The sequence below is a fragment of the Brachionichthys hirsutus genome, chromosome 5 (assembly GCF_040956055.1).
Source record: "Brachionichthys hirsutus isolate HB-005 chromosome 5, CSIRO-AGI_Bhir_v1, whole genome shotgun sequence".
In the NCBI taxonomy this organism is placed as follows: domain Eukaryota; kingdom Metazoa; phylum Chordata; class Actinopteri; order Lophiiformes; family Brachionichthyidae; genus Brachionichthys; species Brachionichthys hirsutus.
This window is the reverse complement of record NC_090901.1, coordinates 6,011,678-6,154,093: the sequence shown is the minus strand read 5'-3', so window position 1 is coordinate 6,154,093 and position 142,416 is coordinate 6,011,678. Positions and strand designations below refer to the sequence as shown.

The following is a 142,416-nucleotide window of genomic DNA, read 5'->3' as shown; positions in this document are numbered from 1 at the left end:
GTCAAGTGAAAAGTGGGAAGCCTTTCGATGAACAAGGAAGTAAAGTTTTTGTGAAAAACGACCTCCATGACGGCTGCTCCTAGAGACCTAAACATTTGTCTTTTGGTCGTCAGTCTGAACAGGTTGAACAGGATTTACAGTTCAGGTAGCAGGTAATGCAAACTGAGGAGAGGACTGGATGATGATGAGAAAGGTGAATCAAGGCAGCCGAGTAGGAGGGGCAAAGAGCATGGGTGCTTTCACTCTGCACCAAGAGGACTGAGGTTCAAAAGGGGATTAGCTCTATGTGTATTCCCTTCGATGAGGGCTCACCATGGATGGTGAAAGAGTTGAGATTGGAGCCGACATGTTGGGAAAGAGAATGACAAATGAATGGGTGGATACAGAGAGGAGAGGAAAGTGAAAGGGCAGATGGTGGTGATGGGGGAATGATGACGGAGAACAGGTAAAGCAGGCGGGTTAATTTTGGACTTTACATGCTTATAAACTGATAATAACCATGGCTCTTATTCACTACAGCTTGTAAAATGCATGGAACAGTAAAAGAAAGGGCAGACATACAATCAGGGGGCCCCCATTCTCTCTGAAGTGCCTTTAAGACCACAGAATGCTGTCATGCTTCCTCTTCTTCTCTCATGACCTCCTGTAGCTCAGTGTCTCATGTTTAGGCAGGTGGATATTGTGTAATATTTATGCTACACAATCATTTTCCTCCTGTTTTACTCGTCTTTGACCTCCCCACGCTCTAATGTGTTTGATTGGTGCTTCAGATATTCCAGACAAAGGACATCCACCCGTGTGATTCCTGGTTTGACTCTGGTGCTGTTTGTTTGAGCCTATTTGTCTCGATCTTTTGTTGTTCCAGGCCTTTCACATAACAAAAAGGTTCTGGCGTGTCTTTATGGCGGCTGTGAAGAGACTATTGGAAAGTCTCTGCAGCAGGACGTTCAGCTCGTGACGCTGTTCTTATCCCGCTGCCTTCTTTTCTGTTTTAGTTTATTTTATAAATAAATAAAGTAAAACCTTTACTTTATTTACGTACAAGTAACGTAAATAAGAATAACTCTATTCTGACTGTCTCCCCACGTCTACCTTCCCTGTCTCATTACATGCTTTGTCTTATCTGGATGAGCTGCATGGTATGCATTTTTAACTTCTCTTGGCTATTTGGCTATTCAGCAGGAAACATCTCCCAGCCTGCAAGCTACAGACACGAAGAATCATGAACTTGTATTTCAATAAAAATTCTGCATGATATTGTATCTGAAGTAAACCCTCTCAATAAAATCTTAATTTCTTCCCATGCCTCCTGGGGAGAGACAGACAGACAGACGGATTATGGAATATTTGTGTGTTTTGATCCATGATTTAATCTGAGATTGAGGTCCTGCATTCTTCAGGCTTGGTGCAGATGGAATATCTGACTGCGCCTGCAGGCGGGATTTGACCAACAGATCTCTGTTGTGCACTCTGCACAGCATCGTCTGAGCTTCTATAATTATCGATTCAAAATTAAACATGGACATCTGAGACTCCAGGCGGACATAAATACACTCGAGCAATGAGGATGTCTGAAATGTTCCATACCAAAATCGAGTTCCCGGAAACATGTGACATTGAGTTCCCGGAAACATGTGACATAATATCCTGTCCTTCTGTCATTAGTCGTTCACAGTTATGACAGGTGTCATTTTTGTCCTGGCTCCTCTGTGGAAGTGTGAACGCTTTTCTGCTTAGAAATGAAATGTGCTACTGTTTGTGGAGATGATTATTGTTCACTTTACCACACCTAGTTCCTGTATCTATCATCAAATTATAATCTGATCTCCTACCTGCATGGTAATTCTTGGTCCTGTAAACCAGTCTGCCCCCCCCCCTATAGTTGGACCCTGACCTCCCTACATTGACCTGGTTGAGCCCAAAGAACGAAAACCCCACGCATGAAACATCCTCCTCTTAACTAACTTTGATTGTTGTGTGCCATTTACAAATCTTTAGTGGCCACTAATCGAAAACTAGAAAAGCACTCAGAGAGCGCAGACCTCTGCCAAGCAGCTCATTCCCCTCCTAATCGGATTTACAATTATTCTGGAACAGATCCAGAAGACATTTTTCATCGGACCCCTTTATGACTGTGATTTCTGGTGACTGAATTTTCCTTAATCCTGCTAACAGACAGACAAACGCCGTCAAAAACAAAACCTTCTTGATTCACAATCTTTCTGTGAATCTTGATCACAAGTGGGTTGAAACATATTGAAAGCTGCGGTTTCGCCGTCCGACCGCCAGAGGGCAAACCGCAGCAAAACCGACGCGCGCTTCGGATCAGGGGCCGGCCTTGATGGAGGAGGGCGGGCCGCTTACGCGCGCAATCCCCACGGTATCTTTAGAAACCGGGTGGAGGACACTCCGCTGTGACTCAGCCACAGACATGCCGAGGAGCCCACGTGGTTGAAACCGATTTGGGCTTTTTATCGTCGCACCGGCGCGGGGACAGAAGGACACCGGGCATCGGACACCGGGCACAGAGGCGACGGCGTGGGAAAGAAGAAAGAGGAAACCGAACCAACCATGTCGGGGGTGAAAAAGAGAAACTCAAATTCCCCGGCAGACGGAGAGGAAGGCGAACGCGCCACGGAGAAGATGTTGTCCTCCTCCTCCTCCGCCTCCGCCTCCCAGGCGGTGGTCCTGAAGAAGACCATCACTCTGGTGAACGGCGTGGCCCTCATCGTGGGCACCATCATAGGCTCGGGCATCTTCGTCACGCCGACCGGCGTGGTGAAGGAGGTGGGCTCCGTGGGTCTGTCGCTGGTTGTGTGGGCCGCGTGCGGGGCGTTTTCCACGGTGGGCGCGATCTGCTACGCGGAGCTGGGCACCACCATCTCCAAGTCCGGCGGGGACTACGCGTACATCCTGGAGGTGTACGGCCCCCTGCCGGCCTTCCTCAAGCTGTGGATCGAGCTGCTCATCATCAGGCCCTCCTCGCAGTACATCATCGCCTACGTCTTCGCCACCAACCTCCTCAAGCCGCTGTTTCCGGTGTGCGCGGTACCGGAGGACGCGTCGAAGCTCCTGGCGTGCCTCTGCGTCCGTAAGTTACCGAGCCGGCAGAGCCATTTTGCCCCGGGATGATGCAACGCGTGTGGGTGTGGGTGGGCGTGTGTGTGTGCGTGTGTGTCGAGGTTGTAACTGCGTGAAAAGTCACGTTTCTTGCGTGTTTCCCGTGTTTTGCCTCTCGCCTGCTCGGATGAAATGAAATTCACCGACTCTGTTCAATATGAAATGAAAACGAGCGAGAAGCGACATGAAGCCCACGCGTGGGGCTGAGGGACGCGCCTTCAAGCGGGCACTGAGCCACCCGTGGGTAGCCTCGAACGCAAGCACGGCGGGTTGTTACATCAGTCGTGGGCATCAGGAGCGGCAGCCGTGACGTCACGTGGAGTTATTTCATTTATTCCTACGTAAATCGTTTGTTTCAAGATATATACGTACAGTATATGTATATACAGTGTATATATATATATATATGTGTGTATATATTGTGACTTAACTCTGAACTTTATAAATACATTTGACACTGAACAACAAATAAAGTCTATTGCATGTGAAATGTAATTATTTTTAAATATTAGCTGTAGACCGTAATTACCGCGTGAATTATATGTTAAGATTCTGTCCGTGTCCGTTTGGTGACGCCGTTTCTCTCTGATCGTCTGTTGCCTTGTCTCCAGGCGTCTGGTCCGGCTGAGGTTTGCTGTGGACTCCTGAAGGTTTTAAAGTTCTTTGCGTTGGTTCTTGTTGTTTGGAGAACGTTAAAACTTGCTGGTCGTTTTAATTCCTCTCAAAGTTTACAAATGAGCATTTTTTGTGCGACATCTGTGGCTGTGGCGACCGTGCACCCCTAAATGCACCACTCCTGCTGATGAGAGGCGGCCTTCATAGACTCCGTGTCTTTGTCTCCATCCAGTCTTGCTGACCTTCGTGAACTGCTACAGCGTGAAGGCGGCCACCAGAGTGCAGGACATCTTCGCTGCAGCTAAGCTGCTGGCGCTCGGACTCATCATCATCATCGGCTTCGTCAAGATCGGCCAAGGTACTTGCGCGAACGTCCCAACGGTACATAAGCAACCCTAACAGGCTGCTAAAGTATAAATAAAATGAGGACAGCGTTTTTACTTTCAGACGCGCATCGTGTAAAGTCCTGCCCTGTTTCGTTCTCCTTCATTCATGCATTCAGTTATTTATAATCCCATGTTCCTCTTTGGAACTCTCTGCGGCCTCGTAAAAGCGCCAAACAGCCTGAGGATGTTCAAACGCCTGGATTCTCCTGCCAATGGGCGGAGCAGGAAGAGGAAGTTTGTGTGGGTTACATTTCCCGTCTGGTTTCCAGGTATCTGGTCATTGATTGCCGATAGAGGGAGGGAGGCCTCATTATATGATGAGTTGACTTTGGTATTATGGGATGCAATAAAACGCACCTACGTTGGTTTTGGCATCGGTTCGATTGTCTTTCATGTAAATTTGCATTTGTAATATCTGTATAGCAAAATATCACCGCTGTGCCTGAATATAATCTATTCTCGTTACGATCATTAGGAGCATAATAGTGCTAAGGTACTCACCACAGAGTCCCACAATGCATCTGGTTGAAAAAACCCCAGCTGATCTAGGATCAGGGTGAGTCACGGAGCAAGGATGGACAGTGAACGCATCACCAGACGTTAAACGACGGAGGCCTCCGGACTGGAAAGGCTTCGAGTGAACACGAGTCCACGCGGGCTGAGCGGTTCATTCAATTCACCTTTGACCTTTGACCTCACACCTGACATGAACGACCTTTTGAAAGCCATCTGATTGCAGCTCTCCGTCTGCCTGAATCTTCCATGCCAGATTAAACTTTCAAAATAGTAAAATAATCAGGATAAATTGTAAGTATAACCTTGGTTTTTATTTATTTATTTTTAATCGTTTGTTCTGATTTTCCTTTCACCGTCCTCCCTCAAACTTGCTACTCGTCGTCATTCCCAGAACTCCCAGTTCACTTCCAGCATGCCAGGTCATGGCGCCCTCACTGTGACGTTCTCGCAGATGCCGTTTCCGCCCCAGTTGTCACGCTTTCGCATTAAAGATGAATGGTGTGCATGCTGGAAACGGGCCACAGATCAGCTGACTGTGGGGAGATAAAAGTGAGTGGAATCATTCAGAAGGGAATCGAGAGGAGGGGGGGGGGCGTTCCGCTGGAGCCGTCGAGCTCTTCTAAACAACAGGCAGCGATTCCAGCGGATCCCAGTTGTTTTCAGCAGAGTCTGGATTTCAGGCCGCCTCGTCTCTCAAATCCTTTTAGTCCACATTAAATCCAGTGTAAACCCTGCTGGCATAATTCCTGTTCCAGGAGGATGGAGAGTAATTCTACTCATTTGTAATGCCAGTCCCCAATTCTCCTCTCACTGCAGATCACAATGTCCTATACAAACATCATATTTGTTTTGTTTCACATTCCACCGTTGTGCGTTCACAGATCGCACAGATTATTTTGCTCTTCGTTATGCAGCTTCTCTTCTGAGGTTTCGACAGTTATTTAACGGTTTGTCGGGTTTAATTGAAGAACCCTTATGACCCAAGCAGAGGTCTTAGGATGCGTTTGTTAGGAAGGTTAGAACGGCAGCGGTGCTGACATTTCCCACGATGCACCGTGGTTTCGAGATGACCCTCTCGGTACCAACTTGGCCTCGAGCTGCTGGTTTAGCAACCGTCGCTGCGTCTGAGAATGTTGGAGCAGCTCTATCAGGAATGTGATACGGAGCTTCTTAAATCAGCAGCCGAGGTCATGAGGGGGGGGGGACGTGATGGAAATGTCCCCATGCCGGCTAAATAAGTGTCGAGTAGTCCAGGGGTCTCCAAACCTTCTCCTCCCGCGGACCAGGGTAATGTCACTGTCACAACTAAACCTTTAAATCCACAGTTCTTGTCTTTTAATCCAGGGTTCTTGGTCTCTGTGTGCTGACGCTGTTTTTAAGGCTTCATTGACTCGTTTTCTAGCTCGTCTCCACATGTGATACAGAGCGGACTGGGTGCGTGAGTCGCCTGCTGATAAACCCGTGTTTTCAGTCGGACTCCTGGTTTGTCTGTTTTCTTTTCTTGGAGCTCGTCGGCTCCTCTTCTTCCTCCTCTTCAGTCGGATTTTTCTCCTTTTGTAAAGAAGTTCTAAAATACTTATTTTCTCTATTTTACGGGTTTATTTTTTAGTAACGTGTCACGGGGCCAAGACCAGCGTCTTGATGTGTGATGATTCGCAGGTGAATGTTGCGTCAGAGAAAATCCGGCCGTTTTTCAAAATAAAACACCTGTCAGACGCTAATAATCAACACACTGGAAATTATAGAAATTATTTATCTTCCTGTGCGGGCCAGTAACAAATGCCTCACGGCCCGGTACCGCCTCACGGCCTGGTGGTTGGGGAGCCCTGCAATAAACCGCCGTCCATTTATCTAGTGGCTCCCCTGGTCGGTCTGCTTTGCCGTCCGGCTTTGTGCCAAAGTGGAGGCGGGGGTCTGTAATTGACTGTCCCAGCCTGTCTTAATCCCATTACAATCTACAGTCCGTGACTGATCCGCATACGGAGACGGGCTTGATCCCACAGCAGAGCAATAATCCTAACCGAGCCTCTCCTTGTTTTCCAGGTGAAACAGAAGGTCTGCTTCCACAGAATTCATTCACGTCGTCCAAATATGACTTTGGCAACATTGGCCTGGCGCTCTACAGTGGCCTGTTTGCCTACGGTGGATGGTGAGTCCGCTTCCCTGAGGGATTCCATTTACCAGATTCCAGTTTAGGATCAGCACAAGTCGAGCCCTAAACCGAATCTGTGTGCTTTCACGCTTGAAGGATAGAAATGTCCCCAGACTGCCTGCTGCCTAAATAACATTCTGGAATCCTTTTCCCTTTGAAGATGCATTGTATTTGTAATTGTCTCCTCTGCTAACAGGAACTACTTGAATCTCGTCACCGAGGAGATGATTGAGCCTCACAAGTATGTATGAACAGGAGGTTTCTTAGCGGAGGCTTGACGATCTGTGGCTTTAAATCCGACTGTGCTTCTTCCTCAGAAACCTTCCTCGTGCCATCTTGATCTCTCTGCCTATAGTGACGGCGGTTTATGTTCTGACCAACCTGGCTTATTTCACCACTCTGACTCCTGATGAGATGATCGACTCGAAGGCCGTGGCCGTGGTGAGCGCTCGCACTTTCAGCCACTTCCGTACCTAATAGTGCCAGAAGTGTCTTGAATTTAGCTCCTTGGCTTTTTACCTCTGCCAAGGAGGGGAAGTTTTTAACCGCTGGATGAAGCTGAAGACATTTGATCACCAGTTAACCCCGCGAGCGTCTCATGAAACATCTCCTTTGTGTTTTTGGAACTTGGCTTCTTCTCTGATCACACTGTGCGCGTCCTTCAGGATTTCGGCAACAAACACCTGGGTCCGATGGCCTGGATCATCCCGGTGTTTGTAGGCCTCTCCTGCTTTGGATCAGTCAATGGCTCCCTGTTCACGTCATCCAGGTAGCACACACACACACGCACACACAGACACACACACATGAAATAAAGAACATACCCATTCACTGTCTGTGTCCACGGCTCTCCTTCCCTCTCAGGTTGTTCTTCGTGGGGGCCCGGGAGGGTCACCTGCCCAGTGTGCTGTCAATGATCAACCCCACCCTGCTGACCCCAGTGCCCTCGCTCATATTCACCGTATGTGTCTGACATTAGAGGAGTACAATGGAACCTGGGTTCACCAAATTAATCCGTGCGAAACGTTCGTAAACGTAAACGTAAAAAGAAGAAATGGTGGTGCCGTGTCGCCTCACAGCAAGAAGGTTCTGGGTTCGATCCCCATCTGCGGAGTTTGTGCTCTCTGTGACGCCACGTTCAGGGTGTACCCCGCCTCTCACCCGTAATCTGCTGGGATGAGGTTTATTTTGAAGAAGAGCGCACGCCGATGATTTGATTGTAAACCGAAGTTCCACTGTAAATCAAATGTTTCTGGGTTTTTAGATCAGTTTCCGGTCATTCTACGCACGGACGTACCGATAACAGGAACAAACGCTCCTCCGCCTTCTCTCCCACTCCCTCCAGTGCTTGATGACGCTGCTCTACGCTTTCTCCAATGACATCTTCTCCGTCATAAACTTCTTCAGCTTCTTCAACTGGCTCTGCATTGCCATGGCGATAGTTGGGATGATGTGGCTCCGTTACAAGAAGCCGGAGCTTGAGCGACCAATCAAGGTGGGCCAACTGTGATGCAGTGAAAACAATCGCTGTCCCTGCACATGGATGAGATGGGATGGAAATTGGGTTGCAGATTACAGATGATTCCTCTGCAGTCGGATTTGGCAGCAGCAAATGATTCTGCCCAACGTAGATCGGTTCAGCAGCGTTCAGATGACGAGCACATGTTCCCATTAGGGACCCGCTGGATGCCCTGAGGCCTGCTGGGGAGAACACGCAGACCATTGTGCTGTGGTTCCACGCTAGCTTCCAGATGCGATGCTGCCTGTTTGTATTTGGCATTAGATCATAATGGAAACCCTTACTTGGATAAACCAGGGTTTTGGTCGGGTGTCTGATGGGGCAGTCGGACCTTTCCCAGAACACCGATGGCATATTTTCAACCTAAAATACACTTCTGGAAAAACTTTGGTTTTCTCAAATTACGTTTGTATTTTTTTTGTATTTAAGTCTAAACGGAACCATTGTAGTATTTCCTGTATTTATTGATTCACAGAGATTGATATAAGACATTCAAGGCGAGGAAGCTAAATGAAAAACGTAATTGGTCTGGGCGGCGCCGTGCACTGCTGAGCTGACAGGAACTCGATGTGCGTCTCGTTTGAGATCACATTCCATTTGATTTCTCTTGGCACGATCCTGAAATTGTGAACATTGACGTTTTGCACACTTATCTACGTTTTCGTATGCATTCCACGGCACTAGATGAAATCGTCCCATTTTCAAAAGCATTTCCTGGGTCCCCAAAGTGCCGTTGCCATGTCAACCGTGGCCACGCTGCAGCAGAGGTTGATTGTTTCGTGGCAGAATCGGTGTTGTGCAAACAGTCCTCAGTGCTGGGACAGGGATGGGACTGTCTCCGCTGACCCCCCCGTCCTCTCATTTACTCTCCCACTCAGCTTTTGTCTCCTTTCTTTGTCCGTCACATTCCTGCTGCTTGATAGACTTGGAGCAGAGCTGCCGGGGATTCACACAAATAGATGCGCTAATTAAGCTTTGTTGAAGGGTAGGCTCTTGGCTTCGTGGCGTCTTCCGTCCACGTTTGGTTCTCCTGACTGCAAACAGATTTTTCAATCCACAAATGGGTTTTAATGTACACATTTCAAAAAAGATTCCTGACTGGATCAGATCCAGAAGACATTTTTTGCGATAGTTCATACCCCTTTATGACATTTTTGGTTTCCTCTCTGCAGGTGAATATTCTGCTGCCAGTGACTTTCGTGCTGGCGTGCGTCTTCCTCATCATCGTTTCCTTCTGGAAGACTCCAGAGGAGTGCGCCATTGGCTTCGGCATCATCGCCACCGGCGTCCCCGTCTACATGTTTGGCGTTCGGTGGAAGAGCAAACCCGAGTGGCTTCAGAAGGGACTCGGTGAGTAAAGCTGCTCGTCTCGTCGCGTGTTTGGAGTCCGTCAAACAGGTCTTACCTGAGGCTGAGGTCGATCGTCACTAAAGTGTGTGTTCGCTGCAGTTTCCTCCACAGTCTTCTGTCAGAAGATGATGGATGTCGTGCCTCAGGAGTCCTAGAAGCCAATCGGATCGCACCAACCGGGACTCCGTCGTTCCCTCTGATTGCCCTTCCCAACGCAGACACGCCTCCCGTCTGCTGGCTGCTGATACGGACAGAAACGTGATGGCGTTCGAGGCTACTGTGTGCTACTGTTGTTTCTGACATCGTCGGGTCGTTATTCGAGAACAGACGTGTTTTTTTTAGTCGCTAACTTTTCTAGGTTGTTCTGCACTGTTGCCGGTTTTACAATGAATTTCAAAGGATTGTTTTTGTATTGCTATTTTTGTTAATAACTTCCTCCTCTTGTGTTTAGTCAGTTGTGCCTTATGCAAAATATTACGCCGTCGGTCCAGGAAGTAGTTCTGGCTGCATTCTGCCTCGACACTGACCTGAAATCAGTTGTAAATGGAGCATTCACACAAAGCCTAAAACCTTTCCTGTCTATGCACGGCCTCTTCTAATGTCCTGGAGCGGCCTTCTGTTCTGCAGAGTTCTGCCAGGTGTTCATGAAGGAGCCGTTTGTGCTCAGTCTTGTGTTGCTCTGTGTGTTTAGCTCATGTTTTCTCATCTGTCTGTCCAACTATCAAAGAAAAGGAATGAACCCGCTGGGTTTGCAGCTGACGTGCGGCTTGTGAGCGGTCCAACGGCCTGCGGGTTGTGTTCGGATCGGCGGCTGCATGCACCAGAAGAGGAAACGCTCCAAAGCGATGTGCTGCCAAGTTGCTGTTTGTTGGGGTCAGAGACCTAATCTTCAGCCGGGATCAATTTTCTATTGAGCCCGGCTCACAAAGCATTAATGAAACTCCGTGACGCACCGGCTTCATCCCTCGGTCGACTGGGAGAAACCACGTTTGTGTTCCTTCTTCGTGGCGGCATGAACGGCTTTTATTGTTCATCCTCAGGTTTAGATTTTACTTGTTCACACACAGCGGCTGTTGACTCTCGACGAAGGTACGAGTGCACATCTTTACATTGCAGCATTGTTCCCGTAGAAACGCCTGACTTGCGGTGTTGTTGCCATGGAGACAGTGCCTGTGAATCCAGAGGGGGTAAATGTGTTTTCCCCCCTCTGTCCAGTCGTTGCTCGATGCAGAACTAACGTGAATAGGTCCATAGAAGGTTTTATTTATTTACTTTTTTTTTTCTTTTTTACATGGTTTGTTGTTAGTACTTCTAGTTTGTTTTTAGTACTTCTAGGGTATTTTGTCAAAAGTGCTTACAAAAATAAATCTTAACTTGCTTTTCGACTGTGCTGTTTGCTTCTCTTCTGTTTTTTGATTCTCAACATTTTCAAATTAGGCTAAATATAAACTGAACACGATATTCGATGCTACGTGTTGATGGTTTCCCGTTCACCCAGATTACAAGGGATACTGCGGAGCTAGTTCAGGTCTTCAATCCCAATTCCCCCACTTGTCCCTACCCCTCCATTTTCTAAACAGAACAATTGTAGTATTTCCTGTATTGATTTACAGGTTGATATCAGCCATTCAAGGCGAGAAAGCAAAATGAAAAACATCATTACTTCAAATTTAAGCCTCATGAGGTAATCTACAATTTATTTTCATGAACACTCAAATTTTGAAATGTGATCCAATATTTTTCTTAATTTATTGCATCGCTGTGAAACGGCGTTAATGTGGAATACACGTTTCTACAGTATCTCAAAATACGCTATACAAAGCTGCAAGAATCCGCTTTTCCTTGATTAGAGGTCTACAGGTTTGCAGAGTGTCCTGTTCCTTCAGGGGTGGAGGAGTAGCGGTCATCTCGCCCTCCAGACAGGGAGGGGTAGGAAAAATAATCCCAGAATGCTTTGTGAACGGAGGCGGTTTAAAAGAAAAATGGCTACCATTCATGTAAATGTACGTAATATATCTTTGCAAAAAAATTAAACAATTCCTAATTCCCTCTGGAATCCTTTTTAACCAAATCACATTTTCAGAAAACTGCACACTCCTTTGAAAAACTAATGCAAGAATACATTTCTAATCCACGGATTCCTTGCTAGTTCTTCCCTTCCTGTACTATCAGTACTTTTTAGCCTTTGTTACTGTCACAAAGATTTCCCTCCTCTCCCACCATCTTCAAAAAGCTTTCTTTCTGTCCTGAACTTATTCTTCTCTTCTTTACAGCGTTCTATCTTTCAACAGGCCCAAGTGTCTGACATTTGCATCCTTGTGAAATCGTAAATCTTTGAATCGGTGTCTGCAGTAATAGAAGTCCACCCCTGACCTGGTTAATACTTATCGTCTTTGCAGCGTCTAAATCACAGACGAGAGGCTTTTCAAATGAAAAGTGTTTAATGAACATTTTTCTAAAGTTCCTGTCCTCCTTTTTTTGAATCAGATATACAGGCAGTCCAACATTCCTGGATCACACTCCCATTTTCCCACTTGCGGGTCACAGCGGATTGGATGTGGAATACAAAGCCTTGGAAACACTCTTGGGACTTGCATGGTCTCCCTGTGACCCTGGGGGCAGAACAAACAAGTTAGTGCCTTGTTCCTGCTGGGCAGGCATCATTAGAGACGCTACAGACAGAACGTCTTTATCTAGAACAATAACACTTCTCAGCATGTCGGCTCAAATTTAACTCACACAATTGACAAAGGAAAACTAAAGTTGGCTTAGAAACTGAAATGATGCTGGGAGGTCAGTCGTTACGTAAGTAGACAACAATGGGCCGATACCAATGAGAGCTGAGCAGCTGCTGCGTTTTTCATTCATTCCTGCAGATATTTGAATCTATTTTGGCAAAAAAGGCGTCACACATTGAACGCCATAAAGACGGAACACATTGAGCACCAATGGGTTTCCCCTCTTCTGTCTGCCTTTAATTAGTTTGGTTAACAGGTGACCCTTTCGGTAAGGTGAGAACGAGCTTGGTCGCTGAGGTAAATGTGACTCACAGCCGATGAATGTTCTCAGAATGAAACAAGCCAATGCCCTCAAGAGTTCGGAGAATGTGTTGAGACCTGCAGTGGAAGAAGAACCCTGATCCAGGTTCAGTGGTAAAGGTCAAGGTCACAGGAGAGCTTGACCCAGGACTCACAAGCAACGTGTGCAAAATCCGTGATCCAGCTTCAAGCACTTCAGGTCTCAAAGTTTCACAACAAATCCAAGACAGCCATTGAAATGTCATTCAGTAGCTGCTCTTAGACTTTCAGTTACATCACATGGTCATCATCATCAGTACACAGATAGTAGTGACTTCATTGTTAACCACAGATGCCCATTTATTTACCTTTAAAGTCATTGAAACAAAACCTGTAGAGACCTCAGTGGAAAAAGATCATTGGTGTCTTTGTGTTTGTGCTGTTTTACTTTCTGTGCCTCCTGAATCACTGGAATGAGGTCTGTAAATCTGCCTGGCAGTGATCAAGAGGCATGCCTCAACTTTACAGCCCCCCAGAGGAGCGGCTGAGCCACACCAACGGGTCGAGAGGCGTCAACATGTGCTGCTAAGTTCTGGCATCCCGATTCTCCACAGCCACCAACGCCAGCTCTCATTTTAGGGCGTGGTCGTTGCTGACTGGGAGGTGAAAGCAGGTGTAACCATTAAACTTAACTGGACAAACAAATGGCAACCTGACAACTGCAGTTGTAGCTGCAGGTTTCAGAAACCTGTCGCTGTTTGTTCCTTTGGTGCACACAAAAAAATGTGAAGGTTTTATCGGCTGCTTCTGGCCAAACATTAGCTCATGCTGTGACGAAGAGGAACGTGCAGAGCGACGTCTACGAATCAGCCCCGTTTCCTCGCCTCCATGCTCAGAGTGAGCTCCACAAACATTGTCGAGACACTAGTCTGACAATGGCAAACATTTGTTTAGAGCGAACCTGAAACTCCGCATCCTGCTACGATGGGAGACGGGCTCCGAATAAGTTCAACAAATACATCCGGAAAGATTGTAGACACAGATAACGAGGTCTGAATTGTGACTTGTTGGTTGATTGTATCTTCTGTTCAGTAAAATCAGAGATGAGTCCAGTATAGTGGAATGTCTTTCTTTTCTGTATTTTATTTTTCTGTCTGCTGTGTGAGAGGAAACCAGACAGAACCTCTGGCAGGCCTGGGTTCTGGTTGGACACACTGAAAACGTGAATGGATGCTGCCACAAACAAACCTAGAAAAGTACCCAGAGCGCACAGACCTCCACCAAGCAGCTCACCCCCCTCCTAACTGGATCTACACCGTCCACATGGTAATCTGGATCATCATCAAAAGGTTCCAGGTTGTTCTTGATATCTTTATACACCAACCATAAAAAGTCAAAGTGAATCAGTCGGACAAACCAATGATGATGTCAGAAGCATCACACTGACATCAGAGTCCTCCTGGGCTTGCTTCTATGGTTGCTGAGGTTTAGAGGAGAAAGGAGTCAAACACCAAACCTTCTGGTTCTGGGTTTGCTTAACTTAACTGTATATACTAAACAGTTTTTTTTTATGTTTGCATCTTTACTTTGGCACGTACCTCGTCTTCTTCCTTTCATGTTCATGTCATGTTAACCCTTTCCTTTCCCAAAGCGGGTCTTCACAGACCGGTATTCATTGCTTTTATTTGCTTTTTGGTGACATGATGGGGAAAATGATCGAGCGCTGGCTGTTTTATTGCTTGCATCTTTAAATTGCTTAAATAAATGAGTAATTCTCAATAATTCAACTCGTCCTTGACGACATATGGTGAGGGCTTTACCCTCGGTTTACACGCACTATATATGTGTGTGCTGATGTGAGTATTGATTGCTTTGTTTCTAAAAGAAATGGACAAATGATATTGGCTTTCCACTTTGATTCTGTGTTTGTGTGTCTTCCTCCTTCCTTCACGTTTCTCATTATGTTCAGACGTCTTCATCTGTGCCTTTTATTGTCTCCCTCAAGTTTTGATCATGATCAGATGCTCAGGATAATTTGCAGACAGCACAAGGCAGAAGGTATTGATGCAGCGTTGCTGAGTCACAGATGGATCATTACGTGTGTGTGTGTGTGTGTGTGTGTGGAGTTATGAAATGAAATGAAAATGAAATGCTTTTATTAGTCATCATCTGCTGACACACACAATGAAATTGAATTTTCACCCTAGAACAACAGGCCCCTTGAAACAACCACACACCAACACCTGCATCAAGGGGCCCTAGCACACGGAGAGGGAGTAGGGTGAAGGCGCCGCCATGGTCGGCGCACCTGGAGCCGTTTGCGGGGACGGTGCCTTGCTCAAGGCACCGTCCCCGCAAACGGCGGTGCTCCGGAGGCAGACTGGCCCCTCTCCAGTCACCAGCCCACACTCTATATTCCACCAGAGCTGGGACTCGAACCAGGGAAGCAGCAGACTTCTCCGCTTTCCGGCCCAGGGCCCGACCCACTGAGCCACTGCCACCGAGTTACCCATGCAGAGGAGCACCGGTGCAGCCCTGCCATCTGTTCAGTTTTCAGTCAACATCATTTATCTTTGATTAAAAGAGAACCTGCGTTGTCCAGAACGGTTCAGATATGTTGCACTAGTCTAGGCATGGGCAAACTGCGGCCCACGGGTCATATTCGGTCCTTTGGGCTTTTTAATCCGGCCCACCAAACTTTTCCAAACTATATTATTAAATTAAATTGTATTATAATTAAACATCATTCATTTGACCCTTTCCCTGTAATGCTATGTAAAAGGTCAAATCCTTTCATGTAATGGTTTTACATGTCATTTATATATTAGTTCATGGCCCGGCCGGCACCTCTGTCAAATTTTAGAACCCATTGTGGCCCGCGAGTCAAAAAGCTTGCCCACCCCTGCACTAGTCAGTCACATCAACTTTGAGGTTTCTTTTGTTATGTCATTGGTTTATAGAATTTGCAAACAGAGGATGTGTGATCAGCCCGAGGAGGCAAAGATGAAGAGTTAGTCCCTGTTTTCACAAACAGACGGTTTCCTCTGTGTTCCACCAAAGACAACCGGGCACGACCACATAAAATCAAGAAAAGGCCTCTGAATGGAAGTGAGAAGAACAAACTATACAGGGAAGCAGCAGTCAGGAGCGCTGGATCAAGCAGGCATGTGCTCCAGAGGAGCACGGGTGAATTAATCTGTGAGCTCAGTCTCAGATTTATGACCGTTCGACGCTGGGAAGGAAAATGAACATCACCATACAAAGATACAGACGGCAGAACAGAGTGCAGACCCTGAGCAGAACAGGCGTGAAATACGAATGATTAACTAGTCGATGAGCTGGCGACTCATCTGTGGTGTACCCTGGCTCCAGCAGACCGGTGACACAATGGCATCAATATTAGTGTGATAGATATCAAGAAACAAACTTATTTATCTATTTATTTCATAGAAATTATATTTACTATTTACAATTTACTTCTATTTACTTATTGCAGTTTGTTCGGTACACAAGCTGTATCTAAATATGTACTTATAGAGTGTATTTTTAATCTCTCGGAGAAGGACAGGCTGTAACAGCCTGGGTCCGCTAGAGGGCGCCATCGTTGCTCGACGCTGCATTTATATCCGGTTTGTTGCCGGAAGTAAACCACGCTTCTCTGAGGGAAGAGTCTGCATGTGGGTTTGTTTGGGTTTCCGTGTGTCTCCGACTTCATTTTAAATTAACAAAGAACCCGTCTGGGATTTGGACGCTGTCTGTCAGTTCATCTCGGCAGACATGGGCAAGAAAGGCACGAAAGGAAACAAGATGAAAGGCGCCGAGAAGACTGCAGCCAAAATGGGAAAGAAGGTTTCAAAGAGGTCCAAACGAGAAGAGGTAACTGGAAAGTAAATACAGTCATAGCTTTGGAACTTTGGGTAAATAATCACTTGGGGAATAATAAATGTTTTGTCCTCTGTCATCATAAACATAACTACACGTTAATATAGATACAACTTTCAGAAAGGAGGTTATAACCTTTTTGTTTTCCCCTCTTTCCTTTCCTGTCTGTCTTCAGGAGGATCTGGAGGCTCTTATTGCCGAGTTTCAGAATCTGGATGCAAAGAAGACCCAAGTTGTAGAGACAGCATGTCCGCCTCCATCACCGAGGTAACACTTCTAAAATGTTTGTGCTTTAAGTTTGGACAATTTGGAAATATCTTCAAGGATTAATCTTTAGTTTTTAGTGTTTAATGCTGTTGGCATCAAATATATGAAATGACAAGTATTGAATTATGTATATTATGAATATGAAATAATATGGCCAGCAAGATGTATACAAAAAAAACATATGTTAAGACATTAAGCTAACATTGAATTCCAAGTGAAGGCTGCTTTACAGATCGATTTGACCAGCTTTACGGGAGACGCGAGGGAGAATCGTGTCCAGCGGGACGCTTTATCCGTCCTCGTCTCTGACTCAGTCCTTTGTGTTTCTCAGATTGAACGCTTCTCTTTCTGCCCATCCTGAGAAAGAAGAACTCATCCTGTTTGGAGGAGAGTTCTTTAATGGAAAGAAGGTAGTAAAAATGTCTTCTCACATTTACTCCTTTTAGATGTAAATTCTGTCCTGATGATTGACGACTGAGGACAGTCTTCACGGGGATTGTGTACTGCTATTATTAGGATTTGTAAATTGGAGGCCATCTTTATAATTCAGACTTAAAAAGAGTACCTTTTATTGTTGACATGCATGAACACCCATATTTAAGTAACAAGCGAATCTTCTTTGCAGACGTACCTGTACAACGATCTGTTTTTCTACAACATCAAGAAGAACTGCTGGGTTAAATCAGAGATGCCCAACCCGCCTCCCCCACGCTGCTCCCACCAGGCATGTCCACGCCCACGCTCTTACCCGCCATCTTCTTGAAGACGAGACGATTGTAATCATCTCGGCTTTAGCCACCTATCTCAATCCGGGTCACAATTGTGTGAACTCCAGAATCGGATCCCGAGTTAATAAATCAGTAGGATTACATCTCCCTTAGATTTGCTACAGCGGGTCAGTGCTGTGATTCTTTAAACGATGGCAGACGATTGACCAGAGGAAGCTTAGACACACTTCAGCCTGTTAAATCCGGGGGCGTGAAACATTTTCATCTCGCTGTCCCTGCAGCCCTCCTCCTCCCTCACTCTCTTCCTCTCTCGTTCTCAGGCTGTGGTGGTTCCCCAGGGAGGAGGGCAGCTCTGGGTGTTTGGGGGAGAGTTTGCCTCTCCAAACGGGGAGCAGTTCTACCACTACAGAGACCTGTGGGTGCTGCACCTGGCAACACACACCTGGGAGAACATCAAGTACGTGCAAAGAATACACCGAAGTAATGATTGAGCGTGTGAAGAAATCTGAGGTGGCAAGAAAAACGATTCTACACTGAACATATGCAGCATGTGTTGAGTTTATAAGCTTCCTTATGATTAGAGCACAAGCTCCTTACCGCTATGTAGTACTTCTATGTGTTTTGTGCTGAGCTGTGTTTTCTGGTTTCCGTTTCTCCGCAGGGCCCCTGGTGGGCCATCGGGTCGCAGCGGCCACCGGATGATCCTGAGCAAGAGACAGCTGCTGGTGTTTGGAGGTTTCCACGAGAGCACCAGGTAGACGGAGTCGCCGAGTCATAAACGAGGACCGCTTGTCTTATTTTGTCTTCGTCGCTGCAGGAGAAGCGTTTTTTATATACCTAAACTCTAAGTACACCCGGCAGCAAACGGAGACAGTTAGCAACTAGCTAGCGGAGCGTTCAGCAGCTAAAGGAGTCAGTGGAGAGCAAAGACAGAGCCAATATGAGAGTGAACAACAAGAGAATGCTAACAAGTTAGCCACAACATCAGACTCGGCTTCATTTCGTCCATTTAATCTTCATCCTTCCCCCCCTCAGAGATTTTATCTACTACAATGATGTCCACTCATTCTCCCTGGACAACTTCACCTGGTCACGCCCCGCTCCATCAGGCTCCGCCCCCTCCCCACGCTCCGCCTGTCAGATGACCTCAACGCCCGATGGCATGGGTGTCATCATTTACGGAGGATACTCCAAACTGGTGTGTGTGTGTGCCTTTATGAGAACCAGTCAAGCGTTACGAACTATGTCGACGACTAATGCACATCAGAAAAACATTCCAGGAGACTAAAAGAATCTAAAATACGCGCAACATATTCGGGTTTGTGTACTTGATAATTCCACGTGTTCCTTTGTAGTTTGTCTTCAGTGACCTTTGTGTTTGTGCAGAGAGTCAAGAAGGATGTTGAGAGGGGAACGATCCACTCTGACATGTTTGTTCTGAAGCGAGAGGGTAAAGATGGCCACGGTAAAGATAATTATTCTATCTGATTTAAGATGACAGTATTGATATTTATTTGTTTCTCTTTGCGTGACTTCTCTTAATGAACTTTATGGTTTTGTCTCTGTCCTCCAGAGAAGTGGTCCTGGTCCAGGGTGAACCCCTCCGGTAACAAGCCCCCTCCTCGCTCTGGCTTCTCCCTGGCGGTGGGCCCGGCGGGGCGGGCGGTGCTGTTTGGTGGCGTTTGCGATGAGGAAGAGGAGGAGTCTGTGGAGGGGGACTTCTTCAATGACCTCTATCTATATGATACAGCCAAGAACCGCTGGTTCCCCGGCCTGCTGAGGGTGAGACATGAAACACTGCTTCATTTGGATTGCATGATGCGTTTGAGAACAAACAGACACGGCAGCGCCGCATCACGCTTCAGAAGTCATGCAAGGTCGCAGAACTATTTCAAATTTTCCTCAACAGGCATCGATCAGCTGGAGCTGCGTGGAGCGTATCTTTAACCTCAGCGTGCCCAAATCGTTAAACCACGGATGCGTGGTTGCAGGCTTTGACCGCTGTTTGTACCGTCTCTGCAGCGAAACAAATCAGAGAAGAAGAAGAGACGGAGGGGGAAGAAGGATGGAGCACAGGAGGAGGAGGAGGAGGAGGCAGCGACTCAAGCACCCACTGAGGTCATCAAGGAGATCACCACCGAGGACGGCACAGTCATGACCATCAAGGAAGTGATCCCTGGAGCTCATGAGGAGGAGGAGGAGGAGGAAGATGAAGAGGGAGATGATGGTAAGCTTCCATGAATGCTGAAGTCATTTTAGAACGTGAGTAAATAGAACAACTATTTACTGACTTGTCTCCAGCCTCAGCCTCCCTAGTGGAACCCTGTCCGAGGTCAAGCGCCATGGCAACGGTGCGTCAAGGAAAACTCTTCCTATACGGGGGGATGTTTGAAGTTGGAGACAGACAGTTCTCCCTAAACGACTTCTACTGCCTGGACCTCCACAAGATGGACCAGTGGGAGGTTCTGGTGGAGATGGATCCCAGTGAGTGATGGTCTGAATGGTGTTCAGAGGCTGTGGGAGAGATTCCACTTGTATTTAACACCGATGCTCTCCGCAGAGGCTCAGGAGTGGCTGGAAGAGTCTGATTCAGAGGATGATGATGATGAGGAGGTTAAAGGAGCAGAAGGAAAGGAAGAGGATGAGGAGTCCGAGGAGGAAAGTGAAGATGAGAAAGGCAAGGGCTCGTCCTGCACAGTCACCCATTTCTCTCTCTCCCATGTGACCCACTAAACGTGAACGACAGGTGAACCTTTCCTCCTGACTGTCTCCAGATGAGGAAGGCCACCCTGCCGTGCGGGAGGGAGAGACGCTGACGGATTACCAGAGCCGTACGGAGCGGTACTGGATGGGACTGGCACTTTCCAACATGGGCCCCGACGCCAAGGACAAAAAGGTCACCAAGGTCGCCATCACCATGGCCAAAGTCTTCTATGAAGAGCAGTAGTAGGACACGCCAAGCGGTCTGAACGTGTGTGTGTGTGAGAGAGATAAGCATGTTTGTTGGAGTTAGCATTTTATAATTTTTTTTTTACTAATTGGGTAATGCCGGTTGAATTTCCATCCAAACCTGTATCCATCAGGCTTCCTGCCCAGAAAGAGCAACTGATTGTGTTTCTGGCTGCTTAGTCTGACTCATTTGTCGTGGGCTGTTGGCACCAGCCTGCCACCGGGCGCCTGCTTCAGGTGCTGTTCGACCATCTGCCTGTTTGCGTATGTGAAAGACCCTTTGCTGTTTGTTTGTTTGTTTGTTTATGTTAACATTCACGCTGAAAATGGTTGCATGACTGTCTTGTCACAAAAGGTACCTGGTGAATATTTTTCTGCAGGATTGAGCATTTCTAATGTTCGGGCTGACACTATTTAATTTTTATTTGCTGCAGGATTTACCGGTAGTTATGCCTGAGACGATTGTCATTGGTTCAGAATTTTTTATATGTAATGGACCCACCCAGAGTTTTCGGGGCAAAATTGACTTCCTTGTAAGAATAACCATAAGAAAACGGGTGTGCTTTCATTTCACTTCTCATATGCAGTATGCATATCTATGATATGAAATATTTTTTTGTTCATTAGCCATGTAGCTCCATTTACTTCCATTCATTTGGACCCTCTGAGTGAGCTGCAGCTGATTTTGGCTCACTGATAAAACAGGCTGTTTCTGATTTGCCTCCATCTGGTGGACACCTTTATCAGTGCAGTCTCCCCAGTGCTTCAGCAAATCAAATATTGTACAGGAACACAAGACAATAAAGCCCCACCTTGTATATTATCCTCATGTTTTATTGGAGATCTGCAGACAAACAAAAATCCAGGAGGGATTGCTGAAATAAAAACGATCTGATACCTTATCTTTGTTTCTGTCTGATTACATTTTCCTGCTGCACAATGTAATCTTTGTCATCATTTTATCTAAGCTACCTGATTGTCAACCACCTTTTTATTCTCCCCGTGGAGCGATCGCTTTGTAGATGTGATGGTTTGGCATGCAATCTGCGGATAGCTAGCAGCAACATGCGCTTTGTCTGGGTGTAAGATGTTTAGGTAAGCTGGACAAAGGGATGACGGCGTTTGATGGAAAACAGTGTTGGAAAGGAGGAGGAGGTAGAGAGGATGGGGTGATAAGGAAAGAGAAGAGTGCACAATGTGTGAGGGGAAACATCAGTCACTGCAAACAGCAGCCTATCCGAAGCTGACCTATTTTATCCTCCATCAGCATGCTGAACAAGGGATGAGAAGAGGCTGATGAATAATAGAGGAGGCGAGATGGATGAGAATAAGGCTGCCTTCCTCTCCTTCGATTCTTCACAGCCCCGTTATTTTCTGCCACTTCTTTCACATTAAGTCACAGACAGAAGATTTAATGAATAACCGAAGCGATTTCCTGGGTGCACCGATGGCGTGGCCCGTTCTCTCCGCAGGTGTGTCGGTGGGTAATTCGGTACGTCAGTCCAATTCCTTTAGAAGATACATGGACGTAGTGAGGGAGGGAGAGTGGCTGGTGTTGGGGAGGACGATGATTTGCTGACCGGACAAGATGAAAGTCTAGTCGAAGTAAACATAAACCTTGATGCTGTGTTCTAAAGATTTACCACACAGAGAAATATCCTCTGAATATGTATTTGCTTGATCTAAAATGTGACACCCGAAGGATTCAGCGCTGGTCCTCTTCCTCTGACCGCATCCAGATGAAGATGCTGATCAGTACCAGTTGAATAGGTTGTTCCTTGGTCCGTTCTCTACATCTGCACCAAATCGAATCAGAATATGTTCAGAACCCTCCTGCTGACAGATGGATGAACAGATCGTCTGTGAAGCTTCAGCAATCACCGTCGCCATGGTTCACGGATGAAATCACTTTCTGTAACTCACATCGGATCATCACCGGACTCCGCACCTTGGATTTCTCTCACCGCGGCGGGTTCTGCATGCTTGAACAAACGCACTTGTGTTCCCGAAATCTGAATTACTTTTTTGTGGTCAGGAAACTTGTTGTGGTCTTATTCACCTGTCAGCATCTTCTATCTCCCACACCCCCGTCCCTCCCTCTCTCTGTACGACCAGTTTAAAGGCCTAAACCTTAATCCCCGGCCTCAGTGTTTTTATTACTGTAATCTGGGCTGGAATTGGCTTAGCTCGCCCAGACACTGGTGGACAGAAGGGCAAGGATGAAAACAGCAACGGGACGGCTGTACGGGTGGCATTAATAGGAGAAAGAGGTGATTGCATTTAATTTACTCACCCAAACTCGCAGTCATTAAGGGGTCCGATATGCACAATCATGTAAAATGTCTTCTGTCAAGGCGGAATCTCAAGAGTGGACCCCTAAATTGCAGAGACTCAGGCACGAGTACAAATTATAATAAAACATCTTTACTCACATATGACGTGTACAAATACAGGGAGGATCCAAACGATATTCAACAACAGCCGTACAAAAAATGACTGTAGCTATACAAAAACAATTACGCAGCGACGAAGGGTTGGCATCACTAAAGACAAAGATAGACAGCCAAAAATATCTAAATGATTCGACAACCTGCAGCAGTCGGAGTTTTCAAAAGCAGGGAGCATCGGGAAGCCTGAAACAGCAGGATGGTGGAAGGCACAGACATGGAACCACGAGGGTGTGGTAGTCGAGAGGAGATCAGGTGTAACAAGGTAGACGAGGAACAGGTGTGTCCGGAGCATCCAGGCAATCCCGCCTGCTGCAGGCCGGGGTGCGATCTGGTTCGTTTACCGATTCCGAAGGAGAAGGTAAAGCAGAAGTCTTTCCGAGGTTCTCACCACTGATTTGAGGCCTGCACGATGAACTGTCCACAGTCTGAATATGACTAATCCTTCTTTATCCGGCTGCTCCAGATTAGGAGATGCCTCATCAGATTGTTACATCCACATTGTTAATCTGGTTCAAGATTTTTTATGGAGAATTCGCTTCTTGATGCAACATTAATCCATGCTCGGGGGGCGGGACCGGCGGCAGCAGCACGCTGGAAGTGACTTTGATCACCTTTAAACTCAAATCCTTTTATCCCAAACACAATGTCAACAAAGCAACACAATTTGACGAGCTCTGTAAAGTCTTTATTGTGACTATACAAACTACCCAATAAGCATTAAAACGACAGCAAGTATTTTTGTGCCGCTCATATTTGTGGCAGCTTTGCTTCTTGTCAGCGCCGAGCATGTGCGTTAAACAATGTCTCGTGAAGTGTTAAAGTAGAAATGCCTGCATGCAGTGGACAATTTACAATGGTGAGCCGTGTATATATATTGTTCGTCAGTGAAATGCACTTCTGAAGCAGCTTCACACGAATCCCAGCCTTTTGTGCTCCTGATATTTCTTGCGGTCGCCATCTTGAATGTTTTGATGAACTTCCTGCATCAAGGTGGCACGGTGACGTTGCTGTTGCCTCAGAGCAAGGAGGTGAGACAACAGCCAATCGGGTTCGAATCAGACTTGCAGCCTTTCTGTGAGGAGTTTGCATGTTCTCCCTGTGTCTGCGTGGGCTCTCTCCAGGTTCTCAGAGTTCCTTCCATGACCAAAAACATGCAAATTAGGTAAATTGGTTCTACTAAATTGTCCGTAGGTGTGAGTGTCTGTCTGTGTGTGACCCTGCAATGAACTGGACCTAAACCCTTCATGACTGATTTCTGGTGAATGCATATTTTACAAGATATCTCTATAATAGTTTAATGTAATCTAAATTAGACCAAGACCCAACTTCAGATGTTTTTTCATCAAGATCCATCCAACAGTTTTTCCATAATCCTGCTGACAAATAAACAAACAAATAAATAAACAGACAAACGTTTGTGTTGCTTTAAGAGCTAGAGTGTGCTATTGAGCACAAAGATAAGGGAGGGGGGTTGGCTGCATTGGAACAGTCCTCTAATGAGCAGATTTTCTGAGACACACACACACAGATCAGGAGAGAGAAACACAGAGAGAGAGAGAGAGAGAGAGAGATTGAGAGAAAGACTTAGATCCAGCCCTGGGAGGAGAAGCGATCGTAAGACAGCCGGCAGGAAGGCAGGCTGTGCGTCAGCCAGCGCTCCACAGGGAAACATGGAGACGAGCAGAAGATGCTGAAGAGGACTCCATAACAGGATCACATAGATGGATGCTATTTCACCAAGAAGGCAGCCTGAAGACAACCCACGCAGAGGATAAACCATTTATGGACGCAGTGGATTAAAGAGAGAGACAGGAAGAGAAATTAATCAATTCCGTTGTTTATTTTCGCTGTCTGTGTGTCTGCGTGCGGCAGGGGACTGCACTGCTGCCTGCAACAGAAAAAAGAAGGCAAATCCCCTGTTTCCTCCCTTTCTGTCTCTCCCCCCTCTCTGTTCATGCTCCTGAAGACGAAGCGGTCGGATTCAGACTGTGAATGAGTGTCTTCAGTCTGATCATCGGGAGCGGAATCGGAGGATAAGCGGTTTCTCCTCTCTCATCGTCCGGGATGAGGGACAGCTCCTGATGGGGCCGTGTTGATTTCAGAGTCCGAGGCTGGCTCCTATGCCGGAGGTTTGGAGGATTAACGGGCTACCACCGGGGAAACCTCTCGGTTCTACGCCACAGAGAGGTGGAGGCATCATCAGGTAGGAGGCGACTGGACAGAAGGGCCTGAGAGGAATCGATTGGGAAGTGGGAGGAAGGAGTCGACCGGTGGCTTAAACTTCTGCTGAGAGAGGATAATGGCTTCCCCGGGCCTGCTCTCCTCCCCTCTCACCTGCATCGGCCACAGAAAAGGTGACGTGTTCTAGCTGATACCCCGAAGATCCCCAAAGAGGATGGTGTGACCAGCATCACCTTTTCCACCACCGACCCCTGACACTCCTGTGAGGGGCCTATCTTTGTTGTTCCCTCCGTTTCTCCGACCCGGATGAAATTAAGAGGTGGCTCTGTTTGATTTGCCTGGGAGTTCGCTCCCTCCCACTCTGTCCTCCTCCTCCTCCTCCGCCTCCTCACCCCTGACCACTCCAACCTCCATGGATTGGTTCTAGCACCAACCTGTCCTTATTTCTCCTCCCTCTGTTTTCTTTTTCTTTTCTTTTTCTTTTTGTCGAGGCTTCAGGGGAATTGCCGAGACCTGTTTCATGCATGTCCACTGGCGGCAGGTTCAATTTTGACGATGGGGGGTCATACTGCGGAGGGTGGGAGGACGGCAAGGCTCACGGCCACGGGATCTGCACGGGACCCAAAGGCCAGGGCGAGTACTGTGGGTCCTGGGCCCATGGCTTTGAGCTGCTGGGTGTCTACACCTGGCCCAGTGGGAACACCTACCAGGGCACGTGGGCTCAGGGCAAGAGACACGGCGTCGGCGTGGAGAATAAGGGACGCTGGGTGTATAAGGGCGAGTGGACACATGGCTTCAAGGGGCGGTACGGACTGCGGGAGAGCACTGGGACAAGTGGGAAGTACGAGGGGACGTGGAATAATGGGCTCCAGGACGGATATGGAACAGAGACTTATTCTGATGGAGGTAAGAGGGCATGGAGAAATCTCAGCGGTAGGGGCATTGTGGGTATTTCTGGGGTTTGTTTAAATATGTGTATGTTTCCATACATGAGACAGACAGTGTCCACTACGGAGTAATGCTTGACTGTGACTGACAGCTGTCCTGTGTGGACAGGATTTATTACTGGAGAATGACTGACTGACCAATGAGAGGCACGCAGGAAGTCTTTTTCTCGAGATCCCCTCAGGTCATCCATCTCTGTCCCCGAACTATCTGCCCTGTTGGGACAAGAGGTTGCATCAGGGACGGCCTTTAAAATGATCCTCTGATTTATTCCCGCCGACTTTATTACGTCCACCCAAAGCCTCACCGTCGCTACACGAGGGCACAGTGCATATTTAGAAGCCTTCAATTCAGACCAAGTATCCGGAAAGATGATGTCAGAAAGAGTAGATGTCCTCGCTTTGGTATATATCATGCAGGTTTCCTGTAGTTAATCTGTGCGTGGGGTAGAACGACGCCTCAGGAGCTGATGGCCAGACCTTTCACTCCAAATGAGAGCAAAGGTTTGGAGTCTGAAGACATCTCAGGATGAATTCAGTGCTTTTTGCATCATGTTTGCCATAGTTATCATCTTAGATTAGCATGTTAGCATGGTTAGCTCAATGCGCAAAATTACAGCTGAAGCCGGTTGATCGTAGTAGTATTTGACCTGATGAAAGTGGATCAAACGCTCAATGTTCTGCCGACCGTCAATATCTGATTTGAATTTTAAGGGGATTAATCTGACGTTATGATTTGGCATTTAGTTGCTGCAGCACTCCTGGTGGCAAATAGAGGAAGAGTCACAGAATAGCTGAAGTCTGCAGGGTTAATCTCCTGGAACCCGTGTTAACAAAAGTTGTAGAGATGTCACTGAACGCTATCAAAGCTCTCTGAGCCTCTGAAACTCTGTTGATCAGACACACAGCATATGGATTCTAAGTGTAAAACGCACACGCACACGCACACGCACACGCACACGCACACCCACACGCACACACACTCTGCTTTGAGGGGTGGATGGAAGCACAGCTTGACTGATGAATGAATGGATCAGTTAAACTATGACAGATAACACAAGATGGCTGGCCGTCTTATCGCGCTGAGACTGAGAGATCCAATCAGGAGGTGAAGTGAGATTGTTGTGGGGAGTAAAGCGATGAGAATACCTCCCAGAGAGACGCTGCAGTATTTGAAGTATTTGAACCCACATGCTGTAAATGCAGTCTGGCCTAGTTGTGCTTTGCTGCAACGGTACACAGCGGCCTTATTTAAACAGAATCTGAGGAACCGAGAACTAAAATGTCTCTATTTGAGAAAGGACTGTGTCAAACGTATGAAATCATAAAGAGAAATTGATCAAAGCACCACGCCTCCTGTCGTGGTCGACACTCAGCTGATTTTCAGAGGCACATTTCCAGCCTTTTTTGCGTAGCATAATTTTGCGTTCTTATTTTTGCTAACACTTTTCCAGCGCACCAGACAAAGATTTTTCTTTGATGCAATATTCAAAAGAACTGTTCACGTATTGGACGCTCCAGTAATTGGCTTATATTTGTTCATGTTGTAGCGCCTCATGATGCGCTAGCAAACTACTTCTTAAATCAGACATAAAAGAAAAGAGTTGTTACGGTATTTCAGCCTCTTAACAAATATAAGACTAAATGTCTAAATTTGCTAACCAGTTATTTTGTTCTGCTAAATTCTCTCCTGCCTGGCATTAGATAGACTGACTATGAAAATACTTCAACACTACTGCATTTTGGTATACTTTGATGTACTATGATGGCATACTCAAAACTAGAAAAACTCTCAGAGAGCGCAGACCTCCTCCAAGCAGCTCATTCCCCTCCTAACTGGATTTACACCATCCACACCGTGATCTGGATCATCACCAAAATGTTCTAGATTGTTCTCTGTATCTTTATCTTGATCCAAGTTAGACCAAGCCCCATCGTCGGATTTTTTTAAATCATGGTTCATCGAGAAGTTTTTCCGTAATCCTGCTAACAAACAGACAAACGCCGTCAGAAACAGAACCGTCATGTGGATGGTGCAAACCCAATTAGGAGGGGAATGAGCTGCTTGGCGGAGGTTTGTGCTGTCTGAGTACTTTTCTAGTTTATAGTGGTATTTAAACTAGACTCAAATGTGCAGCGGTTAGTCTAAGATTATATGAACTGTCACGTCTGAAGCCACGAGACCCTGGAGGCCAAACGTCCATCGATGCTCTGCTGCTGACAAACGTTAGAGTCGGGTCCACCTCCCACAGTGGGTCCTGGACCGGCTGCTGGTCCCACTCTCCCGTCCAACGACACCTGACGCTGCATTTCTATGAAACATTTGTGTAACTCATGGCTGCCGTCGGGCTTTTGGTTCCTCTCCCACGTTTGCCGATATTCCTCTCTCCTCTCCTCCCACTACGCTCTTTCCTCCCTCGCTCTGCTCTGTACAGTACGAGGGTTTCCATAGCAACGCTCACCGACATGCAGCAGGCCAGCTTGTCACGAGGGAGTCAATGTTCCTGGCTGTCATTGGCCGACCAGCCGGCTCTGCCCTTCTCTGATTGGCTGGCTTGGCCTTCCGGGCTGATGGTGTTTACTGAGACGTAGAGCTAAGCTGACTGATTAAAAACACACACACAATGTGAGCAATGAGAGAGGGACAGAAGAAGAAGAAGAAGAAGAAAGAAAAGACATTTCCAGTGAGTCAAAAAATGAGAAGCAGTTGTGTCTGACAAGGCAAGACGCGATGCACACTGTCAAACAATGGCGTCCATTCCAACCAGGCCCATCCGATCATGATGCTTCATGAAACGCTTATTATCTGTTTGCCTGTCTGTTAGAAACATAACTCAAAATGTTATGGAAAAACTGCTGGATGGATCTTGATGACAAAAATATCTGAAGATGGTTCTTGGTCTCATTTACACCCCATCAAATTTTAAAAGCAATCTAGGTTCCTGTCTGGATACAAAAAAAACCAAAAAACTGGATTTTCACATTTACTTTTAATGGAAGCTTTAAAAAACAAAATCCTATCTTGTGAAATCTGCATTCAGTTCACTCACCAATTTTCATGGTTGGTGTATAAAGACACCAAGAACAATCGAGAACCTTTTGATGTTGACCCAGATCACCATGTGGACGGTGCAGTTTACAGGTGGATTTTCTAAATGATAACTGCGCTATGATGGAGCATGCTCGTTAGCCGGCCCGGTTTGAATGGTCACTTTTCTGTTTCAAGTTAATCCAACGAACTACATTCAGGTATGGCGTCATGCTGAGAAAAAGCATAAAGAAACGACATATTAATTGGATATAAACAAAACCGGCTACTTTTAAATCCATCTTTGTTTTTAGTGTATAAAATGTGTGTGTGTGTTGTTGCAAGTCAAGTTTTTGGGTCTTGATGATGATATATTGCAGGAATGGAAACCTGTTAGGTGAAGATGTGGAGACAAAGATTATGCTTTTTCCCAGATGTTGGAGGCACGGATTTGTTTTCTATCTCATGTGCATTGGATGTGTGTAAAAAGACAAATGAGACAATCAGCCAACATTTGAACAAAGTCGTTTGTCTGTGTGTGTGTGTGGGTGTGTGTGACTAATACTGTAACACAAAAACAAAGGGAAAGTATCAAACATGTATTACTTCAAATGTGAAGGACATACTTCAATATTATCAGTTTGTTTTCATGTTTTTCAGCAGATAAATAATCCTCAAATGGAAATCTGAAAGTCTCAGACAGGAAAAGGGCCTAAGCGAAATCCCTTAAACGGATAACGCTCCCACACAGTGATTTACACAGCAGCGGTTTAGCTTGGAGCTGACTTCCCTTGCTTTTAGTGCGCGCTCCTCGGTATCTACTCTGAGTCTGTCTAAAGGTTTATCCCGCCGCTCTGGATGCCGTTCAGGCTGTCACTTCCCTTGGGAACACAATTTAGCTGTCTTCCCGTTTCAGTATCAATTACTGCTTTTCTTTCCGTCTTTGATGGGTCACCTGATTTTAAGCATGCATGACGCCACTGCCGGCGGCTTTTCAGCATTTGTGCAACATTGACTTTCCAGCAGATGCACATTTTAATAGTGCAGTTAAAGACGGCATTCAGACGTGCAATGGAATTCTGCTTTGTGTGCACGACTAGCGAACAACACCACTAACACAGGCTTTAGCTTATGTAATGGGAGTGGCTTGATGTTTGTAGTGAGGATTAGCCATGCTGTCTGGAAAATGAAAACGAAATAAATATCTGTCTTGGAAGCTCGCCCTGTTCAGCTGTTATTACAATGCTGACTGGATGTACTGAAGGAGATTGGTCTGGAAGCACTTTGTAAAGGGTGATGCTGCAACTTCAATAGTGTGTGTGTGTGTGTGTGTGTGTGTGCGTGTGTGTGTGGGTGGGGGGAATTACTCAAACACTCATTGTGCGAAGGGGACAGTTGCGACTTCTAACTAAGTGGATGAAGCCAACAGTGACTGGACAAAATGATTTGTCCAGGTTTAATGTACTGGTATTAAAAACATTAATACATTAAACTAAAATTAATGGAGCTCAAGCAAAGAATAATTGCAATAATTGAATAACCAAACCATAAAATCCACCAATGTGAATGAAAATGTTGGGTTAGGAGTCAGACTGGAATGAGACTACTGCGTTGCGTTCAGGTGCAGTGACATAATAGGAAAACTGAACTGGTTTTTGGAGGGGGACATGCTCTTAGTTCTGTCTGTTAGCAGCATAACTCAAAAAGGTGAGTAGCTGTGAATAACGTTTAAACTAGCAATGAGATTAGCGTGAATCCAGATGTTAAAGGTTTGTTTTCATTGTTAAGGAATATAAAAATAAAGATAAAATAAATGTAGGGCAATCATTTTTGGTGTAAATATAGGAGGACTGAGCTGCTTGGCGGAGGTCAGTTTGAGTTACACTTTTTTTCAGTGCACTTGATGAGAATTCCTCCTCCCATTCCTACTCTGACCTTGTCCTGTCTGTTCTCAACCTGCCGCCCGTTTCTCTCTCACAAAAAAACTAACATTAATAATTCATGAAATAACCTAATTCACCTCCTTCACAGTCCGCCCTGCTCCATGCCTTTTCCATCCTACTGCTGCATTTTGTAGTTTAACGCCGGAACTCAGACTCCTATGAAACTAGCGGCTGAATTTTGAAGCCACGTCAGCAAAGAAAAGGGAATGAATGGGAGTCCTGTTCTATAACACTAGAAATAGAGAATTTACATTTCAGCCTAACGAGTAGGATTTACAGATTTATGTGTACCGGTACTTAGAATGAAATCCAGGTCCTCGGAGACAGATGGTTTTTAACCTAGAAATAGAGAACAGACGTGAGCGTTTGTTAGAGGCAAATTATGAATTCAGTCTGGAGGTTGGCGTGTGATCAAATCTCTGTGCCCCCGCGATGCTTCCGCAGTTTTGATCTCAACCCGTTAACTCTTTCCATGCGCCGGCCTGGGCCATAGGCGTGTGTGAAACGCCAGCTTCCTGTTGGCCTCCAGGGACAATCGGACAATCAGTGAAACCGGTCTGGCGTATGAGTTGTGAAGCGGATTCTCCTCACGAGTGTAGGCCAGTGGTTGAAGCATTTACATGTTCAGAAGTCTATTTTTGTTCTCTGACAGGTTCATATGGTAAATTACCAGTGGGGGGGTAACATCACCGAATGTATGTCTCTCAAATCCCAAAGCAGCAACAACCTTTCTTTCCTTTTTAGAAGCCTGCCTGTCGCACTGCACTTCAGCACCATGGAGAGCGACCAGCATCAACGACACTCTGGAAAAATGTATACCAAGTGAATTAATGAGCTGCAGCTCATTAATTTGTTTTAAACTCAGAAATTATTTTTTGATTTATGGGGATTCTGGTGCCTTTTTTTTTAAATCACCAAATTGGTTTAATTTATAAATTATTTTGCAGCTGTTAGCAGATATTTCGAGATTTCTTTTCCCACTTCGTCTTCTTACTTCCCCTGTGATTCACTGGCACACTGACATCCTTCTCATTATAACATGTCCTGCAGCAGACAGGTGATTTCTTTCCTCTGTCTTTGTGCTTTGTCAGCAGACATGCAGGCGCTGCTCCGTCAGACTCTCCTCCTCCTTGCCTTCTGTCTCCTTCCCCTTCTCAAACACGCTGGCAGCCATTTACCCAAATGCAAATCTCGTCACGTTGTTGTACGGGTGTTTGTGTGTGTACTCTCTCATCTGCCTGTCATATGGTCGCACAGCTGTGTTCTAACATGATTACAAAGGCCTGGCCAGATGTGAAGGCCAGCTGTCTGTGACACAGCCTGGATTTGTTTCTGTGCGCACTGTCAAACCTTTTGTATATGAATTTACTGTAATTAATTGGAAATACAAATAGTACCTACACAAAGTGCTATATTATTGCAGCTTTCTACAGTATATTACTGTTCCTGTAGATTTGTAGCACTCTGCAGGGTGGGGATTCCTATTTTACCAAAACAAAACGATTTCGTTTTGGACCCTTTCAATAATATCTCTTTTATTACCTCCACAAAGGAGGTTCTGTTTTTCACGGTGTTTGTTTGTTTGTAAGCAGGAATATGGAAAAACTGGTGGATGGAGCTTGAAAAAAAATCAAAATCAAAAATCACAGTTATAAAGGGGTCCGATATGAACTATCATAAAAAATGTCTTTACACCATCCACATGGCGGTTCTGTTTCTGACGGCGTCTTGGTCTAACTTGGATCAAGATAAAGATACAGAGAACAATTTAGAACCTTTTGGTGATGATCCAGATCATGGTGTGGACGGTGTAAATCCAGTTAGGAGGGGAATGAGCTGCTTGGAGGAGGTTTGCGCTCTCAGAGTGTTTTCAGAACCAGAACCGCTTTTTGTAACATCATGCTATTTGTGCCTGGGAGTGTGTCTGAGTGAGAATCAAAGCAAGACTCTGATTGGCTGCTATCATTGGCCTCATTCAACGCTTAATCCCAAGAGGGAAATGTTTGTTTGTCTTTGTGTTACAGGCTGACCATATAAGGATTGTGTCTGCAGTCCTTTTATGGTTATTTAGTTTGGTTAGAGGAAGTGCATTTGCTAAAGAATGAATCAGACTGCTGTTACATCAGAACGATGGGCAGGCGGTATGATCGACTGTGTGTAAAAGAGCAAGAGAGAGGAGTGACAGCACACACACACACACACGCACACACACACTTCACTGCCCTACTTTTCTGCAACATGGGGATGTAACAACTATTATTCAGCAGTATGTGAGAATATGCAGAGACTTGGTGTGAATGAAGGGGAGTGGATGCACAACGCTTTACAGAGGACCTTATATGAAATATCTGTCAATGTTTTTGTCAAAATAGCAAACAGATGCTGCAGGACAGCGTCCCTCTTTTCTGTCTCAAGCAGCTCTGTCAGAAAAGCCTCTGAAAATGAAACTGAAACTAAGTTCATTGCGTGCATGTGTGCAGCTGCCTGCACGCAATGAATGTGCATGCATGTGCATGCATGTGCACGTTCACCCTCTGTGACATCACAGGCGGCGAGATTTCTGCCAGACTCGTTTCAGTAGAGGATTATAGAACTATGCAAATTATGCAGGATTGACTTGATGGTTTATTTTGCTGTTTTTGGGATGATAAGGACCCCAAACCACCATAATAATGTAGAAACATGGTAATAGTGAGTTTTTCATAATATGTCTCCTTTAAGACTCATTTATTCTCCATCTACCTACAAAACGAAATAATCAATAAACCTGCAAATATCTATTCGTCCTTTATGTTGGCTTCGATCCAGCAACAAGAGGGCAGTGAAGAGTCAAAACTTATGACAGCAGCAACAGTGTTGACTCTGCTAGCAGGGTCCTTCTGTAAGAAAAGACTTGCTGTGATCCCCCCCACCCTACAGGATTGTGTCAAATTCCATAAACATCAGTCAACAATCAACTGAGATATTGAGGAACAAATTTTGAAGCTACTGCAATGTTAGCTAAAATTTCAAAGTAATCCAGAATCCAGGATCTCTTCTGGATCATCACCAAATTGTTATAAGATGTTACTGGTAACATTCCCAACATTGCCTGCACATTTGATCAAGATTCATCTGTAACCTTTTGAGTTATGCCGCAAACAGACAGACAGACAGACAGATAAATGTAGCCTTCTTGGCGGACTGTGACGGGAGTCGAGCGGTGAACAGCTTTCCTGTTTGAGGTGCTTTGTCTCAAAGCATATTTTCGCAGTAATGTCGTCGTTGCTTTTCTCCTGTTTCTCTAGGAACGTTTCAGGGTCAGTGGGTTGGCGGGATGCGGCATGGTTATGGAGTTCGTCAAAGTGTCCCGTATGGCATGGCGGCCGTCATCCGCTCCCCACTCCGTACCTCCATAAACTCTCTCCGCTCCGGTTCGGAGCACAGCAATGGCACAGCTTTGCTGGACCGAACCGGTGCCATACTTCCCGGTCCTCCTCCTGTCCCCGGCACATTGACCACCAGTGTGTCTATGTGCAGCACGGGCAGCAGCGGCAGCAGCCCCGCCGTGTCTCGTGGAGGTTTTGTGCTGACGGCGCAAAGCGATGCCGAGCTGCTAAAGGGCAAGAGAAAAGGAGGGTTGTTCCGGAGATCCATTCTGTCTGGCCTGAAGCTAAGGAAGTCCGAGTCCAGGAGCTCTCTGGCCTCGCAGAGGTCAAAGCAGAGTTCATTTCGGAGCGAGGCGGGGATGAGCACCGTCTCGTCTGCTGCATCTGATGTCAACTCTACTATCAGGTAACCACAGGGGAAGCTGGAGGCTGCGTGGCCTGCTGGTTCAAGAGGCTGCCTTCCTTCTTCAGCACAATGACAGGAAGGTGGTGCAAACAATCCACAATAAAAGAATGCTTTTTGTTATCTGTGCTCTTTTCCAAACTGTGTCCCAGTTGCATTATCTATACATGAGCTATGTTTTATCGGCCAAAGTCAAAAGCTTTTGCCGCTAAAGCTCACCCGGCAGTATTTGCAGGAAGAGAGAGCATCATGTGAGGATTTTCCTTATTTGTAAAGAAACCAATTACTTGAAGACATGAGTCAGCAGCTCCAAACTTGTTTGTTGGCAAAGTGGCTGACAGCAGCTTATCAGGTCTGATTAAAGGTTAAAAAAAAGCTTTTACAGAGAGAAACTTCCAGGTTTTTACTCCAAATGTGTTCAGAAAACCCTCCGGAGGAACTTGTGAATGGACAGAACACGACATTTATAATTCATGTTTATGCATTCCACGGCAATCGATCAATTATTTATTGGTGTGTTAGTTATTTTTATCATCTAATGGTACATATTATGAACATATTATAGCAATAGATCAGAATTTCTTTTTCTTTTTTTTTTACTAATTAGCACTCTGAATACTGTCAGTGGACCGTGACTGGGAGAGAATGTGTTATAAGAAATGTTCAAATTAGAATTCTTGGAATTCTACAAGATTTATTAAAATAACTAATTTGACAAACACCCTTATTTGCTTACTTTCCAAGTTGAAAGTAGGACATATGTAGCCTAGCTTAGCAAACGACGGTTCCGTTCACGTAAATTATTTCGTGATATCAAATTTATTTGGTAATGAATGCCACATTTGCATTCTTTGAGTTTCACCTAGTTTTCACCTTTCCAGCCTCGGAGATGCAGACACAGAACTGGTTGTCGCTGATGATGATGTGGACGCCACGGCAACAGAGACCTACAGCGGGGAGTGGAAGAACGACAAGCGGACTGGTTTTGGTGTGAGCCGACGATCTGACGGGCTGCAGTATGATGGGGAGTGGCTTAGCAACAAGCGCCATGGCTATGGCTGCACCACATTTCCTGATGGCACAAAGGAGGAAGGGAAGTACAAACAGAACATCCTGGTGAGCGGCAAAAGGAAGAACCTGATCCCCCTCCGGGCCAGTAAGATCCGAGAGAAGGTGGACCGGGCCGTGGAGGGAGCGCAGAAGGCAGCCGATATCGCCCGGCAGAAGGCCGAGATTGCTCTATCCAGGTAGTGGATGAGGCTTTTCTTTGGTTAAAGTAAAAGTTCACAGGATGTTTGGTGTAAATGTTGGAATGGTTGATGCATAGCTATTCCTGAACCTGGTATTGGTTCGATTCTGGGCTTGCAGACTCAGTTAAGACGACTGTATCATGTTGTTATCTTGAGTTCATTACAATCAGAAAGCCACGTGGTGAAAAATGTGATTTATGATCAGAAGCTGCCATGTTTCTGCTGACTGCATTAATGTTGGGCTTATCATCAGAATCAGAATACTTTAATAATAATAATTCTTTATTCAAGTGCGCTTAAGGTTCTGTGGGTTTGAAGAACGTCTGACTAAACACCAAAGGTTATATTAAGACACAGGTTAATCCAGTTGGTTTGACATTGAGTTAATTCTGTTTTAATTAACGCACGTTGAGGAGGATATCTGGATGGCAGGAGCTGAAGGAAGGATGACATTTTTAACGGGAGTGACACAATGTCCTTGTTTTGAAAGTAGGTACCACTTTAAAATTGCTTCAGACAGATAAATCCAGATCTGAGTAGAACGGCTTTTGAATCAACTCTTTATTACATGCAGTCAGAGCAGTAGAGGAAATAAAAGGAAGTTATATGGGTTATTTTCTTAATATATTGATGTTGGTGCATATTTGAGATACAAGGGGCAATAATCCCCTCCTTTCTTAATGTTTTCATGATGAAGCTAGATTGGGATTGCAACAATCCCAGCAGTTTACTGATGAAAACCAGCACTTTGAAGCACAGAGCTAAATGCTAACACATCATCACGATGATAATATTACCATGCTGATGTAAAAGAAATATGAGAGAGAGCTCTAGATTTATACATGAAAAGCCTCACAGCATTCAATCAAAATATGTTTGCTAAAGTCAGTACAGAGAATCCAGAAGAGGTGATACAGGTGGCTGAGGTTATTGGAACGCGACAGAAATCCATCGCTGATGTAAAGAGTACAGATACAAATCCTCGCGCAGCCACGCACACACAGAGAAACGTCCTCAGATGGCAGCATATCCTGGGATGGGCCAGCCTGCGTCTCGCTGTGTTGCTGCAGGATAATCTTGGAGCTAAATGAAAGCACAAAGGAAATCTGGTTCAAGGATGATCCACCTCTACATTTTATGGGGTTTGTGTGTCTCTGAAAAAGAACAGTCTACCTTTGGATGTTGCTGCATCTTGTCGATGTTCTTACTTCCATTTTGGGAGTCTGAGAGGTCAAAGATCAGGTTCGGCTCCAGGACCAAATCCATGATCTGGATGTGAATCATGTATTGCTTGACCAGTCCCTGGATTTCACATTCTGTCCCAGATTTGTGGGTGTGATATGACATTAGACTGGTGTGCCCTGATCACTGTTGTTACATATGCTAATGATAGCATCAGGCTACCTGTATTTAATCTGTGCCAGATTAACACATCAGTGATTCACTGTGCTTTGAGGACAGACCCATTCATTGTAATCCAGTGACCTCGGTTCATCATCAAGCCCAAAGGCATTATTAAGAGTGATGCAAACCGGAAATCTCTAGTAGATACTCAGCTATGAATCATCCTCTTCATCAGATGCTTCAGAGCGATGGAGGAGATTAGCATGAGTTCTGGATTAGACCTCCTCTCCTGCCTATCCTCAGTGTGTTATTGTCTGTGGCCTGCATGCATGGCTTAAAAAACTACATTGAAAAATGTTTGTTGATGCACCAACGCCATTAAACAGATGAAATCAATACATAATATCATTGATGAAAAAAGATTCAAATGCAGTTCAAAGAAAAAACCTAGAAAGATATCAGGTCCAGTTTCAGTTTCCCCGAACCCTACCTCTATTTATTAGAATTATCTCACTTATAGCTCCTGACTTGAAGGATTTGGGTAAATGGTTTGATTATTTGATTATTTATTTTTTAACAGATCAATTAAAATATCAATGAAAAATGTCAAATACATTAATGGCTTCAACTAAAACGAGGCTAAAATGGTTTCTTGTTCTGTCCGGGCTTATAGACGTTTAAAACTCGAGTAAATTTGATAAAAACTAATCAGGCTGTTTGGCTCAGGACTGATTAAGGAACAGACGACCCATTTGACATCACGTCCATGCTGTATTTGCTTTGGCTGTCCTCCTCCGCCTGTCTGTCCTCCTTTATTTGTCCTTCCCTCGTCCCTTTGGCCTTGTCATTCCCTCCATCCTCTTATCGGTGCTACTTGAAACAAAACGTGAAATCCTCTGAATCCCACCACACAACCGGCTGAAACTGATTTTCACTTCTTCCTGTTAGCTGCTCAGTCGTATTACCTGAGAAACCGTTGACCATAACATTAAACCGGTTTTAGACTTATACTCCAACAACTCTCGTCTGAGAAAAATCCCACTTGTACAATGAAGTTGTAACCATGGAAACCAAAACGAAAATACAAATGAAAACATGACACAAAACACAGACTGTACTTTCTACTCTCACACACCCACTTTATTGGACTGACCAACTGAACTCAATCTAAATGGACAGGAACACAAACAACTGTATGGCAGAAGTACATGTAATACAGTTCCTAATACCTTATGAGGTAGTATAAAATAAAGTAATTAATCATGTTACTCAAGAGAAACGATGATCTCTCGTAAGATATCTCTCTGATTCATTGATGCTGAAGACACCTCTCCAAGCCTCCTCTGCCTCTCTCTTCTCTACCTCTCCTTACTCCCTCCTCTGGACACCTCCTTCCTCCTCTGGACCTCTTCCACCTTCCTCCTCTCTACATGTCCTGCCTCCATCTGCTCTACCTCTCCTTCCTCCCTCCTCTCTGCCTCTTCTGCTTCCTTCCTCTGGACCTCTCCTGTTTCCCTCTTCTCCACCTCCTTCCTCCTCTCTATCACTCCTGACTCCATGTCCTCCTCAGCTCACCCATCTTTGTCTGTCCCCTCCTTTTGCTCTCTGGATGAGAGAGCAAGAGACATTCTGTCCTGCTGTGAGATGAGTGTTTGCAGTAAAAGCAGATTCCATCTTCACTTGGTTTTCCGACCTCACTGGGCCTTCCCTAGCGGTGCTGGCAGACAGTGCAGAGAGGGGCGAAGAGGAAGGGAGAGGCGAAGAGTAAAACAATCGATATCCATCGACATGCAACACTGCATCAAGACTGCTACTGCCCAGAGAGGCAAAAGAGAGGGCGAGCCAGTTTTACGCCATTCAGGAGCTCTTCGAAAGATTGGAGAGAAAGAGGAGGAGATGAGGGGAGACTTGTGATTGAGAGAAAGGTTCGATTTAACATTGCCACAGAGAAAAGAAGAGATGGATTTTAACAAAGCAGGAAGGAGCAATTAGGAAGAGATAAAGAAAGGAAGGGGGGAGATATGAGAGGAGGCTTTGTTGGAACAGTCAGAGAAATGAGGGAGACTTGAAAGGCCAACAAGCAACAGGAGGATAAATAATTTTATGGTGAAAAAGCCATTTCCTCCTTCAGCCACTGCGTGGTGTCCTGTAAGAAGCTGGAGCCTGCATCGTGTGTTTGGGTGTGTTCAATGTGTTTGCTTCAGACGTCCACTGTAATGTGATTTGGCAGTTGTATAAAGACAGAACAGAACTAAAAGCCTGCCTGTCGCACTGCACTTCAGCACCATGGAGAGCGACCAGCATCAACAACACTCCGGAAAAATGTATACCAAGTGAATTAATGAGCTGCAGCTCATTAATTTGTTTTAAACTCAGATATTACTTTTAGATTTATGGGGAGTCTGGTGCCTTTTTTTTTTAAATCACCAGATTGGTTTAATTTATAAATTATTTTGCAGCTGTTAGCAGATATTTTATATCTCTAGATTTTTTTCACTTTAATTCTACTTAATTTTCTGACTTCAACAAAGGAACCGGACAGTTTTGAACATGCGTCCTCCGACTTGTGTCAACCCTGTCATGTTTGCTGTTTGTGGCTCAGACAATGAGGTCCCATGGGACTGGGTCCATGTTGCATGGTGTCCCATCACAACCTTTGCAGAACACACAGCCTTTGCTCATTCTCCTACTTAGGTAGAATGATTTTGCCTTCGTCCTCATCTTTCCCCACTCGCCATTCTGTCTTGCTTCTGTGCCATCTTGTGTGTTTTTGCCAGCTCTCTTGTGGCCTGCCTGACTACTAGTTTAGTCAGTTTTGTCTCTTTTGTATTGGCTGTGTATTTTTGTTTTCGTATTTCTGGACGCCAGCCAGTCCCAGCTTTAGTTTTTGGTAGTGTATTTTTGTTGCTTTTATTCTTAGATGCCTGCCCGTCGATTTAGCAATTGAATTTATTCCTGAGTGCTGCTGTTGATTTATATTCAGGAAGTAAACTGTTAAACTTTTCCCCGAGTCTCCGTCTCTGCCTTCTGGGGTCCTTAATCGATTCGCGCTCAGTGAAAATTGAAATATTGTGGTTGTTTTCTTTACAGGAAGTACTGTTTGACACATTGTATTGATGTTTTCCCAATTTAAAAGTTAGTCTCAATGTCTTTTGCATTGATCCTGCCTCTTACGACCTGTTCTCTCATCTGCTGTGTGTCAGGACGGCTCATGCACAGGGTAAAGCAGAGGCGGCGGTGGGAGCCGCTCAGAAAGCCCAGGAGGAGAGTCGCATGGCGAGGGTCACTGCCAAACAGTTCTCCCCTTCCTTCCAGCACCCAGGAAATGGTGGGTGCACACAGTCACCGGCAACACAACACACACCGCTGCACATTTCCATCAGCAAAGCCCAGCAAAGCATAACATATGTGTGTACCCATGCATGAACACATGAAACACGTGTGTGTGTGTGTCTGTTGGTGATAAAGGTCAGTATAAGCTTTACATGTCTGCCTCTGTCATACAGCGCAGTGGGTCGCCAACCCACACACACACACACACAGGTTTCTGTGACAAGTGAGTCGGTGTGTCTCCGGAGCTGATCCTAAATGTGACATTCGTTAACAGTTATCGGACGCTGTGTGAGCAAATGCTTTAGCATATTTCTAGTTTTCCTGCTGTCGTCCTTTTTTTGTGAGATAAAGCCAGACTTTGGAGCGTTTGTGCTGCGTCGGCGCCATGTTTCCTGCTGGCTGGTGAGTGAAGTCGCTACTCGCGGTGCGTAGTGATGTCATTCGGGTCCACTGGAATCGAACAAGGGGAACGGGTTCTCAACAGTGGGTTTTTGATTCCCATCCCTCGTTATTGCATATTGTTACACAACACAACTGGAAATGTGTAAATTAATTGTGTAATATCAAAACCGTGTGTTTAATCTTCGATGTAGAACAAACTGCCATTGATGGCTGCACTGATGCTGTTTGTTGCAGGCATGGAGGTGCAGCGTCCCAAACATCAGGTGTCCAATGAGGTGGAGGGCGAGGGTCTGTCCAGTAGCGCTGGCACCGCCGACAGCCCCGACCTCTATGTAAAGAGCGTGGCCTCTGATGACCCTTCAAATGATGCTGCAACTCCAGACCTCAGTCCGCCTTCTTCCTCACCACCCCACACTCCTCCTCCTCCTGCCCGGCTGGCCCAGCGAAGCAAGAGTGCCCGCTTCCACCGACAGAGTGCTGTGGACCATGGGGACAGGGCTAAGGATGGAGGAGAAAGGGGTGAGAAAGCTGAGGGGGGAGGGCAGATAGAAATTCAGGTGTTGATGGAGGGAGGAAGTGGAGGGGGTGAAGGTATTGGAGGGGTCAAGGCGGAGTACTTACGGGCCAACAGCTGGAGCGAGGACAAGAGGAGAGGATTGTTTTCCAAAGGAGGAGGTGGGGTCAGTGGACGAGGAGCAAATCGGACCAACGGTTACAAACACAGCTCCTCCAATCATAAGTCCCGGGAGCATGGATCATCCAATCACAGACAGGTCAGAGGGGACAGGTGGACGGAGTCATCCTCATCTGCCTCTTGGACATCTGGGCACATGGGTGTGCACGGCAGGGGAGGCCGGCTGCTGGAACAGGATGAGGAGAAAATTAGCAATTATGAAATGGAGATGAAGCCTTTACAGCCCAGAGACTCCACTACCCACAAGCCCCATGGGCACGGGGAGGAGAGGCATCCTCACGGAGAGGGGCGCTCGCACACAGTGCAACGACAGAGGCACAAGATCCGTGATGGGAGGGAGGGGAAAGACGCGAGGGAGGGGGGTAAAGATCCAGCACACAAGCAGGACAGACCGGATGAAAAGCCGGATTCACGACCTCTACGTCGAGACCTCACCCTCTCCCCCCCTCTGAAGTCGACCCCTATCATACCGGAGCAGCAGGACCACCGCCTCACGCAGAGCAAAGGCAGCTCGGTAAGACTCAACTCTGGTTACTGCAGTTTACACGCCGGTGTCACGCTCATATCAAGGGATGTGTGTTTCTTTTATTATAATAACAATAACAACAATAATAATAATAATGCGTTGGTTTTATATAGCGCTTTTCTGGACACTGAAAGACGCTTTACATTGTGCATTATTCATTCACTCCATACTTGGTGGTGGTGAAGCTACTGTTGTAGCCTCAGCTGCCCTGGGGTAGCCTCAGCTGCCCTTAGGCACACCGACATTCACTCGCTCACTACATTCAAACACATTTTGGGCAAAAATAAAGGGACAGTTCACCCTAAAGATAGAACCATCTGCATTTCTGGTCATCTTTAGAGTTCATTTATCCTTTGTGACTGTTTTGGTGTTAGATGCTGAGTTTCGAATGAATTCCATTTTTATTTTAGAACTGTTTTGTGTGCCCAGATTCTTCCAGATCAGCTGAGGAGCTGTTACCTTACAGCGGTGTACATGTTTATCACACGTGAGCATTTGTCTGTAGGTGTGAGTGTGTGCATGAGTCTATCTTTCATGTTGCTCCATGATGCCCTGGTGACTCATCCGGGGTGTACCCCACCTCTTAGCCATAGCCAGCTGAGATAAACTCCAGCAACACCTGCGACTCGTAACTTTGATTAAGCGGCAGGACAGGAAGAATGCAAGTCAGAGAATATCTCTGTTTACTGTTTTGTTTTGTTTTTTTGTCTTCATCAGCTCTGTTAGGGAAATATCAGGCTTTTTGGTAAATGGTAAATGGACTGCACTTATATAGCGCGTTTTCCACCTTTTGTGGTCCTCAAAGCGCTTTACATTAGGCCTCACATTCACCCATTCACACACACTAAATGGCACCTAAATGCGCCGCTATAGCTTCACCAGCTAGTTGTTAACTTTTCCAACCACTCGGTTAGGCATAAACCGACTTTACGGAGCAAAAAAAAGATTGGCAGCTGGAATCAGTGCTAATATGAGACTGAGATTGAGTGAAAACCTTTAAGTTGCAGGCTATAAGATTGATTTAAAAAATGCATTTGAGTTTATTATTTTCTGCGGGTTTATTATATGAGCTAATGTAGTAAATTAAGCATATATATATATCAGCAGCTTCAAAGTTGATTAGGATCTTCTGTGTGGCTGTGTAGTCCTAATATCTTCCTGGACGGAGGCTGCATGGTGCATTTGCTATATCTGCCAATTCACTGCTGCACATTGATTCGACTAAAAGGATTTGTTGCCCACTTTCATGAAGATATGTTTCATTCCCAGTGACATAACACAATGTTATCCCACATATTAAAATAATCCTAGGAGAGAAGCACAAGGTTTAACCTTATGAAATAAAGAGAGAGATTTTTTTTTTTGCACTATAAGCAAGCCGGGAGGATTATACCATTATAATATGATTTTGACTCAGGCTGGTGGACAGCCTCGACTGCACTAATCCCGGATGATAGTACGGACGCAGCATTAGCTAATGAAACCAACAGGAAAATCTCCAGCAAGTAAAAATCACACATTGTGAGCACAGTATGAATACACACTCACACTCGTTCTCTCACCAACACGCTGTAGTTCTGTACAAACTGTAAAAAACAAACAAACAGTTAATACAAATGTGTTTGCAGCAGTGTGACGCCTCGAGAAGTTGGTTATTTGGTAGTGGGGGTTTCTTCTGCGACCTGAAACCGCGAGGCCTGAAACACAATCTGTCACACAAGCAAACACACAAACATAAAGATGTACATGCAGAAAAGCACCCCGATGGTCCTCTCTGCACCTTAGTAACAGCAGACAGGCACAAGAGCCCCTTCCTCACAGAAGGCCCTCTATTGGTTAAACAGTGCTCTGTTGCTAGGGAACAGCGTATGCCTTGCTTCAACGGTGGCCAATCAGTGGGTGTGTGTCAGTGACGGTGTGCGTGTGCGTGTTTGTTTGCAGCCGCAGAGAAGCAAGTGAGATTTGTGTAGGCCAGGTTCAGAGTACATATAGATAATATCACGCTTGCCAAAATACACACAGAGGATGCTGCAAATACAACAGGATCACACGGAATCTCTTTTCATCAATACGTTAATCAAACGTTTTGCATGGAAAAGACACTCCTTTACTTTATCGTCCTACAGAATGAAGCATGAACCAAAACACAGACATGTGTGGCAGCTAAATATTTTAATATCTCAATACGCTGATTATTTGTTCTAATAGTCTAAAGCACTGAGTTCCATTATGCACATGCAGTACAAAGTTTAAACACAGGGAGCAACGGCGGACTCTACCAGGAAAAAGTGTCTTTAATGTCTCGATAAAGATAAACTAGCAGGCGTGAAATGAGGAAAGCTGAAAACATGAATACAGTAAAATATATTAGACCGAGGTTATGTTATTTTGTTAGCCTTATCTATTCTCCTCACATTTAAGTCAGGAAGCTGCAAACTTTTTTTTTCTGCATTCATGAAGATTATTGTCGCCAAACTTGCATCGCTAATCAGATAAGTTGATTTTGGCATGATTGAGGAAGTGCTGGAAATAGCATTATCGTGTGTGTGTGTGTGTGCGTGCGCCAAGTCATGCATTTTCTAATGCAGACAATCGAGACATTATCCACCAGCAAAGAATGATGCAGCTTAATCTCTATTTACAGATGTAGTTTTATTTACGATTTGAATTGTCAAATTTCACAGAATAAAACTACAAAAGCATTTGGAGAGCATAAACCTCCACCAAGCAGCTCATTCCCCTCCTAACTGGATCTACACCATCCACATGGTAATCTGGATTATCATCAAAAGGTTCTAGATTGTTCTTGATGTCTTCATACACAGCCATGGTATCAGAGTCGATGTGTATTTTTAACTCATTTTTGAATCCATAAATGGGTTTTCAATGTTAAAATGTAATATTTTCTCTCTTCTGGATCATCACCAAAATGTAATCACCTGTTCTTGGTAACATTCCCAACATTTGCTGGAAATATCATCAAGATCCGTCGACCTTTAGTTATCTTGCTAACAGACAAACAAACCAACGCCGGTGACTACCCATAACGAGGTATTTGTCACCTCGGCGGAGGAAATTAGAATTTGGGAACATTTTTCATCTTTTTTCTGAACACTCGAATATATCGCTACTTTGCACTCTGTCAGTAAACACAAGTCAGAAAAGATCAACAGAGGTTTTTACTCTGCTGGTCTGCAGCCATGATGTCACAGATCTGTGTCATGGATGGAGCAAGATGCTAACTCCCGGGCCGCTCCGGGCTGCTGCCCAGCAGCGCAGTTTTGCCCTTTGCCCTCTCTCTGTCAGAGAAGGTGGGCTTCCCTCTGGGACCAACGCTGGAGATGCAAACAGTTCCAAACAGACTTATAATGGATTTTCAAAGGATGATGTCATAATAATAGTCGATTGTCACTCTCTCTCTCTCTCTTTCCCACGCAGGCCTACAGCGCTATCCTCGTAGTCATGGTGATTCTGCTCAATATCGGAGTGGCTATTTTGTTTATTCACTTTTTTATTTGAAGACGCTACTGCTTTAAGAGTCAGCCTACCTATACTACGGCAACTACAAAATCATGAGAACTACTTTAGTGAAGCGGCTGAGGAAAGGGGAAGACCGAGGAGGGTTTCTTCATCACAGAGGTCGTGTGGGCCAGCCTCAGCTGGAGACGCTAAGGTACCCAACCCAAAGCAGAGGACAAAAGACGGGTGACAAAATCCAGGCAACTGGACCACGGAGAGCTAAAATAGTCCAGAAGCCAGACTTGGCGAGCCTCCGCAGCCCACATGTAGACTCAAATGGGCTGAACCGGTCTGGACTGCATCTGGCATTACTGCAAGCTGTCTGCTTCCACTGTCAGCAGAAAGGACTGACCAGACAGACGGTCACATCTTCAAATCATAGTTTTCAACAGATTTGTAATTTATTTATGAACATCTTCTCATGTAAAATATGTTGATGGATGTATTCTTTCTTTTATGCCATTATTTCCTGCCTTTTGGTTCTTCCTCCTGCCCGCCTGTTGTTACTGATGGTTCAAGGTCTGCGTGTGTGTCTGCGTGTGTGTGTATGTGGCACTCAGGAGGTTGTGGGTTTGAATCCGACTTGTGGCCTTTCTGTGAGGAGTTTGCATGCTCTCCCTGTGTCTGCGTGGGTTGTCTCCGGGTTCTCCAACTTCCTCCCGCCACCAAAAACATGCAGCTTAGGTGGATTGGTGACGTTAAATTGCCCGTAGGTGTGAGTGTGTGTGTGGTTGATTGTCTGTCTCTGTGTTGCCCTGCGATGAACTGCCGGCTTGTCTAGGGTGTAACCCCGCCTCTCGCCCATTGACTGCTGAGATAGGCTCCAGCTTGGTCCACGACACGGTGCCGGACAAAGCGGTTGGAAAATGAATGAATGAATGAATACCAGGCACAAAATGTGTACGACCCCCAACCCAAACTTGATAATAAACACGGAACGTCATGATTTTCTATTTCTTTTCAGCCTAAATCGACTGCACTTACTGGAGAGAGTATTCAGACGTATCCACCTGGCTTATTTTGTATAAATATACACTCATTTTGAATTTCATACTTGTATTGTCATATTTGGTTCTAATACTCTACACATTTTCAATGAGGACAGATGTGTGTGTGTGTGTTCACATAAAAGCTGACTGCAGTGTGTGAACGTGTGTGTGTGTGCGCATCCTTCTTCTTCCATGTGATGGGATGGCTGAGCATGTTGCCATCGGTAACATCTTCCAGGGGGTGGGGTGTCTCTTGTGTTTTTTTTTGTCAGACATCTTTTCTAATCCTATAGGTTGACACTCAGATTCGGTTGCGGGCCCATTGCCGATGTTTGCCCCACATTATTACAGTATATTGTGCAGCAACAGCGATACAACTATACCGTTTCATTTGACTGGGTCCTGAAATAAAGCTCTTCTGTATGCCATCGGCCTGGTGACGATGCCCTATGCCACCCTGTTAGTCTGCAGCATGCTACAGCATGCTAAACTCTCTATAGTTTGACTATTCTTTCTTTCTTTCTTTCTTTCTTGCTCTTGTTTTAGAGTTATGTGGAGAAAATAATGGAAGTGTTTGAAATAAAATGCCTCTTGTGTTTTTAACCTGTCCCTTTGTTTTGCTGTGTTGTGCTTTCATACTTCTTGTGTGCAGCATCTCAGACGCAGAGAGGGAGTGGCACAGGCCTGGTTGAGAGGGAAGGGTTTAGTTACTATGGCAACCCTAACTGAATTTTCCTTCATCAGTCAAGGGGCGTGTACTATTTTTAGAGGTGGGATTTACCTTGAGACACTAATATTCTAATACTAATTTAAGAGGAATATATATAAAATAATACAGTAAAACATAAAATAAGGTGAGGAATGGAAGGAGGCTGAATTTGTGGAAGAGATGCGAGTCGAGTAAACGTAGAGGGTAAGGGAAGCAGTAAACATGCATGAAATACATGCAATTTCAAATATCAACATTTTAAAATCAGTTTTAGTGTGTGTGACGTTTTAGTAATTTGTGACGCGTTTGTTGAGGTGTCAGGTGCATCAGGGTTAAATTGGACATCTGGCACCATCACCTGGTCACGGGTGTAAACTACAATATATTATATATACGTACAGTATATACCTGCTGAATAGATTGTTTTATTCCACTTGCACTTAATAATAAAGTCCTTTTTCCTCGATACCTCTCGCATAAATCTATCCCCGTTCCGCGCTTTGCTCCGAGCATAATATATTTACGGTACTTTAACATGTGCCGATTTACGACCGAGTCGGTTTACGACAAAACCCTCGGAGCCAATTGTTGTCCCCCTACCAACAATCTTGATTTACAAAACAAAACAAACAACATCAAAACAGCAATAAAATGGCTGAAGATTAACTTTATGGATGTTTTGACCTTTTTTTCGCTGTCACTTTTTTTGGAATCCGAATGTGATTACGAAGCACTCGATTAATTTATCAAGAAAAGCGTCAATAATTAATAGGCTTTATTTTCTTATCATTATTGCCATAAATTAAATTTATTCCAAACGAGTTCCTGTTTTAATTGAATTGCAGAGATTCTGCCCGGACCTGTCATTACACTCTTCTCCACATGGGGGCAGTCAAATCTAACAAGTTTACCTTTTCTCTGGCTCCACTAACAAGGATATACATCTTTTACTTTATTATGGGTGTTCTTCGACCATTATTATAACCACGGTTTTAAAGTGTCAGCTGAAAACGACAGGACATGGTCATTACAAAAAGATGAGCGCTGAGTTTCTGATGGCGTCATTGCACCCCAAATATTATAACATGATGATGTGTTGTTGTTTTAATACAATATGAGGTGCAGTAAAAATGACAATAATGGTAAGAAATGGCTGTAAGTGCAACGAAATCCTTTAATTAAATGGGCCCCAATAATGAATGCAAGAGTGACGTTATTGAACATTATCGAACACGCACTAAAAGAAATAAGTAAGTAAAAAGAGAAAGAAAGAGAAAGAACGGCAGTGAAGGGAAACAAGCTTGGAGGAGCATACTTTGATTCCCCTTTGTAGTGAGAATACGATGCGCATTTGTCCTATTGTAGATCATTCTCGGGAGTGTGGGTGACCCGTGGGTGTGATTTGAGGTGGGTGCTGTGATGTAACGGGGGGAGGAGGTGCCCCCCCCCCCCCCCCCCCCGCAGAGCGCAGCATGAGCGCTCCGCAGCAAAAAGGATGTGCGAGCAGGCAGCGCGCTACTGTCGGGACGGAGTCCACAAACTGCTCAACAAGGAACAAGCCAAACTTCGTGCGCAGCCGAACCCCGTAGCCGGTCAGGACAGCGAGTCCGCGACGGCAGCGCAGTCCGGAAACAGCGGCGCCCAGCCCGGTGGAATCGACGGGCTCGTCCGCTGGATCGTCACCAAAATGAGCGACAACAAGAACATCTCCAGCCGGGAGTACGCTTCCAGCAAGGAGGAGGTGGCCGTGGCGCAGGAGCAGTTCTTCGCCCCGGAGCCGCGGAGAGGCATCTCCGTGATTTTGGATGTGAGTATGGAGAGGCGCCACGCAGGTTGGGTGGGTAGGATGAAGACACCCAGTGAGCGGTGCGTCCTGACGCACTGGAACTACGCTTCGATGTGCCGTTGAGTAGTAGGTCCGGTCTGCCGGGGATCAAACCTCTCACCTCCCGGTGACTTCTCAGCCTCGCGCCATTCTGCTAATGTCCCTTCTTAAAACTGATTTTATATTCTGTAGGTTTCATCCCAGAAATCGTCGCTGCAGGGCGTCGTTGGTTTTTAATGTCCATCTAAGGAAAGTCCGACGCGTAACGCGCTTCACCGCGCCGCAACTCCATCTCTGGTAGAAGACGCGCCATCAAGTTAACAATTTATTATCTGTTAGGATCCTTAGAGAACGTAACTGCTCCTAAACCAACAATAGTTACTGGTGAAAATGTCTTGTTACCGCATTTAAGAGCATTTAAAGATGCTCCAGATTTGGAAGCGGTCATTACGCAGTTCAACCCATCGATAGGTTCTGGTTGAATGTTTCCGTGGAGACCAGCTTTAATGCTGGTGTGGCGGTGCGCATATGGGGCTAAACGAGCGGCTGATCTAGAACGATCGATTTGTTAAGGGCGCGCGCCCCCCATCAGTGGCAAATGGGTTACAGGCGCTCCCTCCCACACCTGCCTGCCTAATTAACTCCAATTATCCGGTTACACTGGTTAAAAACAAAAGAGAACACTAGTTTAGATTCCGGGTTGTTTGTCTGTTTGCAAGAGAACTCAAAAAGTTACAGACACTTGATAACATTTTCAGCAAATGTTACCAGGAACAGATGAATACATTCCGGTGATGATCCAGCAGAGATCCTGGATTATAGATCTGTCTGGGATAAAGTCAGGTTTATATCTTTTTATTCCTACCGTTTCCTGTTTGCTTCTCTTTAATTGATAAAAGTCATCTGTTATCTGTGTGCCGATGGGCAGCATTCTCCTCATTAGATCCTGCCTGCTTTGTTTCTCCCTCATCCTTCGCTCATCCAGTCTTCATCTAAACCCAAGTGCACCTTCCTTTCTATTATGTAAACTCCTTTTATCCTTTGTGCTGCCCCTCCTTCCTTCCCTATTCGCCTTCTTTCCTTCATATCCTGCTCTCCCCAGTCGGGCAAAGAAAACATCCATTCTTAATAAGGTTAAGAAATGGATGCAGCTCTGTCCCTCCCTCTTTATATTCTGTTCAAACATATTCACTCCTCTCCTTTCCTGTCTCTGCTCTACTAACTCTTTATCTCTGCTACAACTCTCATCGCACGCTCAAAATTGTTTTCAGAATTGTACATTTGCTTCAGGATTTGTAAAGGTGGTTTGCACGCACTGGCCACCGTAGGTAGAACAATTTAGGAGGGCGAATGAGCTGCTTGGTGGGGGTCTGTGCTCTCTGAGTGCTTTTCTTGTTACTACTTGCAAAAATCTTGAAATGAAATTATGATTAAATACGTAATTTAGACGTTTGCATAAACGTCCCTCCTGACACAATCAAGAATTGTCAACATGTACATGTACGTCATCTGTAAATTTATGATTATTTTCATGGTCTATTTATCTGCACACTTTTCAGGATTAAGTGATTCATCAAAATGTTGCAAAAAGCACTTTTTAATTCCTCAAAGTGTCAACTTTTTTATTTTATCCAGCCAGCAGCCAATTTACTATAATATCTACCAAAAGCATTGATGCATTGAATCCTCATTGCTCATGAATCACTTGTCAAAAGAGATTATTATTTCAGATAAACTTGCAATTTTAAATGTGTGAAGAATCTAAACAATTACGTGCTTGAAAAATTAAATATTCCTTTTTTTTTTTTTTTTTGAACTTTATTCACAGAAAAAACAAACAAATATTCCTTTTTTGTTGATTAATTTCATCAGTCGTTGCAACAAATCTGTCGGGTCCGTAGGAATGTTATCCTGACAGTTGCATTAATGTTTTGGGTGAAAACTTAACCTCCTTTGTGATTTTTCCTGCAATGAACTGGCGACTTATCCAGGGAGTACCTGGCCTCCACCTACAGTCAGCTGGGACGCTGGAAGACACTTATCCCGTCCACCTGTCTGCTCGTAATCTTTTGTTATCCATAGCTCATCATAAACTAGCTTTTCCAGTGTTTACACATTTAATTAACCAAAACAAGTATCTGTGATTTATAATATTTAATTATTCTATTTTTAATTATTCTATTGATATAAAATTTTCTGTGGCGATCGGCGGGGGGATTTGCAACCTCTTTATATTATTGTTTCCTCCTAATGTAACTATTAATTAAGACATGCTTTTATTTTGACGGCCCCCTGCTTCCTGTTTGACTCGACTTGTTTGCTGTCTGTTCACAGATATTCAGAAGAGCTGACAAAGATGGTGAGTAAATTCATTGATTGATTGAGAGAAATCCCACCGGTTCCTATCATGTATTTATCTCTATTGATCATCGGCTGTTGTTGCGCATCACAGTTGCGTTAAATGATGCATGGTGACAAACAACTTGACAAACAAACAAATTGATCTAAGAAGATGCATAGTTTGAAATGTACTCTGATATTCGACACATTTTCACACTTTTATTTGGGACATTATACAATCCAAAAGGTATTTGTACGCATGTTCTGTATCTCTTGAATGCAGCAGATAGATACGGATGAAAAACGTCTCCCACATGACCTGACCTGAAGAAGAAGTCTAAGGATATGATGATTGCTGCGAAAGTAGCGACATTTAATCCTCTAATCGCTGATTCATATATTCTCCCTGAGTGTTTCAGGGCCGCTGTTGATTTCAGGTGCAAAGATTCTAGATTCTTCTCCAGCTGCTGAAGTCTTTCAGCGTCGCTGCGCGGTTCTTCCGACGGCTTCACCTCAAGCCTAGTGTTTCTCCTCTCAGAGGCTTTTTGCATCGCATCGCTGCGTCTGCCTGCTGGCTGAGCTGCTGCACTATTATACCACACTCGCATCATGTTGGGAAATTAAAGTGTCTTCAAAGGGGACACTTTATATTGCTGTGCCAGTAAGTAGTTTGTTCCACCCCTCTGGCATTACATGCACTGCTGCTTCCTGTCTGTCTTCTCCTTCTTCTTTGTCTCCTCCCTGTGCTCTCCTTCCTCCAACCTCTTTCTCAACCTCTTCTTCATTGCCTCTTTTATTCCAGCAGTGACACAAAAGAAACCCAGACAATGTAGCAAATGAGAGTAACACAGGGGCAGCACGGTGGCACAGTGGGTAGTGCTGTTGCGTCCCAGCTAGAAGGTTATAGGTTCAAATCCAGCTGGGGGCCTTTCTGTGAGGAGTTCGTATGTTCTTCCCTTGTCTGCGTGGGTTCCCTCCGGCTCGAAAAAAACCACGCAATTTAGATGAATTGGTTGAACTAAACTGTATAGGTGTGAATGTGTGCATGAGTGATTCTGTCTATATGTGGCCCTGTGGTGAGCTGGCGGCTTGTCCAGGGTGTACCCCGCCTCTCGCCTGTAGACTGCCGGGATAGGCTCCAGTAGATCCCGTGGCACGGATTCAGCGGTTAAGAAATTCAGTGAATAAATGAATTTCTAGGGTTGAATTTGATTATTACCTCTGCCAAGGTGGTTATGTTTTTGACATCGGTCATCATTGTCAATCTTTCTCTACAAAGTAAAGCACAGATCCAGAACGCCGGTTCAGAACGTGTGTTTTCATGTCACTGCTCTTTGAGCGGCGTCCAGTCAGATCAAGAATGAAACGGCTCTTTCTCTTTTGCAAACGAGCTGCAGGACTGTGTGCAGCTTTATGATAACAGTCCACATGGGCCTTTTAGGAAGTCAGTTCGCGCTGGAAAAATGTCCAAAAAGGCCAACATGGACGCCGTCGAGTGAGGGGCAGAGAAACGAGACCAAGGAACAAAGGTTAACAGAAGAAGAAATGTGGTTATTTGATGTATGGAACGCTGACTGAAAAGACAAAAAGCAGCTCGCAGACGCTGAAGAAGAGTTATTTATATCCTCCTCCTCTCTCGGGGAGCGAGGGGCTGTTTTAATGAGTAAGAGAAGAGCAGAAGAGGCGCTAACTGGGAGAGGAGAATTGCTGAAAAGAAAAGACGGCACAGGGTGAAAGAGGTTGACAGAGAAGCAGGAGGTGGCGAAGTCTAAAAGGAAGAGGAGGAGGAGTACAAAGAGAGAGGAAGACGAGCAGGGTGAAGAGGAGAAGCAGAAGCGAGAAAGAGCATCGTATAGCGGATTACCGAGCAGTAATTGAGCTTTAATTGGCTCAATTCTGTCTTTACATTCGGAGCACACGTTTTAAAGATTGGCCTTCCTGGCCTCTTGCTGCTGAAACAGCAAGTCATTTGTGTGCGTGTGCGTGTTTGTTGTGTGTGTGTGTAGGTGTGTTTGTGGGTGTGTGTGTGCGTGTGTAACCATTGTAATGCAGCTGGTGGAATCTTTCAGCAACCAATAGTTCTCAGAAACAGTGGCGTCATTTGACATCACTAAGCTTCCAGTTTGCATTCGCAGTAACGCGTCCGTGATTTCCTGTCGTACATTGACCTGTTTATTTTGCCTCTCATCAGCGATTTGCTGATTATGTTAAGTGTTTAACAGAAAGCAGGTGTCGTCCCCCCCCCCCCGACCAGACAGCCTTACAGACATTGATCTCCGACCTTTTACCGCAGACTGGGGGAATTTAAATGTAACCACAAAACCTTATATTATTCACTTGTGATAACTAGTAAAATATTATTATTAGTGTTTTTTCTGTTTTATCAGTCAAAATGTTGAAAACTTCCCGATCTCACAATGATAAAGAATCATTAGAATTAGAAATATTTCCTGGCTCCAGATCACCAAAACGAAATCACCTCTAGGAAAGGCTAAGGCCCATCTTTTTTGAAAATGACATTCAAATCCATTCACTAGATTTAGCATCGTCCTACCAACAAACAAACAAACAACAGGGAATCACCCAACCTCCTTGGCTGAGGTAAAACATTTCAGCGGTAATCACACAGAAAGGTCGAAGGCCTCGATCAATCTGTGGGTCCATTGTGTGAATAGATCATCCCCGGGGGTTAGATGATAACTAATGCATCATCGGTTAACACACTTGGCTGAATATTTACAATCCTTAGTGACACTAAAGTTTAATTTAGTTGCAGAAACCCAAACATAACACAGTGCCCCCAGATGATTAACATCAGCTATGCACACAGCCTATATTAAATCTGAAACGTCTACAGCTTGTCGCCGAGCCAGTCAGAATGGCGTCCTGTGTGTCTAATTACCTGCAGTGTTTAATCAGGGAGCTGCTGCTAATGAGTCCTGAACGCCGAGGAGAGCTGACGGGAAAAGGGAGGAACTCGAGACGTGCTTTAGCTGTAGGATAAAAGTCAGAAATTGTACTTCCCATCTCTTCAGAAACATTCGCTAGAAAATGAGGCGCTGGCAGCGTCACCTAGAGAATACACACGTAAAATAACTTAACAAAGCAGGCAGGCTTTCGCGATGCAACCTGGATCCTGCTTTAGCCAACAGAACTCAGCGCTGAACTTTATGATGCAGAAGAGACGTGATGTGAAAGAACCAACGGACTGAAGAGTAAGGCCGATGGAGGTGGTCTACAGAAGAAAGAACAAGAGGGGATTGATGGTTATTTGATCACAGCTTTGGCTGTCTGGATCTGGATCAATAGTGAGAGTCGAGAGTCCTTTGCCAAGGCGGTTAGGATCAATCGCCTCTTTTCAGCTCGTTCGATCAGATTATTCTACGGTGTCAAACTGTTAGGATGCATAACTCAGTCCAAATTCGTTAGTTTCAAAACTGTAGTTGTAAATGATTGTTTCCCACTTTACATTGCAGTCCTACTCATAGTTAGCGTGTCCTCCACCACCTTCTCCTCCTCTTCCTCACCGTATCTGTGCCCTAGCCTGGTTTACTGGCCTTTCCTTGCTGCATCCCTTCCTCATCCCCAGATTTGCTTTCCAAAGCAGGTAAAGCCCTGAGGGACAGGAAAGGACGGATGACGGGAGATCTATACAGATCCACAGCAGAATGATTGCTGTTTTTTTATGTGGGAGTTTAAAGTAGGTTTCCAGGTCTTCAGACTTTTAGGTGCCTTCCTGAGGGGATTTATCAGCATGACTGCTTTAGAGAAGATGATCAACTGATACCTTAGAAGCAACTTTTGATTAAATCCCAAAAATATTTGTGGAAAAATCTCAACATTAAGATGGAGAAGTCAGTCCAGCCACTTTTGTCTCGTTTTGCACTTCTTCCTGCTTCTTGTTCCACACTGCTCGACACAGTTGAGCTAACTCCTGAGCCATAGCCAGCCTCTAGGGTCAAAATAGTTATAATCTTGCTTAGATATAACAGAAAAGTTTTCTTCAGTCTCAAAATAATCCAGCCACGGCGAGGCGGACGTTATGTAATCGACGGCATCTGTCTGTCTGTCCGTTAGCAAGATAACTCAAAAGGTTCTGGTTGGATTCGGATGAAATTTTCAGAACATTTTGGGAATTTTACTAGGAACAGATGATTACATTCTGGTGATGATCCAGAATAGATTCTGGATTCTTGGTCACTTGGAAATTTTCATCTAATGCCGCAAAACCTCATTGGTGGTAGATCTTGCTATTTTTATTGCCAGTGCGAGATCAGAACAATCGGCCTTTCTGGTTTGAGGAAATATTAAAAAAGATCTTTCATAAATAGTGATTCTTTAGGAAACAAAAAACGTCTTGCTATTGATGAGACACTGTGCTTCCCTGCAGAAAATCGTGGATCAGGGACGCAGACAAATGAGAAGACTGCTGTTAGCTCATTGAGAAACTGTGAACCTGCCTGGAGATGGTTCTGAACCACCGTGAGATTACGGTGACCACAGATTAAAGCAGAAAAGCATCCTGGGTGCCGTTTCCTTTCATTCTTAGAAAGCCTCTGAAACCAATTTGATCTAAATCACAAATCAAACCTAACCAAAAAGCAATTCCATCATGAAAAGCACACTCCAAAAAAGACCCAGTGATACATTTACATAATCAGATTAACCTGTTCTACTGGGATTATCAAGTCTCACAACCAGTTTTATTGAACCTGCACACAGGTCTCAATAAGCACAGATAATATTGATTGATGTTTTGAGTGAGGGAAGGATTGAAACCAAAGATCAAAGAAATGATGAAGCTGAACATGTCAGATTTCATTTTCACTCAATTTGAGCAAAGTATCATGTTCTGCTTGTAATGTAAATGTATTCTAAATTTTAATTGCTGTGGATGATTTCTCTGCTTTGACATTTTTGAAGTGGAGCAATCAGATTTAAAATGCTTCATCATGAACTGGATTCCAATGTGGCCTCCCAGCGAATTATATAAAAAACTAATCTAACGTGTCACCCTGTAACTCTAAATCCCACTAAATCCAGGTGGGAGAAACGCCCCTTCCATTTTAGGGTCTGCTTTCGTTATACAAATATACTCTGTAGAAGCTAAGCGTCTTGTGTGCTTGCACTGCAGGGACAGCTCAGCGAACTTTAGCTTTGTCGCTCTATGAAGTCTGTTGTGGGTGTGTGCATGTTTTGTGTGTGCAGCTACATGCAGAATTCATTTGCTCGGGCAGCTTTGAGCATGTTTACCTGATAGCGCTGTTCAAAAGTAGGTACAAAGCTGCACCATTAGTGGCCTGCTGGGCTGCGAGGCCGATGATAATACGGATCATATTCCTTCTTCCGGGCGTGCTGGTAAAGTTTCTGCTCTATAGAGTTTCTTATTGTGACATGAATTACAGGAATACAGTACCAGCAGCGGACAGCGACCTCACGGAGCACCGTTGTAGTTTTCATTTTTTTGCACAGCGAAAACCTATTCTGGGAGACACGTAAAATGATCAAATACATTTTACATTTCCAATAATAAGTTTACAGTATGTTTGGAGTACACACACACAGTGCAGCAAAGGAACCACTACCACAAGGAGACTGGATACAGCTTAACAGGCTCCCTAAAAATGTCTGTAGCCCCTTATCCTGGAGTGCGGACATTGGACAAGACTTTTGGCTCCACCGTGGACAGATCCCAAGTGATTCTGCAATCCAAACGATGAAAGAAAGCAATTTATTTTATCGAGTTGGGTTGGAAAACTTGTTTCACTCCAGACAATTCCAGCTGCAGGATGCATGTCAAATTTACTAAGGTGGGCCCCAAACAGGGAAGATGGTCTTTTATCTGTGGCTCTCTTTGCTCGGCTCATTTAGAGGCACAATGGGTTGTGAGGCTCAGGAAAATGTTTGACTCCCTTCCTGGAGAATGTAAACATCTATGATGGATGGCAGTTTTTCATTTGACAACCGAACCTCTCAAATTTCTCACTAAAATACTTGTGCTTTTACAGTATTTGAGTTTTATTTGTCTGCTTCACATTTACATGTCTCAATCTGAGTGAAATGTTATCACACAAACAAATATTTGGGGGATTTTTATGCAAAATCTGACTGAAAACAATTCTCCTCTGTATCCAAGTGATTGTAAACTGAGGCGTTGAGTCTTCAGAATGAGAGCCAGAGCCACATTGAATGAGATAAAACAGTTACATTAGCTTATCAGGCTAACTTAGCATCTTACAAACCTTAAACTGAACCAGAAGCGTCTGTTTTCTACATCATCCCGTTATTCTCCTGGTATTGTTTTAGGAATATTTCTCTTCATGGCACATTTGTCCAGCGCTTTCAAACACGACTGTTTTACATCACTCAAAATCTGAAGGGATGCAATCTGCCATCTGCATTTATTTTTCGGAGACAAAGTCGAAGGGAATTCAATGCAATCAGTCGCAGAGGGAGTACCTGCCATAGCGGAGAGGTTGCCATGGTGAATGCAGCCACAGCAGATGATTGGCAGTACCGAGCTGCTCTCTGTTTGTTCATATTGGGAGTCGAGCTGTGGCTGGTATTTCCTGACTTTCCCTCTCTTAATGAGCAGCGGCTGGGAGCTGTCACTCAGGAAAGGATGCACGTTCACTGATCAGTATCTTTGTGTATTACTGGAAGAGTGGAAGACTCTCCTGTTATGAGCCTTAAAAGCACCAGGGCCCTCAGGACACGACATTTACGTGCCTCATAATTAACGCTCTGGCCTTGCTGTGTGTGTGTGTGTGTGTGTGTGTGTGTGTGTGTGTGTGTGTGTGTGTACGTGTGTGTGTGTGATAAGATCTCCCAGATCACAACCAGAATGGGATAGACTCAAACAGTGATTGCTTTTATTTGTGGTTTCCCAACATTGCTAGTGATAATCAGTCTTAGCAAGCCAAGAACCTCTTATGAATAAAAATATAAAAATGAAGTTCTTTCAGCATCTGTATTTACGCATTTAGCCTGAGATCAAGGATACGGCAACTCCGGTTACCACTCAGTTGCCCCTGGTTACAGCATCCTCCCAGGGGATTTTATGGGCTGTTGTTGCCATGATACTAAAGTTCGCCCCTCTGCTCTCCTCTCATCAAATAATTAACCCTGCACATGGCTAACAGCATTTTGCTCAGATCAAGTTTTAATCATTGTTGGTTCAACTGCCAGCTGTTAAAATGCTAATTTTCAGTCTCAGTTCGGTTTAATGGAAAGCCGAAAATTAATTAAACATTAGGTCAGTCAACACAACTCTATATGTGGCGTCTATCCATCTCAAAGGTTGCAGAGTGATGGAGAACGTGGAGAGGAAGTGAAGAATCATGTGCAGGCAGGCTGGAACGGGTGGGCGAAAGTATCAGGTGTGCTCTGTGATAGGAGAGCGTTAGCGAGGATGAGGGGAAAGGTCTACAAGGGAGTGGTGAGGACAGCCATGATGGACGGCTTAGAGACAGTGGCTCTGAGGAGAAGACAGGAGGCAGAGCTAGAAGTGGAGGAGATGAAGATGCTGAGGTTCTCCTTGGGAGTGACCAGGTTGGATAGGATTAGAAATGAGACAATAAGAGGGACAGTGAAGGTTAGACGTTTTGGAGACGAGGTCAGAGAGACCAGACTTTGATGGTTTGGACATGTCCAGAGGAGAGACGGGGACTATATCGGTAGAAGGATGCTGAGGATGGAACTGCCAGGGAACAGGGCTAGAGGTCGACCCAGGAGAAGATGCATGGACGTAGTGAAGGAGGACATGAGAGTGGCTGGTGTTGGGGAGGACGATGCAAAGGACAGGGTGAAGTAGAGAATGTTGATTTGCTTACGATGGAGGCATTAACAAAAAAAAATATATTTAGTAAAATAATCATTCAATTCTTCTTCCTTCAGTGGCGGTAGCTTTAACTTTCAGCTCTTCTGGCCGTGCATACAACTTACGGTTCCAGCCGGTCTGCTGTACTCCATTGAACAACTCTCTGTTGGGTCTGTCACACATTTGGCTTAATTACCACCTCTGATCTTAGTGCAATTTTTATTTTTCTTTGATATGTGTCTCCCTCTACACCTGCAGTTGTGCCTCGGCTGCTCCCATGTTGCCGACACACTCCACTGACATACTGGCAGCTTGGATTTAATATTCACTCCGCGGCTGCTATCCAGTACAACATCTGCTATACGTACAGACGGAAACCCACTTCACTTCACGCAATCAATTGTCTTCAAAGAAGGGAGATTGTTTCTGGAACCCTAATTGTAGCGTGACTCAGTGGTTTGCACTGCTTGGGGTTCGGCTCCACTCTGCATGGAGCTGGCATCAGTTTGGATTGGATTGCTTTTTTGGTTTTTCAGCTTTCTCTCGGTGATGGCAAACCCATTGTGTTCCTCTCCATTCAGAGGCAATGCATGCAGGAATAGCCTGCAGTCCCGGTTGACCGTGCAACACGGACAAAACGAGTGAATTAAAATTCATACTGATCAGACACCGGATATTCTCATGCAAATAATTCAATTCATCCGACATAATTCATGTCTTGTATATCCCTGCTACACATGGCTGCCAAGAAGAACAGACACAAAACCAGCATCTGGCGGAGAGACGGAGAGATGGTTCAGCCTGGACCCAAGGGAGGAGAAGGCTGGGAGGTATGGGGGGACAAAGAGGGGCCAACAGTGATTAAAGAGTTACATTGGTAACTCATGCTTTGTTGTGATCTCGAACTTAATCCAGATCACAATTGGAATGTGGGAAATTCCAATAGAGGGCAATAAATGTTTCACAGTACAACTGTGGCTATTACTTTCTTCAGAGGCCTGAATACCGATTGAACTACATCTCAAATAAACAAGTCAAGTGTATGGGTTGACAATGTCTGGAAACGATTTCTCGATCGTCCAGATTTTGGCGTTGGCGGAGGTATGCGATATCTGACAGCTTTCTAGTTACCTCCGCCAAGGAGGTTATATTTTCAAAAGTGTTGCTCGGAACATATGCTGAACGTCACGCAAGCTGCGAACACTGCTGTGTTACACATCACACCTTGGCTTGTACTCGTGCATCTACACTCTGCCCCACTCTCATGTTCAGAGTAAAGTGTAATTTGGGCTGCTTCTCAACGGCGTACATGAAGATGTCGCTTGATGCTCACCTCTTGCACTGTGTAAAATGTTTGAGGTCTCAGTCTTCACTTTGGAGACTCTTGACTTTGAATGGCAGGTAATAGCCCTCATATCTCCAACGGTCTGTTTCCTTCACGCAGACCATTGATATTGTCTATCTTGTGTTTGAGGAAGGAAATGCTCTTCCATTGTATGTCTTCTTTAATTGTTCTGTCCTTTTGACACCCATTATTGTGGGTAAAAGCTTAGTAAATTCACGATGGAGTGAGTAAATGTCTCGCAGAATGTGCACAGTGCCATTCCTGATCCGGACCGTGTCTTGAAATTTGTGAAAGATCCCGTTGTAAATGCTAGTGTTAACTGAAGCCTTTGTGGTCCACTCATATGTTCATATAACGTAATTAATTCATTGTACATTGCACCCCTTATTATGACTCATGTAAACTGTCTTTTAGAAGAATATTGCCTCCAGATGAAAACACATAATACAAATGTACTTTTTTCTAGCCTGAGAAACATACAGAATATTTCACGGTGTATTTTCAGCCTTGAGGGGAACCTCATGTATAACCTGGGCAGTAGTCTCTACACTATAGCCTCAGGTCTATGAATGCCCATTTATGAACTTCTTTAGTCTGGATTATGGCAGTTTGACAGTAACAACACTCTGCTCAAAGATCCCTACGGAAATGAATCCCACAGTCAGAGGCAATACATAATAAGCACCCTCTTCTTACATGAAGATACTTGCAGCTGCTTGTAATGAGAACAGATCTGTCCATGGATTAGGACAATATGGACAGCCTCGTGGCAGGCTTGTTAATCCGCCGAACCGCCGGGCCTCCATGTGATAATGCTAACAACAAAGAGGGCAGTGCAATAAGTCCAAATGACCTTGTTTGATGGGTTGTCTATTATCTGCCATTAACCACCATCTCGCTGCATTAAAAAAGCACTGTTGTGGGAAGAGTAGTCAATTACAGGCGGCATTACTGGGAGGGTATGTGGCGGTAACAGGAGCTATGAAACCCCATCTGTGTGCAAAGGAGCCCCCCCCCCCAAATGGATGCCGATTGGTTTTATTTGGTAGGGTCTGCAGCGGAGACACCAGAATGCATCATCCTCACCGGTGCACTGACAGCCAGCTATTACCTGCCATCACCTAGGATTACTCATCATTAGGGAGAACCACCGACACACATACACATGGTTCCTACATCATACATGTATAACACACACACAACATTGTGTGTTGTCTGCAGCCACACTCGTCTAATGATAACATTATTATATTCAGCCAGCAGATTGATGATGATTACATCACTCCACTCTCTGCTGAGACAGAGAATACATAAGGGTGAGTGATGATCATCTGCTGGAGCTGCTCTCTTGTGTCACCTAGTTTTCTAGCAATTGCATATTAACTAGAAATGCACAAAGAGAGCGCAGAACTCCACCAAGTCGCCCATCCTCCTTATAATTAGATTTACCGGTACACACCCACATGGTGATAGAAGGACCTGCAAGTCCAACAGAACCAGATGTTGAATGCTAAGTTCTACTGCTGTCACGAGGCAGACTAAAAGAGACATCAGCACAACCAAAGGAATGACAGAGCAAGAATATAAGAATAAGCAAGCGTTCCCCTTCAGAATGTTCCGCACCACGTTCTCATAATGTCTATAGCAAAGCCCCCAACTGAGTCCTAATAATGTGAACTAAAGCATTTGAGAGTTAGTAGTTTACATAGGGGGAAATAAATGACATTTTATTTCAGTAACACCAGATCACAACAAAACTAATCTCAATGCACTTTCTAAAAAAACAAACAAACTGGTCTCTACCAAACTCTTCATCCAACAGAGACTCAGCGCTTCCCCCATGAGCAAGAACATGGCAGAGAAAAAAAGCAGCCTTTCAAACCTCCAGCAGAGTGTGAGCCCAAATGGAGGGTCAGTTCCCATCTTGTTGCTATGACAACCCATCATGTAGTCCCCCCCCCCCCCCCCAAAAAAAAAAATATATCAGAATGTAAACCGCAAAGAAAGAGAAAAGAGTAAACCAGGACCAAATATGTTGTTTAGAGACGAACACGACTCGTGTGTAAAACGGCACATGCGTGTGTTAGGCGTGTTCTGACAGAAAGAGAAGGGAAGAGGTGTCTCTTCCTCGTCGGTGCTTTGAGCAGGATGTGGAGCCCAGCAGGACGAACAAAGTGCTAAGTCTGCACTGAAAAAAACCGATCAGTGAACACAGTGGGTCGGCTGCTCTATCTCTCTCACACACACACGGTAGTAAAACCAACAGTCTGCCCTCTAGCGTTGCTGCCCTAATAGTCCAGAAACAAAGCCTTCCTTGGCACCTTCACTCGAAGGTCTCGATGTTAGCCTGAGAAATGAATGTGTGGGTGCTCAGCGAGTGGGGACAGTTAGATAGTCGCCGTGTGAGTCGATGAGAACATCAGTATCGCTCTGTATGGAGTCTTGAATACGAGGCTACATCCAGCAGCATCTTATCTTCACTAGTAATGTAATTTCAGTTCTGTACTCTGAATGTAATGTGTCACGGCGGACGCCTGGACTGCCTCCACATCTCCTCCGCTCTTTCAGACCTCATCTTCTTTTCATTAAAGCGAATTCCAACGGGCCGTTTTGGACTGTAAAATAAAGGCCATTTCAGCAAGCGGCTATTGACAGCTCTTGGCTTCTGCATAATCTTTTCTTTCTTAAACATATGCGGATAGTGTTTAGAGTAGTTGTCAGGGGTGGTGTAAAGATGACTTGGGGGTGAAAGTATCACAGGAAGCAGTAGAAATGTTCTCTGAATGATGCTCTGGTTGTCCTAATGGGTGCGTGCAGCAAGAATTATTCCCAATAAAGAACATACATGTTGCACCATGCATGTGTATCAGAGCATGTACCATATGTATTTTTTGTTTGTTTGACGTGTACTTTGTCAAGCCCATTATCAGCTGGAACAGGCTCCAGCCCCATTCGTACCTACACAAGAAAAGTGGTTCCAGAATATTTATGAATGAATGGATGAATTGATAGCATTTCATGCTTCATGAAATGAGGTTAGCTAGTTATTTGCTTTGCTGGATGGCGCTGTGGTTCTGGTGTGCTACTGGGAAATTCCTAATTGGGTCTAACCATGCTTGTTGTCTGGATGCAGTAAACTGGGTCACCGCTGAACTAGACCCCAGTGACTGTGCTTTCAGTTCATGTTAGAAATAGTCTTGGCTGCAGAGGCCAAATAAACGTCTCGGGCGTCTCAGCAGAGTGAACCTGGTGCTGTGAACAAAAGACACAGCAGTCTAACGCAAAACAAGTATATCTTCTATGGAGGGAAGGTTGTGCTGACCTCCACTCAAAGAAAACTACCTAATTACGAAGAATAGAATCCACATAAGGAACAACAACCGAGGTTCAGCTCCAAGAGGCGAGACATACAAGATATGGTGAGACTAAAAGGGAGACGGAGTGAAGTGAGACGGTCGGAGAGGACATGGTTGTGGAGTTTGTGATGGGTTTTGACAGTTTTGTCGGTCTTCTTTAAAAACCCTCTGGAGCCTTTTCCTGCGAGTCGAGTCAAAACTCAACCTGCAGCCAGGAAGTGCAGCTGACTGAGGCAGAAAAAGGTCGAAAAGAAAATTGTGATCAAAGGTTAAATTCATAAATGAATGCTTCCCTGATCCCACAGCTGATAATAGAGTGGTCGTTAGAGTCTTATCTCCCGCACATTTGAATTCATCCTTCTTTAAGGCTGCAGTTATTTCCCTCTGGTTTCCAGTGCTCTCCTCTCAGCTCAACCTGGTGAATCCAGTCAGACACACTCAAGGACAAACACACTTTGAGGGCAAGGGGATTAATATTTGATGTGTAGCTCTGTGTCGTGTGGTGAGTCAGAGCGGCATGCGAGCAAGCAGATGCAGGAAGGAGTCCAAGCCGTGTTTTAACTACTCACCTTGTTGCATTTATGTTTAAATGTACTATAACATCACTTTGGATACAGGTGACAGGTAGGACTCTGTCCACACCAGTCAAAGTTGAAATATTAGAAGAAGAAGAAGAGGATGAACTCTTTATTTGTCATGTAGCACGCTTGGAAGTGTTGTTTACACCTGACCATACTATCTCACCAACGAATTTCACCCATATCGGATCCAGAACGACGTTAGGAAAAATATTACATTTTAACATTAGAACCTATTTACGGATTTGAAAATCAGTTCAAAATACACATCAACTCGGATTCACTTTTACTTTTCATGGTTGGTGTATAAAGGTACCAAGAACAATCTAGCACCTTTTGATGATGATCCAGATCACCATGTGGACGGTGTGAATCCAGTTAGGAGGGGAATGAGCTGCTCGGCGTAGGTCTGTGCTCTCCGAGTGTTTTTCTAGTTGATTTTGATTTAGCCTCTTTATTTTTTTATTTTTTTTTGCATGATAAAATTGAGTAGAGAATGTAATGAGAATGGGGAAACAAGTGCAGAGAGGGAACTGTGGGAATCTTGTTGTTCGCTGTCCAACAGAGGCAGATAAACTATGCGATTAGACAAAAATATGCAAGGTTGAACATAATATTGTGTATCATGGAAATATCGAGGCTACATGAGAAGATTGTGTGAGCGAAGTGAGAAAGCATTTCGAGTTTGTGCATGTTTGTCTTGCAGACGACGGGAAGCTGTCTCTGGATGAGTTCCAGGCATTCTTCTCTGACGGCACGCTGAACGAAGACGAACTGGAGAAGCTGTTTCACACCATCGACTCTGATAACACCAGGTCAGCATTACGGTACACGCTGCTGTTGCATGGGCGCGTTTGTCTGCAGCACGGCGGTGGAGCTGTGCATGCAATCAATTCACATAGAGTGCTTGTACGTTTACACATAGGCGCTCATTGCATCGCTAATTGTGTGTTTTTGTTTTTGCATCACACTATCTGTTATAGGGGGGAAAAAAAGATGTACAGCACTGTTGTGTTTTCGTACTTAGTATCATACGGTGTGCGTGTGTGTGTGTGCCAGGGGTGGATCTAAGACTGCTGTAACTCAAGGGCCACTTTAAAAATAACATCCATGCATATGTGATGTAGAGTATAGCACAACATTTTTGTTGGTTGCATCTTTGTTGGAGGAAAAAAAACTAAGAATTATAGATTTTTGCTAAGTCTGCGAAACACATTACTGAACTCATCTTTATTTATAGTCAGAGCACTTTTAAACAACAGTAGCTTGTACAAAGGGCCGTGCAAGAATAAAGCACAAATAAGTGGAGCATAAGAACATGAAATAATGAAATGGAAAACATAAGTATAGAACAAATAAAGCAGTCATATAAAGCCACAGGGCCACGCTGCCTCGAACGCCAACGAATAAACATGCATTTTCAGTCTCTTTAAACGTTGACAGTAAAAAAACACATTTATGTAAATGTCCTGAAGGGTTAGGAAGACTAATGCCAAAAAGACTGCTCCCTTGGACACTCTGATTGATTGGCTGTCATTATCTGACCCTAATGAGTCAATCAGCTCCTCTGGCCTGTAATCAGGAGAAGTGTGCTGACTTAGTCTGATACGACAAGACCGCCTTGCTTAATTTACGCGACCTCGGAAACCCGCAGGGGCTTGAAATAAAATGAAACCAAGCAGAACAAATGCTGACCTTTATGATGGTTGTTGAATTGAATTAGGTCCCTCGTATACATCCATCCTGCTCAGCCATTTATGGAGAATGTTTTAAAATTGGCTCAGTAAGTGGACCATGCGGCCGACGCCGTCCCTCTGACATCATGAGCGTTCTAAATCCTCTTCAGTGCAGTGGACAGATTCTACTCATTAGAGTAAAGTAGACTTGGCAGCCTCATGCAAGACCTCAGCATTATCATACGGCAGCAGGTTGTTGATTGGTCGAAGTGTAAGAAGAAACTACGGCGTGAGCTTTTTGTCGAAGCAGGAAGTTGATGGATGGTGAGGAGGGAGGGGGCAGACAGAACGAGCCCCGTCCTGTTTCCAGCCTATTATCGCCGTCTCTATCGCTTCTTCATCTCCAGCTTTCTTTCCCCGCCAGCCTGTTGTAGGAGCTTTCTGTCACTCTTCTCACTACTCGCTCTTTCTATTCTGTCTCCATATGTCACTCATTCCTGTCTTCAGCCACGTCTGGCTTCAAGTCCTCGCTGCGCTTCTTCTTCAGCGATATGAGCTCTCAGGGGACATGCAGACAGTTTGTGACATTTTTCATTTCGTTTTGTTTGTGCCTTATAAATGGTCTTTTATCCTCATTTAGTCAATTCCGTAAACTGACAGGAAGTCAGCAGGTTCACAAGGAGGAGCACACGATCTGGACCCGTCCTTTTTAACTAATGAAGAAATAAAGAAAGGATGAACTGGGAGGAAGGAGGAACCCTGATAAATCCTCTGCCAATGAGATCATGTGTTCAACGTCTGTTTGCGTGCCTGTTAGCAGCATCATAGCACATTTCAGCAAAAGTAGACGGAGAAGATGAGTTTCAATGAGACCGGAATCCAACCTAGAAGGCAAACAGCAGCCAAAATGAAAGATGTGAGGTTCTCCTTGGGAGTGACCAGGTTGGATAGGATTAGAAATGAGACAATAAGAGGGACATTGAAGGTTAGACGTTTTGGAGACGAGGTCAGAGAGACCAGATTTCGATAGTTTGGACATGTCCAGAGGAGAGACGGTAGAAGAATGCTGAGGATGGAGCTGCCAGGGAGCAGGGTTAGTGGTCGACCCAGGCGAAGATACATGGACGTAGTGATGGAGGACATGAGAGTGGCTGGTGTTGAGGACGATGCAAAGGACAGGGTGAAGTGGAGAAAGTTGATTTGCTGTGGGGACCACTCACAGTATACATCTCGCCCTCGATGGTTGCCAATATGGCGACGGATCAGAAACAAGGAGCGCGTTGAACTGTTCATTTTGGTCAAATAAAGAAAAGTGATATCTAGTTACTGGTATTTATAAATGTTTTGGCTGTTAGATGAGAGAGGTTAGATAAAACAAATGGAATTTAATTAAAGGGACTGTTGGGCTGAGAACAATATAATTACTGTTTGTTTCCTCTGTGAAAATTTGCATTCAAATAGTAAACAATCTGCCACTTTTTCATTTTAGCCAACCAAATGTTGGAAGAGTTTGACAACACAGATAAGCATTCCCAAATGCATGTTAATTAAAAAAAAACCCATTAATGATTGGTAAAGCTAGATTTTTGGGGGGTATTTTTGAAGCCCGTCTGTCACAATGATAAATTAGAATTAATTTGGCCAGAACCACATGAATTTAAAAAGAATCTGCTGCTTATTAACATAAATTAGTGTCGAACAAGGACCAGTCAGTCCAAGAAAAGCATTAAGGACACGATGCGTTCCTCGTGAATATTAAAACAACAATGTACCGGTAAGTAAGATTAACAGATGGAGCGTTTCTTCCCGTCCATCCTATTCTGTCCCACATCTCACATCCATCTTTTGGCTTGTTTCTCTTCCTATTTTCATTCCCACCATTCATCTGCATCCTTCTCTCCATCCATTCCCCTCATCCCTGGTTCTTTTCTCCACCAGGGAGTCTTTTTCACTGCCAAATGAGTCCCCACTCAGAGAACGGAGTATGAAGGATGGCAATGGATTGATTCAGAGTCCTGCCAGAGTCCTGTTAGATTGCTCCCTGCCTGCCAAACTCCAAGTGTGTGTGTGTGTGTGTGTGTGTGTGTGCTTGAGAGAGAAATGCATGCAAAAAGTCTTTCCTCTATTTCTGACCCTGTTTCTCTCCATCCCTCTCCCTTCCTTTCCTACTTTTTTCACCCTCTGATGCTCCTCTACAATTCTGTGATAGTAATGTTGACACTAAGGAGCTGTGTGGTAAGTAGACAACACACACACACACACACACGCACACGCACGTCCCTGTCACTGGCATCCTCTCTCTTATCTATTATTAAAAAGTGATTCTCAGTTGAAATGCAATTATTTTTTAGAATATCTGATATTAGTTCGGCTACGTTTCTAAACCTGGCCAACTATTTGGTGACTTCAAAACTTATGCTAATTTTGTAATGTGTGTGTTTTTACAGACTACTTTGCAAAGCACATGGGTGACTATGAGGGGGTACTGGCCTCACTGGAAACACTCAACCTGTCCATTCTCAAAGCCATGGACTTCACCAAAAAGGTGTGTGTGTGTGTGTAGGTGTGTGTGTGTGTGTGTGTGTGTGTATTTGGTAGTGTGTTTGTGAGAATTTTGTAACAAAGCAGAGCAATGGGTTGTCAAGTTTCTCCCTTGTTCTGGTTCAGATTGTCAGTATGTGTGTGTGAGTTGGGAAACACTAATGGGGTACCCTCGTTTTCCCCTTTGTGCTATAGCTGCTGGTTCTTAACCCTGTTCATGTCAGGGTTCACACACACACACACACACACACACACACTGGCTCGCCCTTACACACAGCCAGTCGAGTGTCTCTTGCTCTTTTGCTTTATCTGCTGTTTTCCTTTCTTCTCTCTCTCTCTCTCTCACACACACACACACACACACTTTATGGGTGTAATAGAACTGCAAAACTGCTGTGTAGAGGAGCGACCAGCTCAAAGAGTCCGGTAGCAAGTGTGTTTCAGATTTTACTGCAGAGACAGAGATTATATCTGTTTCATGAACAGAGGCTGCATCTTCTACATTTTCTGCTATGCAAGTGGGGTCGCGACCCCAAGATTGAAAAACACTGATCCAAGAGAAGGGTTAAGAACCCAATTCACCGTGCAGCCAGTAATCGCTGCATGTGTGTCTACTCCTGGTCTCATTATTCCCCACATCTTATTTATTCCTATATATTTTGTATTTGTAAACCGTCCATGTAAAAACCGGATCCGTTGATCAAATCAGGGCCGATGTGAGGCGGTGGCGAGTTTGGAGCTTAAAGGCAGAGCGTGATATTAGCTTGAGCGGAGGGCCGTCGCCTGGGCCATGGCCTTTTAGGAGCCCAGTGAGAATTGATTAGCTTTCCATTCACTCCAGTGGTTAGAGACACAGCGAGAAGGAGAGGAAGATGAAGGCCCCCTTTATACTCTGTGTTTTCCCACAGTGCTGTGCAGGAGAAGGATTTAGATTTTCTCTAAAGTGCTGCGTTGGAACATTAGGGAAGGCTGCAGCAGCGATAAATCCTCCAGAAAATGTAGTTTAGGTTTATACCCCAGCAGCATTTTCGGTTCTGCTGTGGCGTAATAATCTCGCCAATCCATTCTGAACCACTAAACAACACGTTTATTAACAAATACCTGCACAAACGTGCAGGCTGTAGTTTAGAAAAAGGTCTAATGCGTACAATCAGCCATCATCTCTCCCTTTGTGCTCCCACGCTAACAATGCAAATGTGATACTTCCATTCAGCTCATGCAGTATTCATTATTCAAGGTATTAGTCACTGGCAGCAATCACCGCTGCCTGTTTGAGGAGGCTCTTGCGATTCCGTAAAAGTGCTAATCACAAAATAATTAGTGGTAATTAATCATCTCAAATCACCTCTGACCTCAGATCAGTCAAGCAGTTAAATGTGATTATCCTTATAATGCCCAAAGGAAGTGGCCGTTATTTCACCCACGCAAGTCTGTTGTCCTCAAAACATAAATAAGGGAGGAGCAAATGCTGTTATCCTGAAGACGCTGTCCGGAGAAGTTCCTCTTTATGCCAGCATCCAAATTAAATATTTTCATTTTAATGAATCTCGGGTGCCATGGGCCACAAAAACACCATTACACGGACCGCGTTGTATGTTGCAGGGAGACCTTTGCAGAAGCATGCGCTGTCAAAGTGTAGGTCACAGCATGACCATTCAGCAAGAGACTTTGATCGATAGGTTTTATTAACTGCATCCGTGTCATGTTGAAGTCACTCTGATCAGCGCAGCCATGTTGGAGTTGTGAGTGTTTATTGATTACCACATCTTGTGATCGCCTCAGCCAAACCTAGCTAGACGATGCTCTAGTAGCATCACTTTTTAATTTTGTGTATATATTTACTTTAAGTTGAATGAATGTGTGTTGTGTGCCTCGAGCTGGGACCTGAGTGCTGTTTTTCGTTCGTGCATGAGAGTGTATGAATGACATTAAAGATTTCTTGATCTTGATCTTGATCTTGATGAACTCTAGATTTACATTTTGTTTTAATTCTTTAACAATAAAAAAAAATCTGATATATTGAAGGTCACTGGATATGTATGCATAACTGATGTTGATGTGCGAATAAACTGAATTGAATTGAATTGAATAGAAACTGCAGGTATCGGCCCCTTCCATAAGGATGTGTGTGTGTGTGTATGCGTGTGTGTGGGTGTGTTTTTGAGGGTAATGACGGTGTGAGCAGGCAACAAAAAGAAAAGAAGAGGAATTCATTACGTCTCCTGTCTGTCTTGTATAAATGTTAAGATCTGCTCTCATTAGCACTTCACAGTTTTTGCCGTGTGAGGCACACACACACCTACACGCGCGCACACACACACACACACACACACACACACTGACACACACTTTTTTCCAGAATAAAATCTTGTTAAACTTGTATTTTTTTAAAAACCTGTTCAGGAAATTGCTTCATGCTGCCGAGTGACCCTCCACAAGCTTTTTAGCCGCTCCTCATCTAACTCGCCTCCTCATCTTCTCGTCCTCTGGCCTCTCTTTTCCCCCATCTATTGTCTTCTTTCACCCCCCAGCAGTCTCCTCCTCCCTCCCTCACCTCATCCTCTCCTTTGTTCATGAGGATTCAGATGAAGCAGATCAGGAGGCGAATCAACTGTACAGAATAGCCTGAGAGGGACGAGGGAGATGGCAGCAGAAGAAAATCAATGGAGGAGAAAGGGTGCAAGGAGGAAGACAATGAGAGGGGGAGAGTAGGAGAAGGGGAAAGAGGTGTGGCGAGAAGTGAAGATCCTTTCATTCATCAAGAATGAAAGGATGAAACAGAATCTCAGGCAGAAGGTCTGACGTGACTTTATGTTGCATTCATCACTTATTCATCAGGAATTAATGGGCTTGTTAGGGAATACTGTTCAGCTGGTTCTGGAGTGTTGGAGTGGACTTTGTCTTCTCTTGTCGTTGTAACCTGAGCCTGTTTGAATACAAAAGTACTGTACACTAAAAAAGTCCCCAGCTCCAGGTTGTAATCACACAAGGGTTCAGTAAAAGTAGATTTATGCTCATATTGTGGTTTGACATTGAACTTAATGTGTATTTTTTGAGCATGCATTACAAAGGTCACATATCTCCACTGTTTGTACATTTTCCTGAGGCTTAGCTGTGTTTATCACACTGCATTCATGACCTCCGCCAAGGAGGTTCTGTTTTCGACGCCGTTTGTCTGATTGTTAGCAGGATTACGGAAAAAACTGCTGGATGGATCTTGATGAAAGCAAGTCTCAAGATGGGCCTTGGTCTAACTTAGATCCCATTAAATTTCGAGAGTGATCCGGATTCCTGTCTGGATACAAAAAAATCTGGAATTTTCCATTTACTTGTAATGGAGGCCTTTTCTGCTTTGTCTTTTTCCATGTTTTCTTATTGTCAAATTATTACTTCTGTTATGTGCTTTCAAAAAGATAGTTATGAATAATTTGATGGTTCCGCCTCAAAAAATAACTTGCATGGTTGTTTATGTGTTCAGGGGCGGGACTAGACTCGGCAGGAAGTGGCTGAACAGCAAGCAGCAACAAAGACTTTGCTGTAAAATCACAGTGAAATCCAAACTGCATTATGTTGTAAAGTGACTGCAATGCACTCTGTGAGAAACACGATGTGATTCCATCACTTTAAAAGGATAGTATTATTTAGAGTAACGTGTGCTGGCGAGGCAACTCCCATTGAATGACTTAAGTTGACACTCTTATTGTTATTGGGGCCATAAACAATAGAATTGCCACTGTCAGATTTAATAGGGGTTATTATGGTCTACATATTCAAAGTGCCTTCCCTTGGATGGTATCCGGTGGTTTGAGTGGTCAGTCAGAATATTTCTGCCTGTTATGCCTATTTCTTATGTTTAATGGTAGTGTTAAAGTAACATTCCTGATGTATAATTGAATACAGGATACGCTCGCTAGATTCAAATACAGTTAATATACTGTCATTTACTGTATGTTTACTTGATGGGGATATTTCCCTATCATCATGTTGTTAATGGATTTTAAATTTACAAGAATACAGGCGTAAATGGTATATTTACTCTTAACAATATGCTGCAGTTCTAGAATAGTCTGTGAATAAACAGAAAACAAATACAATATTTTGTTGATGAAATTGCTGCCAGTCCAAAAAAATTCTTTGTCTCAAAACATTTCATCCTTCAGTCATTTCTAAACCAAAATTGCCATGCCTTTTATTTATTTTAGTTTGTTTTTGGGGGTTATTTCTTTTTTTCTTGCATATATCATTTGAAACCAATGTTAGTCAAATTAGTTGACAAGACAATTAATCTTAGCAAGAGAAGAAAAAAAAAAAGCAGCAGTTACAAATGCCCCCCCCAAACAACGATGGACCCCAATACGCCAAAAAACAATAACTAGGTTTTGCTGCTTGGTTGTGCTGTGTGAGCTACAGAGTTAACTCTGACTGGCAGGGACTCGATGCTGATAGTGTAGTGTTTGTGTGTGTCCATCTGTCCATCCGCAGCTTAGCGTCTTGCTAATGGACTGGTAGATGTCTCCAGGGGCAGGGAGTTGTCAGTCAATCTCACCATTACTGTTCAACCACATACAGACAGACATGCAAACTCGCTAAACACTCTGTGGCCTGAGAGGACAGAGATGGAGTCATGGCTCACGCATGCTGTGTGTGTGTGTGTGTGTGTGTGTGTGGGTGTGGGTGTCGGTGTGTGTGTGCGTGTGTGTGCCTTTAGAAATACACACTAGAGAGACCTGTGATGTTGCGTGAGTTTTTCACATTACTTTTAGATGATCACATAATGAAAGAAAAGAATGCCGTTTTAACATTACTCAGATACCTGGGTGGGTTCTCTCTCTCTCTCTCTCTCTCACTGAAGACTCCAGACAACTTGCCTTTCTTCAAAATACGTTCAATGGCTACAGATTTTCAGCTAGTTTGTAGCTGGGACTACAAATGAAGGTCTGCAGCTTCATTCGGATCATTAGCATGTGTAGCCGCTGAAGATTAATCCAGAAAGATCCTTGTGATTTAATAAAACAGCGAGTCGGTGGCAGTTTGCGGGGACTCATATTTCATAGTTTGTGTGTATAAAGATGTTTGCTGCTCAGATATCATTTCCTGCATGTTGCTAAAATGGTATTCCTCAGAGACATATTGAGTGGGGTTGCTAGGATACCATTTTAATTGGTTGATGTGTGAAGCTGAGCCATGGTAGTGGGGGTTTTCAGAGGTAGCGGATCAGCCGGGGAGCCCGTGCTTCCTAATACATCAAACCTCCATTATCCGCCGTTATCCAATCAGAATGAGAACTGCCACGGGGAGGCAGCGCCGCCTCAACACACAATTGTGAACTAAACGTTTATTCCGCTTAAGGCGTGAACTGAAAGAAACGGCAGCATCTAATGGCACACGAGCTGCAACATACACAACTTTTATTGGTTGCCATGGCGAGAAAAGATCAAACTAATAAGTCATAGCAATGTGCAGCTCAGGAAGCCTGGCGAGACGCATCCTGGTAGGCTGAGACGTGGGCGTCGCACTGCCTGAAGCTACTTGAAGACTGGTCGAAAGGAAGTCCATGAACAGAACCCGCTCACAGGATGCAGCCAGTGAACCACAAGCTGGGCGTCTTCTCTTCTTATCTCTACTGTGGCGATGGAGTGGCAGGAGGAAGAAAGAAGTCATTATATCCGTCACGTCGCATCGCCCCTGTCGTCCAACACAGACACTATTCTGGATCCATTCTGGATCAGGGGTTTACAGGACAGCAACTCAGCGCCTCGTTATCCAGAAGCAGCCGCTATAGATTGGTGGATGCTATTCTAAACTGACTTCCTGATGTTGACCTCAACCCTTCCAGTTTGTTAACAGTGAATGAAATCAATGAGAGTGACTTCCTGTGATGCTACGAAGCATAACCTGAGGATAGATGGACGTAATTTACGGACAGCGTAGCGAATAGCCAGCGAGCACGTCTACATGCACGACTGTCCTCATACATAATTCATTATTCAGCAGATGACAACACAGACAGATGCTTGTTTATGATGTGTTCATCACGTGGAAGCTGCTTACGTTGTCATGGAACAGTTATTTCATTGTATCTGCGTGCGTTTGAGATTTGTTTATATGATTTGAAATTTCACACTTAATAATTTGAAATTTCACACCGTATAGTTGAACATCCAGTACATTTATATTTGTACTTCAATATTAAGAAGCCAGAGAATCGATAAGGGAATTGTTTGCAAACATCCCTAATCAGGAAGCCAGAGTCGTCTGTAGGGCGTTCCTTATAGTTTGTTTTTATTGCTTGATTTTCTCTAAATGTGATAATAATAGGACTTAAACTGTTGAATAAAAGAAAAAAAAATGTTCGTTTTTGTTCAGTTCGTTTTTGATCTGCACGTCTTCCTCAAGCATAGCACGGTGTGCGTGTTTGAACATCGGTAACTCGGACACGTTTAATGCCTGAGCAGCATTCCAAGAAGAGAGGAAAGCGGATGCAGCAGCTCTGTTACTGCGTCTGAGCTTTATGTGTGTGAGAACCTTCCCGGCAGATTACTGGAGGCTCTTATCGCCCCCTGCACAAGTCCTCTGTATCTCCATCTGATGATGGAATAATTTCCCCCAACTAGACAAACTACTGTAATCACTGATTACCACCTACAGCCGGCTGTAATCATCCAGGGTCCAGCTCATCGCGGGAGACTGTGTGCGAGCACGCTGCAGCCCAAGTGATTGTTATTAGCCTCAAGTAGCGCATGCAAGATTTAAAACAGAAACACACACACACAGATCTGAGCATGTGCAAATATGGTAATAGCATGAATGCAACTGTTTACAGGTAAATGTACTTCTAAACCATCACAGCATCGTGGGAAGGTGTAATAAAGGTGTGGGGATTAGAACCTGCTAGAACGCCATTGCTCAGGCATCCTCCACTGAGCGACACAAGTCGCTGTCTTTAGTATTCTGCAATCAAGCGTTTGCAATTACTTTAAATCCAGTGTTGATTCATATTCAGAAAATGAACAGTAAATGACACGTCGACTGCTAGGGTAATGCCAATGTGCAAGCATGCTGTAACTACGAGTGACAGTAACGGTATATCCATCTGATGTCGTGCAAAACGCAGTACGGACCTGTAATAGTGATGTGGCTTGTAGATGAAGCTGCTGCCGGTGAAACGCTCGCAGCGTGCTGGAGAGTCGGCCGGGGCTGACGGCGCGTCGCCTCCCAGGTCGGTGATCTGTGTGAATTATAGATCACAGCTTTTCTATCCCAGGGTTTGAAGCCGGGCCCACGGGGCATGGCTGGAACTGGGAGAGAGGGGGAGAAGAAGGCAGAATCACATTTGGAGCTAATACAAATATTTGAAAATAAATATCCATCCATGGATGGATGGATGGATGGAGCAAAATAAAACATGACGTTTTTGAATTCAAATTTCACAATGTTTTAGCAACCTTTTTTTTTTTGCCACAATGAGCACAATATGTCTTTATTTATTATTTTTATATGATCCTGAATCATGCAGATTTTTTTTTTTTTCCTTTTCAAAAAGTCGACCAGTGCCTCCTCGCCCAATCAGGGTGGAACTTTGTCCATACTGGATGCCTCCGTCTCGTCACGGTTGTGTTTCCTGTTTTGCTGTTGTCATTTCGGATTGTGTAAGGCTAAAGTCTGGAGAGGATTCTGTAATCACACAAGCAATCGCATGTTGGCTTCTGTTGCTTATTGTGCTACACAGATGTATTATTTATGCCTCGCGTCAATCATGTTGAAAAGCAAAATGGAATCTTTTCAAAAGATGAGCAGACCGAGAAAAGCCTCGTTGAAGTTTGTGGGTTTGCACTTTGTGCCCGGACACGTTTGTGATTGTGAGTAAAAGCCATTGACTGTGATAATGGGAGTCAATAAGGCCTGGGTGATTCTCCGCCTTGTGGGAGCGTTTATCTTTGATTAGAGTGCAGCAGCGAACGGCTGACTGCACATGAACCGTAATTGTCTTCCCAAATCGCTGCACTGTGACTTCTGACAGCACAGCTGACCCAACTGTCTCCAGTCTCTGGAGAGCAAGCTGGGAGATGCCATAAATGGTGTGCCGGGAGCTTGATGATGATTTCAAATCATATTCTGACTTAAATCTCCAGCTGCTCATCAAGCATCACTCGCCACACCTAGCTACACAGTGAATATGGTGGCAGATCAAAAATCCTGTAAAATCCATCCTGGATTTTTAGACGAGGCTCAGAGAAGGAAGCATCACATTCCAAGAGAAACAAGAAAAATCCTAAAAATCTTTAATTGTATCAGGGGAAAGCTACAGTCAGTCTATTCCCGGGTGCCGGAGAGGGGAATCCGACCGATAGACAAACCTCGGATGCAGGAGGAACAATGCGGTTCTCGTCCCGGTCGTGGAACACTGGACCGACTCTACACCCTCCATCGGGCGGCTCGAGGGTTCGTGGGAGTTCGCCCAACCAGCTCACGTGTGTTTTGTGGATTTGGAGAAGGTGTTCGATCTCGTAGTATCTTTTGGGTTGTGCTTCGGGATTATTGGGTCGTATTTTTGCCGGCGTTTATCTGTAAGCAGCATAACCCAAACAGTTACGACAGATCTTGATGACATTTTCAATAAATGGGAATGTTACCAGGAATAGATGACTCAATTTTGGTGATGATCCAGAAGAGATCCAGGATTCTGGATCACTTTGAATTTTTTGTTAACATTGCAGTCAATGGAGCTCCAAATTTATTTATTTATTTAAATCTCTGTTGATTATTGACTGATGTTTATGGAATATGACACAGTCATGTAGGAGGGGGGGGGGGGGGTGGAACTCTACCTCACTACTTAATGTCATCTGGATCTGATCCTTTTTTCACATGCTTCTATTAACATAATTTTTAGATATTTTGCTCTTGTGCTTCTGTGCATGGTTACTGTTGCTAAGCCATGATTAGACAGGTTGTGTCCAGGGGAGGTGTTTTTAGCAAGCAATCAAATCCTTAAATAATTAAAAGGTGCCAGTGATAAAGCCTTTCCGTGGCTGCAGTCTTATCTGAGACATTTAAATCCTCCACTGTGTCCCCTGTGAGACAAACAGTTCAAAGACTCTTTGATGATGTCATCAGGGTGCTTCATCCCATATTTCGGTCCTGTCTTTGAGTCTTGTTGGGGGTAGCAAGATGTAGGCTCTGCACGTTGACTAAAAATGTATTTATTATACATTTTCTTTTCAGGTGTATGAGAGAGGAACCAACGTGGAGCAGTTTGTGACCCGTTTCCTCCTGAAGGAATCAGCCAATCAGATCCAGTCTCTCCTGAGTTCTGTGGAGAGTGCCGTGGATGCCATTGATGAGCAGCACAGCCAATCAGGGTGAGCCAATCAGGAAGTCATCATCGATTTGACATTTGTTTGTGCTATGTATAAAACCGAGAATGTCAGCGGTTGTGATGGCAACCAGTGGTATCCGTGTAAAAAACTTATTTGTTATCTCTTCCAAGAACATTATGTTTTTGCCGGCGACCGTTGTTTATGGATTTTGGCACAATCATGTAGGGGGGGGGGAGCTCTATCTCACCACTGAATTTAATCCGGATCGGATCCGGTTTGTGGAGGTTATTGAGATTTTTCTATAAATGTTGGTACGCCAGTGTTTCAGTCTTCCGTGCTATTAATATTAGAGATAGAGATTTGTAACAAGCGTCGTCTTATAGCTGAGTCGATTCCACATCGGAGCAGGTCAATGGATTTGTTCTGTCTTTAATACCTGAGGAAACAGATGTTAAAGGTTTGTTTTCATGGTTACGGAATCTAAAAACATAAATAAACATAGGACAATCATTTTTGGTGTAAATCACAACACAGGGAGACTGAACTGCTTGGCGGAGGACTTTCTCTCCTTGGAATCCTGACTCTCCATCACTCTGTTTCAGTAACATACCGGCCAAGGTGAGCCCACGGATGTCAGGGAAACGCAATGAAAACACCGTCCCTGACTACCCCCCTAACAACAGAGTCAGTGCCAGGGAGGCTGTCAGGACCATCAATACTGCTTCAGGTGATACACACACACACACATTCAGTATTTACTGTACATACACACATCATATGCCTCTTTGATTGCTCTCATATCGACACCCTTTACAAAGGGCATATCTTTTTCACCCACTAAACACAAACTCGCACGGAGAAACACACTAGTGACATTCAACATTTACTGCAAATAAGGCAATCAGCCAACCGCATGGCTCTAATGCAGCTTTCCTACAATGAATGAGGCAGAGCGGACAAAAGCAGGGATAAATGAGCGGGCAGGCTTTAGGGAAGCGAAAGGGGTGAGGAAGAAGACAGTTTAGTTAGTTGATATTCATATTTAACATGCATATGTCTGTTAGTATTACAGCTGATACAGATCTAAACATTACATTTTAATTCACTCTGTGACATCCGACAACCTCGCACTGTGTTGTGCTGTGAACAGTCTGACCCATTTAAAATCAATGTTGTTTAATGTAATCAAGCTCACAATATATCTTAAAATTATGAGTAGAAAAAAACACATTTAAAATGTTGTTTGTCAATGCAGTGGTTGCTCTGTGCCGTATAATGTGTGACTGTGGTAACAAGGACGTCACAAGGAGACCAGTTCAGTGTGGCTGGACCTAATTTAAAAAGCGGACATAAAATCTCAGCTGAGTCGGGCTGCCGTGAGAGTGGTTTTTGATTTATCGCCTCACTTCTGCAGTCATGTGTTTAAAACAATTACTTTAGTCTGCTTTAAGCCTTTTTTCATTGGGATGTCACACAACACACACACACACATTCCGCCATCCCGCTCAGCCTGAATGGAGTTCAGTCGTCTTTGTACATGAGCCACACTCTGCTGTGACAAAACAGGCCATTATTTTTTACTTTGGTCCAGACAGCGACACAAGAAAGCAGAAACAGGGACTGGGGCATCGGAGAACTTTGAGTATTACTGCATTGTCAATGAAGGACTGGGCTGAGGCCGAGAGCTGGACATGAGGGGTAAAACATCTCAACATTTTGATTTGCAGAATAGAATAGAATAGAATTTAGAATCAGCACCTCTGAACCTAACCCGGACCCTAACCCTGACCCCATCAGCACCTCTGAAGCTCCAAATGAGCTTGTTTTTCTGTGCGGAAACTGAAGTCAAATCTATTTCTTCGGCTGGAGTCTGGAAATGTTCACATAGTTGAAAGTGAAAACACAACATGATGACAAATGCAACATTTTGAGTAATAGGGTGGAAATATTTATGAAGAGAAGTGGCTTTTTTTTTTATCTCTACATGCTGCAGGTTAAATTTACAATCCATCGGCTCAGGTTCATACTGGACTAAATGTCAGAGTAAGTGAAGGATTAGATTCCCTGTGTGGCTGCTTTATATGCTCATGCACTATGTTCAGCTAAATTATTGACGAACGTACTCAAATGAAGATTTATCCTTGTTGAATTTTAGACCGTTTTGCATTCATATAAACCCTTATGCAGAAACATTATACCGGGACAGCGCCCTGATGAGAAATAATGCCACAAGATCAATAATACGCTTTTCTTTTGAAGCTGAGTTAAGCATTATTAGCTATTTTTATTAGGAAAAAGCTTCTCTGCTGAACCAGCGCAGCAACAATTAAATCACCTTAATGCAAATACGCTGCACTACAGGCCCTGGTTTGATTCCTTTGGACATGCATACACACTGCATTCATGATACTTCTGCTTTATATGCCTCGACACAACAACAACAACACGCAGTTGGAAATAGAGTTTGACCGTCTAGCATGGCCTCATAATGAAGATGTTATTGTCGGATTGTACTTTTTGAAGCACACGCTGCACCATAATGTAATAATTGCTTTTGTTTGCATCACGCCAGATTATCTTTCTCTTCTTTTTTGTTTTTGGGCAACAAAAGTTTCAGGTTTGTGAAATGCACCAGATTGATTTAGCTCCAAAGTTTATTGAAGTAATTTAGTAAAAAAAAATATGGATTCATGCTGGAGGACTTGTAGAAAAACAACGAACCCACCTGACCCTTCTTATGGCTTGCAGCAGGAAAAGCCGCTGCGCTACATCCTCCTGAGAGGAACTTTATATAGATGAAGGTGTGTACTGATATTTTTGTCTGCTGCGCGTTTGCATTATGCCATGTTCACTGTGGCAGAGGATTTAGTAAACAGACATTCATGTCTGATCCACTGTTTGTAAGGATAAAGCTGTGACAATTTACATTAACCATCCATTTAATTAAATAAACATTAACACAAGCGAGGCAAGCTTCTTTTGCAGACGCGTCGGGAATGCGACTGCAATATATAAATATATGAGAGGACAATCGTGACTATGGAAAACACCTTGCATAATTAACTCCCTCTCTCTGGCACCATTCCCTGACCCACTCCCCGTGCCTTTGAGCTCTAAGCAATCAGCAGAGACCCGTCTTGCCTCACCAACCTCTAATTCCTCAACCACCTCTCTAATTGACTGGGACACTTATATCCTCAGTCCATCAAGTGAGCACTGGGCTTTTAACTATCACCATGGTTACAGACTTTAGTGGATGAGAGTGTGTGTATGTGTGAGTTTGGGGGGGGGGGGGGTAGGTCCTAATTGACTGGTTGTTAAAGCTTTTAATGAAGAGTGGGCAGCCAAGTCTCCAATTAGCTGTGAGGGTTCATCAAGGGATGAAAACATGAGCAGGAGGAGGAGAGAAAAAGAAGACGGAGGGAGGAGAAGAAAATAAGGGAAACAGGAGAGACATGAGAAAGAGGGAGTCAAACAACAGGCCCGTCACTTTTCCTCGGTGGTTTTTAGTCGTATCAGCACAAAAACAAAGGTGCAGTGAGTGTCTAAAAATGCTATGCAGCCCGTTTATCTTTATAAACAGTTTAAACATTGAGCTAAACACCAGCATGTGTGTCGATTTACTATCTACATGCTAGTTGTGTATTTACGTTTGTCGGGTGTCTTATATTTAGTTGTATTGATATTTTAGTTGTGCTGAATAGGTTCGATGTGTGTATTAAGTTAGTAGAATATTTGTAAATTGTGTATTTATATGTGGCATATTCAATGTGTGTATATATATATATATATATATATATATATGTTCTTAGGATATATAGAATTTCAGCTCTGGATGTCTCCTTTTTCACATGAGAGATGTTTAATCCAAAAAAATTGAACAGCGAAAAATGAAAAATTGCTTTAAGACAAACCCTGATTATAAAGGGTCCAGAGTGGCGTCTAAAATAGCCCTGGAATAGGAGCCAATTAGCAGAGCGCCTGAAAGAAACTGGCTTCACATCCGTCCCTGTCTCCACTGTCTCTGAAGACACCAAGTTCACTATGATGAAGACGCATAACTGCTTACTTTTTGTTGCTCCCTTTGACTTGAACGTCTTTCCTGATTTATTTGGGAGCTCATTAGCTGCTTCTGGGGTAGCATCTATTCTTCCTGTGGTCCACACGCAGTCAAACATTTAAAACGAGACACAAACTGTGTGCATTCCTGATGTAACCATGAAAATGAAAAGAGTGAAAGCGAGGAGTGTATTGATATATCTCCTGGAATTCCTCATGTGCCATGAATGACTTGTTTAGTTAAACTTCATTTTCCTACGTCATGCTCTTGTTTTTCGGAACGAGGAATATGACGCCATCGCCATCTGATTCAGGATCACAACATGGATTTGAGTGATAGAAATGAAATGATGTACACAAAGAAAGACGGAGAGATGGAGCTTGTGGGGAATTAGTGTTCTGAAATAAATGTATTTATATTACTATATAATAATGCATGTGTTAAAGATAGATGATAGATAGATAGATAGATGATTTAGGGTATTTACTCTGTGTGTGTGTTTGTTTGTTGCAGGTACAGTAGAAGTGAGAAAAGAAGGTCTTGATGCTCAGATCAACCGTCTAGCTGAACTAATTGGACGACTGGAGAATAAGGTAAAGAACACATACACTGTAAATGCAGCGCAGCGATCTATGGGCGGCACACACACATTCATGACCTGCAGGCCTAACTGCTTCAACCTTCTAAAAGCATAAGGCTGCCAATAATCAATATTTTTTGCTTAGATTAGATTTATTGGTCCCCATAGGGAAATTGGTCGTCACTGACTGATTACAGAAAGGACATCGTTACACATCGCAGACGACAAACAGTAATAAACAGCATGTGACTAAAACATAACAGTTATTGTCAACAAATCCCGTAACACAGCCAAAGCGAGCAGGAATAGAGTCTGTCATTGTGATCTGTGCATCATTCAAAGCCTGAAATAGCTTTGTCAAAGAGCCCCATTGTTTTCCAAAAACTCATTCCACAGCCGTGAACCTCCCTGCTGCAGGGCGGCTTTCATTAGCATGAACACACTCTAGTTTATTTCAACCACACACCCAGTCCTGCTGTCATAAACATCTATTGTGTATTAGTCTACAGATGAAAAGAAAACACACGATTGGCTCCAGCTTGAGTTCTTTAAAAAAACTGCATCAGCTGGAAGAAAAATCCCTGAGTGCGCTCCAGTCCGAACTCCCACTAACACAGGGATTGTTCTTCCCACTCGACATGCAAAATCTATACATACATTTACAAGATTAATCAAATAAAAAACTGAACATTGATGCATTTTGTGCTGCATTTTTATGGTTTGGTTTGTTATTAGTCTCCAATAAGGCAAGGAATCATAACAGCATGACTTCAGAGAGTACGGCGAGAATAAGACGGACAAAACCAAAAGTCTGATTCAGTGGGTTTCATTGCCTCCGGCGAGGAGATCATTACCAAGTTAACTCAAAAAGCTATGGACAAATATTTTTAGGAAATGTTGAAAATCTTGATTACACTTTGGAGATGATCCAGAAGAGATCCTGGTATCTGATATTTTCAGTAACATTGCAGTCAAAACTTGTTCCTCAATATCTCGGTATTCCCTCTTGTTTGCAGCAGCTCTCCAGAATCAGATGCCTCTTTGTCTCCCTCCATCCCTTCCTCTCTCACATCCTCCTTCATTCTTCCTGAACCTCCCTCCTGCCCCTTACCCAGCAGTGAAAATGTGAAGGCTAATGGGGCCTCAGTCGACTCAGCTGCCTTTAAAAGAGTAGGTCTCTACAGCAGAAAGAGCCCAGAATAACTAACACCATATAATGCAGGGCGTGGGTTCAGCACTCGGTCAGACCTCAACAAGGCAGCTCAGCTTCCCGTCCCTCGTGGGAATGTCATCGTCTCCTTATTGTCCTCGCACTGTAGGCCTCATCCATCCCGTTTCAGCGCTCATCGAGCCCGCTATATCTGCTTGACGACGCGTTTGCTGTAGTTGCCGTTGATTGACGTGTTGCTTGTTGTGCTCCTCCTTGCAGACGGTCTTGTTTGATCTGCACCAGAGGCTAACGGACGCAGATGGCACCGCCAGCGCAGTAAGTACAAACGAAATGAACAACTGTTCCATCACACTGCTACACACACCTCCGGGTCTGGCATCATGTACTCCTGCTGCACAACGGCACACCGCCATGACGGCGGCTCCTCCGGCTGAGGCCTGCACACCACTTTGTGATGCAACCAACGTCGGACAGTGCGTCTGGTCTCTGTCCGTCCCATGGGCACCAAACTTTTGAATTATTTCCCAGGAAATGTACTTGTTTTGTTTCTTGATGAATAATTTATGGACGTTTTCATGCCGTCACATTACACAGCTTCACTGAAACATGCTTGGGGTGTAATATTCTGCGATGCTCATCAGTGATTCGTGAAGACCAGCGAGCTCTGTGCATTTCTGGCTCTGTTTTGATTGGCTCATGCATCAGAGAACGATGACATTATGCTTGTGCCTGTGCACTGGCGATAGTCAAGGCATTAGGACCAGCCCCCCCCCACCGTTGTGCAGCTCAGCATCGCTGTCATGGCTAGTTTCTGGCCAAAGCTCTTGACATTTTCAAACCCTGTGCCCCCCAGTGTGTAAGTAAAAAAGTATTTTGGAGTGATCAGGCGCATTGTTAGCACAATGCTACCTTTGTGCGACCGTATCATTAACCAACAAATATCTAGTCCGAAGTTAAAGGTGCAGTCTTTTCCTTCTATTTAATTGACATGGTAAAATCCCCCCCGACGTGATCACAGTCTGTTTTACACGCAGGGATGCTGTTTAGCTCTCCTACTCAGTTATACTCATATTGCTCATACTGGATGTAGTCATCTGGGATCGTCAATGGGACAGCTTGTGTTTGCTTTCACTTTGCGCTTGAGCAGATTTGTTTCTTCATCAGAAAACCATTTTCTCATCCAAGCTGCCAAATCTTCCATTAAAAAGCACTAACAGAGTAAATCCAACCCCTTTGCACCTTGTACCGGCCTCTGAGCCCAGATTATGACTTTGTTCCCTGGCAGTTCCATCCTCAGCATCCTTCTACCGATACAGTCCCCGTCTCTCCTCTGGACATGTCCAAACCATCAAAGTCTGGCCTCTCTGACCTCATCTCCAACCCCTCATATTGTCTCATTTCTAATTCTAATTCATTGTGAGGAAGCCTTTTCACCATTTTCGAAGCGGTTGTAAAATGACAGTATGGAATGTGGGACAGGTTTTGTCGTGATTTCCAGGTTTAGTCATGCTTGACTGATTTTACGAGTGTTCTTGAGTGTGAACTGTGAACACGTCTTTATTTGACTATTTCCTTGTTAAACTGACGCACCATTATAAATGGGCAGTAAGAGAACTGGGAGCAGATCAGGACCTTGACACGGAGCTGGTTGAGTCTGCTAGACAGGTCCTTCGGTCCGCCTCAGGAAACGCTCTTGTCGTTTCGGATGAAATGAAGTTTTAGTGCTTCAGATGTGATGGCAGAGACCTTTTCAGTGTGGTAATGATTCTCAACGAGCTTTTTCCTGAAGCCCTGAACTAACAGCTCGGGTTTCAGGGTTTATATGTCGGCGTGTGGTTTACTTCACTCCATTAATTCTTTCCTATAAAACACGCCGCTACATCATTGGCGCTAGTACGTATACGGTTGCGGTACATTTACTCCATATTAAGTGAATAGATACTGGGGAAAATGCAGCAGTTATTCCATACTGTATACATGAATAGTCATTCCTGATGGAATTCTTAAGGAGTTGTGAGGAGACAGATGATGACTCACATCACGATGCACATCACAGAGAGTTACCGATGAGCAACACACACACACACGTGAACAGTCATGGCACCGCGGCCAATTCTGACCCGAAAGGCTCGATGGATAAAGTGTACATTCAGCACTAAGACTCTGTACTCTTCCTTTCCATTTCAATAATTAAGCTATTCTTTTAATTATTTTTTTTTACACCTCATTATGGTCTTTTCCCACATGCACGCTCACAGGCCTCATTCCCACCCCCACTGTTACCTATAAATGCATCAAAACAGCACTAAATTAACCGTTTATATATCACCACTCATTAGACCTGTTAGAGAATAGATAGCTGGCTGGTCCACATCGGAGACGTTCAACAACACCAGCAGCTGCATCATTAATGCATCTCATGTACCCGAGATCGGAACCTTGAAAAGATCCTGGGGAATTTCATTTGAAGCATCGTTAGAAAGGCAGATTGCTGCATGATTAAGGATAGCATTACACCTGCTTTTAAAACTGCAGATCACAAATAAACCAATGAACAACAGGATGTCTGCATGAGACCAGAGAGGCTTCAGCCCGTCTAACAGTCTAGTTGTTAAGCCATTTAGAAAGACCAGGTATATTGTCTACTGGCATGACTTTGATATCTTTATGGGAAAGGAAGACTTTCTGTTGTTTAATAGCAAAATGTTGTAAAATAAATACAAATTATTTCTCATTTTGAGTTGGTCTTGTTTACAAGAAGATGGATGGATATTGTAGATCTGCCCATGAACACTCAGACGGCCGTTTCACCAACGCGCCTTGATCCGGCAGTTCTTCCTGACGAGCACTGTTGGCGTGCTCACATGACAACAAATCAAATAAATCTTCGATAGCGCTGAACAGCCAATGCAAGTGGAATGAGTTGGTCAGTTGGTTGTTAAAAGCAGTTTGTCATCTGGGAATCATTCCAGCAACAATCATGGTCTCTTTTTTTTGTATAGCTTAGCAGTCCTTTGTTCTGCCGCCTGTGCTGCTGCAGAAGAGGATCTGTTTGCCCACCTACCATCTTATAAAGCCCTTAAAATCCAAACCATTGAGCCCCACTGTTGCCCAGCGACACTAGTTTGAGTCAATCTCGCATACACTGTCTGCACTGTAAATACTAAGTAAAGCACCTAATTAAATTATTAATCTGCTGCTTAAAAGTCCTCAACCAATGTTCTCGCTCCTTCTGCTTGAATAACTACAGTGCCCATCTGTTTTAGGGAATCACTGTGTAATTGTGGACTGAAAAGATTCATGTGTTCAGTGAGATAGAAAGGGCTGAGTAGCGCAGAAGGGGGGGGGGGGGGGAAGTATTCAGAGGCTGCATATGTTGCTGTTTTTCCCCCTTTCCTTTTTGTGAAAACAAGAAGAACACTGAAAACAGCCAACTTGTTGACAGTAATAAACATGGGTCGACTTTATTTGTCTATAGGAATACTGGTGGTAAAGTGCCAATGTGAAGTCTCTGAAGGGAAAACAGCAGTACTGGAGACAATCCATATGCTATCTCATACATTTCTAAGTATAATAAAGACTGGTGTCCCTCAAGGTTCAATGCTTGGCCTAATTTTATTTCCTACATATGACATGTGTATACTTTTGGTGTATGACTAAAAGCAGCAGAGCAATATTTCATTGCAGTGACAAGCTATACTGCCTGATCCAAGGACTGAAAAGCAACCTTCCCATCTGGAATCTGGGATGTATTTATCATCAGATGTTCATGGGTTAACAGACAAAATCTCATCTTCAATAATCGTGGATTATTTTTGCATCTAATTATTTCATTATGTTATCTTATATTTGTTTTATATGCATATATGCGCAGAACCCTCAAGCGCCAGGTCTTTTGTTTATATATATATATATGTAGTATATACACACTGTAATGTGTGTGTGGGTTCTTATGTCTCAAGGCTTCATGTATGAACAGAGGAACTTTTTCCCCAGCGCTGGCCAGATCCCGTATCTGTATTAATCAAGCACAACCCACACTGCCTCGCTCATACCGCTCTCCATCATTGCTTGTTCCTCCTTCTCTCATCCTCTGTATCGTTCTCTGTGTGTGTGTGTGTGAGGTTTTCTCTCCTTCAACTCTGTGTGTTTCATTTACCTTTTACTGCCTCCCATCTCATATTAAAAGACCTAATAGGCCATTTCATTGTAGGCCTTTATTCGACTGACTAGCTGCATGAAAAGGACCCTGTTGATCCACTTTTACGCAGTGAGCTCCCTTTTACAGTAATAAGGGTGCGTTCAGGAAAACGCCAGGTGTTAAAAAGCAAACGGCAGAACAAAGCAGAAGGGAAAAAAAGTCCTGAAAGACAGAATGGCATCGGCCATATTTTGCTGCACTCGGCGTCAATGCTTTTAATCATCTCTTTGAGTCAGCACATAATTATTTCATTCACATTTATGGCTCAGTGAGTGTAAATCACAAAATCACTTTTCCAAGGCCATATTTCATGTGTTTGCCAGCTTTTTGGCAGGGATATTATAGAACTATTGTATGGTTGTTGTTGTTTTTGGCAACTTTTACCGGGGGTCAGGGTTGGCCATGCCCAGCCAGATTCCAGTCAGGCCTTTGATGAAGAGGATCAAGAAGCAGGAGTGAAGCTAGGTGTGTGTGAGAGAGAATATCATAGGAAGGAAAGCAAAGAGACACATGCGTGCTCCGAGAGAGAGAGAGAGAGAGAGAGAGAGAGAGACTGTATCTGTCTTAATTTCCCTATAAATAGCAGTGTGTGTCAATAAATCTGTTGTTGTTCCAGCAAACTCTGAATGAATGGCGTTGTGGTCCCGCAGTGCAGTGTCTGAAACTGTAACTGAAATCTGAGATTAGATTTTAATAATAATCTCAGAGCCGTTCACTGCAGCTGCAGTTGGGTTACAAATAATGTATAATTATAATTTAATAATAATTGGAACAAGCTGGGTAGCTACTTCTGAGTTTTCCACAAAAGCGGGCTGCAGACTAGAAGACTGAACATTAAAACATTTCCAATCACGTCATAAATTTAACTCCTGCTTCATTTTGAAATGTCTGTGGTTTTAACCAATGGACCAGGTGAAGGATTTAATCATATGAAATTATGAGAGAATCATAATTTAATATAGTAATACATTTATAATGAATTTAATACTAATCATAATTTAGTCACAAACATCTTGCATCCCCAGATGATGTCTTGTTTCAAATCAATTCAAGCCTGGAAAGAAAAGAACGTCATGATTTGGCAAGGTGCTGCAAGCCACAGATGACGATAAGGGCTGCTGCTACTTACTCTAATATATTTCTTCTTCTCTCTCTGCTGCAGTCAGCAGGTCGGAATACTGTAAGCCATACTGTAGTTATTCATCTATTATTGCAGCCCAAGGAAAGATATGCAAATTACCTCCTTAACTCATGAATGGGTTCTTTCTTTTCTGTTTGAATAAATGAGGGGTTCCTTGAGTCCTGGGAAGGAAAGAAGGAGGAAGGGTAGGAAAGAGAGGGGGACAGGAAGGAAGGAAGGAGGAACAATGACAGGGAAATGTGAAATACATAGGGGAGAAAAATAAGCAACTGTGGGGGAGAAGGCAAATGAGGTGGTGGCAGAAGGTGGCAGATTATTGAAACGGCAACTGGGGCATTGAAGACCTGCAGAGAAGACAGACTGGGGGTGTGGGCATGGAAACGAAGGGTCGAGAATCGGAGACGGTGTGAGGGGTTCCCATGGCAACACGCTCTACAATTTAGACATCTTTTGGCTACTCCCAATTTCATACCCAGCTGGATAACATCCCACTGTGCGGCATGTTACACACACACGTTTAACAGCACACCGTATCCGTGTCCTTGATCGATGACGAGGAATGTCTAACTTGATTCTATTGATTTGAAATGTTACAGTATACTACTAATACAATGATTACCACTATATTTACCCTGTAAGGTAGCAGAAGCAGTGACGTCCTGGAGTCAAAAGATCCTAGGCTAACTGATTCCCCCTGTTCAGAGTCTTTATGCTTAGTGCTGCCGATTAACACACATCAGAACAGTGTGAGGAAAACGGATATTAAGTGTTTGAAGCTCATGATTTACTTCCTGTATGGGGCTTTGTGTCAGAGGGGAGCGGTTTATATCATTCGGTCCAAGAATAGGAGGGTAAATGGAGTGTTGCGATCAGATTATCAGGGGCTGCTGGGCAATGTTGTGTCTCTAATTGAGTTAGTGGGGTGTTTGTGTTTGTGTCGTGTCCATGGTTGACTGTACTGTGGTTATACGTCTATCATGTTCTGTTTATGGCGTGGGTTCTTCACACATGCAGCACGTAGCTCCTCTGACAATTCGGCCAGGTGTTTATTCGTGCAGATTGATGTTGCAGTAATTGCCTCTTGACAGCAAATGGAGTTAACGGCAGCGGATGAACAGTGACGTCAAGAGATAATCATTACATGCCAATAAAAGAGAGATGGATACATATGCACGACCACGGATGTCTTGGATACTTGAGGTTTGTTTTTACAGGCAGGAAGACCTGCAGCTAACGTTTGTCAAATGAAGACCGCTCTCTTCTCGGGATGATCTGCAGCAAGCTATTGTCTGTTACACAAATGCTGCATAATCTGATATCTGATAGCAAAACCACATCCTGTTTCTGGGTTCACTGTTAGTATCTCAAAGGCAATTGGTAAAAATGTGTCAGGAAGACAGAGATTATAACGGAACAAGTAAGGGATAAAAATAGCATTCAGCATGGGTTCCAGACATGGTTTACATTCCAAAGCAGGATTTAGTCTAATCTCTATTCTTGGGGAGCCCCAGAAAGAAAGCATAATGAAAGAAGCACAAGGAGGAGAATGCATTGAGCAAGAGTTCAATGTAGGGGAATGTACAAAAACATGGACAGCAGTGTGTGAAGTACCATACATTAGAAGAAAAACTATTTAGGTGCAAGAATTTAAAAGCCTTACAATGGTACTTGAACAAAGTTTTCGACAGTTTCTAGGGAACCAATTAATTTTTTTTAACACTGGCAGTTTTTCTGAGCATTGTTTCAGATCCAGGAATTAGTAGGCCAGAATTATCACACTTAAATGATAATGTGTGTGTGTGAGCATGTGACATTTGTGTGCATGCTCATCGAAGTGTACTATTAAGTCTCAGTGAGACACAGCTGGACTTATCTAGGTCAGCGTGGATGCATTTTTAATTCATCCACTGTGAGCTGCAATGAGGCTGGCACATGAAAAGCTGAAAATAGCAGCCTATCTGATCTGATCAAAGCCAAAGTAGCAGCAGTTGGTTTTCATTGTTGTATATTGGATGCAAATAATCCTCCTGGCTATAAATGTAAAGCGCATGTATGTACATGTACTCGTATTTCCTACAGACCTAGAAAGGCAGGAACTGCACTGAACACAAAGGTAACCTCAATCAGTTCCTCATGCTTGCTACTGCTTCACGTGGAGCTACTGCACCAGCAGAGATCTCATGTGACATACATTCAAATCAAACCTGTTTGCTGAAGGTGCTTGTGTATGAGATGACCTATTTGTAGCATACAGAACAGTGAGGCAGAAAAAGCAGCAGCAGTAGCCCGTACCTTTGTGAGTTGTCGTGCTAACGGACGGACGGACAGACAAACCAATGCCAGTGATGACATCACATCTGGCTTGGCGGTGGTAATAAATCTCAATGAAAAAGAAAAACTTAAAGGTTTCATTGAACCCTACATGTAGAGTGTAAACCTGGACTTAAACCTGTATGTAAAGTACACTTTCACTAATATTGAAATGCCATTTTAAACCCGACCTTGCTCTCTCTTCCTACGCAGTCCCTGTTGCTGATTCGTCAGGAGATGGCCGTTTCCCAGAAGAAGCTCGGCGAGTTCTGCGAGGCTCTGAAGCAGTATCTGAAGAATGTGTCCACCCAGAGAGACTGCTTTCAGTACGTCTCACCACGTCTGCAAACCATTTAGTGCAACCGTTCTCATGTCTTACGTGTATGTTACACAGTCAACACTTCAGTTGGTCTTCCATCACTAAATCTGATATCTGGCTACTGTAATGCCGATGGGGTTTGGATCAGTGAGATATACACACCGATGCAACCTCACACCTGTAATCGGTACGCAGTGCGAACCTATTGCAGATCTCCTGTGCTCCCCACCCTGAGCCTCGGGGTGCCGTGAAGCAGCCCGTTATCCTCAGAGATTTCTCCAAATCCCAAACGCAATCTCTTGTGTGCTTAGTCCAGCGTCATATTCAGCAAATGCTGCTGGCAATGCGTCAAGCTGCTGGCTCTGCTGTACTTGCAGTATTTGTATTGCAGTTGTTCCCACAAGGAACTGCAATCTGTTCCTTGGGAAACCTTCTTAATGCACATAAATATCCAAACACTTTCTTGGTATTCTAAAGGTTTGAGTAATTTAAGACGCAGAATTTTGCTATGTCTTGGGGGAAAAAAACTGTTAAGTTGATTTTTCTTTATCTCCTTCTTGACGTCAAAACATCTGACTCAGATCACTAATACCATACAGAGGTATTCTCCAGATAAACAGCCGCCTGGTATGTTGCTGAAGAGACAGGACTCACAGGAGGCTTCTAGAGATTCATTTTATTTTTATCAGTTGTTAATATTTGTCACAACATAGCAAATGTAAACTTGTACATGTAATGGCAAACAAGCTTAAGCAGTTATTTGCAGTTTAAAAGAGGTCTGTGCCTCATGCCAGGTTAAGTCCTCTGAAAATTGAAATGAGGGTTGTGTCTGAGATAAGAGGAATCCAGAGACGCAGGTGTAATTTAATTCCAAAATATGTTCCAGAATTGGAAGTGACCGCCTTATCTTATAGGAGCACAACCTCATCTCCAGCAAGGAGCCAGAACATGTGCGCTGTGCAATTTCTCCTTTTCACAGAGCTTTCACACCTGAAGGTCTGAACCAAGGTTCCAGTTGTTGTTTTATTGTACACATTTGGTCCAGTTAGGTTTCACACTGCGGTTTTGATTATTGGGAAGGATGTGACAAATACACTGACGGTCGTTCTTTGTGCCTTTATTTTTGCCATGGAAGGCAATCCTGAAGAATGTCCAAGGCACATATATAATTAAAATGATGGCCGGTGTGTAAATGACCTGTGGGTCTCTATCCCATTGGATTATTTGTGAAACTATCTATTTGAAACTATTAAGTAATCGATATAAGAAGCTAACTGTTAATTTAGCTCTTTGAGAAACTCAATGGCGACTCCCTGCACTCGTTCTATGACTCATGGTAATTACAATCTTTACGTCAACCCTATCAGTTTATTTATTCCAATCTGCTCTGGCTTCTTTATGGATAATCTTCCTTTGAGTTTAGTTTATTCATTTTTATTTAACCGGGGCATTGCACATTAATGAAACTGTATAAAAAAGATGATCAAACATTGTAAAACCAAATAGATTTTAAACTCACATATCAAAGTAGTAATAAAAAAAAATCGCATAATAAAATATTAAAAGAACTAAAATTGACCATAAAGAGGGGCAAAGACATTAAACACGTTAAAATAGCAGTATAAATAAAATAATAAAACATGCTATATATAACGAGCGTATCTCAAGGGTATAATACCGTCCCCTCTTGCAGCACCTCTCGTGACATGAGATGCTAGACTTTTGACAATCCTGTACAAATACATTTGCATATTTAAGCATATTTTCCCAGTTCAACAGTTTGTATTTTTTTAGTGGTGAAAATGAACTGGGATGCCATTACCTGTACTGTTACTGGTTGTCCTTTGGGACAGAACAACGGCGGTTCTGGTTCACCCCTGCAGACGACATCAGGTCAGCTTGGACAACGTTCCCCTTCGTCTTGTTTGCAGCATCTTGAAGCCATTCTTCAACACACTCACGCTGCTCTAGAGACAGCCTGCACCTCTTCATTACAGCAGAGTGTACCCGATGGCGTCCCTCAAAGAACTACTCAATAATATCTCGCTTCCTCCATATTCACCAAGTCAAAAAGTGTTCCACTGTGTTATTGCACTTTTTATTTTTATAGATGGGATGCAATTTCCAAGGCTCCATCTCAGTATTAAACTCTTTGGTGTCAATATTGTGTGAAATGAAATCTCAATCTCAATAATGCGTATTTAATGTTCTTATCACTTCTTTATTTCCTTTCCATTGTCTCTCTTCCCCGTCTCTCTCTCCTCTGCAATGCCTGATCCATCCCCCCCTCCTCTTCGTGCATGTCTTCCTCACTCTTCTGTTCTGTCATAAATCTCACTTTATCCGCCCCCCCCCCCATCCACCTCTCCTGCCTCATCGTGCGTCCACTGTCCTCTGTCTCCGCTCCAGTGTGACAGCAGTCCGCCTGCCGGACGGTTTATCCTTTGTCGTTTACGAGTTCTGGGAAGGAGAGGAGGAGTGGAAAAGGTGAGCTGTCAATCACATGTAGCTCTATGTAATAGCGCCTCAATCTTAAGCCGCTTGCTAATACCTGTCACCTACACCGGCATTAAGAGCTGCCCGAGCAGGATGAGAAAGCTGTTGGTGCATTTGAAGCGTTGCCATGAGAATAAAAAATGAGTTCAATCAGGAGGCAGAATAAAACGGCTGTAAATGCTGAGGAAGGCCCGTTGCTGCAGAATGCTTCGTTCCAATGCTGATCCGCTCTAAAGCATTAAGAGTCATCACTCGTCTGTGGACAGGTCGCTTCTCAAAAGGCCTTCGAGTCAGCATTCTGGCTCCTCTGGAGGGTTTTTTTTATTTTTATTTCAACCTTCCTGCCGTTGTTTTCATTGATTAGCGATTGCCAAATAAAGAGAGCGCCCCTGTCACGAGCATGGCTGATTAATTTCTCCATCCACATTTAATTCGCTGACTTGAGCCATTCACTTTCTCCAAAGTTGCTGAAGTACTGGAGTTGCATCAGGTGAGGATGATGCTGATGCAGCTGCCTGCTGATCTGGGTTTCTGCTCCGCTGCTCACAGCATCTCGCTGCCATTAATATTTCAGCTCCTACAGTAAAGGCTAAGGGCCACGCTAAGCTGTTGGATGCTGTGTGTGTGTGTGTGTGTGTGTGTGTGTGTTGATGTGTTTGTGTCTACATGCTCTGAGTCTCCTCTCTGATTCCAGACACCTCCAGTCTGCCCCCAACAAAGCCTTTCAGCATGTGAAGGTGGACACACTGTGCCAGCCGGAGGCCATGTCCTCTGTAGCCGTGCCAGGTCAGTGAAACATGACGAGCAGAAGGTAACCGGGGCTGTTACTTTCTCATCAGCCCAAAGCAGTGGGTCCAATATCACACCAAGAGCAGCTCACCATGTGTGTTTGAGTTTACCACATGGGCCAAGCTGCATTATGGGAAAATAAATCATAGAACAGACAGAGAAGAACTGAAGTCCAGTTTTGAGGTACTTGTACTATACTTGAGTATTTCTATTTTATTGTACTTTATACTGTGCAATGTGATTTATATAAAATAGTTGTGCAAGACATTTATACTGAGAGGTTTGATACTATTAATCTGCTTTTGCTTGAATACTTTTTATACTTTTACGCTGGAAGAGATTGATCCACACGGACAGATAACGACACTATTCTATGTCCACGTTTCACCAGCCTCCTCTCTATCCATATGCTGTAGAAAATGTGGAGTGCGGCTGAAATATAGCTGACAATCCTGGTTTGGGTTTGGTGAGCATGGCTGAGTCTAACCTCTCTGTGTTTGCAGCCGCCTGGTGCAGCATGAACAGGGACTGAGCATGAGGACGTCCCACGACACGCCTGGACTCCTGGACACGCCCCACCTCCACGCCCAGCCATCCCTCGAACTTTTCCCACCTACGTCTCACCCGCTCTCCCCCCCTCCCCCCCCCATCCCCATCCTTTTGCAACCCTCATATTCCTCACCTCTTTTTGTAAGTACTTGTTTACACAGTGCAAATGAATGGCGTCAGCAGTGAAAATCGAACTAACAGTGCATTATACAATGTGAATTACTAAAGTGCGTTTGTATCAGCATTATAGTTTACTGGCTCAAGATTCTGGGCTACGTCACGTAGCTTCGGGCCACTGTGAAGTGGATTGTCATGTAGCAAGGACCCTGGTTGAGTTTTCCATGTAGCAGTTAGCCTACTGTTTTTAGTAGAGCGTTTGGGAATGCAGCTTTTCTTTTTCCCTGCTATCAGGTTAGATTTTATCACAGCAAGCTGTCATTTCATAGTAACCTCTTATTCTGCATTTGCTCACATGTCTTGATTTAATTATTTTATTTTTTTTACTGACCAAAAGCTTTTTGACATTACTCTCACGTCAGCCACTGTGAACTCCAGTGCATTCCGCACGTCGCTATACACATACTTTTAAATTCTCGAAGCCCTTCGTAACTCCAAAGCGTACGTCGTTGTGCACGTCGCTAAGCAAGGACCATCTGCACTTGTAAAATATATATTACATTCTTTACTGTAAGCTTACCTCAATTGCTTTACGTATGAAAATGAGAGAACACATGAATTCATTCACATTTGCAGCTCACAATTGGCTACACTCATGTCTTCAGAGAACCAGGGTTATAGTCATAACATTACGTTCTCTCAAATGCTTCCTTATTTTGATGCCAATTTACGAATAGATGCTAGTACCCCAGAATACAAACCTTATTTTCCCAGACTCTCCTGTTCCTCTTGCCGTATGGAATGTTTCTCGCCGAGTTTGTTCACAGCTGCCGTGGGAGTAATGTCTGTGATGGTGTGAAAGTCAGTCACTTTTTATTGAGCAACAGAAGCCTCAAGTCAAATCTGTGAAGTCGGACATCATGTTTACCAGCACCATCTGATGGACAGCATCAGATGGTGGGATTACTTGGCACCGAAGATCAGCCAATAAGAGAGGGCCAAGTCCTGAAACGATGCCACTCTTCCCACATATCTGGGTATGAAGATTCCGGCTTTTGACTGAGGGCTGCTGATTTACATTGTTTTTATTTCATGAACTACTGAGAGTAATGCTAAACGTCCGAGGAGATGGGTCCTTTTGCAATTAAGGGATAATCTTCGATAAGTGTCTGCTGCCACCTTGAGACTAAGCAGAGATTGTAAAAGCAACGCCTCACAAATCTCCATGCCACCTCAGTTTGTTTTGTCACCTTCAGTTTGTGTATTCCTTGTCTAATTTGGCCAAGGGTATCTTATATTAGCTGTTTTAGTCTGGTAGAGATTGTATTTATGAAAATGTTGTGTTTTATTATAAGCAGAATTGTATTAATTGAGATCTTTTATGCTATGGTGGAAGCGACAGAAGCGTCATCGGCACTGCGACGTCTCCTAACAGTCGGTTTGAATCAAAATACCATCATAAAGTTCGGACAGATAGACCTATCTGGACGACTTTTAATATAAAGCCTTAAACATCACCACATAATTGATAAGGTGTGAAGGGTTTTCAGAGGGTGGCTTTTGTTTTGTGATGATGATGACAATGATGATGACGGAAACTCCCAGGGCGTCAGTTTTGAAAGATAGCTTTCACCGTTGCACTAAACTTCAACACACCGGACGTTGAACATCACTCAACATGCCGGAGCGTAGCTGCCTCAGCATCCGAATCGCTAACGCAACGAGCACACAAGGTGGATTCAGACCAATCTGAGCTCTTTATTGTGTCTGTTCTGGATTCAGACCAATCTGAGCTCTTTATTGTGTCTGTCCTGGATTCAGACCAATCGGAGCTCTTTATTTTGTCTGTTCTGGATTCAGACCAATCTTAGCTCTTTATTGTGTCTGTTCTGGATGGACGGGCCGTGATTGTAGCTCATAGATGGGTCAGATTTTAGTTAGAGCTTTGGCTGAAGCTAATCCCCATCAGGTGATATCCATACTGAGCCAATGCATCAACCTCCGTTTTTAAAAACCTGTGAATCACTGTGGCAACGACAGCTCGCAGCAAAAGCATACAAATCTCGAGGTGGGAACGTCTTCTGAGAGACGCCCCCAAAAACCGACGCCATGAATACAAATTAGAAGAAAAAGGAGAAATGAAAACTACCGGATGGGTAGTAAAGGAAAGTTAGATCTAATTGTGTTCTGTACATTTTGATTAAATGTGTCTTCATTCCCTCAATTGGCAATATTTCTCTCCTCCAGCTGAACAAAACAAGTCAGTTGAGGTTAAGTGTTTTTTATTTTTTTGCATTTGGTTGTTCATGTGCTTTTGAATAATTGGTTGGAAATCAATCCGATGCACCTCTGCATCTGCTCTTGGAAAAGCTCCCCTTCCTCCAAAGGGAAGGCCAATCGTCCAGATTCAATCCCCTTGCTGCCATTATAGAAAAACATCCGTCTCAGAAAGCACAATGTAAAAACATTTGTGACATTTGTGACTCTCAGAAACTGTGTCAAGGCTGTTGAGCATGATGCGTGGTATATTCCTGTTCATCTGGTGAAGGGTTTGTCGTTGAATCACTCCTCCTCTTGGCTTGAATCTTTCAAAGGTGCCACCTCATTGTGAATGTCAGCCAGTCCGTCCCCCGCCAGCGCCGTGGATCCAGTTACTGTGATACTAGAATCGATCCGGTTTCGCAACCTTCTTTGGGACCACCGGGGCTGCACTGATCAGGGCTGTGAGGCTAAATAATCTTACCCCACTGCGCCCCTCTTGGTTTGGTTGTGAATAATAGTGAGTGAATTGTCACGAATGCCGACCTACAAAACAAAAGCCAATGCTCTTTCCTGATGATACATTCCTGAATGTCCCTCAAACTGTGCTGCCTGCTCTTTTCTATCCTCCTCCTCCTCCTCAGTGCAACCCGTGCTTCATCATATAATGAAAGAGTCACGCCTCGATTCAGTTAAACGTGAAACAACGTGAGGCCCGTCAGCGGTGTCCATCTCTAGCAGGGGGGGGTCGCTGGTGGAAGCATGTCTCCACGTGTGAAGGTGGCGCGAAGCCAATCAGGAATATGCTGAAGTGATCGAAGTTGCAACTCTTCCCTTCTATGCTCGTTTTTTTCTATCCTTTAAATGAGTGCATGTCAACTGAATGTCCAGTAACTTCCTTGCAGTAGTATTAGGCCCGGCCACTCTGCGATGAGTTTTGTGCATTTCTTACCTTCTTTCTTTTCTAATATTCCTTTGAAGAAGACGGAGAATAAAATCTATTATATAATATATATACCGGTATATATATGACTAGAAAAATGGCATACAGGAATGAAGTCACTTTTATGGCAATGTTTAATGAAATATTAATTAATGTATGTTTCAGTAAAACAGCTTTCTCTTCTTATGTGTAGAGACTGTATTGCAGGGATGCAAGTATTATATTTGGTCTTTAAAGAATATCTCTAGACAATGTAGAGTGATGCAATTCAATAAAATTCTAAAACTTTAATGCCGTGCTTTGTTTGCTTTTGATTAATTTGAACTTTCATCCTCCTTGATTGCAGCCATAAGCGTTTCATCAGCTCTGATTCAGTCTCATCAAAGCCTCTCACTGATTTTACATCAATGTGGGGGGGTGACTGGTGACGCCCCCCCCACACACAAAGCGGCGCACAATGGAAGCAGAAAATTCAGTGATGTATTCACACCTCTGTAGAAACCGTTTGCCAAGTGCTAGGAAATAGAATTATTCCACTTTCTGTGTAGATTCCTGTAGATTCCAAAGCGTCTGGTGAAAACATGACTTGGTGAACTTTGATGGATCTTTGGGACACTCGGAATGTCCAGCTTCGACCCAGACGTTTTCCTGATACTGTACTTGAAAGACCCTGTGTCCGAGGCAAAGCGCCTCTTTCTTATTTAGATGGTTGTGATCTGCTCGAGCTGACTCTTCTTTGGGTCGGCATTGTAAAAGAAATCGAGAGTTCAAGGAAGTTGGTGAGAAAATAAAAAAAACAAGAAAATATTTTTGTAGCGTCCTGCCCCCAGGCTGAGGCTCCTCGTTTCAGCCACAGGAACAAGTAAAAGTCCCAACATCAGCGTGTCCAACGAAAAACTACAGGATCGGAAATGGTCAGATCTTTCCCAGGACCTGCATGACGGTGGTGATGGTGCTCTGGCCGAAGGTGAAGGCGCCGCATAGGACCGTCACCGCTCCCCAGACCGTGAGGAAGACTCTGGAGGAGAAAGGGTGAAGAGAGCACAAAGCAAACGGAAAGATGAATCTGAAACCTGCACAACTGTAGCACAGCTGTGGCATATTAATACACAAATGCACGCCAGAGGCGTCTCCATCGCCATTAACCACCAGCAAACGTTGCATTTGTGTTTCCTCGGGTTGTCTTGAAATAATAGCCCACAGAGACAAAGACAACCAAACGCATCTGTAACAATGCCTCAAACTTGGAAATGCATAAACGGCATGTTTAAAAGATGAAAGTGGGACAATATCGATCAGTTGAAAATAAGCCCATCCAGTGTTTTTATTGTGCCCATGTGGAAACCTTCAGTTTTATAGTGTCGATTGATTGATCGATTTGATTTGAGATACGAGCTCGGTTCAGGAACGAATTATACTCGTATGTCAAGGTTTTACGTGACTTTATACTACAATCATCCCAAAGCAGTACCCATACTGAGAAAAATAAAAACATAATAAAAAAGGCACAACTTTTAATCTGTTTGATTAATAACCCCGATCAGCGATCAATGGCCTCTAATGAAGCCCACCCAGATGTCCGTCTCCACCGCGACATTTCGATGAGGGGCTCTTTCCTCACCTGGTTCTCCAGGACACTGGTTGCGACTGCATGGCGAACATCAGACAGAGTCCTGTTGGAACACACGACAGGCTTTAATGGACGCGGCCCGGCAGAGAATCCCAATCTGGAACCGCAAGTACCTGGAAAGATAAATATGAAGAAGGCGCTGATTCCGCCGATGACGCTGATGACTTTGCTGATGTCTGGGACGAACATCGCAATGATCAGCGTGATTGTGATCCACAGGAGCGTCAGCACGCAGCGGCTGCGGCGCTCGAACGCCGATGTCGCCCCACCCTCACGCCTCCGCCGCCAGCTCAGCAGGGGGTCCTGGATCACCGATCTGATCAGCGGATTGTTTGGATTGATTTGTGAGGTCACAAACACGAGTCAGACAGGTAAAATATTAGAACTCAGATCAAGTTCAGTAATATTCTAATAATCTGAGTCCCCATCAGGTCATTTAGAGTAAACAACTTGTTTTTATTTTAATATTTCATGAATTAAAATCTAATTCTAACAAGAAATCCGCTGCAAGCAATAATTCCCTAACAATGTAATAAACTTTGCACTTAAAAGCAAAAATAAAACCTATTAACAGGATACTAAACATCTTAATTGGTTTCATAATAACATTTAACCAATAATCTTATTCTGTGAGGAGATTATGTTGTTCATTTGCATTTTCTGCAGGATTATATCTGCCCCCCATTGTCTGGATTTATACAAAGGAAGGTAATAATGCCATTTACAAATAAAAACACTGATCTGGATGAAATTAGATTATCTGTAAAAGTCATCCTAGAGAGCACTGGTGAAGTCGCTGCATTAGTAGGGTAGGCAGCATTCAGTGTCGTGCTCTATCTGAGCGCGTCGGTGGGTCAAACCCACAGCGAGGTCCTGACCTGCCGAGCAGCAGGATGATGGGATAGATGGTGATGATGGAGACTCCGAACAGCAGCCTGGCGACGAGCATCGGAACGTCATCGCCGCTGTACGACATCAAAATGTCGGGCTTCACGTTCTTTCCGAATGTCAGGTACCCATAAATCCCTGCAACAGATTGACAAATGAAGAGAGCTCTAACTCCAGAGCGGGTCAAGTGTTTGAGCTACTAGCGGAGCGCTCTGCATCCGACTGGGATGGATGCAACGACAGCGTGAGCGTTCAAAGGAGTCGAGGCTGTGCATGAGGATGACTTTTAGGATTTCACATTCAGATCCGCGTCATCGTGCCACTGATCCCAGTCTCCACGGTGATGAATGGGACATCAATGACATCAAAGACAAACGCTTGGACTGCGGCGTGATGTAATAACAGTCAATCCTTTCTACTGCCATTTTGCGTTCAGTGGATTTGTAGAAAATATTTTGCATACTGATATAAATCATGACGTCGCCGCGCCGCCTGTTCTGTGAGGCATTCACCAACGGCTTGCATGCAAACGACGACGGCAATAACATGCCCCGTTATGTAGGAACAATGTTGACACTGGAGATGCGTCAAGTATATAGTGACCACGGCAACGTAGATGATAGAGGGGACTGAGAAACCTGTGAGGGAGTAGATGATGAGGCAGATTATCATGGCGACCACAGAGACGAAGACCCAGTGAGAGAGCCGCTGGTTCTCCATGCTGCTGTATATGGCGATGGCCGCCTCGTGGCACTGGGACAGACAAGCAGATGAGAAGGTTACACTCCTGTCTGGTCTCACGGGAAGCAGAGACGAGCCTTGTTTCTACTCTGTTTGGAGCTCGGTGGAGGGAGAGAAGACCCAGAGTTCTCTGATCGGTCTGCCAGTGTAAAAAACTGAGACGCATTAAAGGGGGGGGGGGGGGGGGGGACGTCTCTGTGCATTTGTGTGGAGACATGCATCAGTCCACCCCCCCCCCCCCCCCACTTTACCCATCTTATTAGATCCTGCCAGCATCCCTAAGGGGTTACCTTGGCAACTTGGAGTTCCACATCAGTCCAACCTGCTTTGCACTGACAGGAGGATCTTTTTTCTCAACCCCGTCCTGCTATTCAATATGAAAAACACTCTCTCAGCTGAGCTCCTGCAGCCTTTCCACCTCACTTTCATCATTATAGCATTCATTTAGAAAACAAGTTTCAAACCCATTAAGTGCGAAATCTGATGAAAAAGGCAAAAACACCTCAAACAAAAAAATACAAATATTGTCGCACTCACTTGAAAACCAAAGCAGATGGTCGGGATGACGTTGAACATGGAAAACCAGGAGCTGATCCTGCAACACAGACGGAAAGAAATACAAATGGAGTAGGAGAACTGAAACATTCATAATGTGGGGGCATTTCGAGCCGCCCTGCCGCAGCAATCAGACACGTTTGATCCGCTCGGCCATCTGGATTCAAAGCTTTTTGGGTAAGATTCACGGCTGTCATATTTCTTCTTAATGCGAAACTGCTCTGGTGATTAAATACGTTTACGACAAAGAACCTCAAAGACAAAAGTTGTCCTGTTACTGTTCTCCTCGTTTCTGCCTAAAATGTTGAGGTTTGAAGTGAAGATGGGGGGGAGGGACTAGCCAACCAGTGGTGTAGTGGTTAGCGCTGTCACTTCACAGGATGAAGGTATCGGGTTTGAATCCTATCTAGCGGAGTTTGTAACTGATTCTTGAATCCATAAATGGGTTTTAATGTTAAAATGTAATATTTTTTTCCTGACCTCATTCTGGATCAGAACCAGAAGACATTTTTCATGATAGTTAATATTGGACCCCTTTATGACTGGGATTTTTTGATTTCACACATCTACACACACACACACACACACACGCTGCTGTACAGAGGGGTGGCGTGAACCAGAACAGATGGCGTTGTGTGGTACTTGACGATGATGGCGATGGTCAAGTAGGTCGCAGCCAGAGTACCCAGGACGCTGCGAGAGGACAGAGACGATATGATTGGTTTAGGAATGATTCACAGAGACCCTCAAACATGCGAGAGACCATGTGGAAACGCACTGGAACAGTGAATATTACAACACAGGCCTAACTAGAAAAGCACTCAGAGAGCACGGACCTCCTCCAAGCAGCTCATTCCCCTCCTCGGCGGAGGCAACGATGACAGGGACAAACAACGGACTGACCTGATGTACTTCTGGATGCCGATCTCTTTAGGGATGGACAGTGGCAGGATGAGCAGGAAGCAAAGCAGCCCCAGGGGGAAGCGCTGGTCTGTGTAGACGTGGTACGGCATGTCAGCCACTGGCAAACCAGTTAACACCTCATACAGGGAGCCGCATACTGGGAGGTCAACAAGAAAGCGCAGGTTTACTGGAGGAGCCGTGGACGACACAAAACAGCAGCAGCTCTCTGGGTCATGCCCATCTAGAGACACGCAAAAATCTATCCGACTCACACTTCTCCAGTTGGTCGTCCAGGATGACCAGGAAGGCCACAGAGATCATGAAGATGTTGAAGACAAAGCAGATCTCACACAGCTGCCCGATGGCTGGCCCGCACACCTCCCTCACCACCGCCTGGTAGGTGCACTGGCCACTGATGGATGACGCGTACCCCAGGATGATCAGACCACTGACCAGGAACACCAGGGAGATCTGGGCAGAGGAAGGCTCACATGTTTGCACGTGTACTAAAGCTTCGGTCAAATTGTGTAGATAGAAGCGCCAATAAACTAATAGCAGAGAGCTAAAATCTCATTTCAACTTGACATCTCAGAAAATGTTGACGCCTGCTGAGAGTCAGAGCTGTGGCGTTGCGTTTAAAACCTGTCGGACAGCGGACCACTCATCAATCAATATTTGCCCCAGATGTTGCTAGAATAGAAAGAACAATAAAATTTCACCTCACGGGATTATGGGTTGCACAAAACCTTCCTCTAATTTCTGTGTGTAAAGCTTTTGCTACAGACCTGTGGGATAGTTTGCATCTAAGTCCCTTTACAGACCAGAGACGGCCTGGTCTTCATATCTTTTTGTATTTGCCTGTTTGTATTTGTTGACGTGTCATTTTGAGGACATGAAGCAGCACACGAGCCTTTTATATGAAAGGAACACGAGTAGAAGGACAAGAGCGATGGCCGAGCGGCTACCTTCACAGTCCAGGAGGCCACCCCTCAGGATTAAAAGGTTAAAGAAGAAAACCATCTTAGAGCCCTCCAGCAGCGTGAAGACTTCAGTTTGTCCTATTCCAATCTATAATGATTAAATATAAAACGAGAAGCACAGACCTCCGCCAAGCAACTCAAGATAAAAAATTGAAAAAGCCTCCATTATAAGTAAATGGGAAATCCAGATTTTTTCAAATATCTAGACGGGCGTTCTCAAAATTTAATGGGATCTAATTTAGACCAAGATTTTAGACCAGATTTTTTTTCCATCAAGCTCCATCCAGCCGTTTTTCCTGCTAACAAACAGAAAGAGAACCTTGGCGGAGGTAAACAGCTGGATCCTACACCGGGATGAAGATGATCACTCTCAGTTCTCAAAGTTCAGAGAAGCCTCTACATCAATTCAGAAACATTCTAGCTTGGGATTATGCTGGTAAAATTGAGTTCCATCCTCTAAACGAAGAGCATTTAATAAAATAAAACCAACCGATTAAATCTGATTACTTTAATGGAAATTCAGAATTTTACTGTCATCATTTCAAATATTGTGACAGAAGCTTCAAATAAAGGTTTTAGACTTAGATTTAGACTTTTTCCATCCTATCTTTCTAGATAAACAGTTATAGAAAGTTACCTCCAGTCTGGTTAAATGGTTAAAAGATGTATGGTCTGCTGAGTCTCTTCATACTGTTTTCATGCAGGAGAATTAAAATGCCCACCAGCTCCACGGTGACGGCGCTGCGGACGCCCCCGGCTCTCTCGAAGGCCCAGGGGAAGTTGAGGAGCCCGGCACCCAGGGCGGATTTCAGCATGATGAAAACGGCCCCCGTGGAGCCGAGGCGAGGCCCTGTGCTCGCATCCAGCGGGGGCCGCTTGGCTGAGGCTGAAGCCAGCAGGGTGATGCTCTCTCTGGCCAATTCCTCCATGCTTCAACCGGCGGAAGCTCAACGGTCACGCTGTGCTGCAACTCTGCAAAGTGGGTCGGGCAGCTGTCAAAGGTGAGCCTAATGGAAGGAGGAGGAGGAGGGAGTGATGGACTGCTGCGGCCGCCTTCAAGGACCGCTCGGAAACTGTAAAACACTTTCCGGACGACTTTCCGAGCACATTTAAAAAGAGATTGGACATTTCTGAAGGACATTTCTGAAGGACATGTCCACCGAGTCCTGGTTTCAGAGGAAACCCTGGCAGATTCCCAAGTTGCCTTGAATCCCATCTTGCTTTTACGACATTTTAGTGAGCATGTTAGCACCCTAACGTTAGCATCAACTTCAAAGAACAAGTCACAGACTCACTGAAATTAGCATAATTGATACTTTAAAAAAAAGACACAAGAGCTACGCCAGATGATTGACTGAACGTTGCCAAGTACTTTTCTTTTTTTCTAAAGTCTGCATCTCATCATCTCCAGCTAACCCAATGTAATTGGCAACCAATCAACAAGCTAATTGATTGAACCTTTTATAGCCTGAACAATGAAATATTTTCCAGGAAAAAAAGAATTGGGAAAAAGGTCAAATGTCAATTCTTTTTTCGTTTAACATAAATTTGCTTATATTTTCTTTTTTTGTGTGCTCTAAATCCAGAATTGTTTCTCATAGAGGTCTGCCATGGAGAAAAAATATCAAACTTGCAGGAGTCAATATCCCTTTATAATATTAGAAGTTTTAATCTTTGTATTTTGACTGGACTTCAAGCCATGAGTCAATCACATTAGAGTCAGTGTTGACCTAAGCCTAAAGTCAACTGCTTGCATGACTCGAGTCTCGTGAACTTAAATCATGGCTCAAAAACGTTTGCCGCCGTCCGACAGTTAATTCTTGGCTCTGAGGGTGCAAAGAGAGGAAAGGATGAGCGAACAGAGAAAGAGGTGTGATGGGAGGCGAAGCAGGAGTGTGGATATTTGAAGATCACACAGACAGTAAATGAGGAGAGGTAGAGGCGGGTAGCATCGGTGTAGAACCGATGATTTGGGGGGAAGGGGTCCAGCTCAGAGTCGCCCTGGTGTTTCTTTCAACTGCCTGTCTCGGGTGTGAGAATACGACCCGATTGGCCCAACGGGAAATCCTCGTATCTGGGAACTGCGGTGGGATAGAGGGCATGTGACCCCCACTCACCACCAGCTTTCCCAAATCTTGTTAGCACAGCTAGCTGGCTCTGGGGTCATTCCAAAGGAGATTAGGGCATCATCCAAGAGGACGGTGACAGATTCACAGGCCGATCTGGCCCATTAGGCTCGGATAAAGAGGCAAAGCTCAAACCCCCAAGCACGCCGGCGCACATCGGCTCTGATGGAATCAACCTGCATCACTGAATTCAGCCCACAAACACTACGGCGAGATGGCGTTAATCCAGCCGGTCTATCATTTCTCCACAGAAAGACTTAATTCATCTGCATCCAAACTCTGCAGCAGAAACAAACAAAACTGAACTGAAAATAACCAAGCAGATCACTTCGATTATGCTTTTTAATTGAGAATATATATTTGAAGAAGTCTGTGGCTCGTCTCGGAGGAAGAGAAGGTCAGAGTTCATCCATTACAGACAAAGTAAAAACGACGACGAGACAGACGTCGGGTGGAAACGCACTAATGGTCCTCGGGGAGGAAACGTCTGCGTGACTGAAGGGGCGTGGCATTTGTCTCCTTTCTGTGTGTGAAAACGTTATTCTTAAAACGAATACTGTGTGTGTTGATCATCTGTGAATGAAGAGTGTGTTGGGGGCGTGAGCAAATTCAATAAATACAAAAGAAAGTCACACAGCTCATTCATGAAGCAACGGTTTGGTCGAGGAGAAGGGGCGTGCAGTCGGCATGTCGCCGGGCAGGTGTTACCCTTAGTCCGAACACCTGCAGGCGAGCGCACGAAAGCGTCTCAGCGTCCACCACCCTTTTGGACGTCTGTCCCAGTGCTCCATCATGCTCCACTGATGCTGCGCACACACGAGTTCGTCCTCTCGGCAGCGTCACCTGTGGAGGCGAGTCCAGCTCTCCCAGCAGCAGGTAGAGACGACCCCGTTCCGGTCACACTGTGGGGGCTTTCCCAGCTGCCGTCGTCTGCTGCTGGAGGTACGTGGGCCGTTTGACTCGGGGCTTCCTGCGCTTGGGCTTGCTCTTCGCCTTTGTGAGCTGGACCACAAAAAAGGACAGGACCACCATCGCTCCCAGGAAGGCAAAGACGGGGATGGTCTGGCCCACTTCTTGGTTGTAGCGCCCGGGCATTATCCCTGATCGGGGCAATAAAGAAAATCTCATCTCAAATTCTGCCTGAGACTTCTGGAGCTAGATCTGCGATCCCTCAGAAATTCAGCTCTAATGTTACAGTTGAAAGTAAGTCTTCACCTCCAGGGATGTCCCAGGCCCCGCTCTCCCCCGGAGACAGCGGTCTGACCTGGGGGCGGTAGGCCCTCACGTTAGGTAGAGCCACCTTGTCCAGATCCACGGAGAGAAGCTTCTGGTGCTTCCACAGGTTACTGAGAAGACGGAAAGGGAAGAGAGAGGGGGACATGACAAACGAGAGACTGAACCGCGGCAGTATTGTGTGTTTGACTAACTGTACTGATAGATTAGCATGAGGTTAGAGTATAGTAGAGTGAGGTTAGGGTAGATTAGGGCGAGGTTTCGTGTACTGCAAGTGGTCAGCCCACCATTAATGCTTCACCAGACGTACCTGGGTGCCGTCTCGTTTACTGGCTGTGGCTTTGCCCAAGACAGGTGGGGGCAGGCTGGCAGTGGGCGGGGCTTGGGATCACCCAAGTGAGCCTCTAGAACTTTGGAGTAGCGGTAAAGATGATTGCCTGGAAAAATGAACAGCATATATCTGAATATACCAGTGATAAAGGTAAAAAAAACTATAGAATAGAAGCATCATTTCCTTCCTCACCTTCCAGTCTCTGTGGCAGTGGGCGCTCGTGGCCTGTGGGTGGCGGCACCCTGCTGTGGGAGTGGCTGAGGCTGGGTGGGGTCACACTGTAGGACGTGTACTGAAGAAGAGCGTCCAGCAGCCAGAAACAGTCTGAGGGATCAGACGCAGCAAGGCGTTACTCATTGGTTGAGCTCAATGTAAGTTAATTTAAAAGCTTTTAAAAACCGAGCTGAGGTTATTTCTTGAAATAAAAACCCAAATTCGGTTTCTCTTTCAAATCTAATTATTATCTCAATTTGACCTGTATCAAAATATTAGAGATGCTACAAAAAACACCAGGAAATCCATTAGCATTACAGAGTTCTGTAATCTGCGTCAATAATCATCATCATCATCACTGTTTCCGTCGGCAACGCTCCTCCTCATCCATGATGCCATCCTTCAGAGTTTAAGCCTGGAGCTCCGGATGAACATGTGGTGGATGATCATGCTAACACACAGCTTTTCAGTGGGGGATCGTTCGGATTTATGGCACCAGAATTGTTGCAAAAACTATTTGTTAATTAGTCCAGAGATTTGTGTAACTGTTGCACAGATTTGTAAATGTGTAAAATTATCTCTGAATGCATTTGGAGATTTGTGAACCGGCAACCTACACATTTACAAACCTCAGTCCACAATCTGAGATTGTTTGACGCATTTAAAGTAACAAACTACTTGAGATGCAGTCGCAGAACTTTAAACACACATTTTTGAAAGGTTCTTTGCAACCAATTTTAAAAAAGGAAATGTTTTCTCTGTTTATTAACCTTTCTGTCGGTGGCTGTCATCTATGCAGTTGGAGTCACCATACAGAACAATGCGGCCTCCCCCGTCAGATGGCGTTTGGTACAGTCCAAGGACCGGGACCCCCTCGACCAACGCCGTCTCCTGCTTTAACACTTCTAGTCCTGTAAAAAGAACACGCAGGTGTTGTCTGTGGCTGCAGGCCAGCGTGGAGCTATAAGAAGCTGCGTTCCAACATTTTGAGCGGAGAGCCGGTACCTTGGTCCTTTAGATTCTTGGCAATGACGATCCCGTCCACTGGGAAGCGGGCGATGCTGCAGCCTGAAGCGTAGTACACTGAACAGTAGAGACGCCATTCAGTCCCGTTGTCTAATCTAACTAACAGAGGAAGTGTCCCATCAAAGGGTGTGTCTTACTGTCATGATCAGCTAAGGTGAAGTCGCCCTCATAGAGCCCATCGCTGAAAGCCATCCCCCACACGGAGATCAGGTCGTTCAGCGCTGGAACGTTAGCGCCCCCTGTGTCCGGCATCCACCACTGCCTGCACGTTACACCGACACATTCAACTCGGGTTATTCCTTTAGGCGAGCGCATTCTAAATCTGCATAAAGAACAATCCGATTCGGCCACGGCAGAATCAAGACTCGCACGATTTTAGCCTCCAAATGCCTTCAAGAAAATAAGAAGCCGGATTTTAACAGACGTAAACTACCCGGATAAGAACATCTCTGGGATGCTGGCAGGATTTGGAATGAAAGTTAACGCAAATCCATTTATAGAGCGAAGAACAACACAGCTTTCTGAGGAAATGCAGCAATGAATCACCGGCGCTCATCTGAAACTGAATTACTCAGCGTCATATTTTGAAGCCATAAAGCTTAAATTTAGCTGCATTTAAGACTTTTAATCCCGGAGCCTTCCTGCGACAGCTTGAGAGGGATGTGAACGGAGCAGCAAGGAGTCGTGAGCCATCTCTAGCGGAGGAGCATGGGGAGCTCTAAATCTGCAGAGTTGTGATGCATCGCATCCATTACTGAGCGAGGAGGCATAAACAGAGTGTGACGCCGCAGAGACAGGGCGCCATGACAACCGTGATTAACAAGAGCCATCGCACAACGCCGCTCATCTTGATAGTCTAAAGTAATAAAGCTGGAGCTGGTGAATTATTGAAGGGCCCCATAATGCAGGAAGAGGGCAGGTAGATTATTTTACAAGATTGACTTACAGATTCCAGTGATAGGAAAGAGAACCAGTGATGCGTTTAGTTATTTAAACTAAACGCATCACTGGTTATTGAAGAACTGAAGCTGAAACAATTGAATAAAAAAAAGATCGAGTGTAATTAATGAATGTTATTGAGAGAACGAGGTTTGGAAAACAAATTAGATAAAATCGTGGTGGCAATCTAGAGCAGGAGGGGGCTGCCACATTTAAATACTGATTGATCAGCTGATTGAGACACAAGTCCTCGGTGTCGTCTCCAGAATGGTTCTCTTTTCAAACAGTCAAAAACCTGAAGTCTCAGAATAAGGGTAACAAAAGTTAAACACGTCGTCCCGATCCTGATACTTTGTCTTTCGTCGCTTTAAGGCTAAAAAGATGAAAGTAAAAATGTTTCAGTCTTTAATCACAAAATGCACTGAATTCAGTTCACTCATCCTCCTTTGCTCGGCCTTCATTAATAACCGAACAGAACTTCTTCCTCTAGCAGAAGCTGTTTCTCTCGTGTTAACTTTGATTTAAGTATCTGACAACAAATCTCAAGTGTTTCTCAGGAGCATTAAAGATTCATGACTTTCGGCTCCCCGATTAAAAACTGTTTGTTCAGATTGTGTCATCTCATTCGATTTAACTGACAGCACGACCGACACACACAACCTCAAACAGAAAAACAAACGCATACGCATCTCAACGTGGTAGAAACTACTGTGTTCGTACTGAACTCCACCTTGTATGCGATGACGTCAATAATCAGCGGGGGAGATTAGGGTACCTGGTGTTTTCATCGTAGAACTTGACCTTCCTCATGACGGACGTGTTGTACCAGTCGCTGAAGACGATGAGCGACAGGCCATTATCAATGTCTCTCCGCAGTTTGGTGATCTCTTCAGGAAAATATTCCTCCTCGCTGTCCACCATCAGCAGCGTGCCTGAAGAAACGCAACAGACAAAAAAAACAAAACGTTGTTTTTCTGTCGCCCAACCGCTCATCTTGATAGAAACGATGACCCGAGCTCCCGATTCTGCGTCCTGACCATACTGGCTGGCATCGAAGCAGGTGAGGGGGGACCCCAGCACCTCCACGAAGTACCCCATACTCCTCAGGTGCTGGTACATGTCCCTGAAGTTGGTGTGGATGTGGTCCCCATTCCTGGAAAGCAAGATCACAAACCTTTCATATTTTAGTGGATTTTCACATTAAAATTAAAACTTATTGGGATTTTTTTGGGTCTAAATAAAAAATGAACTGAATCTGACACAGGGGAGAAGATGCAGATGTTGAGTTGACATCTTTCGTTACGTTCACGCACCAGTCTAGAGGGTCGTTTTTCATGCGGAGGTTGTCTCGGGGGAAGTAGCCGGGCGGGTAGCGCAGGTTGTGGTACTGGTCCCACAGCACCCTCTTGCTGCGGGGAGGGGTTGGCACAATCTTCACCTTGATGGGCAGTTTGACTGTGGAGGTCAGCTCGCCGTCCACCTTGGACTTCAACAGGGCCAAAGTTCAAGAAGGTAAATAACAGGAGCTAGAATAGAATGATCAGTGACCCTAAACCCGGGGTGTCCCTGAAGAAGCTACCAGCGGCTGACGAAAGACAACTAGGGTTTGACAAAAACTAAAGCCGATTGTGGACGGAGGAGATTTCCAGAGAAATAGAGCAGGTACTTTGCTACAGATTGAAATAAAGACATGTTACACAAGGACAACCATGGAATATCAAAGCATCCATCTTTACTGTCTCATCCTTTCGTACCCTCGGGTATAGAGCAAAGAACATGGAATTCTGCTTAAATAAAAAAATGTGAAGCTCTCATTTATCTCATCAGTACCGCCAGGAGAAGCAGGTAATCATCCAGTCGCAGTTTAATGAACACAAATCATTCGGATGAAGCAGCTTTGCATCAAAACAAGTCCTAAAGTAGAAACGGTGTCATGGCAACACAAGAAGACTCACATCATTCTCAGCAGGAGACGCCACAGTGACCATCACGTGACCTTGAGCAATCCCTTCCCACGATGCCGCTTTCTTGGCCACGGAGATGGACACCGCCAGGTAGCCGGCCCACGGCCATAGCACCGGCGAATAAGAGACCGCCACTTCGATGTGGTCTCCGTTCTGAGGGAGGTAGGGCTGCCAGATGGGCTGAGCAGGAGAGAGAAACCTTCAGAACCATTGCTGGCTTCAAGATATTCATCAGAATGAACATCGGGGCACACACAGAGGACGAAATAACAGCCGTGCGTCATCGGTGCACCTTGTCCACAATTCTGCCTGTGACTCCCATCCCATTGAGGATGGTCACATTGACGATGGCAGGCATTCCTCCGTAGTAGATGGGCTGGGAGCAGTAAGGCCACATGTAAGGACACTCTGTCAGGTCGATGTAGCTGGGAGACAGACTGGCAGGAGACAAGAGCAGGACATGCTAACGCTCTTTACTGCATCCAGCCAGATGAGGCTCAGGCTTGGCGAACTAGCATCTGCTGCTCATTTAGGAGCCGGATGCCATCATGTACCTGGCCTGAGGTCTGTAACTGTTCAGGATCTGGTAGGCCCTGATCAGGTCGAGCTTCCCGTGGCCCTGCTCAAACATGTTGACGCCTGGCAGCCTGCGGGCCGAGGCGATCAGAGCCTGCTTCATGGAGGCTGGGTTCACCAGCTCCCTGTTCAGCACGGTGCTGCAGGACAGAGGAGGACAGGTCGGATTAGATTGCGTCTGCAGCTTTTAGTCTAGAACAGAGCTGGAGGAAATAGAGGAGATAAGCTGGAATGCGTGTTTGTGATTCTCGGGGAAAGCAAAGCAGTTATGATGTTAAATCCAGACACGAAATCATCTCAGTTACAGCAAGGGAACCAGCAGGGCTCCGACTGTGTACCGCGATGGTCTAGGGACAGACTGAGATTAAAACATCACACTAATCAGAGGCACCCTGACATTTCACTCCCTGCTCATGTAGGATTGCACCACATCCAGCATAAGAGTATCTACAGACGTCCGATATCAAACTGCTCCACAGGTCGCTGGGACAGCTGGCTTCATGTGGAACAGCCAAGCCTTACCTGGGCCCTGAATGTTCTAGATGCTTCTCTGGTTCACTACACCTCATTAAACTCACTGGGTCGTTACGAGGCTGAGCCGGAACTTGTTGAGTTGGATCATTTGCTTCATGTTTGTTGGATGAGGAAAATCCAGAAAAAGAACAGGAGGAGGAGAATGAAAAAAAACCCCCCAAAACAGGAAAGTCCAGTTTCTGATACGGACCTAGCCAGGAGAGTGACGGCACCAGCCACCACAGGCGAGGCCACACTGGTCCCAGACAGAGAGCGACATCCCTCCTTCATCCCTGATCCCCGAACGCCAGAGCCGTAGGTGACGATGTCCGGCTTCACCCTGCCATAACCCCCGGGCAGCTCCTGCACGGACGCGGAAGCATCATCAGCATAAACGCAGCGTTTCATGACGCTTCATCCTTAACAGTCACCTCAGACACACTTAGACAAGTAGCTCTACGCCTACATGTAGTTTGAGCGGCCACGACACAACTTCCAGCCCATAATCACTTTCGAGTTGTTGAAGTGTAACAGGGAAGGCTACGCGAGAGTATTCCGGTTTGTATCAGATGCCTGTTTTACCATATGCACAACACGTAGCAGCGGGAAATAGGAACAGAACAAAATGAAACGAGCAGAAAATGGTGAGAGATAGAAAGGTGAGAAATCTGTTTAGAAGACTGCTTTTAGAAATATTTCATTTGCATTAAGGCCGGAGAGCCTCTTCATAGAGCCTCACCCAGGTTGTCATGCCTCTGGAGGAAAACCTGGCAATGTTGTCCTCAAAGTCGATCCCTCCGACCCCGATCACATCCATCTGGTCTGCTGGGTTGTTCAGGGTGCTACGGGAGAGCGTCCAATTTAAACTCATGTTTAAGTTCACGCTTCCTTGTATTGATCTTTATGTGATCGTTGTAGTCTGACCTGACTTTTAGAGATAAATAAATGTATAAATGTCTGCCTTTGTTGGAATACAATGAAAATCAAAGCAACAAAAGTATGATTTGGAAATCTTCTAGAACAGACACACGACAGATAAGAGGTTACTCGTGCCTGGGAGTGTGAATGATTAGCCTACCCATACAGAGGTCCATCGTTGCCGATAGCAGAGACCATGATCACTCTGTTGGCTGTGAGCTCCCAAACCTGTCAGTCAAACAAGAACATTTACAATGGCTAATCTTAACCACCTGCTTCGAACCGACGCTCCTGCTGGTCACTAGAGGCCCCTCAAAGGGCAGACATTCACCAACGGGTCCTTCAGCTGAACTCTGAATAGACGTGCGTCAGTCTCTGGATCCGATGAGTGTCTGTACCTTATCAACAAAGGGGTGGTCCATGAAGTCAGGCCCCCCGATGCTGAGGTTGAGAACGTCAATCTTTTTCAGGATGGCATAGTTGAACGCGTCCAGAAACCATGAGGTGTACGATACCTGGAGGGTCCACAGAGACCGACATGGTACACACAGCATCGGTTATATAGCATCAGACTGTGGTTGTTGATGTTGTGCACGGCGCTGCATTTAACTCGCGGCTGTGTGAGGGAATGCGTTTGTTGCACCTGGTTGTTGGTGAACACTCTGAAAATGTGGAGCTCAGAGTCCGGAGCGAAGCCTTGACACTCCCTCATGCTGGCGATCACTCCGGCTACAAACGTACCGTGGCCCAGCCCTGAAACCAGGACAGCAGATCGGTCACCATCCAATCACCTCTCCAAAAAACACCTGCACCCCGACGCTACGGCTCCCACCACCTCCCAATACACAACGCATGCAGGATTCTCAGATGGTCGGCAATCATCAGTCTGGAGTGCGAGCCCTCATTGTGACGGCTCTTCCTCCTCACCGTCATCCAGAGTCTTCTCATTGGTCCAGTTGGTCCTTTCCTTGACATTCTTAAAATGAGGATGCTTCTCGCTCAGACCTGTATCGAACACGGCCACCTTCACACCAGAACCTGGAAATCCATTCAAAGGAAACCGGGCATCAAAAACGAACGCACGTCTCTTTGTTTCTGGTCAGATGAGCGTTGGGCGACAGACGTCTGTCCCTCTATCAGACAAGCCAAAGCTCTAACCGGTGTGACCCATCTGCCAGAGAACGTCTGCCTGCAGGATCTGGGCAACATGGCGGGGGATTGCCCGCAGCAGACGACGGCTCGAGTGGCGGCCAGTGGCGTGCCAGAAGCCCGAGCCTAGCGACAGGCTGCTTCGTCGAAAGGGGCGGGACGACTGCCAAGACTGCCATTTCTGTGTCCCACGGGTGGAGTTGCAGGGCGCTGCAGGTTCAGATGCTGTGGAGATAAATCACAATCACTGTTAACGATTCGTGGGTGTACAGATGACACATTACTGCCAGCTGTCTTTTCGATGCTAAAAGCTGCCTTTTGCATCCCATAATAACGTCTCTAGTTAGCTCCTCCACAGACTCGCACATTAAATTGTGCAACACAAACACACCCAATATGAAGTGTACATGACGAAATTAAAGGCTTTGCCAGGACGAAGCAAAACAAATATTTCCTCATGCCGCCTTCGACACGCCTTCGAGGAAGCAGGTGAAACCTGAAGTACAGGCCAGCAGGAAGCGGCTGATCTCACCTAGCAGCACTTTTGGGTAAATGCTGCCCCCCCCCCACCCCTCCAGGCTGGGGTGCGGCTCCAGACAGGAACTCCTCCTGCCTCTCTTTCGGCTTGGGGGCAAGTAGATGGTTGAATGTGCTTTCTTGGCAGCTGTTCTCCACACTGACGCTGCATGTAGGCAGCGGACACACTGAAGCTTTTTATCCCTCGCCAGGGACAAGGCAGAACCACCCCTTCCAGAAAGCCCCACCAGACTGAGTCACTTACCCCCCCCTGGGTGAGTAAACACAGATGTTCTCTGTCCTTCCTCCCATCCTCCCCCTACATCACGCGAACCCTACACTTGCACTTCACAGTCAGACATGCAAACTGTCCCCAGACCTCCAACACAGCACGGAGACAAATGCGTCCTCCGATTGACCACTGAGACATCGTCTGAACCGCGGCAGGCGACAAGCTTTGTGCAGCGTCTCAGTCGTCTTTGTCGAATGTGCTGCTTCAATGACACCACAATCGTATTTTTTTGGGGTCACAATATCGTCAGACTTACAGGGGACGTATTTGAGCATGCGGAACACTTTGCGCTGCGGCGTCACCCTCTTAATGTAAGGGTGGTCCTCTAAAGTCAGCAGGCTGCTGGGCGAGGCTTGCCGGATGTGGACCAGCTCGAAGTCAGATGGGAAGTCCGAGGCTGGGTTTTCTCTGGGAACAATGTGCCACTCCAGCTGTCGGTCAGCGGCGTTCCGCAGGGCGCTGCTGATGTACAGGCTGCGGGCTTTGGCCGAGAAGTACCCTGTAAATCCTATGATGTACTCTGCAGGGACAGACAACACAACATTTTACAAATAGTATGTGAGGAATGAATGAATCATTATACTGAGACATCACTGGGAAACGAAACGCCTTGGAAACTTGGTCCGCTCATTGTAAATCACTTTCACTGGTCTCCCCAAAATATATTGAAAGTTTCCAGCCAATTAAAAAATGCTACAGCTAAAGAGTGCGGCAGTTTCATTTCTACCTGAGAGCTGGAGGAGGTTCTGCTTTTGATGGTGTTTGTCTGTTTGCCAGCAGGATTATGAAAAAACTGCTGGATGGATCTTGATGAAAATAAATCTGAAGATGGGTCTTGGTCTAATTTAGATCTTATTAAATTTACCCATTTACTTATAGTAGAGGCTTTAAAAAATAAAACAATAAACAACATCCCACATCTTTTCTGTAAATCAATCAGCAGCTCCAATGGTGACTGCTACCTTTCATTCTGCAAAATGTTTCGGAAATTCGCTGCAGATTTTATTTTTGGGGAGCGTCCACCGGTCGGATTCTTCTTACCGTGATCCACCACCTTGGAGGAGAACTCCAGTTTGAGGGTTAACTGGGAGCAGTTGGAGTCAGACGGGGAGGAGAGGGACCCTGTGCTGGGTCCAGAGTCAGATTTGGCTCCTCCCATTGGCTCCATCCCTACCAATGGCAGGAAGTCCGCCAGCAGTCCCAAGAGCACGGATGCCCACACAGGAAGTAGGAGCATTCTGGGCTGTGAAGTTGCTCAAACCACCAGTTTGACTGAGCCGTTCGTGGCTCAAACAGCAGGTGAGCGGACTCAAATGAGGGACCAGCAGATAAGAGCTGGTTCAGGGTCGAGATTCAGGTCCGAAACCCAAACAGTGAGTCCATATTGCAAAGGGCAGCTAGATTCCTTTCTTTCTGCGTTTTCTCTCCATGGTGTTGGTCCAGGATGGAGGTCAGCGGCACTGCCAGAGCAGGAACATGGTCGCCATGTTGAGACCGGAGAGAGGGGGGGGCGGTGCCAGAAAAAGCAATGGACAGACGGGAGAGGGGGTGTGGTGGCTGCGATAAAGGAAGTCAGTTCAACGTTCCGTCGTGGTCCGTCCTGTTTGAATCTGGCAGAAAGAGAAAAACAGACACCATTAAGCATGCGACGACACCCACACTCACTCGTTCTCATTCTCATCGCTTCAGATTTGCATCCCTGCCGGCTCAAACACAGAGATGAGGGGGATTAGTCTCCATCGGTTCCACAGCTGCAGCTGAAAACAATCTGCGTCCCACGGTCCAAATCCAAGACGACGGCACTGCAGAGCTTCTGCAGACCAACAGAACATGCTAACCTACTGATGCCGCCAGACAGTCAGGCTGTCGCTTCCCACAGACCGGACATCAGCACCAACGTGTTGCTTATGCTGCCTTCAGGGACTGACCCGGTTTCTAGATAGCACAAACACTGAGATAAAATCCTATCTTACCTGCATGCCAACGAAAGCCAACGCCAGCCCAAAGGGAAGGAACTCGACACCAAAATGACAATATGAGCTGATCTAGTCATTTTCTTCATCATCAACACATCACTCCTCCAATGAGACCATCACAAAGAACTTTCCAGTTAGGTTAACACAACGCATTCATATTTTGGGAGGGGGTCAATCAGCACAAAGGTGATGAGCCAGGCAGCTTCGACTGTATTGAAACTGTTGGGACATATGATTCCCCAACACACACACACACACACACACACACACACACAGTCCAGTATCATTCTGGCCTGCAACAAAAAGGAAATCTGGGCAGGTAACGTATCATTTCCCCCTGGCCCACGGCGAGGGCAGCACCGTAATGAAACATCAGCAGACAAGACATAAACGCTCTCTGTTTCTCTCCCACGAACGCGTTCAGCTCAACACCAGAGCGTAGAAGAAGCAGCGCTACACTGCCTAATGTATAAATGCTGGATCACCTGTATAATCTGTGTCGTCTGGACTGTATTAACCGGAACACACATTATGCAAACCCCTGCACGTTTGTTTTCACATGGCTGACTCAAGCTTTACGATAAAGCAGATGAACTCTGCAGGTACATGTCTATTCTGGACCAGCGTATAGACGGCATAATTAGAAGTCCCTATTGGGCCCGGTCTAACAGTTCCGGCTTGGGGCAGGATCCATGCGTGTGTGTGTGTGAACCAATACGGAGACTGTATAACTCCACTGGTTTGGGCTGGGATTACCCGTGTCAACACAACACCAAGATGCGAATATGTGACCATATTTGCATCTTGGTGTTCTTTGGATGTCAGAAGCAGAGATTCCTAAAGGAGTAGATTTTAGCAGAGATTTGGTCTAATGTTAACATTCCTGTAAGATCACAACCTTCAAAGCGTAATGAGAGAGAAAAAAACCAAGAATCAAACACTGAATTTAGAGGGGTATATATATATATATAACTTAACCTCATCCATGAACAAATCACTAAATAAAGCAAAGTCCATAGAACACGTCGTTCCAGACAAAGTTCTAATTAAATACATTAATTAGAGCTGTTTTCAATTCACTGCGTCATTAACTTTATTCAAGAGACTAAAAATGTTAGCTAGCTTATTACGTAGCCTGAAAACAAACAATAGAAAGTTATGGAGTCACATTTCACTGACTGACTTTATTTTTCCCTGCATAAACGATGCGATCATCAGTAGACATATGGAGGTTGATGCTAACGTGAATTTCCACTGAGAACGACAGGGAGTAATGTTTAATTTGAAAAACATTTAGACGCATTAAATTGTGGCTAAAGCTAAGCTAACCCATCTGACATTGGTAGCGTAAACAAGTGATGTTCATGGATTTTTAGAGCCCGCAGTTTATCACATGTGTAGCATTAGCCAGCTAGCTTAGTAATACTTCCAAGATTATGATGGTGCTTTGAGTGTCGATTATACTCACCGAGCTGAAGAGTGCGTCTCGTATCAATAATGTGTTTGTATTGTTTATTGTCCGTATAATTGTGAGCTGATAATCGATAGCAAGTTTGATTGCCACCGAACAAAAGCTTCAGCCGCAGACCACTGACGTCTCTCTATGGAAGGGCTGCCAGGTCTTTGCAATCCTTCGATCAAGTCGAGCCGGTCAAACCCCCTTGGTGGATTTCAGATCAAGACACACCGTTCAGAGATGACTGTTTTCTCGTATCTTTACATAATTACATTATACATGAAAACATTCCTTTCACCCTGGAAAAGCCCAGTTACTTCTGAGGTTCGACAACTTTTATCAAACATGGCAACCTACAAGGCTGCCAGCGGCCACGCTGCGTTGCGGTTTTACCAATAGAGGTCGCTGTTGACTGCCTGGAATTGGGACTGACAGAAAAAGACACAGTAGTAGTAGTAGTAGTATCGTAGTTGTACATAACCCATTTCAGCTTTTCGGATGCAACATTTGCAAAGCAGCGCTAGGCTGTGGAGAAACGGGTAGCTGTGTCGAAAAATGACCTCAAACTGCTTGCAATAAAAGAAGGTAAATGGTACTTCAAGTGCCAACCAAACTCTGAAAAAAGGCCATACATGAAAGGCATAACACTAATAATCTAATCATGTGTAGGTGGAGGAAATTCAGGAATTGTTTTAAATCTAGTCTAGTTAAACGTATCACAAAGTGGATTCTGAGAAAGGCCGATACTACATAGGACATTTTATCAATAACAAGGAACGCTGTGTGCCGTTAAGGCGTGAAGTTACCCTATCCCAGTTGACATTAAGCAAGAAAGGTGGGGACAAAAGATTCTATTGTGTGTATGTAGGAAGATGTACGTAGGGAAAAGGACGCTGAGGAGGAAGCTGCCAGGAAGAGGAGAAGAGCAAGACGAGCCAGATCAGGTCAGGTTGGAGCATTTTATTGGAACATACAACTCACCATAAAAAAAAAAACATTAATGGTAGAAGAATCAAAATGTTATTCAGACACACAATAACAAAACTGCTTTCAGGTAACAGTGTTGAGTTGGCTACTTCAATTAGAATGACGGCATCTATATAAAAACATCCTGCCATAAAGTAAAGCTGTACTGAAACAGGATGTCGTGATCCAAAGGCGTTCAGCGGGTCACCATTTCACGTACAGAAAGTTCAGACGGGTCCGAGAGCGGACTGACATCCTGCACAGATCCCTTCAGGTGGGGCTCTCAATCAGTGGAACCCGGCGGTGAGGTCAGATTAGGATTCCCAGAAATGAAACGGAATCAAAAGATGATTAAAATCAGTGGATTTCAGCCACTATTGTGACAAAAACTACATGGAAGTTCTATTTTAAGTAAATCCATACGTTGGAGCCGGTCTCTGGAGCTGTTATTTTGGGAAGTGAACAATTTGGGAACCTTGTTAAGTGTGTTTGGAGAACGGATTTGGTAGCAGAACCTTTTAGATCAATCAGGAGACACTGGGCTAGACAACAGCAGTGGGACACAACCTTTGAATGTCATCCAGGAAAATGGAAAGAGGAGCATCAAGAGGATGGACGGGGCATCCGGGGACACAAGACGGAAAAGGAAAGGGAAAGCCGAGGTCAGCTGCCGTGGCTCACTTTAGTCTCCAGCATGCGCTAAGTTTACCGACGGCGGCCGCTTTAAATGTTCGGGGCTGGATCAGCAAAAACGCAAAGCGTCCCGAAAAATCTGGGACTGGGGTGGAATAAATACAAGAACACCGCACTGTCGTAACAGATTCAGCCAAACAAACATTTCAAAATGAAATGCACAAATCAAATGTAGCTGAAGTAAAAAAAGAAGTGCTTTTCAAAATAAGATTTAAAAAACCTAAAACAGGCGAAATAATTCCCATCTGATTTTTCCTTTGGTAAAAATTCCATAATCAAAACTCAAATGCATTCGTGTTCATTATTAATGTATTAATTCATCACTAAACCTCTGGTCTCTTTTCCTGCAGGTCCACTTCCTCCCGAACAGCAACTGTTGCAATTCTTTCTAGATCGGCTCAACTCAGGCACCGAGTGTTTCTGGACTGCAGCGCTGTCGTTGCCGAATGCTAACAAATCCCACAGCTGCATGTCGAGGAGCCGAGACGGCTGCAGACCCGGCGGTTTGTGTCCACAGCTAGTACCAACTAGCAGTTTAAAGCTAGATTCAAGTTGCACCATTACGGTCGCAGCAGTTACTAAATTCACCAGGGATTAAAGTGAACATTTTGTTTTTAAAAAAAAAAACAAACAGGAGAATTTCACATGTACATCTCCAGATCTCCTCGTCCACCCAGCAAATACATGGAAAGGATTTCTTATCCAGTAAGATGAAAAGATGAATACTAAAGCAATCAGTCCAGAACCAGGACACCATGGCAACGTGACTCTCTGTCGAATGGAGTGAAAGTCTTCTACATTCTAGATTCTCTAGAAGCACAAAACGGCATTTTAAGAATGTTTCCGTTCAGGCGCCTCTTTCACGCTGCAAAGTAAAAAAAGCCAGCGTGAGTTTCTTCAGCGGGTCAAGGCAGCAGGTCGTCGCTGCAGCATCACAAGAATGTCCAAATGTCTTTAACAGACGAGTTGAGCAAGATTTATTCTACATTTTATTTGGTTAGAAGCGACTTCGGTTTTCTTCAGATCACCGGTTGCTGCAGGGCAAACGCACCGACGAACCGCGGCTTCAGATCCGAGCTCAGCCTCTGATGCCGCTTTGTGAAATAGGAAATCAGATCAGCAGCACGCCTCCTGACCTCAGCGGTGAGAACGCGTGTCAGACAGATGCAGGAGGTCAATCTGTAAATACGTTTTAGCTGGAGTGACGTTTGAAGGCGTCCCATGACCGAAAGGACGTTTGAGAAACGCATAACCAGACCTCGTGCAGGAGAGATCCTGAAACACTCATCTTCACTTTTGGCATATTCAGTAATTTATTTAAGATATGTTATGTTTGTAGAATGTGAAGTGAAAGTGTTCATGTTACATAATCAATAAACAGCATTTGATCAAGTGTCTGCTCATCTCATGTATTTCTCTTCAAGCTAAACGGCTAACGTTAGCTTTGTCCGTAGGTTCAGTTAGCAGGTCGTCACTGTGGCGTCACATACTTCAAAAACAACAAAAACATTTTTTTTTTACATGTACTTGCATTATTCCAGGTATTTTGTTTGAACGTAAAGAAATCCGTAATTTTATTCCCCGATGGGGGCGCTTCATTTCGCTTCCTGTCGTCACTCGCAGCAGAGAAGGTGGCGGCGAATGTGACCAGACATAGTTTGAATGAAACTATAAAACATTTAAAAAATACAAATAAAAATCAGACGTTTATCAGTACTGATGGCCGTCCAATGACCTATGACCCGCGCTATTCACTGTTTGGATCGAGAGAAATGAAACCGTGCGCGTTTAAATCTGACACGCAACCGCTTCACAATCATCTGACAGCTTTAGAACAAAGATATCACAGAGCAAAATGAGAGAACCTCAGAGTGGAACAAATGAAGCGTCCCCCTCGGCCCTCTGAGAGTTTGGTCGTGTGTTTCCATCTCAACGTCTGTTCAAATAGTACAATAATAAATTCACAGCAATTTTCAACCAGGAATGAGTGAGGGGTGTTCGCCTCCCCCTCCCCCTCCCCACAACTCTGTTCAACAGATCCTCGCGGAAGGTCATTATCCAGTGACCGTCTGAATGGACACTAATAATCATGTCAACAATAATAAATAAATATGGAGACACAGGGATTGAAAAGACGAAAGCAAAGGAGTGGAAGGCATGGAGGTGTGATGTCATTCGTTACCGTGTCGTCCTGTTCTGCGCTCATGCAGCGACACGCTGCAGAAGGAATTCATAGATTATCGTCTTAATGGTCATTTCTGGCTGCTACAGCTTCAGCTGGCGCTGATTCGTGCCGTGGATTCGGTCCAGTTGTGCTCTTTTCCAGAGACTTGAGGCCGCCTGGCTCTCATTGAACGGAGTTTGTGACCGTGAAGGTTCAGCCGTTCAGCGATGGCCGCCGTGTCCCCGTCTCAGCCGTTATACTGCTGCTGATATCGACGGTTTAGTTCGCGCAGCTCCTTCTCTCGCACCCGCCGGGCTTTATTGGACTTGGTGGAGCGGCTGGAGCGAGTGGACTGGGCCGACTTGGTGCTGTGGCAGCGGGACGACGCCCGCTTCAGGAGGTTCTGAGATATGCAGCGCTGCAGGTTCCTCATGGAGGAGGAGGCGGCCATGCTGATAATCCAGGGGTGCTTGAAGGCCTGGCCAGCGGTGAGCCGCTCGCTGGGGTCCACCGTGAGAATCCGCTCCACAAAGTCTTTGGCCAGGTTGGACACGCTGGGCCATGGCTGGGGGGGGGGGGCAGAAATAAAATGAACATTAGGTGGCAGCAGAGAGCTAAAGCTGAGAGCGTCTGGCACAACGACAGGACTTTATTGTCAGGTTTAGGCAGGAGAAACACATTCATTTGTCAATTTTAGTAATTTAATAATGAGTCTTCTCTGTCATTTAAACTAGTCAGAATCATTATTGTGTCAATTTCAGCTACGTAATTGTCTGTGTTCATTCTGAGCAGAAAGATCATGGTCTCGGGAGGCTTTGAAGTAAAGGCATTGGACTGTTGCATCTCTTTTCACTTAACTGCTGGTAGTGAGTTGAATTCGACCTCCTGCCCAGACTGGAAACATCAGAGCAGCACGCCTCGGTGCAGCCACACCATTTATTTGTGATGGCTTGTCATAAAACCAACAAGGCCTGCTTCTAAACCACACAACTTCAGACTGGTAGAGAAATCGGCTGCTGGGCTTTGACTCACAGCCAATACAGACAATCCTAAAACACCTGATTCATATTGATCACTTAACGGCTTCCTGATCTGGCTGCTGAATACATAAAAAAAATTTTTTTTAATAAATTACCACCAAACTAAATTCTTCTGAATTGATTATGCATGAGACATTTTTCTTTTTTTCCATTGACTGAATTATAAACAGTGCAGCAGAGTCATAAAACAGAGAAGAACTCCAAGCTGCCCTCAACTGACAGGCAGGGGAAGATAAAATTAGATTCATTCATTCATTAATTACCGCACGTAACTTGCTAAGATAAATCCCTGCAGACCATCCGTCTTATGATTCACACTGGATTCCAGTGGGGAATATTAAGCAGAAAAAGACAGACTACTACTACTACTGTACTTTCGGCTTGTCCCGTGACGGGTCGCCACAGCAAATCACAGCTACAAATAAAGGGACAGACACACCGACTTAGAAAGACCAACAAAATGAAAGGGAGTATGACAAGATAGGAGCGGCGAGGGATCAGAGGTGTGTGTCTATGAGGAAAGACTAACTGAAGTGCTTTGTGAAGTATTACAAGCACGGTTGAAGTTTGCGCGCGTGTGTGTGTGTGTGCGTGTGTGTGTGCGCGCAATCCAATTCCTCACCTCTCCAGAGAAGCTGTACTTCCCCTTGAGGATCTGCCGGTACAGCCTCATGCGGTTGTCGTCCTCGAAGGGCATGGTTCCGCTCAGCAGGATGTACGATATCACCCCCAGCGCCCACATGTCTACAGCATTTGTATAGGGCTTCCTCACCAGGATCTCAGGGGCAATGTATTCAGGCGTTCCACACGTGGTCTTCATGAGACACTCGTCCCCCTTTTTCCTGCTGCTAGCCAAACCGAAGTCGGTGATGATGATCTTGGAGTCCGCTCCGGGGTGGTAGTAGAGCAGGTTCTCTGGCTTCAGGTCCCGGTGGGTGATGCCCAAAGTGTGCAGATACTTGACGCCATCCAGCACCATCTGCAGGACTCGTGTGGCGTCCCGCTCTGTGAACGAACCGCGGGCGATGATCCGGTCAAAGAGCTCTCCTCCGGTGGCCAACTCCATCACCATGTAGACGCGCTCCGCCGTCTCAAAGACCTCCATGAGCTGGATAATATTGGTATGACGGACGCGCCGCAGCACGCACAGCTCAGACTCGCACACCTCCCTGCCCTCCCGGTAACGAGTCTCAATCATTTTGATTGCGTAAGGCTGACGGGTGCTTTTGTGTTCCACGCGAACAACACGGCTAAAGCTCCCACGACCAATCAGAGCTTTGATGTCATATTTTGCCGTGACTCTGGGGTCAAACTTGGCTCGATATTTCGCCACCTTCTTCCGCTGAGGGTCCGACAGCTCTGAAGGATCCTTAGGGGGCGGAGCTGAAGCCGTGGGGGTGGCGGCTTGGTCCTGATAGTGGGAGGTGGAGTCAGCTTTGTCCCGTCTTCCTCCACTAGCGCCATCCGTCTTGCTCCGAGTGCCATCCCCTCGTATGAAATGCTTATAGATGTCCGTCTGAGGAGGCGGGGGAGGATCAACCTGGAAGAAAAACAAAGGAACTCTGTTAGTCACTGATGCTAATAGCTAACTGCTATAAACCAAAGTAAAGTCTTCTATGGAGAAAGGAGGAAAGTCACATGTATAAATACACACAAACAAATACCGAGACTGTAGAGAGAACAGCCTGAGCAGTGCCCGAGTGTTCGGGGTGATACTGATTATTTGGGAGTGTTTAAAATCAGAGACCAATAAATCAGCTGAGATATGGCCACAACCTCCTCCTCTGTTCTTGAGTCATGATGTTAGATAAATGCCAAAAAACACATTTGGGAAAAACATGCAGTCACATTGAAATAGTTGACAAGCCCAAGCAAATATATTGAGTTACTTCTCCCGCGATTACGTCAGTAATTTAACGGTTTCAAAAGAAAGATCCGAACACAGACCATCAGACTGCGGGAAATGTTAAAGTCATTTTTAGAGCGAATGTTTAAAATGTATTCTAAAATCATTGTTGGTTAAAGCACAGTGCCATAGAAGCCCAAACTTCTTTAACTAAATATGGGTTTCAAACTATTTCATGGGAACACACTGAGCGCCATTTACTGCATATTATTACCGTTACTATCAAGAGCATCGTCCAACTGACCTTTTTGACCAGGTCCAACTGAACATCCCCCGGAGGCTCAGGGAGGACCTTACTGTTCCTGCACCCCATCACATCGCCGTGGGCCGCCGCCCAGTCAGCCACACAGGCCCCTGGGAGCCCTGCCTCATCACCGCAACAGTTGATTCAACACATCCAGACTGCAGCCACGCTCAGACCGGGGGTTCATGAATCAAGCTGCGTAAACCCACTCAAATCCAGACACACTTCATGAATACACCCAAAACATCCACTCAAGTCCAGTTTAAGAAGTCCAAATATTCATGGATGTATTGTGTGCAAGCACGTCGGCCACCTCCATCAGCAAGTCCTTTATCGCGGCTGGATTTCTGTTACGGTCTCTTTCGTGGGCTTTCGGTGGGTTTGGTGCGTAAAGCCATAAAGCAGGCGGGTTGGGGTGTACCTCAGGGACATAGAAAACCCCTTCTCACATGGTGCACGATGGGGGGGGGGAAGCCATCTTTGGCTAGGAAGTGTGAGGGATTATCTAAAATGGGCTTAAATTCCTTTTCTGGAAAAATAAAAAACATTCATAAAGAGTCAGGCAGGCCTTCCAGCGAAAATGAGAGAACTCTGCGTTGATCCATCGGGAGAAGCTGCAGCGGCAGCTGAAGCTGAAGCTGAAGTGGGGCTCATGGAGAATCACAGGCTGGAGAGCAGCAGAGAAGATCTGAAATGGAGAGCACCAAATACATGAGTCAGGGAAGCCAAGCGGACTGACATATGCTGACTGGTGGCGTCTCAAAGGCTGAAAGAGAATCTTAGAAATTAGATACAGATGACTTAGCTTTATTATTATATAGCATTATTATTGCCGATTCCTGCAGTGACAAGAGGATTTAACCGCTGGACACAAAGCATCTCTACTTCTTGACCCTTTGCCTGCTTTGACCTGCTGCAAAATATATTGCATATCCAGATATTCCTGAAGAATCTTAACCCATTCCTTTCAGCCTCCAATTCTGGAGTATTTCTGATTTATATGACTGTAACAAACTTGAAATCTAAGCAAAGATTTTGTATCTCAGGAGACTGTGATGAACGCTACACTGATCCAGGAGTCCTTACAGCTCTTTACAGCATCAGCGCCATTCTTCTGAGCCGCAGACACCGGGAGGTCCGATTTGGTTTCATGAACAGCATCTAGGAATTTCTGCGTCTTATCTAGATGGTTCTGATCGATTGGCTCAGACTTTCCTTGTGCTTTGAGTCAGCTGTATTTAACAACATCTTGGATTTCAGACATGGAACCTTCATATAAATCTGTTCTAGACTTCAACAGAAAATGTTGGAATTCTAAATCCGATTTACAAGTTAGCTCTCTGTGGGGATGATATTCGGCAGCCAGTAAAAGTAAAAAGGTACATTTAGTTAGAAAGCCTTTTAATTTATTAAGTGTTATAATTGTTGCATCAACACAATAGTCCTTGTGTAGTTTGTTCATTGCCAACAGCTGATCTATAATACATTTTAAACCAAAAAATAATTTTTAAACTGAACTCCTGCAGGAAAACATTATTCAACGTAAACTGCAGACTTGTTTGAATAGATTTGTCCAGTGTCCAAAGTCTAGTTAACTCGTTTAAAATGGCCAGGCCTTTCTCATGTTTTTTTTTTTTGTTGTTTGGCCGAAAACTATTTGGGGCCGCTACTTCTCCACAACGCCGCGTAACACCAGGACAGTTTGTCAAAACTTTCACAGATAACTTTTCAGGCGTAAAAACAGACAAACAATCTCACCTCCTTACTAATCCGAGATGGCAAAGTGTTAAAACATGCTAACTAGCCTGCTAGCAGCAGGGCTGTGCCAAGCCCAGCCTCCTCACCCCACTCTCGCTCAGCTGGGCTCTCCGTTTTCACCTCGTACTTTTTCAGCTTTATTCCCGGTGACAAACAAGTTCGAGCCGTCACTTCTTCACCCGGAAACATTTGCTATGGATTCCGAAGTCTCGCTGCTCGTTTCGCAGTGAATAAATACAGGAAAACATGAGAAGTCGCCCCGTTAGTTGCTTTTTCTGGACGGTGTTTTTCTACCACCTTCTCATAGCCAGAGGCGCGGGAAGGCCGACAGAAGGCGACACAGCATATCCGGATGATATTTTCAAAATAAAACGCTGGCTGTATCCGGTTTTTTTTTTAATGAATGAGAAATGATGTTTTCTTGTGTAGCATATTTTAGCTTGTTTGAGACATATAACTGAACTATCCAAACTATAAAAGATGTACATAAATGATTCAAAAGAAGCATGAAGTAATCAGAATCCCCTGACAGGACTGTACTAATTTATCAAAATACATGAACATCCATCACTTAGCTCTTTGTCATATTTATTCATCTTTTCATGTTAGTGTATTTTTTCCATGCTTACCAGCACCTTGTACCAACTGCTCCCGGCGGGATCATTGCACTTGTTTAAATCGGAATCTGAAATGTTCTGAGTCATTTTTTTACAAGACCTAAAATACCTTAGGTTTGTCTGTCTTGTAAATGTACATTATGCTTCAAATTTTTCCTGCTTAGAAAATTTTCACAGGAAGGGGAAAGAATGGGCCGCCTCGGGGAGGCCAGCGTGAGTTGTATAGAAAATCCTTGAAATCCTTTTGTAAAGCTCTTATTTCTTAGATTTGACTCTTTCACTTTCGGATTCTTTCTATCTGTCTCCTGCTAACCTGACAAAGATTCTCTTCTACTGCTGAGAGGGGACGACCTCCCTCGGCTTGTTTCACCCCATTAGATGTTCACCGTCACTTCCTGGATACAGACAGAAGTTCTCAAAGTGCTGACCTCTTTTCTCTCTTCGGAAAAGTACTAGAGAATCTGGGAGGTTCTTCTACAGTTAACTCACACATGGTAAAGTTAGACTAGTTACATGATAATGAGGTCAGGAACAAATATTACATTTTAACATTAAAACCCATTTATGGATTCAAAAATCAACTCTGATTCAGTTTGACTTTTCATGGTTGGTGTATAAAGATACCAAGAACAATCTAGAAACTTTTGGTGCTGATCCAGATCACCGTGTGGACGGTGTAGATCCAGTTAGGGGGGGAATGAGCTGCTTGGAGGAGGTCTGCACCCTCAGGGTGCTTTTCTAGTTAGACTTGTGTTGTAAATATTCACATTCGACAACTGTTCCAGTGTATTTCCACATGGTGTCACTGCACACATTAAAGCGGCCTCTCGCCGCAGGGCGACTCTTTCTATCATTTCATTGGGCTGGCTGCTCCAAACACTCCAGCAGTGCCACCACGCTTGTAAAACAACCCGGGAGGGGTAGCAGAGCTTCACCCTGCTCGTTCAGGACTGAGGTAGTAAAGAATACTGGTCCCTGACTTCAGTGTTGATGTGATGGAGCGTGCCGGACCGGCTGACCGTGACATGCACGCTCCACGAAAGGGCAGGGCAGAGTTTGGTGGAGCGACATTAAAGTGGAGAATTAGTAGGAGGAAGATAAATGTTCCAGATAAGAGAGCCAGAGAGACAGTAAAATTAATCTTATGATGCCAATAAAGCTCCAGGAATTGGATTGAGGGAGGGAATATAAGTGGGAGAAGTGTGTGTGTGTGTGTGGGGGGGGGGGGGGGGGGGGGGGGGTAAGACAACGGATGACAGATGTACCAGACAGAAATATAGGGGAGAGGAAGAGAGGAAGGGCGAGAGATGAGGCGACAAAGAGTACGGTAATCAAAATGGAAAGAGGAAGATTCAGACAGATAGAGGAAGGGAAGACAGACAGAGACAGAACAAACAAAGAAATGATAGAATGCAAAGGAGGAGAGTCTGAGGGTCCCTGCTGCCCCGTCTGCAGTGCAAATCAGGTCGGGCCTTTCCCTGAAACTACATTGTCACCCTCGTGATTGATCGCGGCGTTGCCGTAATCTGATTGAGATGCTTTGTCTGACTGCTCGGCCGTGGTTGACGTGTGTGTGTTTTCCTCTGCATCCCAATTCTCTCTGCTGTCTGCTCGCCTCTCTCGCCATCCGTGTCTGCGAGCGCCGCACCGCTGCCCACTCTCCTCCCCTTTCCCACCCACAAAGGTCAATATCATCTATTAGAAGTGGATTTGCTGACTGCTGTATTATTTATATCCATTCAGAAGAAGAAGAGCCGCTCTATTAAAAGCTCAATTGACTTTGTCTGTGTCTCTGGCTCCATTAATATCCCAATGATGCCCCCCTCCCATTATTTGTTTGTGTGATAGAGCAGTTTTAAAGAGAGTGTGTGTAGGTGTGCGTGTGTGTGTGTGCGTGTAATGTGTTTATGTATTTACATTAAAGGCTGCATAGAATGAGTAAGTGTGTGACTAAGGGTTTGCAGTGTGTGGACAGCTTAGCGTCTGTGTTGCAGTCGGTCTGGTGCAGCGGGATGAAGGAGGAAACTCTCGGGAATGACATTCTGTGTCAGACATGATGACACACACACAAACACACACACACACACACCTTAGCAGGGGCTTCCTCTGGAGAGTAACGTTATAAAGAGGGAAAAGACAGTGGACACCGCTGAATCAGATCATTGTAAACTCACTATTGATTACCACCGGGAATACAGTATGACTCCTAAACTGACGGTGCAGGAGATAGAAATACCATAAAATACGAAGTGCCTGTTGTAAGATTAATATTGAAAACCTCAGGCAAGCTATTAGCTTCCAGGGAAATATTCTGAAAGCATTGCAGTGATCTTTCTATTCTTATCAGAGGGAGCCGCATCTAAATGGCGGGTATCGGTGAGACGGTCGGATTGCAGTCGGTCCTTAGATGCTCATCCCCCCGCTAAAGGAGGTTCTGTTTTAGATGCCGTTTGATTGTCTGTTTGTTAGCATGCAGGATCACGGAAAAATTGCTGGATGGATCTTGGTGAAGAAAAATCTGAAGATGGGTTTTGATCTAATTTAGATCCCATTACATTTTGAGACTGATCCAGATACCCACCTGGATAAAAAAAAAAAAAAGGAAAAAATCTGGATTTTCCCATTTACTTATAATGGTGTTTTTTTCTCTCAAAAAGATCCTGTCTTGTAAAATATGCATTCAATTCACGCACCAAAAGTCCCAGTCATAAAGGGTTCCGATATGAACTATCATGAAAAATGTCTTCTGGATCTGATTCAGAATGAGTTCAAGAAAAAATATTAAAGTTCAAAATGAAAACCCATTTATGGTTTCAAAATCAACTCTGATTCACTTTTACTTTTCATGGTTGGTGTATAAAGATACCAAGAACAATTTAGAACCTTTTGATGATGATCCAGATCACCATGGGGACGGTGTAGATCCAGTTAGGAGGGGAATGAGCTGCTTGGTGGAGGTTTAAGTGCGTTTCTAGTCTGGAACTGTGATACTAACATTTATACTCCTGCTGTGTCTCTTTTTGCACTTTTAAAGGTTTCCTCAAAGTCACAATTCTTTATCTAATCTTCACAATATTTAGCTTGCTAAAAAAACAACAACATTTGACTGGTGTTGGTTCAAGTCAGGGTGAAGAATACTTGACATTTTAAGATATTTTCCATTTCAGCCAAACCCAGAACACAGTTTTTGACACTTGTTTGCAGCTGGAACAAGTAATACTGAAAACAAACGTTTTTGTTTACGGAGATCAAATAAATGTGTTAATGGAAGACCTGGTATCAGTGCTTCTCACACATTACTTCAGGAAACAGGAACTGTTCTTTTTTCTATTGAAAATAGAATATTAAGTAAACAAATGTTTACTCCATCCCTAAATCCAACGCTACAGGACACACTTGTGGACTTTATAGACCCAACTTCTTCATGCCGTCTTCCAATTAGAGCAGGTCCGCAGCGCAAGACCGATGATGCATGATAAATAGGCAATAGAAAATCAATAAAGGATAACAACTCAGCTAAAGATAGAAACTGAACACCTAATGCGCACAATGAAACCGTCAAAGGGAGAAGACGGAGTGTGAGAGTGACAGGCAAGGCAGCAGGCTGATTGATTTGTAAGCTGACGTTTAAGATGGACTGAATGTTGCTGCAGCAGCGATAAGAGAGCGGCCGCAGACGCAGCGACAATGACAGACTCAAGCCAGAGCGGACGAGCTTCTGTCCAATGGCAGAGCTGCAGCGTGTGTGACTCAAGAATGCTGAACTGTTTCTCCAGACGGCGCTCCCATTTTTGTGGGAATGGCGGTCTCTAAACTCCCACGTGACTCATGCTCGCTGACTTTCATACATAAACATGTTTTGCGAGGATGTAAACATCTCTGCCGATAGCGCTTTGAATCCTCTATGACACAAGTTCATGATGACCCATAAATAAAAGTGAATTATTTTACCCCCCGACGAGAGCAAATATGGATCAGTGGCTTTGAGCGTTCGCATGAGGTGTTTTAGGGTGTAAACAAACGTTTATGCTAAATCACAGATCAGGGACTACTGGAGGCAGCCGGCACCAATTCAACATTTGACTTAACCGTTCAGTTGCAGAACTCAAAGGACTACTTATTCTGTGGGGTTGTCTTTACGATTGGACTCGTGGATGACACTAAAGAGTGACAATTTGCTTCAGCGAAGCAGAGTCTGAACAGGAAGCAGAAAAATTTGTGTTTTTTTGGGCGTGTTTGTGAATTTGAAGCGTTATTCCCAACGACATTCAGAAGGAAGTGGAGGATGAAGGCCACAAAGCGCCCGCGGCCAGGATGACGAGATGTCAGGTATACAATGTGGTGAGGAATTTCTCATGGAGGCGCAAGAATTAAATCCTGACCCATCCTCCAACTTCCTGGATAGTTTGATGATGATGAATATATTTATTAGATAGAATGTTAGAGTACAAGTACAGTCAAACAGTAGCATGTATTACAGTACAAGTACAGTCAAACAGTAGCATGTATTACAGTACAAAAACAGTCAAACATCCTGTCTAAGAGGAGCATTTCAAAAAAGCCCTTGCGGTCTTGTTTCCATTTGGGCTCTGAGAAAATTCTGTATTTGTGTAAATGTCTGTGCCTTCCTCGTCTAAGCGGCGGTCATTAGACATTACAAGCAGCTTATGAGTTCATTACAGGCGTAATGATCGTGATCCTGACAATTATCCTCTGAGCATATTGCACAGTGACGCTGAGACGCTCCTGACTGGACTGAAGGGGTTAACTGCATCGGAACACAATCATCACACAGAGCCAGACCCACTATCTGATGAAAGAGTGCATATAAATATCAAATGCAATATTAATCGAGCACAACAGTGCGTAAAATGTACGGCAAGGACTTCAGCTCACGTGGAAACGACAGGACGGATCCAAAATGTGCAGGTTTATACCATGATTGTTCAGGCAGGCAGGTTTCAAGGGTATATACTTGTTTGAGTTTTTCCCTAAACCTGCTGACAAACGCTGTCAAAATCATAACCTCCTTGGCGGAGGTAATAACTCCCTTATTAACGATAGTGATGCTCCATTCTTACGATTATTTGTAGAAGGCGCTCCAGCTCTGGAAAACATCTTGCATGGTCCCAGCGCTGAATCAGTGACGACCTACATTGGCGCCTACCAAGTCACCACGTCGTCTCCCAAACAATATCTGCACCTCTGACTTTTGCCCGGCAACAAGGAGGAGCCTGAAGCCCCGGAGGCGGGCTCTGTAAGATGGTGCGAGGACATGATGGATGACTTCAGCTCTCCACTTCACACACTGTTTTTCCCCGAAGTGTCCATGCAGTAACACATTTCTCCTGCTTTATTTATCAAATCAGGATTGTAAAAACGCAAACTCTAATTTCTTGCCTTCCTTTACTCCATCCGGCCCACTTATTGTTTCAGGTTTTTCAATTCCCTTGTTGATTCTGAAATGAACAAGGACCCCCAGATGTGTCTCTAAATGAGTTGTTAATTTATTTCACTTTTAAAAGAAAACAAATCCACTAAATAGTTCTTTTTGAAACTAACAAGCGACACATCTGTGCAACGCATTTAGGTTTCCGCTAATTGTTTCAACACTGATTCCATCGAGTGAGAAAAATCCCTGTTTCACATTTGAATAAAATGAGTTTTAGGATAGTTGGCTAATGCTAAGGATAAGAATAAGGACATGCTTCCGAGTATACTCCCATGGTCCGGCAGCAGAAAAATGCTCTCTCTCTCTTTTTCCCTCTCCCAAATTCCTCTCACTCACTCCTTCTTCCATAAGTTCCTTCCTTTGCTTACCCTCCTTGCACCTTTTTACATCCCAGCCTTCCCCCTTTATTCTCTATGGATAATTCATCAGGACTGTGCCTTCCTACCTGCCTCCTGTGATTTCCACCGGGACTCTTTCCGGGACTGTTCCCACCTCAGCCGGGAATTAAAGCCACAGCTACGGGGGGGGGGTCATCAATCACAGCCACCTTATACTATCCCAAACACACGTTCACTCTCGAGCTTTTGCTTTTTGTTTGAACTCTTAGTTGCGGCCGAGCTGTGGACTTGAAGTACACGATAGCTGTTTAATAGATGTTTAGTCAATGGTGGAAGCTTCTGCTCCTTCGTGCTTTTCTATAAACCACGAAGACGGGCATCAGGCGCTTCTGGGAAGAGTGTTGTTGTGGTCAGAGTTTGACGATGAGTGAACTGGTCGTGATCAATGTGATAAGACGAAGGAAGGCAGCATGAATGAGAGAACTGAAGGAATAGCACTGATGAAGTACAACGGCGGATGGGAAGGGTTTATTTCCACCTGTAGGCTACTAGAGCTAAAGCATAGGCTTGATAATTAGCAGTGTGTGAATGTATTGTAGAGTAAGGAGTGTATTGATTGTGACCTGAGCTGCTCCCACAAGCACTCACTGTACTTGCAGGGTGTTGCATAATTATACAAAAGGAGAAAATGTATTGCATATTTTTACATAACTTTTTAAGATTTTAAATACTTCATTAATCCCGAAGGGGGGAAATTCTTCCCCTTTATTGGAGTCATCCTTGGGCTGAGACTCGACACGGATTTGTTACTGAAGGTTGAGAAACGTGGCTTATTATCCTCGATGAAACAGCGCGACACACACTTGGAGTAATCAGTTTATCTAAATAGAATGTTTCTTGAGGAGACCGGAGAACCCGGGAAAAGCCGACGCTGACGCTGGAAGAACATATAGACTCCGCACAGAAAGGATTTGAACCCGGCTGTGAGGTGGCAGCGCTAACCACTACGCCACCGTGCTGCCCATGCACAACTTCACATGACAAAATAGGAACAGCGGTTCACCATGTTGTCGTAATTAGAGCAGTGTCTGGTCAGCCTGTCATATCAGCGTAGAGGCTCCGTGCGACTCAATATTTAATTGAAAGGTTATAAAGGAAATGAAAATCACGAGAAGAACACGAGCGAGCGGCTTCTGAACTGAGCAGCCTGTCACTGCCTGAATAAGAGGAACTTACACTGAACTGTAGTTCAGTACGGAAACATCCCTGCATTAATGTGCAGCAGGAACGCTGCGGATTGGAAAGGCTTGATTGGAGCATGCAGAGAGTGAAGTGGAGCGTAGCCCCGCCCTTCGGAGGGGCCCAATAGGAGGGACAGAGCTCAATTGATTACAGTCAATTAGGGAAAAGGTCAGGCACCAGCTGGGGCAATGAGGCTGCAGAAACACACAGACACCCACACACTCCCCTTTCTTTAAACATCTCCCGACACGTTTGCTTCTTTCTCTCCCTCTCCTCTCTTCGTCTTTTTTTTTTCTGTTCTTTTTCCCCTGCGTTTATTCTTCCTTTCCATATGTCTTAGCCGGTTGTCTTTCTAGTCCTTCCCATTCCTCCTCTGTGCTCTGCGTACATTAAACATTCAACTGAAGCAAAGCAAATAAACATAATAGTGTTTATTTTATCATATTTGTTTTACCTGCAGACCCTTTTGAATTATTGATACGTTGACCTGAGACAAGTCGCTGCTTTATATTACAGTGCCGCGTATCTTAAAGCAAGACTTTCGGAATGTTTCTGAAAGTGAAGGAGCAATGAAACGAGCCCTTTCTCAAACGAAGCTCCTAGAACTTTTGTGCTATGGTTATGGTATGGTTTAGCTTCATTTGTTCCGGTATCACACGTAACTTGTGTGGGCTAATGTAGGCGTCCAAAATAAAACACTGCAGAAGAAGAGTAGCTGCATCGGCTATAAGGAAAGTTCTGAATACATACAGCTGGTTAATTTCAAGACTAAAATAAACAGAACAAATTGTGAGCTAGTTCAATATTTTTTTTTAAAGCTAATTAGGTTGCTTCTTTTTTCCATGCATATTTTCTGATTCCATTCAGGATCTCCTCATTGGACAAGAAAGTTTCGGAGTTTTTTCTCTTGTTTCCGACAATAAACACACATCATCTGCCGTGATACACACAAGCATCATCCCTTCCTAATCAGATTTACCTCCTGATGATTTCCTCAACTCAGCTTCTCGTCTTCATTTTAAAATCGGAGTTTGAGATGTGCTCCAGCTTTAATTGATGACCTATATTTGTACGCCATTGTCGGTGTCCCACGCCGTTGGAGACTGTGTGTTCACGCTTGCTGATCTGCTTAATGTGTAAATCCAAAGAGGACCGGGATTTCTCCTCAACTCTTTAAACTGCTTCTGCAACTTCTGTTTACTGAGGCATCCGGCTGCAATGAAATATTCATCCGCAAATTCAAATAACTAGGAGCAACTCCTGCATAGCATGCATGGTCTTCACCTCACTCTTCCTCACCTTCTCTTACACCGACCCGCGAAAGGCAGGCTGAATATTAATGAGAGCCAGATGGGTGCACCTGCAAACACACACACACACACACACACACACACACACACACACACACACACACACACACACACACACACACACACACACACACACACACACACACACACACACACACACACACACACACACACACACACACACACACACACACACACACACACACACACGTACAAGTACGCAAGCCAGTATGGAAGTAATATATTTCACATAAAAAAGGTACTGCTTTTGGGAATCCACACTGATGACATCTTAAACATGTCAGAGAAGAAGCTGAAGCAAGGAGCTCCAGAGAAGATGCCATCAAAGTGAGGCGGGCACATTTTGTACTTATATTTAGATGCCGTTACAGGAAGCAGGGGAGCCTTCTGCTTTTGGGTTGTGCTGCTCATTACTGTCAGGAACATGAGCCCACTTTGTTTGCTTATTCCAGACACGCTTGCTGCAGAACGACACAGAAGTCCAACCACAAGTTCATGCAAGAGATATCCATTTCAAGAAATACCAACTTATTTTGTGCAATACACAAACTCAAGTGACTTTGAGGATAAATGAAAAGTGTGTCCTATCTCTGCCCAAAACGAAGTTACACGACTAGATGCTTTGACTTTTCTGGCTGCAAGAAATGAAGAATCGAAATTCAGGAGTGAAATCCAATCAGACTCCCACACAGCAGCGATCGAGCAGGAAACGCTGCACTCAGCAATGGAGCCTTCTCCACCGTCGTTACTTTGCTCTTCATCAGCGCGAAGCATCACAGACTATTTTCTTCATTGATTTGGGAGTCAAAAAATTGTTCCAACATTTATCTTTAAACCAATCTGAACCACACGTCCAGATTTCAGCTACTTTAACTCTGTAAATTTAACACTGTCAACAAAATCATGGCCGAAGGTGCAGCTATAAAAGCCGTAATAAACCAGATGAATCCTTTGCGTGCAACCTTTTGTTGATGTTAAATCCATAGAATTTAAAGTTGTACGGTCGGGAGCTACGTGCTCGACAGGCTGAGCTGCTGCAGCGTCTTCGTTTCTGCCGTTTTTAATGAGACCTAACTTCTTCTTTTTTTGCATCGACTAACCTTGTTTTCACCCCAAGCATTGAATCGCCTACCTGCATAAGCATTAACTTGAATATTAGAGAGCAATAGGAGCACACTCAATTAGTCAGCACCAGTTTAATGATTGTATATAAAAAAGGTAGCAAAACCGAGCAAGCATGGGATGGAGAGAAGGATAGAGAGAACAGAGGCGGCATGAACAGCAAAGAAATGAGGAGGGGAAGTTACCACAGTGAGACAGTCAAGGACAAATACATACTTTCATCACAAAGTTCTTTAGAAAGAAGAAAATGCAGTAACGGAACCATGAAATGGTTTGAAGTACCGATGTACAAAATATTACTTTAACAGGAACATGCAGATGTGTGATCCGTACGAGGACAGTGTCCACCAGTCAGCTTCGTCCTTTCATCGGACACGGGGAGAACATGCAAACTGCTCAAAGGTCCCGAAGTCGGATTTGAACCTGAGACCTTCTTGCCGTGAGGCATCGGTGCTGTCCACTGTGCCACCATTTAATAACCAACTGCAGCCAATTCAAATTCATTATTTTTAAATCTTGATAATAACCAAGATTAGAATAGCAGCTTGACTGTTGCAAAGATAAATCAAAGATGCAAAGAAGGACGTGAAGCAAAGCATTTATGTACAATATGGACTTAAAGTAAAGGAGAATTTGCTCTAATAACCAGGCAATAAAAGCGTTTCTTTATATTAACACCAAATATACTGGACTGCTAATGTGACAATGATTTATATGTGTTTACGCTCATTTCCCCTTCTCTTCTAGTTGAATCTGTTCAATTTGTCAGAGCAGCAAAGCGATGAACAGTCTGAAACGGTGCTGGAGAGTAAATCCACTGCTCTGCTCTGGTCAATAATGCTGCATTATCCTGCAGCGTTATTGAAAACCACACAAAATCGCATTTGTCCGCCTGCATTACGTGGAACATATCTCCTCATCGAGTACTTTGTTTCACATAAAACCAAACTATTAGTGCGACGACGACGCCTGAAATCACTACAGGACTGCATTTAAACAGTCAATCTGACCTTATGTTGTGCCAAGTTCATGCAGTTATTCTCCTTCGTGAGATCCATCAGCCACTTCTGACCGTTCAACTAAAATTCTGAACTACAGCAGCTGATGTAAAACATTCAAGTATATGTGTTGGCTGAGATCTTAATGAAAGATTTTGGGTTTTTTTAAAACCATTTTATAGCGTTCTTCCTCTAGCCAGGTCCTTCAGCCTTACACAAGGACTTGGCTCCAAGCCTCCAGGGTCAAGGTGTAAATTTATTTCTGCAACTACAACCATTTGAAGCAACATTTACTAAGTGATGCATCTTAGAACAAGACTAATTTGCATTCACAGCAAACGTGGATGCAAATGAATGACTTTCTCGAGGGAGATGAAAAAAGGCAAGACACAGATAGCTGGGAGCAAAACAAAAGACAAACATAGTTCAGACACTTCACAAAATAACTTCCTAGTCCATCTTTTTTTTTTTTTTTTAAATCATAGTAATATAATAAGTCACAGCATCTAGAAAATTAATTTCATTCTGTAGGTGAACAAAGCTCGTCCACCATTTCTGCATCGATATCCCACCGAGCCTCGCGACTTCTGGACCCTGATGGGCTTCCTAACCCAGCATCACACAAAGTACTCTCAGATTTTTCAGCTTTTTCAAAGACTGCAAAGTAGAAATGCACTCAGAGAGCGCAGACCTCCACCAAGCAGCTCATTCCCCGCCCAACTGGATCTACACACCATCCACATGCCGATCTGGATCATCACCAAAAGGTTCTAGATGGTTCTTGATGTCTTTATACACCAACCGTGAAAAGTAAAAGTGAATCAGCGTTGATTTCTGTATCCATCAATGGGTTTTAATACTAAAGTTTCAAAACAATTCCGGACCCGATTCTGGATCAGATCCAGAAGACATTTTTCACGATGGTTCATATCGGACCCCTTAATGACTGTGATTCTTGGTGAGTGAATTGAATGCATATTTTACAAGATAGGATTTTTTTTTAAAGCCTCCATTATGAGTAAATGGGAAAATCCAGATGTTTTTGTATCCAGACAGGCATTTCTGAATTTACACCAGCACTTCCTGCCTCTTTCTGTATAACGTGTCTTTAAGTATACTCCTGACTTTGTGACGACTTTAAAGATAAATGACTTGTAAATCACATCGGTCCTCTGATATAGATCTGTGCTTAATTCCACCCTCTAGGTTTTGTTGAGTAAACTTGCTGTTGGCAAGGTGGACTCAAGCGCCTTTTAAAGTGGAGCACGTTTCTCTTTCATTCACCCATTTGTCTGATCAATTCCCATTTATTTGCCACCTTTGTTAAAAGTGAATACTGCTGCAGTCTATAAGGACTTCGCATTCTAGCATCTCCCTCCATGTCTATTTTGCTTTGATTCACTTCTGTGAAGAAATAAAAGTATAGGTGCAACCTAAAGCCCTCTGCACAGAACATCCTCGCAGGTGGATTCAGGCTTCAAGCCGGCAGAACTGCGGTTCGGTCTCTAATCTGACAGTATTTCCGATCCTGGACCAAAGAGAAACAACCGTCACCCGCAGCCACTTAGAATAACAAGCAGCTTCAGCAGGCCTGCAGGGCCAAGCTGCGATTCCTGGAGCATGAAAGATGAACTTGGCGCCCGAAGATGGCCATTGGGACCGGATCACATGTTGGTCCCGCAGCCCGCGAGATTTACATACCTGGGACAGCGCCATAGAAAAACGATTCCGGTACTGAGGAGGCTCTTGTGTGTACTCGTGTGTAAATGTACATGAATACACACACAGCATAGGTACACTTGGACTGTTGATCTCTTCTCACCAAGCTGCTTACCCATTGGCTCAACCCAGCCTTGTCCAGTTCTACAAACTTCGTCTCTGGCGTCTTTGGACAGCTCTCTGGTCTCAGCCATGATGCAGCGTGGAGTCTGATTGGCGGAAGGCGTGGACAGGTGTCTTTCATACAGGTAACGAGCTCAAACAGGTGTTATTAATACAGGTAACGAGTGGAGAATAGAAGCGCAACAGGTCTGTGAGGACCAGAGTTCTTGCTTGTTTGTAGGTATACAAATATTTATTTTATGCAAGAATTTACAAATAAATTGTTTAAAAATCATACAATGTTTTATCCTGGATCCCCCCCCACCACATTCCATCTTTCACAGTTGAAGTGTAACTTTGATGAAAATTACAGATCTCATCTTTTAAATGGTAAAACTTGCACAATCGGTGGCTACCAAATACCTTTTGGCCTCATACATACACATATGTGTATATGTATGTGTATATATAGAATCGTAA

General features: G+C 44.6%; 7 protein-coding genes across 7 annotated transcripts; 4 read left to right on the top strand and 3 right to left on the bottom strand.

Annotated features, from left to right (window-relative positions):
- Positions 1–2,401: 2,401 nt before the first annotated feature.
- Positions 2,402–11,043, top strand: slc7a5 (solute carrier family 7 member 5). Its single transcript, XM_068739576.1, has 10 exons — positions 2,402–3,091; positions 3,968–4,093; positions 6,681–6,786; positions 6,986–7,030; positions 7,107–7,230; positions 7,455–7,558; positions 7,654–7,750; positions 8,135–8,284; positions 9,481–9,658; positions 9,758–11,043. Exons 1-10 carry the CDS (start codon positions 2,572–2,574, stop codon positions 9,811–9,813), a joined length of 1,506 nt encoding a protein of 501 aa, XP_068595677.1. The 5' UTR covers positions 2,402–2,571; the 3' UTR covers positions 9,814–11,043.
- A 5,409-nt stretch (positions 11,044–16,452) lies between these two features.
- klhdc4 (kelch domain containing 4) lies at positions 16,453–21,395 on the top strand. The gene is made up of 13 exons (XM_068739493.1): positions 16,453–16,551; positions 16,733–16,824; positions 17,156–17,234; positions 17,450–17,548; positions 17,873–18,009; positions 18,214–18,306; positions 18,588–18,750; positions 18,939–19,017; positions 19,126–19,334; positions 19,575–19,779; positions 19,854–20,036; positions 20,113–20,229; positions 20,327–21,395. Exons 1-13 carry the CDS (start codon positions 16,453–16,455, stop codon positions 20,497–20,499), a joined length of 1,728 nt encoding a protein of 575 aa, XP_068595594.1. The 3' UTR covers positions 20,500–21,395.
- Positions 21,396–25,656: 4,261 nt separating this feature from the next.
- Positions 25,657–45,886, top strand: jph3b (junctophilin 3b). The gene is made up of 6 exons (XM_068739257.1): positions 25,657–26,038; positions 34,335–34,821; positions 35,700–36,065; positions 40,616–40,740; positions 41,382–42,355; positions 45,806–45,886. The coding sequence occupies exons 1-6, from the start codon at positions 25,657–25,659 to the stop codon at positions 45,884–45,886; spliced, it is 2,415 nt and encodes an 804-aa protein (XP_068595358.1).
- Positions 45,887–49,079: 3,193 nt separating this feature from the next.
- On the top strand, positions 49,080–95,983 carry necab2 (N-terminal EF-hand calcium binding protein 2). The gene is made up of 13 exons (XM_068739641.1): positions 49,080–49,391; positions 51,744–51,768; positions 65,554–65,662; positions 68,733–68,758; positions 68,971–69,068; positions 78,290–78,426; positions 78,987–79,111; positions 82,958–83,037; positions 84,454–84,510; positions 92,061–92,173; positions 94,576–94,653; positions 95,357–95,448; positions 95,955–95,983. The coding sequence occupies exons 1-13, from the start codon at positions 49,080–49,082 to the stop codon at positions 95,981–95,983; spliced, it is 1,281 nt and encodes a 426-aa protein (XP_068595742.1).
- Positions 95,984–100,234: 4,251 nt separating this feature from the next.
- slc38a8a (solute carrier family 38 member 8a) lies at positions 100,235–105,945 on the bottom strand. The gene is made up of 10 exons (XM_068739700.1): positions 105,739–105,945; positions 104,309–104,507; positions 104,037–104,193; positions 103,722–103,826; positions 103,116–103,173; positions 102,476–102,590; positions 101,828–101,975; positions 101,063–101,265; positions 100,941–100,992; positions 100,235–100,337 (listed from the first exon to the last, which is right to left on the bottom strand). The coding sequence occupies exons 1-10, from the start codon at positions 105,943–105,945 to the stop codon at positions 100,235–100,237; spliced, it is 1,347 nt and encodes a 448-aa protein (XP_068595801.1).
- Positions 105,946–107,482: 1,537 nt separating this feature from the next.
- On the bottom strand, positions 107,483–118,070 carry mbtps1 (membrane-bound transcription factor peptidase, site 1). Its single transcript, XM_068739436.1, has 22 exons — positions 117,854–118,070; positions 117,069–117,332; positions 116,014–116,229; positions 115,783–115,893; positions 115,499–115,608; positions 115,254–115,370; positions 115,016–115,083; positions 114,677–114,779; positions 114,149–114,300; positions 113,403–113,564; positions 113,141–113,285; positions 112,840–113,028; positions 112,198–112,370; positions 111,922–112,037; positions 111,660–111,816; positions 110,083–110,207; positions 109,925–110,002; positions 109,690–109,830; positions 108,899–109,030; positions 108,686–108,812; positions 108,358–108,488; positions 107,483–108,242 (listed from the first exon to the last, which is right to left on the bottom strand). The coding sequence occupies exons 1-22, from the start codon at positions 118,047–118,049 to the stop codon at positions 108,040–108,042; spliced, it is 3,216 nt and encodes a 1,071-aa protein (XP_068595537.1). The 5' UTR covers positions 118,050–118,070; the 3' UTR covers positions 107,483–108,039.
- Positions 118,071–124,314: 6,244 nt separating this feature from the next.
- pskh1 (protein serine kinase H1) lies at positions 124,315–127,326 on the bottom strand. The gene is made up of 3 exons (XM_068739447.1): positions 127,258–127,326; positions 125,730–126,647; positions 124,315–124,632 (listed from the first exon to the last, which is right to left on the bottom strand). The coding sequence occupies exons 1-3, from the start codon at positions 127,324–127,326 to the stop codon at positions 124,315–124,317; spliced, it is 1,305 nt and encodes a 434-aa protein (XP_068595548.1).
- Positions 127,327–142,416: the final 15,090 nt, after the last annotated feature.

Bases quoted from the DNA above. Each gene is read 5' to 3' on its own strand.
- slc7a5 (XM_068739576.1), top strand. From the start codon at position 2,572: ATGTCGGGGGTGAAAAAGAGAAACTCAAATTCCCCGGCAGACGGAGAG. The intron at 7,559-7,653 runs GTAGCACACACA...CTTCCCTCTCAG, and splicing joins TCCCTGTTCACGTCATCCAG to GTTGTTCTTCGTGGGGGCCC. The intron at 7,751-8,134 runs GTATGTGTCTGA...CACTCCCTCCAG, and splicing joins TGCCCTCGCTCATATTCACC to TGCTTGATGACGCTGCTCTA.
- klhdc4 (XM_068739493.1), top strand. From the start codon at position 16,453: ATGGGCAAGAAAGGCACGAAAGGAAACAAGATGAAAGGCGCCGAGAAG. The intron at 17,549-17,872 runs GCATGTCCACGC...TCTCGTTCTCAG, and splicing joins CCCCACGCTGCTCCCACCAG to GCTGTGGTGGTTCCCCAGGG. The intron at 18,751-18,938 runs GTGTGTGTGTGT...GTGTTTGTGCAG, and splicing joins ACGGAGGATACTCCAAACTG to AGAGTCAAGAAGGATGTTGA.
- jph3b (XM_068739257.1), top strand. From the start codon at position 25,657: ATGTCCACTGGCGGCAGGTTCAATTTTGACGATGGGGGGTCATACTGC. The intron at 34,822-35,699 runs GTAACCACAGGG...TCACCTTTCCAG, and splicing joins GATGTCAACTCTACTATCAG to CCTCGGAGATGCAGACACAG. The intron at 42,356-45,805 runs GTAAGACTCAAC...TTTCCCACGCAG, and splicing joins CGCAGAGCAAAGGCAGCTCG to GCCTACAGCGCTATCCTCGT.
- necab2 (XM_068739641.1), top strand. From the start codon at position 49,080: ATGTGCGAGCAGGCAGCGCGCTACTGTCGGGACGGAGTCCACAAACTG. The intron at 51,769-65,553 runs GTGAGTAAATTC...TTTGTCTTGCAG, and splicing joins CAGAAGAGCTGACAAAGATG to ACGACGGGAAGCTGTCTCTG. The intron at 95,449-95,954 runs GTCAGTGAAACA...CTGTGTTTGCAG, and splicing joins GTCCTCTGTAGCCGTGCCAG to CCGCCTGGTGCAGCATGAAC.
- slc38a8a (XM_068739700.1), bottom strand. From the start codon at position 105,945: ATGGAGGAATTGGCCAGAGAGAGCATCACCCTGCTGGCTTCAGCCTCA. The intron at 102,591-103,115 runs GTGAGTGCGACA...TGTCTGTCCCAG, and splicing joins CCATCTGCTTTGGTTTTCAA to TGCCACGAGGCGGCCATCGC. The intron at 101,976-102,475 runs GTTTCTCAGTCC...AATCTGTTGCAG, and splicing joins CATCATCTACTCCCTCACAG to GGATTTATGGGTACCTGACA.
- mbtps1 (XM_068739436.1), bottom strand. From the start codon at position 118,049: ATGCTCCTACTTCCTGTGTGGGCATCCGTGCTCTTGGGACTGCTGGCG. The intron at 113,565-114,148 runs GTCCGTATCAGA...TCTGTCCTGCAG, and splicing joins GCCGTCACTCTCCTGGCTAG to CACCGTGCTGAACAGGGAGC. The intron at 109,831-109,924 runs GTACCGGCTCTC...TTCTTTTTACAG, and splicing joins CAAGAATCTAAAGGACCAAG to GACTAGAAGTGTTAAAGCAG.
- pskh1 (XM_068739447.1), bottom strand. From the start codon at position 127,326: ATGGGGTGCAGGAACAGTAAGGTCCTCCCTGAGCCTCCGGGGGATGTT. The intron at 126,648-127,257 runs GTCAGTTGGACG...TTTTTCTTCCAG, and splicing joins AGTTGGACCTGGTCAAAAAG to GTTGATCCTCCCCCGCCTCC. The intron at 124,633-125,729 runs GTGAGGAATTGG...CCCCCCCCCCAG, and splicing joins AGTACAGCTTCTCTGGAGAG to CCATGGCCCAGCGTGTCCAA.